Genomic DNA, 144,179 nt, shown 5'->3' with positions numbered 1-144,179 from the left:
TCAGAGGATTTCGACGTGAGATAAATGGTTAGCGAACCGTAATAAATAAATTAGTTATAAAATAAGGAAGTAAGGCTGTAGGCATCAAATAAAGCGAGCGAGTGTCGAGACGACAATCAAAGATCAAGGAAGTTATGAACAATGAATCAGAAAGGCGATTACTACATGGAGCATTCCTTCGTCGCGGGAAGATATTTGTCGTGAAGATTCAAGATAGAAGAAATTTTAACTGTAACCAAATTTCGGACGTGTTCTTCAAGGAATTGTGAAGTTTCCTAACTTAAGTAAATAAGTTATGGTGAATTTAATACCCATAACCGGACCAATGACGAAAGTTTGATACGGAAACCTAAGTGAAGATGAAGCAATGGTGATTCGGTTGTGAAATCTTTTAAGAAATAATGATATAATGATTAAGTTTCCACCAGATGGCGACGAAAATAATGAAAACCATACGTGGTTATTAAAAGATAAACAGATTAGTTAATGAAATTAAATGTTTATCGTCCAAGATTGACGATTGTTGTGACTGGTTGAAGGATGCGACATAATTCTTAAAAGTAGCTGTACACAATTAGTAATGGCAAGAAATAAGTTAAAATACTCGCGAAATAAATTTTTTGAAAAATAACAAGATAAATTTTAAGTTCACTAATAACATTTTGTAATATTCTAAAAGAACTGAGAAAAAGTATGGTCATATTAATCATTGTTGGTTCAAGACCTCAGTCCAATTCAAAAGATAGATGCTACTCAAATTTTCCTTTGGTATTTTTGTCCGGAAATTTTCCTTTGGTATTATTGTTTGAAACTCAAATTATATACTTGATGGGCCTTTTTGGCTCACTCTTGCTTTGTAAATTCTCATTTCTTCTAGAAACAGATAAAGATAAAAATGAATAGCTTTGATAGACAATAGAAGTTAAAGAAATTTCCGCCGCGAGAGGTTGAAGATGTTAGAAGAATATGATAAGAGCATTAGTACAAAGGTATTTACACTTGTATTCTAGTTATTGTGAGTTGTAAAAGATTAGATTCTTGTTTCATACCATAACCTGTAAACGATCCAGAATCAAGGGGTTAATTGGATATTATTTTATTTCATGTAAAGATTGTTTAGTGACACCAATTCTTGACCCCGAATTTGGGTTGTTACACAAAGGATGGTATCTTGGTATAGTAAGAAACAATAATTTGTGTCAACTTCCACAACTGAAGCTGAATATATAACTACTGAAAGTTGTTGTGCTCAAGTGCTTTTGATTAGAAATCAACTAATGGATTATGGCCTAGGGTTACAAAAGATTCCAATCATGTGTGACAATACTAGTGCAATATCCATTGTTGCTAATCCAGTTAATCTATCTAGAACTAAGCACATTGATGTAAGGTACCATTTCATTATAGAACATGATGGAAATGGTATTATTGGGCTTGTTTTTGTTCTAACAGAAAAATAGTTAGCTAACATTTTCACTAAACCTTTGGATGAAGCAACTTTCACTAGACTTGTAAGTGAAATTGGTATGTTAAATTCTTCATCCTAAAGGCAAGAACTCAGCTAACTAGTTGCAGCAGATTAATTCCTGATAAATCAAAATAAATTTAATTTAATTATGAATTAACTGAAATGTGAATTATAAATATTTCAAGTTTCTTTGTATATATTTATTCTTCAAAAATAAAATTTTACTTGGAATTTTTCTGATTAGAAACTGTCTAAATGTTAGTTCACATCATTAATATATGAAATTAATATAAGACAGAATTAAGAAAGATCAAAAGTATGTAGAGAATTGAGTTCTCGATAAGTCTAAATGACTTGTCAATAAGTCATTTTATGACTTCTCGATAAAGTTCCCGTCAAGTCTTTTCTATGCTTCTCGATGGACTTCTCGATAAGTCTTCTTATAACTTCTCGACAAGTATTGTAGAGATCTCGATATACTTATCCATATGGAGTTCTCTACACTTTAAATTTTAGAATTCTCGATAACTCATAACTGAAACAATTTAATTCAATAAATTATTTCTCGATAAGAGTTACAAAAGTGACATCTCGATATGAGATCTCTATAAGTCATGTGACTTCTCTACAAGTGATTTTCAATCGCTCATTCTTCTCCTGTCGATAAGTCACATCTCTATCTTATAAATGCCCAAACATCTCTACATAACCCCTCTTTACGCTTTCGAGATCTCAATTGACCCAGTTTTTACAAATTTTCACCATTCTTAACCGTTTCAAGCTTTTTCTCTCTTAAAACTCTTACCCACTAAAACCCAAACTCCTCAATGGCTGCTAACAACACCAGGGCTGTTATCCCCAAGGATGGAACCAATTATTTGGCTTTTATTGATCCAACCCAAGCACCTGATAACTTCAAGTGCTTTGTCAAGTTTATTTATGATTCTTATCTTTCAAGAGGCTTAACTGCAAACCCAGTGCTCAACTTGGTTGTTCTAAATGAACACTACAGTCATTAACACCATAGTTCATGACAATCAAACAGTTTTTATGGCGGTTAACTGCACAATCAGGGATGTGACTTTAGAGTTCAATGTTTATGACATCAACAAGGCTTTGGGTATTCCTACAGACAACTTTATTGAAGCTCCTACAACTCAGGGATTGGCTGAATTCATGGATTTCATTAACTAAAGTGAAAAGATTGACATGGCCAAGATAAACAAGAAAATCGTGAGGGAATGGTCATTTGTTTTTGACTCCATAATCAGGGCACTCACATACAGGAAAACTGGCTGTGACAATATTTTAAGTGTGGTGTAAAAGCTGGTGTATTTCATGGTCTACAACAGACATCTCAATATTGGAAGCCTAATATTGGAAGAGCTAAGTGAAAGGAATATGTCCTAAGTCCAATCATGTATTAGGATTTAGGAATAACTTTTTATCTAATCTGTTTTGATTTCATTGATATTAATAAAAGACTTATTTTGTTTTTATTACGGGCTCTATCTATTTAAGTGTTTAAATAAGATATACCATAGTTTAGAGTAAAGCTTTTATGGATTATGATAAGATCATAATAGTGAGACCTAAAAGATGATAACTCTAAACTTAAATAGTTCCTGGTCATAGGATTACTAACTGGTAATTAATAATCCGTAAAGATCGGTACATACTATGCTTGTTTCATTATGAAGGATGTCTGTTCTCATAGACATTTGTGTGGTGACACTATAGCTAGTATGTAGGTGCTTATTATAGAATAAGTTCACTGAACATGACTCCAACAGCTGAACAACTGATGGAGTTCACTCACGTGTCAGCAGTTGTTCACATAGTGATAGTTGTACAAGTATCCTTAGACTTGAGGTCATCATAGTCATCTTGTGTACACTGAACTATGCTTTGGTTTACTTCTTAGTCTCAGGGACAATTATTAGGGCTCTACTGGGTATAGGAATTTGTACATGAAGATAGTGTATGATCAATAAAGGATGTACCCCTTCCAGTGAAGGAAGAGAATGTTCAAGGCTGATCCACTTATGCTAGTTCAGGAATCTCTGGCCAGAGTGAATGAAATTAGAAAGGAGTTTCTAATTTGCATAGAACTTAGCATAGTAAATGGTAAGCAAGTGATTAAATTAGATAGGCTTGACACGAGATCCATGCCTTGTATTTAATCAGGACATTGAAGGGTAGAAGGACTTTATTGTACAGTAACTATTCACTGAATAGGTTCTTGGTATTCTAAGCAGTGAATTCGTATTATCCGGATAGTCGCGATATGCTGAGAAGTATCCCTCATGATGTAGAATAAATATGATTAATTAATTAATCATATTTAATAAATTAGAGAATTTATATTAATAATGATAAAATAGTTTTATTATTATTTATTTCTACTACCGGCTTAATATTGAACCTACAGGGTCACACCATAAAAAGAGAATGATTTAATGGTGGAGGAATTAATTAATAATGGCTGATAATTATTTATTTATGAAATAAATAATTAATTGGCAAATTTAATAATTGATTAAATTAGATTTAATTGATTATAAATTAATTAAGAAAAGTTCTTAATATTATTAATTAAGAATTTAATTTTTGGAAATTAAATCAAGAGAGAGAATTATCTCTAAAGTGTTTAGAAAAAGGATTAATAATTAAAAGGTGTTTTAATTATTAATGAGAATAATAAATGGGTTAATAATAATAATATTTTATGGGAAAATTTCAGCTGAAAATTGTGCCTATAAATATACTATTATAAACCCTATTTTTATTCTAACCCGAACCCAAAAGTTTTTAGAAAACCTAATTCTCTCCACCTCCTCCTCCTCCTTAACGTCGTTTTCTTGGTGGATACCGGTGGAGTGCTTCACGTTTGAGGAGCAGCTGCTAAGGATCTCCGATCGTTACTTTTGGATCGCTATTAAAGGTTAGTAATCGATTCATATGTTTTAATCACGATTTATATGATTTTATTTGAATTTTATATGTGTAAAAGTGTTTTACCATGCCTCCGCTGCGATTAAAATCAAACAATGCTATCAGAGCATAGGTTGTATGCATATAGATCTGTGGTAAAAATTTCAGAATTTTATGTGCTTGTATGAATTAATTATGATTTTTACAAGTTATATTATGGATTAATTATGTCTAATAAGAAATCGTTTCTCAGAATTATTTTGAATGTTGATCTGGGTTCTACAAGTGTTGTAGATCGTCTGGGTATTTTTCTTATAATTTTATGATGTATAGATTTTTTATTATGAATTTTTGAAGATCTTGCAATTAAATTCGTAATTAAATAATCATATATATATATATATATAAATTGTTAGTATGTATATATATACATCTGTTGAAAGATTGTGGCTGTCTGGGAATGCACGGAAAGAAGACAGACACGGCAGAGGATGTCAGGTACGGCTGCACGGCGATCGAGAGAAGAAGCTGTCAGGCGGCTGCTGCAAGCGCGTGTGGCGCACGCGCGCGCGGGGGGTGGGGGGTGTCGCGCATTCCGGGAATACGTTACACCCTGTGGCGCATTAACGGAATGCGTTACACCTTTTAATGGCTTAAAAGGCTTGTAACGCATCACTAGAATGCGTTACAGAGCTAGTAACGCGTTCCTGTAATGCGTTACAGCCCATCTGTTATTTTTAAATTTGATTTCTGGGAGTTTCGTAACTCCGTTTTAGGCGTGCAATATATCGTTGGATTCATTTTTCCGAGACGGATCTAATGGAGTGACCAAATTTTAGTTTATATAAAAGTTTTGAACTGTTTATATTTCTGAAAGTGTTTTAAAGCTGTTTTTAACTGTTTTAACTGCTTTTAAATGCTTCATATGATACATAGAGATGTATAATGCTTAGACCAACATGCTAGATGATGTAACATGCCTATATATGTTTATATAGGAAATATAATGTTTATATATTTCCTTGAAATGAACAACACATTGATTGGTCCAAACAGATCCATGTGTAGCAGTTGCAAAGGTTCTTCAATTATTGAATCAAATTTCTTCCTGAATGATGCTTTGATCTGCTTTCCCTTTTGGCAGGCATCACACAATCCATCCTTAGAAAACTCCACTTGAGGAATGCCTCTGACCAGTTCTTTCTTTACTAGTTCATTCATGGTCTTGAAGTTTAGATGGGATAGCTTCTTGTGCCATCGCCAACTTTCATCCTGACTTGCTTTGCTGAGAAGACAAGTAACAAATTCTGTATGTGATGAGTTGAAGTCAGCTAGGTACACATTTCCTTTTCTCACACCAGTGAGAACCACTTTGTTGCTCCTCTTGTTAGTCACAACACAGGCTTCTGAGTTGAAGGTTACTGAATTGCCTTTATCACACAGCTGGCTGATACTCAGTAAATTATGCTTGAGACCATCCACTAAGCCAACTTCCTCAATGATGATATTGTCTTTTGAAATCAAGCCATATCCCACAGTATAACCCTTGCTGTCATCTCCAAAAGTAATACTAGGACCAGCTCTCTCCTTGAGCTCTGTGAGCAGGGTAGAATCACCAGTCATGTGCTTGAACAACCACTCTCCAAGTACCATAGATTCTTTCTATTTCCCTGCACATATCAAAATCAAATCAAGTTGACTTTGGTACCCAAGTTTCCTTGGGTCCTGCCTTGTTAGCTTTCCTTTTCTGTTTCTTAGACTTTATCTCATTTGACTTAGGGATTTCAGATTCATCCTTAGTCATTTGAGCTGTGCCTTTAAAACCATTCATCACAGCAGAATTATCATGCATATTTTGATTAACAGGGAATGACATGTTATTAGTAAACATGTTATTCCCTTAAGGCATGCTAAATGGCATTTATGGCATACTAAATGTAGCATAATAAGGATTAGGTGCAAATGGCATATTAGCAAATTGTGCATTCATATTCTGTGTAGACATAGCATTCATAGACATAGAAGGCATGGCATTCATGTTGGGAAAGTGAGGTGGCACATATATGGAAGTAGGCATGGCAGATTTGCAATTAACAGACAAATAATTTACACTACCACACTTGACACAGATTTTTCTAGGAGCATATTTATTAGGTGTGTAGTTGTTATGCTTGTTAATTCCTACTTCACCATTTCTATTATTTTTCCTTTTAGCCTCTGTCTTAACCTCAATCTTTTCCAGTCTGTCACTCAATTGCTTGACAATCATATGACCAACATTAGCCTTTTTCTCCTTCTTCACTTGACTAGATTCTCCTGGAACAAAATTCTTAGAAACTGATCCATATTTCTCATTTAACTTGACAAGGTTGGTTTTACTCACAGGCTTGCTCACAATCGACGGATGATGATTTATATCACTCGACGGATAACCCTTTTTGTTATCCGACGGATGACCCTCATCATCCGTCGAGTCTACATCTGTTAGCAATCCTTCCACCAAATTGGATTCCAGCTTCTCCTTATTTTTCTTCCAGGCTGCATCACAAAAGGACTCAATCCCTTGAACTTTGGTGATTTGAGCATGAACATCTCTTGATATTTTCCATGCCTTAATCACCTCATGTTCTCGTTCAAGCTGCTTCTTTAAGATCTCTTCTTTCTTCAAGGACTCAGTTAATTCATCCTTAGCAATTTTACACTCAGTTCTTAATTTTTCAAATTCAATAAACTGAGACTCCAGCACATTATTCCTCTCGTTTTGTTTTCTTTGATTTTAGCATTTTTCTTAGTAAGAGACTTAAGTGTAACACACAAATGATATAATTCTGTAGACATGTCATTTATTGCATCATTACACTCATCTTTAGACAAGTGTGCAAGGTTAGTGGTGATTACCTGATTGCTTGAAGAACTTGTCTCTGTTTCATCAGACTTGGCCATTAGGGCTAGATTGACATAGCTGGCATCTTCATCTTCTTCCTGACCATCTGCTGCCCAGTCATTTTCCTGTGTAATGAAAGCCCTTTCCTTTTGTTTGAGCAGCTCAAAGTATTCCTGTTTATAATCCACAGGCTCAAACTTCTTTTTGTTGGAATCTGACTTTCTACACTCACTGGCAAAGTGCCCTTCCAAGCCACACTTGAAACACTTGAATTTTGATTTATCCACCATGTTTCTATTTGGCTTAGCTGCTCCAAAGTTCTTCTTGAACTTGAGCTTGGAAAATCTTCTGGAAAGAAATGCTAGATGTTCATCAATATCTTTCATGTCATCTTGGCTCAAAGAATCTCCATTTTCTGCTATCAGCCCCTTGCCCTTATTTTCATAGACCTTTGAAGTTGATTCAACAGCTTCCATCTTCATCTCCTTCTCTTTTTCTAACTTAGCAACTAGTGCAATGGACCCTCCTTTCTTCTTTCCTCACTCCATCCTCTCATCTTGCTGTATTTCAAGCTCATAAGTCTTCAGGATGCCATACAGTCTCTCTAAAGTAAACTCCTTATAATCTTGAGAGTTTCTCAATGAGACTGTCATTGGTTTCCATTCCTTTGGAAGAGATCTAAGGAACTTCAGATTGGAGTTTTTTGTCTGATAGACCCTTTCATGCAACTTCAGAGCATTTAGTAGTTTTTGAAACCTACTAAAGATGTTAGTGAGAGACTCACTTTCTTCACTATGAAAATGCTCATATTGCTAAATCAGTAGCTGCATCTTATTTTCTCTAACTTGCTCAGTGCCATCACAGATAATCTGTATTGTATCCCAAACATCATTGTCAGTTTTGCAATTGATGATGTTGTCAAACATGTCACCATCAACTCCATTGAACATGATATTTATGGCCTTCTTATCTATCCTGACTTGTTCAATATCAGGATCAGACCATTCATGCCTTGGCTTGGGACATATGGCTCATTTCCAGTTGCAGCTCTCATTGGTACATGAGGGCCTCATTCTATGCAATCTACATAGGCCTCATCTTGAGAAAGTAAATGAAGATGCATCTTTACCTTCCAGTGATGGTAATTATCTTTATCCAGAAAAGGAATCTTGACTCCAACATCCTTCTTGTTCATCTTGCTGTTTTGTTGTGATCTTTAAACTCTTTGTTTATCAAGAGCTTACTCTGATACCAATTGGTAGTCCCTAATAATGCAACAAGAATTACAGAAGGGGGTTGAATGGAATTCTTGAAACTTTTTCACAAAGATATAAAATGTTCTATCTTAATAATATATAACTGTGTGAATTGATTTGCAGAGTGCGGAATAATAACTTAGAATGAATCAATACACATATAATTAAAAACATAAGTCTTCAAAAACTTTCTGGTGGATTTGAATGTATCCACCAGAGATATATATTATATCAAGAGAACTCTGTGTAGCAATTAGCTCACAGCTGCTTACAAATTTCAACAACTAAGAATACAGAGAAATGCTAAGAATACAGTTTACAAATGTTTCTCTCTTTGTTGCTTAATTAGTTGTTCTATTTGCTACTTCTTGGTTTATATATCACCAAGATTACAAAGTAATAAGACAAGATAATAAAACAAAAACTATCAAGTCTAATACTATGCTACTTCATTACTCTTTTCCAGCATCTTTGAATATCTTCATAATAGTATGGAAATGGCAATGCTTCTTTGTTCTCTAAAACCCAGTTGAATAGGCTACCACATTCCATTTGCATACACTCGACGCATGTGACTGTGTTGTCACTGTCAACAGATGTTTGAATTCTTTATCCGCCGGGTTCATGATCATCCGTCGAGTTCATGATCATCCGTCGGGTTGTCTTGTTGATCATCCATCGAATGGCATTGTTGTTTATCCGTCGGATAGCAATCTGACACTTGAATTTATTTCATTTATGCAGAATTACAAGACATCATCTATGTACAATTAATCAACCTATTCTGCATATCTAGTTAAAGTCAACATGACTTGAGTACTACTTACAGAATCTAAACAATGTGTATGCAGAAATGTGCAACAAACTTATTGTTACATAAGCTACTCACTCGATGGATAATAAATCATCATTCGTCGGGACTATATTGAGTCATCCGTCGGGACTATAATCCTTATCCGTCGAGTGCTACATTTTTCACTAGGTAAAATCTACCAAGGTGTTTTGTTAATGAAATCATCAAGTACACAACATATTCACAATACATGTCAATATCCAGAAAAAGTATGCTTTGGTGATGGTGGATGACTACTCAACGTACACTTGGGTGGAATTTATGCATTCAAAAAAATGAATCTACACACATCATTATTGAACACATAAAGAAAATTAAGAAACAGGCTGAAGATCAAGATTATGTCAAAAGATTGAGGAGTGACAATGACACCGAATTTAGGAATGCAATTCTAAGTAAATTTTGCAAGGACAAAGACATTGTTCAAGAGTTTTCAGCTGCAAGAACAACTCAATAAAATTGTCTGGTTGAAAGGAAATATAGAACTCTAGTTGAGGCTGCTAAGACAATGCTGCAAGATACAAACCTGCCAACAAGTTTTTGGGAAGAAGCTGTTAACACAACATGTTACACTCAGAATAGATATTTACTAAACAAAAACCTTGGCAAGCCACCCTACTCAATTTTTTCAATGAAAGCCTACTATTAAGCATCTTCATGTGTTTGAAAGCAAGTGCTTTGTGCTAAAAGACAACTCTGAATATGTTGGAAAATTTGACTCTAAAGTATTTGAAACTATTTTTATGAGATATTCATTGAAAAGGACTATCTATGGAGTCTATGTGCTATAGCAGAAGAAAATTATGGAGAGCACAGATGTGACATTTGATGAAGACAAGTATCCAGGCTTGGAATGCCTTGATGAAAATGAAGCTGAAGCTTTAAAGTTTGAAAATCTCAATATTGATAGTGATTCTGAAGGTGAAGCTGAGATCAACACAAATAATAAAATGGAGGAAGAATCAAGTGAACCAGTAAATTCTGACAATGAAAATCCATATCAAGAAAGAGGCACATCTGAATTTGGTGGCACAAACTCAGGGGGAGAAGGAGATGAAAGTTCTGCAAGTTATGCCAACAATGGAGAAATGAGGACAATTCTAGTCAACAAAATCATCACACCAAAAAATATGATAGGAGCCATACTAGAGACACTATAATTGAGATCTTAATGCTGGAGTGAGGACTAGAAGTGTCACTGCAAATGAATGCTTGAATGCATGCTTTCTTTCTCAAATTGAGCCTAAAAAACTGAGGAAGCTCTATCAAACCCTGATTGGATAATTGCTATGCAAGAAGAGTTAAATTAGTTTGAAAGAAATAAAGTTTGGGAATTGGATCCTGGACCAAGAAATAGAAGCAATATTGGAACAAAATGGTGTACAGGAACAAAATGGATGAAAATGGAATTGTGACTAAAAACAATGCAAGACTGGTTGCCAAAGGCTACTTACAAAAAGAAGGAATTAATTATGATGAAACTTTTGCTCCAGTTACAAAGCTAGAAGCAATAAAAAAATTTCTTGCATTTGCTGCACATTCTAATTTCAAGGTGTGTCAAATGGATGTGAAAAGTGCATTCCTTAAAGGTGAATTGGAAGAAGAAGTTTATGTGCAACAGGCACTTGACTTTGAAGATCCAGAATTTCCAAATTTTGTTTACAAACTTTTGAAAGCTCTATATGGATTAAGCAAGAACAAGGGGCATGGTATGACACAATCAAAATTTCTACTCAAACATAGATTTACTTGAGGCACAATTGACAAGACTCTATTCTTCAAGCAACATGGTGAAGACATCATCCTAGTTCAAATCTATATGGATGATATCATCTTTGGTTCTACTAATGAAAAGTTGTGTCAAAGATTCTCAAAACTCATGCAGAGTGAATATGAGATGAGTATGATGGGATAACTAAGTTACTTTCTTGGCCTTCAAGTCAGCCAAAGAAGTGATGGAATCTTTATCAGTCAAACCAAGTATATCAAAGATCTTTTGAAGTAATTTAGAATGGTGGACTGCTCACCTGCATCAACTCCTATGTCTAAAACTACCAAGTACAATGAAGATAAGAAAGGGAAAAGTGTGAACATATCAAGTTATAGGGGAATGATTGGATCTTTGCTCTACTTAACTGAAAGTAGGCCAGACATCATATTTTCCACATGTTTATGTGCTAGATTTCAAGAAAATCCTAAAGAATCACACTTAATGGTTGTCAAGACGATTTTCAGATATTTGAAGGGAACACCAAACTTGGGATTTTGGTATCTCAAGGGAACTGGATTTGAAGGTGTTGGATACACAGATGCAGATTTTGCTGGATGCAGGGTAGACAAAAAGAGTACAAGTGGAAGTTATCAATTCCGTGGTCAAAGTGTAACGCCTGGGAAATATTATGTAATTATTTTTATCAATAAATAATTATTATGTGATATTATGTGAATTTTGGTGAATTATCTGATAACTGATATTAATATTTGGATGTTTATTTCTTATAAAAATTTAGATATTTTAATCTTAATTATCCAGAATAAAATATAGATTGCTTTGGTATTTTCTGGCAATTTTTGGAGTATTATATGATTTTATAAGGATTTATAGAATTAATAATGATTATTTTTACGTAATTATAAAATTACTTTTCAGAATCAGAAATCGTCCCACTTCAACCGTTTTTGCGTTTTTACAACACAAAACTCTTCCGAAAACTCCTTTCTAACTTAATCTGATAATTCTGAACACTTTTCGTGTTTTGACTTTTTCGATCCGGGATACAGTCTGACCTGTACGAGTCCCGGTGTGAAATTTTCGATACGCAAATCATTTTATAGATCGATAAAATCCATATTTTCAAAAGGCGAGATATATTATCATCTTATTTTTGTATAAAGTATTTTACAGGAAGCTCTATTTTGATAATTACCCAAGTCTGGTATTAAAATCGTATCGTTATATAGTTACTTAGCGGCTAAGTAACTTATTTTCGGATCCGATTTGTAAAAGTAATTATCAAATTATGAAATAAATAAAATATGTGATGGTTCTGTCAGCTATGTTTTGGCTTTATTATTAATTATTTGTGATTTGTTGGATGCGAAGATTAATTTTATAATTAATTATCGAGCTATACGAATTTAATTCATTTTTAAAATAATTTTACTGAATATTTATTCTCATAAATGCTAAAATTGTTTCCAAAATTATTTTTGTTATTTTATAATTTTATTTATAATTTTTAGGGGTTTATAAAATTTAGAAATCAATATTTTATTAATTATTTAATTTTAAATAATTTTCTGACTTCATTAAATTCTAAAATCAGTATTTTATTCCAAAATATTTCAAAAATCATGAAAATTTTATTCTGTTAACTTTTAAATATTTTGAGAATTTTAAAATTATTCCAGAAATTTTCTGGCTTTTATTTACTCGCACGTTTATTCGTTAAAATACGGGTCTGATATAAGTTCCAAAAATGATTCAAAAATAATAAAGGTTTTACTTTGTTAACTTTTGAATATTCCGAGAAGTATGGTATATAATTTATAATATTTCGACAAAATCTTACGCGTAATTATTTCGTTAAGTTATGCGAAAATGAATCAGAAGCTAATAAAATGGATAGATAATAACGAAAACAAAACAAAATAAAAAGCAAAACACTGTCTTGTTTTTCCCTGTTCCTCACGCGCCCCCTTTTCTCCTTCCTATCGAGTATTCTCTCTTTTCCTCTCTCGACAGATTTCTCTATTCTCTCATCTCTAATCTCTCTCTAATCCTCTCTCGTTTTTCTCTTTCACTCCTCCATAATCTTGTTGTTCTCCTTCTCCCTTGTGTCTCTTGTTCCCCTCTCTGTTCCAGTCAAGTTTTCCGGCCATCGTTTCGATTTTTCCGGCCACCGTTTCTTGCTTCAGCTCCGTTCTGTCTAATTGGTATATATGTATGTTTATGTATATATCCGTTGGATGGTATATGTTATCTGTGTGTGTGGTGTGCGTTCGTGTTGCCGCTGCCTCCCACCGTTTTCCGGTGAGGAAGGCGGCGCGTGGCGCGGTCCTGATTGTGTCCCTGTGGTTTTGTTGTTCTGTACGGTTTTTCCTGTTTAACTTTTTATTTATTTAATTCCTGCAGAATAAATATATATATTAATTAATTGATTTCGATTCGTGAAATAAAATATTTTGGTGCAGGAATTATAAGAAATAATCGGTGAAATTTTATTCTGAAACCTGAATATTATTGGGAACCAATAAAATTTTGCCGCCGTCGGTGATGAGCCTCGGAGAGCCGACGGTGGACTGTGATGACGCGGTTCTGAGTCCTAATATTTTAAAATAAATCATTTAGTTCGTAAAGTTATTTTCAAAACAAAAATAATTAATTAAAATATAAAGTTGTATCGAGAATCGGGATGCATAATTGAATTGGTATTGGGAATTGTGGAATTGCGAGTGTTGTTATTGTGATTGGATTGTTGTGATTTGACGTCAAATTGCTTCGACGGGTAGGCCAATAAACAAAGGAAACGCTGCCCGATTTTTGGGAAATTAATTCCGAAAATACGAAAACGTAACCTATAATTATCGGAGACGTCGAACGAAGATATATCATTATGTTATACGAATCTAGTTATGTGCGGTAACAAAATATTTTATAATCACCCTACTATTTTCAAACAAACGAGTATACGTACTTTCCAAAAATGAACACCGAACCGAGTTTCAAAAATGTGGACCATAATTGCTATGTGTATTTCAATAATACATAAATATACGAATCGGGTTATGAAATCGTATGGGTAGAAGTGATAGCGATTTGATGTAAGAGCTTAAGCGATTATCTGAATTAGGTATTTCAACCCTTTAGGTCCTAGACGAAAAACCCTAGTATCGACATCAGACTAGGAATGATCTAGTGATTAGACGTCGAGATCAACGAAGTTCCAATCGAAGGGTCTGAGTGTTGGGATCGTATCCAAAATGGGATAGTAGTTTGACGATTAAGCCGAACGTTCAAGTCGAACCAAAGTCAACCAGTAATAGCGGTTAAAGCTCATTGAGGCAAGTATTCCTGGACTTTCTTTTAAAATACTGCAATTATTTCTTCGTTCCTATTCTAAGTTCAGAATAGTTAAATGTTTTACATTTCACTGCAATTACTTTGATTATGCATGATCCTTTTATTCTTGTTCCTATAATTCGATTGCTCTCTTGAGCAAATACCCATTCTTTCGGGTTATTTGCGAACCCTGAATTGGGATGTTTTGAATTCAAAATGATTGACAACAAAACACTCTACGGGCTGGATGGTTATTGTGAGGATCAGTGATGAGCTGGATCCTATGGGTCGGGAATAGACCGGACCCTTGGGCGATAATGCCTAGGTACCTGAATGGATCTATAGGGTTGGGTATAGATCTACATTGTATCCTGACTGATCAGCAGGGTATAAGTGTGAACTAGTGTCCAGTCTAATTTGTTGTTGATCGCCATTAACGACATTCTCTCTCGGAAGGTTTTATGATTCCAAAACCGGACAAAACCCTGATTCTGGAGAAGAATTTGGGAATAGCTTGTCACTTTTGGATTTATAATTAAAGGCTGGTGACAGCCAACGTTTACTCGCTCAACTCACTCAAATAAATGAAATTGTTTAAAGATTTTGTCCGGAAATTTTCCTTTGGTATTAATGTTTGAAACTCAAATTATATACTTGCTGGGCATTTTTGGCCCACTCTTGCTTTGTAAATTCTCATTTCTTCCAGAAACAGATAAGGATAAAAGTGAATAGCTTTGATAGACAACATAAGTTAGAGAAATTTCCGCTGTGAGAGGTTGAAGATGTTAAAAGAATATGACAAGAGCATTAGTACAAAGGTATTTACACTTGTATTCTAGTTATTGTGAGTTGTAGAAGGTTAGATTCTTGTTTCATACCATAACCTGTAAACGATCTGGAATCAAGGGGTTCATTGAATATTATTTTATTTCATGTAAAGATTGTTTAGTGACACCAATTCTTGACCCCAGATTTGGGTTGTTACAAGTTGGCATCAGAGCTACAGGTTATTGGTCACTGAAATAAGAATAGGTGAGGGTAAAATAGGAGTGGTAGGTCGTACAAGATAGGAAAGACCCTAGGCATACTCATGTTAAGTTGAGTTGAGTGCAAATTAGGATTAGCAGATCCGATATGGAGTTGGTAAGATAGGATTGGTAAGAAAGTGTAAGGCGAATATTGCAACGCTATAGGTATATTAAGTTCTCAGATCCTACAGTAATGAGAAATCGACAGATCGATGGAGAATGGGTATGTTACCCTACTTTTCATGCGGTTTTGAAGAGAATGCGATTCAGTCTTGTGAGAACTTCGTGAGTTTTGGTACAATTTAATTTAGAATTAGGTAGTAGGACGAGCTTCATGCCGGAGGCAATGAGTTGAGAGAAGCTGATGAAGAACCAACGTTGCACGTTTTAGAGGCACCACCGTTGCGAGAAGATTCTTATCACTTATCGGGAGCTGTGCAAGGGATGATATCTACCTTCCTAGGTATATGTAAGACTAGCATGAAGGTGCGACTCTATCTGTAGAAAAAACATCGAATTGCATTAGTGATCGTGAGTATAACGTCCAGGACGACGATGAGAATATGAAAGACAATGGCAAACGTCAACATTGGGTTCGAGTTATGAATAAAATGGTATACAACGGTAAATGAAGTTTTGTCGACTAATAAGTGTGAGCAGAATCCAAGGAAAAGTAGAAGATGTACCAAGGTGGAGAGACCTATATATGGGCATTCTTTTAATTAAATATCTCATTAGAAAATTATAAGAATAGCAAGTAACTTATATAGTAATGACGACCAAAATTTGAGTTTCAAAACGGAAAAGATTTTCTTAATTAACTTTCAGAGGATTTTTGGCATGAAATAAGTTTTACAATTTGGTTGTCAAATTATTATTTATGTTCTTGTTATTATAAACAGAAAATGACCTAAAAAGAAGAATGGAATTAGACTCAGTATTGTTAATCTGGATGACCAAGTAGATCCACTAGTAAGAAGAAAGTTTAAAGTTTTTGTGAAAAACGAACATAAAATTTGTTTAATAGTATTAATGATTGAATCAACATGTTAAAACATTATTTACCCAACTCATGAAATTATTAAAATTTAACGAGATTCGTGATTCGAACAGACAAAGGATGATTGAAGAAAATGAAATAATCTTCCATATGATTGGAGAGAATCGTATTTCTATCGACGGAATTGAGGCGTTGCGTGATCGATGGTTATCCTACGCAGCACAGATGAAATTGAAAGCAGTGATTATAAATTTCATAAGGACGTGATTATGATCCGATCATCAAGGCATTTAATGTGGAGGCATTTCCGGACGACATTCCAAAGTTATGATGTGACCTAAATTGTACATCTCTTATCTAAGTAATTCTTGAAGGCATATGTAGGTGAAGCGTGGAAGGTGACCAACGCTGACATTCTTTCTTCTAATACGATAGCATATGTTCTTCTTGATTCTTGATTACGTATGAGCTTCTTCTATTGATAAATCATATAAGGCGAAAATGAAAGAAAATTTATTGTATTCCTTCTGAATTGTTTCTTTTATCAAATTATTGATTCCTGATTGAGACAAACGGTGTTGTGGTATGACGCTTTGTCGAAATGACGAAGAGTCGGGTGTGACGCCACCTAATCATGTGCTGTATGCCATATGGTATGAAAGACTGGCCATCTTGCGTACAAATATGGTTGTCTCATTCACATCTAAATTCTCACTCCTTCTTCTTCCTTTAATTTATTGACTTATAGATTCTCCCCTATTGATTTGTCCCTTGTTATTTCTCATCCAGTCTTCAATCAAAATCATATTTACAAACTTTCCTCTTACATAAAGTCTGTTTTTTGACGATTACAAAAGAAATAGGAATACTCCCGTGTGACAGGTGGAATTACGTGTCGAAGGAGGATATGATTGCAAGCCGATAAATGGTGGACAATTGCGAGCAAGGAAGAATGGATACACCGACAACGCGGTCGTGGCAAAGATATCAAATCAGACAGTTGTTCGTGTTATGAGGATCTCATCAGTATGGTACATTACGTTAACGCAATGCACTTCAAATCAGAGGATTTCGACGTGAGATAAATGGTTAGCGAACCGTAATAAATAAATTAGTTATAAAATAAGGAAGTAAGGCTGTAGGCATCAAATAAAGCGAGCGAGTGTCGAGACGACAATCAAAGATCAAGGAAGTTATGAACAATGAATCAGAAAGGCGATTACTACATGGAGCATTCCTTCGTCGCGGGAAGATATTTGTCGTGAAGATTCAAGATAGAAGAAATTTTAACTGTAACCAAATTTCGGACGTGTTCTTCAAGGAATTGTGAAGTTTCCTAACTTAAGTAAATAAGTTATGGTGAATTTAATACCCATAACCGGACCAATGACGAAAGTTTGATACGGAAACCTAAGTGAAGATGAAGCAATGGTGATTCGGTTGTGAAATCTTTTAAGAAATAATGATATAATGATTAGGTTTCCAACAGATGGCGACGAAAATAATGAAAACCATACGTGGTTATTAAAAGATAAACAGATTAGTTAATGAAATTGAATGTTTATCGTCCAAGATTGACGATTATTGTGACTGGTTGAAGGATGCGACATAATTCTTAAAAGTAGCTGTACATAATTAGTAATGGCAAGAAATAAGTTAAAATACTCGCGAAATAAATTTTTTGAAAAATAACAAGATAAATTTTAAGTTCACTAATAACATTTTGTAATATTCTAAAAGAACTGAGAAAAAGTATGGTCATATTAATCATTGTTGGTTCAAGACCTCAGTCCAATTCAAAAGATAGATGCTACTCAAATTTTCCTTTGGTATTTTTGTCCGGAAATTTTCCTTTGGTATTATTGTTTGAAACTCAAATTATATACTTGATGGGCCTTTTTGGCTCACTCTTGCTTTGTAAATTCTCATTTCTTCTAGAAACAGATAAAGATAAAAATGAATAGCTTTGATAGACAACAGAAGTTAAAGAAATTTCCGCCGCGAGAGGTTGAAGATGTTAGAAGAATATGACAAGAGCATTAGTACAAAGGTATTTACACTTGTATTCTATTTATTGTGAGTTGTAAAAGATTAGATTCTTGTTTCATACCATAACCTGTAAACGATCCAGAATCAAGGGGTTAATTGGATATTATTTTATTTCATGTAAAGATTGTTTAGTGACACCAATTCTTGACCCCGAATTTGGGTTGTTACACAAAGGATGGTATCTTGGTATAGTAAGAAACAATAATTTGTGTCAACTTCCACAACTGAAGCTGAATATATAACTACTGAAAGTTGTTGTGCTCAAGTGCTTTTGATTAGAAATCAACTAATGGATTATGGCCTAGGGTTACAAAAGATTCCAATCATGTGTGACAATACTAGTGCAATATCCATTGTTGCTAATCCAGTTAATCTATCTAGAACTAAGCACATTGATGTAAGGTACCATTTCATTATAGAACATGATGGAAATGGTATTATTGGGCTTGTTTTTGTTCTAACAGAAAAATAGTTAGCTAACATTTTCACTAAACCTTTGGATGAAGCAACTTTCACTAGACTTGTAAGTGAAATTGGTATGTTAAATTCTTCATCCTAAAGGCAAGAACTCAGCTAACTAGTTGCAGCAGATTAATTCCTGATAAATCAAAATAAATTTAATTTAATTATGAATTAACTGAAATGTGAATTATAAATATTTCAAGTTTCTTTGTATATATTTATTCTTCAAAAATAAAATTTTACTTGGAATTTTTCTGATTAGAAACTGTCTAAATGTTAGTTCACATCATTAATATATGAAATTAATATAAGACAGAATTAAGAAAGATCAAAAGTATGTAGAGAATTGAGTTCTCGATAAGTCTAAATGACTTGTCAATAAGTCATTTTATGACTTCTCGATAAAGTTCCCGTCAAGTCTTTTCTATGGCTTCTCGATGGACTTCTCGATAAGTCTTCTTATAACTTCTCGACAAGTATTGTAGAGATCTCGATATACTTATCCATATGGAGTTCTCTACACTTTAAATTTTAGAATTCTCGATAACTCATAACTGAAACAATTTAATTCAATAAATTATTTCTCGATAAGAGTTACAAAAGTGACATCTCGATATGAGATCTCTATAAGTCATGTGACTTCTCTACAAGTGATTTTCAATCGCTCATTCTTCTCCTGTCGATAAGTCACATCTCTATCTTATAAATGCCCAAACATCTCTACATAACCCCTCTTTACGCTTTCGAGATCTCAATTGACCCAGTTTTTACAAATTTTCACCATTCTTAACCGTTTCAAGCTTTTTCTCTCTTAAAACTCTTACCCACTAAAACCCAAACTCCTCAATGGCTGCTAACAACACCAGGGCTGTTATCCCCAAGGATGGAACCAATTATTTGGCTTTTATTGATCCAACCCAAGCACCTGATAACTTCAAGTGCTTTGTCAAGTTTATTTATGATTCTTATCTTTCAAGAGGCTTAACTGCAAACCCAGTGCTCAACTTGGTTGTTCTAAATGAACACTACAGTCATTAACACCATAGTTCATGACAATCAAACAGTTTTTATGGCGGTTAACTGCACAATCAGGGATGTGACTTTAGAGTTCAATGTTTATGACATCAACAAGGCTTTGGGTATTCCTACAGACAACTTTATTGAAGCTCCTACAACTCAGGGATTGGCTGAATTCATGGATTTCATTAACTAAAGTGAAAAGATTGACATGGCCAAGATAAACAAGAAAATCATGAGGGAATGGTCATTTGTTTTTGACTCCATAATCAGGGCACTCACATACAGGAAAACTGGCTGTGACAATATTTTAAGTGTGGTGTAAAAGCTGGTGTATTTCATGGTCTACAACAGACATCTCAATATTGGAAGCCTAATATTGGAAGAGCTAAGTGAAAGGAATATGTCCTAAGTCCAATCATGTATTAGGATTTAGGAATAACTTTTTATCTAATCTGTTTTGATTTCATTGATATTAATAAAAGACTTATTTTGTTTTTATTACGGGCTCTATCTATTTAAGTGTTTAAATAAGATATACCATAGTTTAGAGTAAAGCTTTTATGGATTATGATGAGATCATAATAGTGAGACCTAAAAGATGATAACTCTAAACTTAAATAGTTCCTGGTCATAGGATTACTAACTGGTAATTAATAATCCGTAAAGATCGGTACATACTATGCTTGTTTCATTATGAAGGATGTCTGTTCTCATAGACATTTGTGTGGTGACACTATAGCTAGTATGTAGGTGCTTATTATAGAATAAGTTCACTGAACATGACTCCAACAGCTGAACAACTGATGGAGTTCACTCACGTGTCAGCAGTTGTTCACATAGTGATAGTTGTACAAGTATCCTTAGACTTGAGGTCATCATAGTCATCTTGTGTACACTGAACTATGCTTTGGTTTACTTCTTAGTCTCCAGGGACAATTATTAGGGCTCTACTGGGTATAGGAATTTGTACATGAAGATAGTGTATGATCAATAAAGGATGTACCCCTTCCAGTGAAGGAAGAGAATGTTCAAGGCTGATCCACTTATGCTAGTTCAGGAATCTCTGGCCAGAGTGAATGAAATTAGAAAGGAGTTTCTAATTTGCATAGAACTTAGCATAGTAAATGGTAAGCAAGTGATTAAATTAGATAGGCTTGACACGAGATCCATGCCTTGTATTTAATCAGGACATTGAAGGGTAGAAGGACTTTATTGTACAGTAACTATTCACTGAATAGGTTCTTGGTATTCTAAGCAGTGAATTCGTATTATCCGGATAGTCGCGATATGCTGAGAAGTATCCCTCATGATGTAGAATAAATATGATTAATTAATTAATCATATTTAATAAATTAGAGAATTTATATTAATAATGATAAAATAGTTTTATTATTATTTATTTCTACTACCGGCTTAATATTGAACCTACAGGGTCACACCATAAAAAGAGAATGATTTAATGGTGGAGGAATTAATTAATAATGGCTGATAATTATTTATTTATGAAATAAATAATTAATTGGCAAATTTAATAATTGATTAAATTAGATTTAATTGATTATAAATTAATTAAGAAAAGTTCTTAATATTATTAATTAAGAATTTAATTTTTGGAAATTAAATCAAGAGAGAGAATTATCTCTAAAGTGTTTAGAAAAAGGATTAATAATTAAAAGGTGTTTTAATTATTAATGAGAATAATAAATGGGTTAATAATAATAATATTTTATGGGAAAATTTCAGCTGAAAATTGTGCCTATAAATATACTATTATAAACCCTATTTTTATTCTAACCCGAACCCAAAAGTTTTTAGAAAACCTAATTCTCTCCACCTCCTCCTCCTCCTTAACGTCGTTTTCTTGGTGGATACCGGTGGAGTGCTTCACGTTTGAGGAGCAGCTGCTAAGGATCTCCGATCGTTACTTTTGGATCGCTATTAAAGGTTAGTAATCGATTCATATGTTTTAATCACGATTTATATGATTTTATTTGAATTTTATATGTGTAAAAGTGTTTTACCATGCCTCCGCTGCGATTAAAATCAAACAATGCTATCAGAGCATAGGTTGTATGCATATAGATCTGTGGTAAAAATTTCAGAATTTTATGTGCTTGTATGAATTAATTATGATTTTTACAAGTTATATTATGGATTAATTATGTCTAATAAGAAATCGTTTCTCAGAATTATTTTGAATGTTGATCTGGGTTCTACAAGTGTTGTAGATCGTCTGGGTATTTTTCTTATAATTTTATGATGTATAGATTTTTTATTATGAATTTTTGAAGATCTTGCAATTAAATTCGTAATTAAATAATCATATATATATATATAAATTGTTAGTATGTATATATATACATCTGTTGAAAGATTGTGGCTGTCTGGGAATGCACGGAAAGAAGACAGACACGGCAGAGGATGTCAGGTACGGCTGCACGGCGATCGAGAGAAGAAGCTGTCAGGCGGCTGCTGCAGGCGCGTGTGGCGCACGCGCGCGCGGGGGGTGGGGGGTGTCGCGCATTCCGGGAATACGTTACACCCTGTGGCGCATTAACGGAATGCGTTACACCTTTTAATGGCTTAAAAGGCTTGTAACGCATCACTAGAATGCGTTACAGAGCTAGTAACGCGTTCCTGTAATGCGTTACAGCCCATCTGTTATTTTTAAATTTGATTTCTGGGAGTTTCGTAACTCCGTTTTAGGCGTGCAATATATCGTTGGATTCATTTTTCCGAGACGGATCTAATGGAGTGATCAAATTTTAGTTTATATAAAAGTTTTGAACTGTTTATATTTCTGAAAGTGTTTTAAAGCTGTTTTTAACTGTTTTAACTGCTTTTAAATGCTTCATGTGATACATAGAGATGTATAATGCTTAGACCAACATGATAGATGATGTAACATGCCTACCTTGACATTTATTCATGTTTATATATGTGATATATGCTTAGTTTATCATGCGATGATAGATTTAGGTGAACTTAAATGAATATAAGGCGTTTGTTAGACAACCTAGTATAGTGAAATTGTTTCATAACTTAAATAATAATATTATGAATACAATCATGTGATTCTTGTGTTTATGAAACACATAATTGAATATGAATTTTCGATATGAGAGAAAGGATGATTCTGTCAACAACAGATTTCTATCTGTAAGAAAGGGTTATTAAGCGACGCCTCTTGACAATGCTCCACCCGATCTGGGAATCATCTGATTATCGATTATTGATTTGAAATATTTAATTTAAAAGGAAGAATTTCTTTATAATATGATTATGATTGTAACATAATATAATCCCTCTAAAATTAAATAATATCAAGTAGTAATTGGCTAATGACACAACGGGCTTGTGTCGGTCATAGCCTTCCAACATGATAGAAAAGTAGTTCTTATTTTTGAATCATTGTCGGTTCGTGCTACAGCCGAGGGATTTGATTTCGAAATAAGAAATACTTGTCTATTACATAGAAATGTGTACATTGAATAAGAATCTAAAGGTCGGTATGTGCCACAGCCGTGGGCCTTTGGGGACTGATTCAATTGTACGGAATGTTGGGTTAGACTTGACTTAAAATATTGAGTTTGTCGTGCCACAACCGTGACTCAATTATTCAAGAGGCTAAAGTTTGATTAGGGAATAACATAAGATATAATTTACAAGTGTTGTCTGCCTATTGAACATTACATGGCGGTTCGTGCTACAGCCGGGGTTGTGTAATGGAATGTAGGATCCCTATTCCCACTAGTATTATGAATGCTTAATTTTTCACGAAGGGGGTTGAATAAATTAGATAAACTAGTGGGAGCCACTTATGAATAAAGACCCGATTCATATAGTATTTTGAAATGAAATTGAATATTTGCTAAGTGTTGTTATGTGTTTATCATTTACAGATTTACTATATTATGTCTTCTGCACTATCACTCGGGAGCATACTAGATGCTCACAAGTTGACTGATCCTAATTTAGCTGTATGCTTTCACTGTAACAAGTTAGGGCACTGGAAGAGAAACTGCAAGGTTTACCTTGCAGAATTGAAGAAGAGGAAGGGTAGTAAGACTACCGCTTCTGATTCAGGCATGTTCATGATCGAAGTTAATATGTCACTAGGTCAAATTTCTACTTGGGTATTAGATACCGCCTGTGGTTCTCATATTTGCAATTCGTTGCGAGGACTAAAGGGAAGTAAGAATCTTGAAAAAGATGAGGTGATTCTACGTATGGGCAATGGAGCAAGGGTTGCGGCCATAGCTGTAGGATCATTTAGTTTACATATGCCTATGGGCAAGACTATTATTTTGAATAATTGTTATTACGTTCCCTCTATTGTGAGGAATATTGTTTCTATCCTTATGTTGGATTTGGATGGTTTTTCATTTATTATTAAGAATAATGAATGTTCTATCCTTAGAGATAATGTTCTTTATGGACGTGGAATTTTAAATAATGGTCTGTATGTATGTGACATAGAGCATGATTTACTTCAGATTGAACAAACTAATAAAAGAAAATGAGATGATGAAAATCTGACCTATTTATGGCACTGTTGGCTAGGTCATATTAGTGAAAATAGACTTCGGACATTGCATAAGGAAGGGTTACTAGACCCCTTTGATTTTGAATCATATCCTACATGCGAGTCTTGTCTATTGGGTTAAATGATGAAATATCCATTTAGTGGACATGGAGAGAGGGCTGCAGATTTTCTAGGATTGGTACACACATATGTATGTGGACCAATGTTTACGCAAGCCATGGGAGGATTTTCGTACTTCATTACTTTCATAGATGATAGATCTAGATTCGGATATGTGTATTTAATGAAACACAAGTCTGAAGCCTTTGAAAAGTTCAAGGAATATAAACATGAAGTGGAGAAACAAACCAAACACAGTATTATAACTCTTCGATCAGATCGAGGTGGTGAATACTTGAATGGAGAGTTTCTAGATTATCTCAAAGAAAATGGTATAGTCTCCCAGTGGACTCCTCCATATACTCCACAGTTGAATGGGGTATCTGAAAGTAGAAATCGAACTCTGTTAGACATGGTTCGGTCCATGATGAGCTATGCGAATCTTTCAGTATTCCTATGGGGTTACGCATTGGAAACCTCAGCATATTTACTGAATAAGGTGCCTTCCAAATCTGTTCCTCAAACTCCATATGAGATATGGAAATAAAGGAAACCGAGTCTTACACATGTTAAGATTTGGGGATGTCCAGCTTATGTCAAGAAAGTTGACCCAGATAAGCTGGAATCTCGATCCATAAAATGTAGTTTTGTGGGATATCCTAAAGAGACTTTAGGGTATTACTTTTACACCGATCATCGGGTGTTTGTCTCCAGACATGCTACCTTCTTGGAAAAGGAGTTTATCCTTGAAGGAAACAGTGGGAGCAAAATTGAACTTGATGAAGTTCAAGAAGCACAAACTACTATGGTTCAAGTGGAAACACCTGTTCAGACTGAACAACCTTCTGTGGAACAGCCCATTCGTAGGTCAGAGAGAGTGTCTCGCCAACCTGAGAGGTATTATGGCCTTGTCATTGAGAATGACAATGAGTTGTCAATCATTGATGAAGACGACCCTAAGACCTATAATGAGGCTATGAGTAGTGTTGACTCAGAGAAATGGCATAGTGCCATGAAATCCGAAATGGAATCTATGTATACCAACCAAGTATGGACTCTGGTTGAAGCGCCTAAAGGTGTTAAGCCTATTGGGTGCAAGTGGGTATATAAGAGAAAGATTGGAGCAGATGGCCAGGTGGAGACCTATAAGGCTAGGCTAGTGGCAAAAGGATTTAATCAAAGACAAGGGATTGACTTTGATGAAACCTATTCGCCTGTAGCCCTGTTAAAATCAATTCGGATGTTGCTTGCGATTGCTGCTTACTACGACTATGAGATCTGGAAAATGGACGTGAAAACGGCCTTCCTCAATGGGGAATTTGAGGAGGAAGTGTATATGACACAGCCAGAAGGTTTTCTTTCCAAGGGAAATGAACACCTAGTGTGTAAGCTGCTGCGAACCATATATGGTTTAAGGCAAGCTTCTCGAAGATGGAACACCCGTTTTGATTAGACAATCAAAGAGTTTGATTTTATCAAAAACATGGATGAACCATGTGTCTACAAGAAGGTTAGTGGGAGCGCGGTAACATTTCTTGTATTGTATGTGGATGACATACTTCTTATAGGAAATGATAAACCGATGCTGCAATCAGTCAAAGTATGGCTATCAAAGAACTTCACCATGAAGGACTTGGGAGAAGCATCCTACATTCTCGGTATGAAGATCTATAGAGATAGATCTAGAAGAATGATAGGTCTTACCCAGGGTACATACATCCAGAAAGTGCTTAAAAGGTTTAGCATGGAAAACTCCAAAAGAGGTCTCTTACCGATGAGTCATGGAGTGTCCCTTTCCGAAAAAATGTCTCCTAAGACACCAGAGGAAAGAGAGCGTATGAGTAAGATTCCTTATGCTTCAGCAATAGGATCTATCATGTACGCGATGTTGTGTACAAGGCCTGATGTTGCTTATTCAATTAGTGTGACGAGCATATATCAGTCCAATCCAGGTGAAGACCACTGGAAAGCAGTGAAAAACATCCTTAAGTACTTGCGAAGGACTCAGGACATTTTTCTTGTTTTTGGCGGTGAATTTGAGTTAAAAATAGAGGGTTATACTGACTCTAGTTTTCAATCAGAGAGTGATAGCAAATCCATGTCAGGGTACGTGTTTACTCTAAATGGTGGTGCGATAAGTTGGAAGAGTTCCAAACAGTCGACAACGGCTGACTCCACAGCGGAAGCAGAATATATAGCTACAAGTGAGGCTGCAAAAAAAGCTGTTTGGATGAAGAAATTTGTTTCTGAGTTAGGAGTTGCTCCTAGCGTCGAAGAGCCTATTGTGTTGTGTTGTATTGTGATAACAACGCAGCAATAGCACAAGCCAAGGAACCTAGGTCTCATAAAAATACCAAACATGTCCTGCGGCGCTTTCATCTGATTAGGAAGATTGTTGAAAGAGGAGATGTCAACGTCGAGAGAGTTGACACACATAACAACGTAGCAGACCCACTCACAAAGCCACTTTCTCAGAGTCACTTTGATCGTCATAAAGACAAGATGGGTATTAGATACCAGAGTGATTGGCTTTAGTACAAGTGGGAGATTGAAAGGAATATGTCCTAAGTCCAATCATGTATTAGGATTTAGGAATAACTTTTTATCTAATCCGTTTTAATTTCATTGATATTAATAAAAGACTTGTTTTGTTTTTATTACGGGCTCTATCTATTTAAGTATTTAAATAAGATATACCATAGTTTAGAGTAAAGCTTTTATGGATTATGATGAGATCATAATAGTGAGACCTAAAAGATGATAACTCTAAACTTAAATAGTTCCTGGTCATAGGATTACTAACTGGTAATTAATAATCCGTAAAGATCGGTACATACTATGCTTGCTTCATTATGAAGGATGTCTGTTCTCATAGACATTTGTGTGGTGACACTATAGCTAGTATGTAGGTGCTTATTATAGAATAAGTTCACTGAACATGACTCGCACAGCTGAACAACTGATGGAGTTCACTCACGTGTCAGCAGTTGTTCACATAGTGATAGTTGTACAAGTATCCTTAGACTTGAGGTCATCATAGTCATCTTGTGTACACTGAACTATGCTTTGGTTTAGTTCTTAGTCTCCAGGGACAATTATTAGGGCTCTACTGGGTATAGGAATTTGTACACGAAGATAGTGTATGATCAATAAAGGATCTACCCCTTCCAGTGAAGGAAGAGAATGTTCAAGGCTAATCCACTTATGCTAGTTCAGGAATCTCTGGCCATAGTGAATGAAATTATAAAGGAGTTTCTAATTTACATAGAACTTAGCATAGTAAATGGTAAGTAAGTGATTAAATTAGATAGGCTTGATACGAGATCCATGCCTTGTATTTAATCAGGACATTGAAGGGTAGAAGAAGTTTATTGTACGGTAACTATTCACTGAATAGGTTCTTGGTATTCTAAGCAGTGAATTCGTATTATCCGGATAGTCGCGATATGCTGAGAAGTATCCCTCACGATGTAGAATACATATGATTAATTAATTAATCATATTTAATAAATTAGAGAATTTATATAAATAATGATAAAATACTTTTATTATTATTTATTTCTACTACCGGCTTAATGCTGAACCTACAGGGTCACACCATAAAAAAAGAATGATTTAATGGTGGAGGAATTAATTAATAATGGCTGATAATTATTTATGATTTAATGGTGGAGGAATTAATTAATAATGGCTGATAATTATTTATTTATGAAATAAATAATTAATTGGCAAATTTAATAATTGAATAAATGAGATTTAATTGATTATAAATTAATTAAGAAAAGTTCTTAATATTATTAATTAAGAATTTAATTTTTGGAAATTAAATCAAGAGAGAGAATTATTTCTAAAGTGTTTAGAAAAAGGATTAATAATTAAAATGTGTTTTAATTATTAATGAGAATAATAAATGGGTTAATAATAATAATATTTTATGGGAAAATTTCAGCTGAAAATTTTGTCTATAAATATACTATTATAAACCCTATTTTTATTCTAACCCGAACCCAAAAGTTTTTAGAAAACCTAATTCTCTCCACCTCCTCCTCCTCCTTAACGTCGTTTTCTTGGTGGATACCGGTGGAGTGCTTCACGTTTGAGGAGCAGCTGCTAAGGATCTCCGATCGTTGGTTTTGGATCGCTATTAAAGGTTAGTAATCGATTCATATGTTTTAATCACGATTTATATGCTTTTATTTGGATTTTATATGTGTAAAAGTGTTTTACCATGCCTCCGCTGCGATTAAAATCCAACACTAAGCACAAGGCTCATAATGTCTTTGGTAAGTAGAGGTAAGGAGATTTTCTTTCCTAGATTTATTATGTCTTCTTTAAACTATAACATTAATGACATACATATGCTAGATGCTATAGATATAAATGAAGTAGGCATTTGTAAATAAGTGTCCAAAATTTTATTTGGCTCATTTATACAAAGAATCAGGTTAAGGTTAGGCTAAGTATCACTGACTTTATGTTGGATAAATTTAGAACCTATCCTTATTTTATGCCTGCCATGAGAAGCACTGCAACTTAGAGTTCAGCTATGGCACCTGGTCCTGTAGTAGCATAAATACAGGAAGACCCATAAGTGCCTACCACAACTGTAACCCTTTCTTCACAAATATTAGATGGTAGTAAACCAACTGCTTCATCCTTGAAAAAGGATGGGGTTAGTAAAAAGAAGAGGAAGCAACCAACCCTTGTAGTTTTTAGTGAGAGTGGCGAGGAACAATAAAAAACTGAGTCACCATTGGTCAAAAAGCCAAAAAAGCAAAAGAAAACTGAGCTCACCACTCAAGTGACCACCTCTGCATCTTCTCAAAAAGATGCGGTGGTAACTAGGGGTGAGAAAAAATTTCCATAACCGTCCAAACCAACCGTTTCAAACCGCCCAAACTGAAATTTTATGATTTTGTAACGGTTTGGATCGATTATGGTTTCATTTTTCCAAAACCCGAAAAATAACCATTTGGTTTGGATTTATCTTTTATACCGCCCGTTATATCCAAACCACCTGAATATAACAAAATATTATAATTTTATATTTTAAGGATACATATACTACTCAAATTATTGATCTTTATAAGTAGTTGAATCCATATTTTATTAAGTACACTTGGATGGTAAATATTAAAGTTAAAATATCCAAAATATTACATTATGAACTTGTTTAACGGATAAATTATTAACTTATTAATTTTTTTACCTAGTACATATATTCACTTATTTTCTTAACGGTTTAAATGGAAACCGCTCAACCCGAACCGTTATAACTTAGGTAGTTTGGTTATATCCGTAACGATCATGGTTACGATAATGGTTAAGTAAAATGTAAAACCGATAAATTTGGTTTGGATGGTTATGAGCTCCAAACCCGCCCATTACACTCGAAACTCACCCCTAGTTGTCGCAGAGCATAAACATACTCTAGTGGCACCTTCTCAACAAGGTGTCACTACTGAATCAAGCATTCTCCTCAATGCATCATGTAATGATTCTGCACCCCCTCTTGAGCACTCTCAGGAAGGTCAAAGAAGTCAATCAATTGGCACACTCTTAGAGGGCACATCAATTGAAACTCCCTCACCTATTCAGGGGGATTTGCCAACACTCATGCCTGAGCTCACAAATCTTATCTCAATTTTTTTTTCAAGTTTTAATGAAGGGCTTTAATCATCTCCTCAAGCCCTGCCAAAATCAAGTGACACGGTTTATGAAACTGTGATCACCACTTAGGCACAATCTTTAGATGGTGAGAGGCTACATGCCGAGGTATATCTTGATGACACCATAAAAACACAGGGATTTTATCAATTTTTACTGAAGACCCTGTGCAAGTTTCCAATGCACCTTCATACAACAGTCTTCACAAATTGACAGGTTTGAGGGTAATATTTTTGAGGGGGAGCTACTCAAATCCTCTCCATTTCAATTGGAGATTTCTCATAAAAAAACAACTCCCTTCAAAACCCTAGCTGAAATTGCTTTGACAATTGAAGCTAAGAGTTCAATTTCCAATGATCCAGCTATTGGGGAGGCAAGTACTCAAGCAAATTCAAGTTCCTGTTCCCTGTAAGAGAAACAAGGGTTTGAGGCCATGGTACGTGACAGTAACCTGGCCAAATCCCGTTCAATTTAAATGGAGGTTCACTTATCTAGTGAACAACACACTGTCATAACCACAGCTCCCACTATGAGTTCAACTGTGAATCCTATCACAGGTATAGTTTCACCCTCCATACCATTAACCTCAACCAACCCTAACCAACCTTCAACCTCTACTCAATTACCACACTTTTTATCCCAGTGGTTGCAGGATACTCAAACACCAACTCAAGCTGTGGATGAGATGCTGGTAGATCAACTTGAAGGTTTTGTAAATATTGCTCATCAACTTCTTACCTTATGTTAGATATATTTGTGAAGTCATGTCTAATAATGATTTGTGTTTAGTTTTCAGATCTTAACTAACAGGACAAATTAGGATTTAACTGGAAATCAGTACTTATACTGAAGTCGGGACTTAAGATATCAGAACTTAAGTTACCAGAACTTAAGTTATCAGAAGATATTTATCAGGAGATAATATCAGGACTTAAGAAGATATTTAGATGAGGAAGATGACTGATTGAAGGAAAGAAGATTAAGGCGAACACAAGAAGAGATATGCATGAAGAAGAATTCTATGAATAATAGAATACTTGGAAGAAAAGATAACTAGTTGATATATTTTAGGATGCAGACTTATGTTCGATATCAATTAGAAGATTATCTTGCAACTGTGTGTCTATATAAACACAGCATAGGGTTTACACTATATGTGTTATATTATTCAAGAATATTATTCTTTGTAACCCTAGCAGCTCTCGTGATAATTTGTTCATCACTGAGAGAGAACAGTTCTTTGTAACAGAGTTTATTGTGTTGAATAAAATCTGTGTTCTGTTACTTGAGTTCTTATATTCGATTTGATTGTAGTAAACACTATATTCAACCCCCTTCTATAGTGTGTGTGACCTAACAAGTGGTATCAGAGCAATCTGTTAACATACATACAGTAAAGATCCAAAAACAATCATGTCTGAAGAAGCACAAACTCCAACAAAGCCCACCAAAACTGAAGAAACTCCAAAGACCCAAATCCATAATTGATATGAAACTATTAGGGTTCCCATACTGAAACCTTCTGAGTATCCCATATGGAAGGAGAGGATGTATATGTTTCTAGAAGCTACAAATCCAGAATACCTTGACAGAATTAATGAAGGACCACATAAGCCAACCAAGCTCTCTGTTGTAGTTGCAGATCAGCCAGCACAGACTGTACCAAAGGAGAAAAGTGAATATACAGCTGAAGATATCTTATCTATTGCAAAGGATGCAAAGGTAAGACATTTGCTGCATAGTGCCATTGATAATGTCATGTCAAATAGGGTAATTAACTGCAAGACTGCAAAGGAGATATGGGATGCCTTGGAGACAAGATGCCAGGGAACTGATTCAATTAAGAAGAACAGGAGGACTATACTCACTCAAGAGTATGGGCACTTTGACTCAAAACCTGATGAGTCATTAACTGGTTTATATGACGGATTTGTCAAACTTTTGAATTATCTGTCACTGGTGGATAAGGAATATGATCTTGAAAATACTAATCTTCAATTCCTTTTAGCTCTTCCTGAAAGTTGGGATTTGAAGGCAACTACTATAAGAGACAACTATGCTCTTGATGAAACTACTCTTGATGAAATTTATGGTATGCTCAAAACTCATGAACTTGAGATGGATCAAATAAGCAAGAGGCATGGGAGAAAGTCAAGAACAGTTGCTCTTAAGGCTGAGGAGGAATCCCCTAAAGTGGCTGTCTCAAAGAAAGGCAAAGGAAAGGCTCTTATCACAAAGTCTGATTCTGAGTCATCAAGTTCTGATAGTGATGAGGATTCAGAAACTGAAAGTCTATCTGAGATGGATGCTGATGAAGAGATGATGAAATTTTGTGCTCTTATGGTGAAGGGTATCACAAAGATAGCTTATAGGAAATTCAGAAGGGGAAAGAAGTTTTCCAAGAAAAGTGGAAGTTCAGATAAGAAGGGATTCAGAAAATCTGAAGGCAAAGCTGGAAAGTCTGACAGAGGAGATTACTCAAATGTTAAATGCTACAATTATGGTGAGAAAGGCCACATATCTCCTGACTACAAGAAAGGAAAAGGTGACAAAGGCAAGGCACTTGTCAAAAAGAAGAAAAGATGGACATACACTTCAGATTCTGAAAATGAGGTGAACTATGCTTTGATGGCAAATGCTGATAGCAGTTCTGAAGCTGCTGAGTTAAAGGTACCTCAAACAACTTATGCTTTTCATACTGATGATATTACTGAGTTGAGAAGATATTTTAAAACATGTTCATTAGTTATAGAGATCAAACTTTAACATGTGAAAGGTTAACTTCCGAAAATTTGGCTTTTAAGAAAATGAATGACTATTTAGAAAAGGAGTTAGTTATGTTCCATCAAACTCAGAAAGAAAGAGATGATGCTTTTTATGTTAGAGATGAAGTGTTAAAATTGAATCAATCTCTAAAAACTGAGTTAGAAAAGGAAAGAGAGATTATCAGGACTTGGACTAACTCTGGAAGAACAACTCAGAATTTGTTAAGTAGTGGAAACTGGAAAGAGGGCTTAGGTTATGGAGATGATAAGAATAATTAAGGAACTGTAGAAATTGAGCCTATAGTTGTTAAACAAAAGCCAAAGTTAAATCCTGTTAAGTTTGTAGCTGTAATGTCTGATATTAATAAATCAGAAGTTAAAGAGAAATTAACTTCTGACAAACCAAAATAGGATAAGCCAACTGAAGTTAACATAGGCTTAATGACAAAGAAGGAGCTTAAGCATAAGCTGAAAGATGTTAAGAATATAAACAAGGTAAAGCCACCTAGGAAAAATAGGTATGGAAAGGAAGGTGTGAATAAAAGAAATGATTATAAGCCTGCTCCTAATGCTCCTAGAAAGAAATGTTATAACTGTGGAAATTTTAAACATCTGGTTTCTTTTTGCAGGAAGAATAAAAACATAAACTCCTTACCTTCAAAATCAGGAGTTAAGAGTCAGTCTGTTAGATATAGGCCACAAAATCCTTGTTTTCATTGTGGTAGTTTATGGCATTCCATTTATACTTGTAAGTAATATCATAGTTTGTACTATGATTATTATCAAATAAAAACTTCTTTAAAGAAAGTTAGCATTATTCCTTCTAGTGTAAGTTCTGATGCAAAGTCTGATACTGTAAATTCTGATAAGAAAAATGTTAACATAAACTCTGATGTTAAATCCGCTGTAAATGTTAACAAACTTAATAAGGCCAAAGGATCTGAGCAAGTCTGGGTCCTTAAAAATAATCATTAGTGGTCTTTGTGATTGCAGGGCAACAGGAAAAACATCCTAGTTCTGGACAGTGGATGTTCAGGACATATGACTGGAAATAAAGCCCTGCTATCAGACTTTGTGGAGAAAGCTGGCCCAGGTGTTTCTTATGGAGATGCCAACGTGGGAAAAACTCTGGGATATGGCAATATCAATCTTGGGAATGTCATCATTGAAAAAGTAGCTCTAGTCTCAGGACTTAAACACAATCTGCTGCGTGTTAGTCAAATCTGTGACAGAGGTTATCATGTGGATTTCTTTGTAGAACACTGTGAAGCTATAAGAAAATCTACATGCAAAGTTGTTCTGAAAGGATACAGACATGGTAACATTTATAAAGCAAAGCTTTCAACAAGTTCTGATGGTTCTGCAATCTGTCTGTTAAGTAGAACATCAATTGAAGAAAGCTGGGATTGGCACAAGAAACTCTCTCATTTAAATTTCAGCAATATAAATGAACTAGTCAAGAAAGATCTTGTGAGAGGACTGCCAAAATTAGTATTTGCTCCTGATGACCTTTGTGATTCATGTCAAAAGGAAAAATAAAGAAAATCTTCATTCAAGAGCAAGACTGAATCTTCAATTCTTGAGCCTTATCACCTACGACATGTTGATCTATTTGGTCCAGTGAATGTCATGTCTATTGCAAAGAAGAAATATGCTATGGTCATAGTGGATGAGTTCACCACATACACATGGGTGTATATCTTGCACATAAAAAGTGAAACTGCATCCATCTTGATTGATCATGTCAAACAACTGGATAAATTGGTTAAAGACTCTGTGAAAATCATAAGAAGTGATAATGGCACTGAGTTCAAGAATTTGATTATGGAAGAGTTCTGCAAAGACCATGGAATCAAGCAGGAATTTTCTGCTCCTGGAACTCCACAGCAAAATGGAGTTGTTGAAAGAAAGAATAGAACTCTTATTGAAGCTGCACGAACTATGCTTGATGAAGCAAAGTTACCAACCTATTTTTGGGCTGAAGCTGTGTAGACTGCTTGTTTTACTCAGAATGCAACACTTATCAACAAGCATGGAAAGACACCATATAAGATGGTGAAGAAAAAGAAGCCAAATCTGAAGTATTTTCATGTATTTGGATGCAAGTTTTTTGTTCTTAAGACTCATCCTGAACATCAATCCAAATTTGATCTAAAAGCTGATGAAGGAATTTTTGTTGGATATCCACTTTCCATAAAAGCCTTCAGAGTCTACAATTTAAGAACAAGGGTTGTCATGGAATCTATCAATGTCTCTTTTGATGATAAGAAGATTACTGGACTTGAAGATTTCAATGATCATGATCAGCTGAGATTTGAGAATGAAGCTTTAACTTCTGATTCCGTAAATCCTGACAGTCTAAATCCTGATACTGCAAACTCTGATGGGTTAAACTCTGATGTTATTGAAACTGTGGTGACTATGCCAAAGGAAAATGCACCTGTACAGGGGGGCATATTGAAGATCCAACCACATCTCAAGAAGCATCAGAACCTAGAACAGGCTCTTTAAGTTCTGATTCATCAAGTTCTGATGGGCCAAATTCTGATAATTCTAGAAACTCAAATTCTGAAGGATCCAACTCAGAGAGCATAATTTCAGGGGGAACATCAGAATATGTTGATGGAGACAGCATGGATCATGGGGGAGCATCCAGTTCTAGAGATAATCTTCCATCTGCAAAGAAGTGGACTAAAGCACATACACCTGACTTGATTATTGGAGATCCTGAAGCAGGTATAAGAACTAGAACAGCAACATCAAATGAATGTCTCTATCACTCTTTTCTTTCTCAGACTGAACCAAAGAAAGTGGAAGAAGCTCTTCAAGATGCTGATTGGGTGCAAGCAATGCATGAAGAGTTAAATGAATTTGAAAGAAATAAAATCTGGACCCTAGTGCCAAGACCAAAGAACAGATCTGTTGTTGGTATAAAATGGGTGTTCAGAAACAAAACTGATAGTGAGGGCATAATCATAAGGAATAAAGCAAGGCTGGTTGCAAAAGGATACTCTCAACATGAGGTAATTGATTATGATGAAACATTTGCACCAGTTGCTAGATTAGAAGCCATAAGGATATTTTTGGCTTATGCTGCTCACAAAAAGTTTAAAGTCTTTCAAATGGATGTGAAAAGTGCTTTTCTTAATGGAGAATTGGAAGAAGAAGTATATGTTGAACAACCTCCAGGTTTTGTAGATTCAAAATTTTCTCATCATGTCTACAGACTTGATAAAGCACTTTATGGCCTTAAGCAAGCTCCAACAGCATGGTATGAGACATGAGCTCAGTTTCTTCTGGAAAGTGGATTTAACAGAGGGACAATTGACAAAACTTTATTCTATCTCAACCATGGAAATGACTTACTTTTGGTGCAGATATATGTTGATGATATCATTTTTGGTTCTACAAATGATAGACTGTGTAAAAGGTTTGCCAAGCTAATGCAGTCAAGATATCAAATAAGTATGATAAGAGAACTTAGCTATTTTCTGGGCCTTCAAGTCAAGTAGAATGAAGAAGGAACTTTTATTTATCAATCTAAATACAACAGAAATTTGTTAAAGAAATTTGGAATGCAAGACTGTTCAAGTGCATCCACACCTATGGCCACTGCAACAAAATTGGATAAGGATACTGGTATATCAGTAGATATTACTGATTACAGAGGTATGATTGGCTCAATACTCTATCTAACTGCAAGTAGACCTGATATCATGTATGCTACCTGTCTTTGTGCAAGATTTCAAGCAGATCCAAGAGAACCTCATTTAATAGCTGTGAAAAGAATTTTCAAGTACCTTAAGGGTACAACTGATCTGGGATTGTGGTATCATAGAGAATCAGACTTTAAGCTAATAGGTTACTCAGATGCAGATTTTGCAGGATGCAAAATTGAAAGGAAAAGAACAAGTGGAAGCTGCCAATTTCTTGGAGGCAGATTGGTTTCTTGGTTTAGTAAGAAACAAAAGTCAATTTCCACATCAACTGCAGAAGCAGAATACATTGCTGCAGGAAGCTGTTGTGCACAGATTCTTTGAATGAAGAATCAGTTACTAGATTATGGGTTAACATATTCTAAAATCCCTATTTACTGTGATAATCAAAGTGTTATTGCTATGACAGGTAATCCAGTTCAACACTCAATGACAAAGCACATCAGCATTAGGTACCACTTCATAAGGGAACATATGATGGAGGGTACAATGGAATTGCACTTTGTTCCAACAGATTAACAACTAGCAGATATCTTCACAAAACCACTGTGTGAAGCTAATTTTACAAGATTGGTAAATGAACTTGGAATGGTTTCAGGTTCTTTCTCTAAATCTGCTTAGTTTATGTTCAGATACATCAGACTTTATGATTAGTATTTACAGATATTACTATCTTTGTGTATTTTGTGCTTAAATTGAAATTTTTTAAGTGCTGATTGTTGTCTAATGTGAATCTCTAAACTCTGATAGTGATATGAATGTTTTTGTGACTATTCAATCCAATGAGGATAACGGTGCTAGATGCTGACTTAGTGGTCTTTAATATACTAAAGATCCCATGTTTGAAGTAATTGTTTTTGTGAAAATCTTTTAACACAAGCAAATTCTGATACTGTGCTTGGTTAGGTTTACTTTGTGTATCTTATTACTAAGTCAAAAATTAGAATAGTGCTTCTTATCTTTTAAGTTCTGATGTTCGTAAATCTTATGGATGTACTAAGTGCTGATAGCCTCACTTATCAAAAGAAAAAGAAAAAGTAAAGAAATAAATATCAGGTACTCCTTTGAGATCTAGAGAAAAATGTATTTGGAAAGGAAGACCCAAGTGCATTGCTGGTATTAAGTAATATGCATTAGAAAAGCAAAATAAAATTTTCTTGGTGACTTTTCACATTCTCTGATTACTGGAGAAATACTCTGATAATATCATAAATTCTGATAAGCAGTCGTGACTCACTTACACTGAGAATCCACTGTAAAAAGGAATTTCAAAAGATGCATAAAATGAGCACAACACAGTTGAGGTGGACTCATGCATGAATTCATTCTATAGTAGGCTTCAGACTGATGACAGATTTTAAGCAAAGTTCTTAGTTATGCCTTATTTCTAAGATGTACTGAAGTGAATCAGACTTTACTCTTTGTCTGATATTTAGCTTAATGCACACACTTACACTCCATATGAATGATGAAAATTACTGTGGTGATCAATGTTATTTTAGATGAACAATTTAAGTGTCAGTTGCATAAATTCTGAGGACAAGTTCTGATGGAAGTTCTGATGATTAAGTTCTGTTGTAACCATATCAGTATTTGTGTGAAGAATTAAAGAATTAAATATTCACCTTTTGAGTTAAGGAGCCATATTCTGATGACTTTTAAATTCTGATAATAATCAAGTTCTGATGCTGACGTGGCAATATTTATTTACTTGGTTTACTTTTAAGTCAATACTTGAACGGTTATATTTTTTAAATTATTGGATTATGTGAGATAAAGCAGTAATAATCATTTATTTAGTGGGAATAGTTTTTTTAAAAAAACTGAACGTGCAAAGTAATCATTACTTATTTACCGTGCCCATTAACTCTTGTCTTAACTGCTGCATGACTGACAGGTGTAAGGTTTGTTCCACTTCTCAATAACTGTTGTCACGTGGGTTGTCTAAGTAAAAGAGATAAAATATTTTCAACTCTCTTATTCACATTTCTATTCTATTCACTCTCTCTCTTTTTCTTATTCTCTCACATTTTCTGACGGTTTTCTATACAGACATTTTCATAAACACCTTTCAGGCACTCTAACTTTTCACTTATTTTTGATGGCGCCCAATGATTTAATTGTTGATGGAGCCAAGTTTGTACCAAATAACTATGCTGCAATCTTGAATAAGGCTGAAGCTCTATCAGATCTGCACTTTGTGCAAGATTTCTTAGCTAATAGTGAGATTGGGTACGCTTTGACCCAACCTCAATCTATTTCAAGCAAACAAGTGCTGATATTTTGGCGAACTGGGATTTTTGATATTGGTGGTGCTGCTGGTTCACTAAGCATAATTTTCACATCAGGAGATGTCGAGCATGTGGTTACTCCAGGAGCAGTTCGTAAAGCTCTCCACTTACCTGAAGGTTGTACATTCTCAACAGTAGAGGATCCTGTTTTACAGCAGCTTATGGCCAGTCTGGGCTATGAGAAAAGTTTGGGAAAGCTGGGTCAACTGAAAAGATCAAATATCAGAAAGGAATGGAGCTTTTTCTTTGATTGTATCAACAAGGCATTCGCCAATAAATGCTCCAACTTTGATGTTATTCCCATCATGACTCAGCAAATCAGGTATGCCCTTATCAATCAAACTCATTTTGATTATGCAAGTGTTGTGCTAGGTTTCATAGGGGATAGGATGACATAAGATAGGAATGTAGTCTATTTTGCTAGATTCTGTCAGCTTATATATACTTTTTATTGTGCTGATGAACCCCAACCAGCCAGTAATTTAATTTCACCCTTTAAGCTTGCAAAAAGGGCCTTTAATGATTTGTTAAATGTTGACAATAAGAAACAAGTGCTGAGACCCTTACAGATTCCTCAGTAAGTAAAACAAATCTTGGTAAATACTGATCCATAAACTTATACATCTGTCTATCCTGATGTCCAACCCACCAACTCATCACAACCAACATATCAGCCATCAGAACATACCATCTCTCAACAATCTCAAACTCAACCTCAACCATCAGCACATCCAGTGAAGCCTTCATCTTCTAAACCCAAGAGGACACAGACTGTGACTCAGTCTCAGCAGAAGAGAAGGAGAATTATTCTGAGAGATGAGTCAGATACTGAAGAACAGGTTCCAATATCAGAACCTGTTGTTCTAGAAGCTGAGAAGATCTCTTCTCAGAAAGATACTGAAACTGGGAGTTCTAGGCCCCTCAAAAGGCTTAGAAAGCTAAATTCTGATGATGAAGCTCCCAAAGTCTCTACTTCAGCAAAGAGATTTAAAAAGCAAAGAGCCAGGAGGGCTGTAAGTGAATCATCACACTCTGAAGAAATCCTGGAAGCAACAGCTAAGAAAGGGGGTCAGGAATCTCTGATCCCAACAGAACCTATAGTAATTGAATTACTTCCCACTGCTGAAACAGCTCACAAGTCTCCTATTCAAGAACAAGAGGATATTTCAGAAAAAGTGCCTACACCTCCTGTGTCTCCTATTAATGATCCAATACATGTTGAAGATTCAGGTACAAGTGATGAAATAGATATTCACAACTTGGTTGTACCTGATGTTCTGTATTTGGAAGCTCCACCCACTCAAGTTACTCCACCAACAACACCAATTTTAGACGCTGATTTCAATGCAGATATTCCAACAACACTAGTTCTGAATCTAGATGATGAAGATCAGATTGTAGGTGGGCATCAAAATTTGGATGTTGATCAGAACTTAGTTGCAAATCAGAATTTAGAGGATGATGTTGAAACCTCTATAGCCTCACATACTGTTATTCTATGAGAGGATGCTGATATTGCAGGCTCTATAAGTTCTGATACTGACAATGCTGAAATTACTGGTGAAGCTGCTACAAATGTAGATGCTGATGCAGCTGGTCCATCTGGACATGCACCTCAACAAGCTCCATGCAAAGCTGATCTAATCAAGAAGTTTGTTAGAGAGGATACACCAGTACCTTGGAGTGAAACTCCTAGAGGAAAGGAGTGGACTAAAGAGTGGAACAAAGTTAAGTTTGTTCCTACTGAAAAAATTCTTGCTGAGCACCTGGCCAAAGCTGATGAAATACTGATAAATGATGATTTCAAGGCACAGCTGAGAGTTACTGCATTGAGTACTAGGCACCTTCAAGGATAACACTCTATAACTCATGACAAGGTGAACAAAATTCAAGAATCACTGATCCAGCAATATATGAATGTAAAATTGGAAAAGAACAGATTTTTCAAGCCAGCCTTTGATCGAATTGGGTATATTGAAAAGACTCAGGAGAAGCAACAAGATCAGATTTCTGAAATTATAAAGAATCAAGCTTCTCAACAAACTCAACTCAATGAGATCCCATCCTCAGTGGAATTGCTTGTCTCTCTTCTTCTACCTGCTGATGCCAAAAGGGAGAGAAAGTGATTAAGTCCAAATGCAAATCTATTCAACTACTGAAGGGTAAGGATGATGGAAATGATGACCAGGGAAACTCTGAAAAGGGTAGAGGTCATGGTCAAGGTCAAGGTTCTTCATCTAGGAAAGCTGAAACTTCTACACAAAGATCAAGCTCTGATGCTGATAGAAGAATAAGTTCTGGTAAACAAGTTCTGACAAAGCCTAATGTTCCTATACAGGTTGAAAGTCAAGAATTACAGAAGCTGGATGAAGAAATTTTAAAGAGATTATTTCTCAAAGAAAATCCAGGAATGGACTTTGAAAGTCTAAAGGAAGAAGAAGCCAGACCTAAAGCAGAAAATGTCAAATCCAAGTCTAAAGCTTCTATTGTTGAAAAGAAACTTCCAAAGCCTAAGGGTATTATGATTAAGGAGAAGACAAATTCTGAGGCAACCAAAGCCAAATCACAAGTGGAGGTAGATCCAAGATCCAAGGGCAAAGCAAAAATTGATGAACCTGTAAAGGTATACATGCCAATCATGGATGAAGATACTAGTCTGATTTTGAAGAAAAAGGATTTTCAAACAACCTCTGACAGAACTCATGTTGTTCAAGATCAGGACTTAGTAAAATCTGATATTACAGTGAAGCAAGCAATCTCTAACATAGCTCAAGTTGGCTTGATATCAGAAGATAAAGAAAAGGAAACCTCTGACATTGCTCATGTTAAACCTTCAAAGATGCTACTATCAGGATTCACAAAAGCTCAACAGACTCAACCTTTAAAGACTATATCAAGTGGTTTTGAAGCAAGAGTTGTTCAAGAAAAGGAAGCAAGAGACAAATCAGGATTGGGTAGTTCTGATGAAACAAGAATACACAACACTACCAATGATCCAACTTCCTTAAGTGAACCAGGAGTAGGTGCAACTCCTAAGAGATTGAATCAACTTGAATCTGTACAAATGGTTTACCACTCTGTTTTGAAAGAAGATATCATGTTATACTTTACGACATATGGGAGGGTATTCCGGATCAGGAAGAATGCTATTTCATTGAAGTATTTTGAAGAACTGGAACATGTTCTATTTCTACTTCAAGTGAAAAATAGATCAACAGATGGTGCTGCAGGTTATTTAAAATCAAATATTCAAAGACAGAAGAGGCTTAACTCTGTAAAGTCTGAAAGCCCATACTGTCTAAAGTACAGATCTCACAGTGGAGATATTGTTGAAATGAAGCCTAATACTGCAAAAATCATCACTACATTTTCTGGTATTAAGGGACTTGAATTCAATCTCGAGTCTGATAAAGCCTATATCATCAGACTAGATCAGGATATAAGAAAAGCTAAAATAAATGATCTCAGGGTTGCTATCTTTCAAACCGGTGAAGATACAATTGAACTGAAAAATGCTAAAAGGAGGATGGTCAATGAACTTGAATATGCTGAGAGAACACTTTTAAAGAACTATCTCAAAACAACTCCTGACATCAAAGAGATCAAAAATTGAAGCCAAGTCAAAGATCTACAACTGCTTAAATTCTGAAGTGTATACAGACAGAAGCTGATATCAGACTTTAAGGATGGTAAAGCTGTAAGGACTGTAAGTTGTAGTTATCTAGTCAAATTCTTATGCATTTGTACTTAATGTTTTTGACATCATCAAATATCTGTTGAACTTGTATATTATGCTAATTTACAAGTTGGGGGAGATTGTTAGATATATTTGTAATGTCATGTCTAATAATGATTTGTGTTTAGTTTTCAGATCTTAACTAACAGGACAAATTAGGACTTAACTGGAAATCAGTACTAATACTGAAGTCAGGACTTAAGATATCAGGACTTAAGTTATCAGAAGATATTTATCAGGAGATAATTTCAGGACTTAAGAAGACATTCAGATGAGGAAGACGACTGATTGAAGGAAAGAAGATTAAGGCGAACATAAGAAGAGATATGCATGAAGAAGAATTCTATGAAGAATAGAATACTTGGAAGAAAAGATAACTAGTTGATATATTTTAGGATGCAGACTTATGTTCGATATCAATTAGAAGATTATCTTGTAATTGTGTGTCTATTTAAACACAGCATAGAGTTTACACTATATATGTTATATTATTCAAGAATATTATTCTTTGTAACCCTAGCAGCTCTCGTGATAATTTGTTCATCACTGAGAGAGAATTGTTCTTTGTAACAGAGTTTATTGTATTGAATAAAATATGTGTTCTGTTACTTGAGTTCTTATATTCGATTTGATTGTAGTAAACACTGTATTCAACCCCCTTCTACAGTGTGTGTGACCTAACACCTTAGACATGTCAAATCAAGACTACCAAGCCATCCTTCTCACCTATAGGGAGGAAATGGAGAAACAACAAGAAAAGATTGTGGATGAAGCTGATAGAGATGGAAATGTGGATTCCTGGATCTCCGAGACATTTTCTGTTGACATGGAAGAGGCATTTACAAGATTTAGAGGGGAGTACGTCACTATTCTTGGAAACAATGCTCAAGTGCTCACTCCACAGAAAGTGTATGATGCCATCATAAAGATCTACAAAACTCAACTCAAAGCCTTCAATTATATTGGCAAGGCTATAGAAAAGACTTTGGATGATCATCAAGGTGAAGTCAAGGAGATAGTGAATAGGAGAATTAATGAACTGATGCCTATAATAAATGATATGAAGACAAAATACATCAAGTTCTCAGAAAAGCTCCTATTAAAGAGAGTATCAAGAAGCTAAGGGACTTCTTTATTGCAATGCACAATGTGATTCAACAACAAATCAGCAGCAACAATGACAAGTTGAAGCAGCTATAGAAAGCAAGATTTGAACCATTTGCATTGGTAATGGAGGAAGTATTATGAGTAAATTCAAATTAGAAAATGGAATCCAGCAAAACAAATTAGAAAGAAAAAGAAAATATTGAATCAAATACATAATAGAGAGGCCAAAAATTTTATTGAAAAATTGTCATGTGATAATGTTTTTTGAGTTACTAAGTTTTTATTTTAATATTAGTAAAAAAATATATTTTTAATCAATATTTTGGATTATATATCAACTCTATATATTTATATTCATAATAATCATAATAAATCTTAATTAAGAAATGAAAATATTATTTTAAAAAAATTTGAATAATCTTGATTCAATCTATGTAATTGAAATAAATGAAATAAAATATTAGTAAGTATATTTGTTTTCACATTAACGTATGTATTTATATTTCATTACACGAACACATTTGGATGCACAAAAGCAAAAACACATCTTGAGATGGAGATGGTTATTATAAAATAATGGAGATGCGTATTATAAAATGACTTTGTTCAATTATGCACACGTAACGTTTTCTTGAGTAATACATATAAATTATGTAAATATTCAACTTTAAAAAGTTATCATATCTGTTCTTTTTAATTTTTTAATTTTTTTATAGTATTTTATAAGTGTAAACAAGTTCATTCGTATTTTAATGAAGTTTCATGGATCTTGTCATTGAGCATGAAAGAAATGATTAAATAACCCTGTAAAATATAGTTGGAAAAACTACATGCTTCTTTTGATAAGGAAGATCCATAATTTACTGTAAATCCCTAATTACAACCAAAATGCTTACAATCAAAATCGTACATAGTAAAACTAATCATCTTATTAGCTATTTTGAAGAGAAAAATTAAGAAATGTATTACACGAGTTTTGTTTAGAGTTTTGCACAAGTCCACACTTTCCTTTAGTTCCATTAAGCAACCTAAAGAATTCTGAAACTATATTTAAAGTGCTAATACAGTGGCCTATATATAAATAAATAAATATATATATACATATATGTGTATATATATATATCAAATAATTAAATATATTTTAGAATCTAAAAGTAATCTAAGAAAAATATCAAACAAGCTAACATTTTTTATTTTTCAAAATGTCTTAAAAATTTTAAAAATATGAAAAAGATCCTAAAAATATATCATTATTTTGTAAGACATTTGGAGAAATATTAAAAAACCTAAAAGAATTTGAAAAATGTTTAAAAATGTTACCAAAAAGATCAATATATTTTTTAAAAATAAAATCTTAATACCTAAAAATAAAATGTTGTGAATTATCTAAAAAAAACTAATAAAATATCAGTAAAATGGACAAATTTTTAGGTCATAAAGGTGACATATAAATAATACTCACAAAGCAACAAGATCACCATGATGAATCAAAATATTTAAATAATATACAGTAAAGAAAATTTTTAACGTATAAATATCATAATAATAAACTATTTAAAATTTCATATTTTTGAAATACATTATAATCATATCTTTTCCCATAAGTTATTATCATTTAATTAGAATTATTTTATTTATAGAAAATTTAAAAAGTCAAATTCTTTTTCCCACTTTTTCTTTAATTTAGTTTCCTAAGAAAAATGCAGTATCTTCAATTTTTCTAAAGATAGAAAATTTTGTATTATGAGTACCATGAGAATCGTAAATAGCACAATAAAAATATTATGATTAAATTCAAATTATAATTTGAAAATGGAATCAAGCAAAAAAAATAAAAAGAAAAAGAAAATATCGAATTAGATACATAATACAGAGGTCAAAAATTTTATTACAAAAGTTGTCATGTGATAATGTTTTTGGATTTACTGAGTTTTATTTCAATATTAATAAAAAAAATATTTTTAATCAATATTTTGGATTATATATCAACTATATATATTTATATTCATAATAATCATAATAAATCTTAATTAAGAAAAGAAAATAGTGTTTTAGAAAAATTTGAATAATCTTGATTCAATCTATGTAATTGAAAGAAACTAAATAAAATATTGGTAAGGCGTGTCTACCTTAGTCCTCATAAGTCATATCGAAATCTAAGCCTGTTACGGAAAATTAAACTGTAGAACACTATAGTCTTGTTGTAATGTCTGGGAAATATTACGTAATTATTTTTATCAATAAATAATTATTATGTGATTTTTATGTGAATTATTTGATGATGGATAATAATATTTGGATCTTTATTTCTGATAAAATCTAGATATTTTAATCTTTAATTATCCAGAATAAAAAGATAATTTTGGTATTTTTCTGGGAATTTTTTTGGATTGTTATGTGAATTTATAAGAATTTATAGGATTAATAATTATTATTCTTACATAATTATAAAATTTCTTTTTAGAATCAGAAATCATCCCACTTCAACTGTTTTTTGCGTTTTTACAAGCCGGAACTCTTCCGAAAACTCCTTCCTAAGCTCATCTGATAATTCTGAACACTTTTCGTATTTTGACTTTCTCGATCCGGGGTACGGTTTGACCCGTACGAGTCCCGGCGTGAAATTTTCAATACGCTAATCATTTTATAGATCAATAAAAAATTTGTATTCTCAAAAGGCGAGATATTATTATCTCATTTTCGTATAAGAAGTTTTATAAGAGTCTCTGTTTTAATAATTATCCAAATCTGGTATTAAAATTTTATCGTCTTTATAGTTACTTAGCGGCTAAGTAACCTATTTTTGGATCCGATCTGTAAATATAATTATCGAATTATTAAATAAATAAAATACTTGATGAGTTTGTCAGCTGTGCTTTGCTTTATTACAAATTGTGTGTGATCTGTTGGGTACAAAGATTAATTGTATAGTTAATTATTGAGTTGTACGAAATGTTTTGCTTTTCAAATGATTTTATTGAATATTTATTCTTATAAATGCGAAAATTATCTCTAAAATTATTTTTGTTGTTTTATAATCTTATTTATTATTTTTGGGAGTTTATAAAATTTAGAAATCAATATTTTACTGATTATTTATTTTTAAATAATTTTCTGATTTTATTTAATTATAAAATCAGTATTAAATTCAGAAATGCTTCAAAAATCATGAAAATTTTATTTTATTAACTTTTAATTATCTCGAAAATTTTAAAATTATTTCGGAAAATTTTGGATTAAATCCACCCGCAAGTTCATTCGTTAAATCATTAATTTTTGACATATTACGTATCTTAATAATATCTTAAAAATTATGAAATTGATGTTTTATTTGATTCGGAATATTTGTAAATTAAAAAACTATTTTAAATGATTTTTTGAGTTATCGCTACTCACAAATTATACCATAATATTGTTAAATAGGGAATAAATCAGAAAAGAAAAAAAAACAAAAACAAAACCCTAAATTTACCCCTGCACGCCCACCTCCTTTCCCTCGACCACATCCCCAATCTTTCATCTCTCTCCCCGGTTTATGTCTCTCTCTGCGATTTCTCTCCCAAATCATTCCATCTCTCTCGTTTTTCCAATTAACTTATCCTCTATTCCTTTTCCTTTTGCTACTTTCTCTCCTTGCCGCCGCGTTATTAATTTCTCCGGCGAGTAGTCGCCGCCTGCCTCCTACTTCCTCGATATATATATGAACGTATGTATATGTTTGGATGTGGTATTCTTGTTTTACTACCTGTTGCCGCCGCCCCTCGCCGTTTCCGGTGAGGACGGTGGCGCGTGGCTATCACTGTTGCGTCTTTTTGTTTCCGGTTGCTTGTGTTTTCGGTACACGCGCCTGCATGTATCGTTTTTACTGGTTGATTCTTTATGCTTTCCAGATTTTCTGATGAATTGAAAATGGTGGAATTTGAGTAATTATTTTGGGTGGTTTATTCGATTAATTTTACTAATTCGAAGTAAATATTTACAGTATTTATTCGAATTATTTGGTATAATATTTCGAATAAATTTCCATAATTATTCAAATTATATTTTAAAGGTTACAACAATTAAATGATGAAATTTGTGTCGGATGTCCGTTATGAACGGGAACCCGCGAATTTTATCGCCGTCGGCGATGAGCCTCGGTGAGCTGACAGTTGCTGTGCACAGATTTTGTGGATGAAAAATCAATATTATTCTTTCATTTCATATTCTTGAAGTTTCCGTCACTCATTACTTCATGCCTACTGGGTCATACAATACAGTACTTTTGACACCATCTCGACTCTGTACAGTAATCGACGAGAAATTCTTACTTCATTCCTCGAGGTAGCCTTGGTAAATCATTCGTTCGAACCTCCAGGACTTCACTTTAATTCTAAAGAATTCCGACATGAGATTCATTGTAAATTCTTTTCTAACTGTTCGCCACTAATACCTCTGTTTAACCTTCCCTGTTTACACACATTCTTGGAACGAATTCCTATCTCCAATTATCGGCATTTCACCTCATTCTCCTATCAGTTCTGGCACAACTGACGTTCACAACTTGCATATATCCTGAATTATTTTATAAAAATTCTTTATCATCCTTTTGATTCCACTTCTTTTTTTCATTAGTTCTTCATTCTCATTATTCATTATCTTTCTTAAACATAAGGAATTTCTTTTTTTTTCTTGATAGTACTAATTTGTTCATTATTAGATAGGTCACTTCTGGAGTTAACATTGGAATGAAGGCTTTTATTTATAATATTTAAATTTTTACTAGAAGAATTATCAAAATTCATCGATAGCTATTTTTTCTTAGTCTCGTTTAAATCATTGATGATTGCTTACTAGGCTTTCCCCATTTGATTAACATCTCTTTTTCCTGAATTCATATACGGACTTCGTCGGTCTCTGTCTTACATCGGATACTTGGATTTTCGAATTTCCCAGTATTTCACAGTATTTCCCATTAAATCGTAATTTGACATGGATGTACATTTACCTCTTTCTTGGAGTATTATTACAAATAGTGACATTTCTTTGCTCTATCTTGGATCTTCAGTTCTTGCAAACGTTCTTTCCACTAGTATGTACCCATAACTTCCTGTTTTATTCTTATTTATTACAAAGGTCATATTCATCGAGATACAACCTTGCACCAACTTGCGGTAACGTCGCGTTCATTCTACTAAACTTCCGATTTCTGTTAATGCCATTACTTCCTCCAAATTTCTAATTGCTTTGATTTCAGAACTGAAAATCATGTCAAAATTTGACTTAATCTAATTGGAATCGACTTCCCTTTAACTAACCATTAGTTGGTAAAGTTAATCAATGAACTCTTTTAACTGATCAATTAAACCAAGTGCTGACTAGCTAACTGAAATCAAGGACCAATTACATAAAGTCGGTTTGGTCATGACAACCTTCTCCAAAAACCGAGATAGCAATCATTTGGAGTACCATTATTAACACTAACTACTTACTAAACCTGTACAAGAATAGTATAAATAAATAATTACCCCGAACTACTACTACTCAGGTTCTTTTCAAGGTTAAGGATTGAAAACAATAACGACAAACCAACTTTATTACAAACCAGTTTAAACAACCTGTCTCAAGAACTCTCTTTATTACAAAACATTATTCTATTCACATTTTAAATTAAACATCTTTTATTCCAACTACAACTATTACTTAACCTGAATCGCTTCTTGACTACTCGGGTTCTAATGGGTTTCATTCTCAACCTTAACTGAAAATAAGGTGAACAACAATAAAATGGGGTGAGCCAAAATTGTTCAGCAAGCCTGCAATAATATATATAGTTTAAAGAAATAAGGATAAATGGATCGGGTTGAGGTTTGCGCATCCAACAGTTTTTGAAGAAGCGGTGTTTGCTGAGCTTAATGGAGGTGGATTTGAGTAATAGAGGTTTCAAGAGTCCTTAGCCTGGTATCCAAGGAATCCACCTTGTTGCTGAGATCAGAGTTTTTCCTAAGTTTCCTATTGACATCTAACATTGTTGAGGCAAGAAGCATAGACTCTAATATCTCAGTAATGTCCTTTTTGACCTGTCCAATCTCTGTCTTGATCTCAGACACATCTTGATTTTGCTTGAGAGATTGGATTTTGTGGAGTTGAAGAGAATCAAGGTGGGCTTGGAGAAGATTCTTGGTGTTGGCATCTGTAGTGGCTTGGATAGCAGTCTGAATCTGATGAATTAGATTGAAGAGAGTAGATTTGGAATGGTGCACATCATATTCTTTGCTAAATATCCAAGATGGAGTATTTGTATTTGAGCTAGGGCCTGCATCCCCACTCACTCTTTCCAAGGTGGAAAAAATAGCTTGCAAATTTTCACTCTTTTCCTCTCATTTTACCTGAGAGCAACTCAGCCTCTCACTCTGTTCACTCCTTTCCCTCAATCCTAGAAGTGATTGTACAACTACTAAATCATCTGCACTTGTGACAATAGTTGAGATTTCAAGTTGTGCAGTGATAGTCAACGGATGACAAGCATCCGTCGAAGTAGTAGTTGAAAGTGTCAATGGATGATTGATGTTAAGCACATCCATCGAGATACAATCACTAGTCAACGGATGAATAATATCCGTCGATATAGTAGAAATGACAGATTTTGGAGTAGAAACTACTGTAGAATCTGTGGTGATTGATTTGAGATTTTGCACATATTTCTAAGTCTAATAAAAAAGAAATGGCAAGTGAGCCAACAAATCATCTAAAAAATGATGCTCACTTGCTGTAGATTTTGCATTCTCCATGAGAGTCAAATATTGAGAATCAGGAATTGATGTGTGAATCATGTCCACATCCAAAGAATTTATGGGTGAGTTTTGTGTGTGGGGTGCTTTTATTATTAAAGATTTTGGCTGTGACTCCACATTTATAGGAGCCACATCAACCTGACTTTGAGAAGGTGCTGTAACTGAGTCTTCGACTGCAGTTTGCACAGTGTGTGCACCCTGTGTATCCGTAAGTGTTTTAGATTTCATCTTTCTTGCATAATTTTGGGGTGAGCTTGTGTCCCTAACCCTTTTGACCTGTGCTCTTGGTTGAGAGCTTGTTTCAATTGTAACATCCTTTTGGGAGGATGAAACTAGTAATGGGCTTGAGTCCTGATGAAGCACTACAGTTTGTTGGAAAACTGCAGTATGGCTAGGTTGGGTTACACACACCCCTCCCTCCTTATCCTTAGGGCTTCTTTTATGTTCACCCTGTCCCTCACCAGATTTACTACCCCTCACACTCCCCTCTTGGTTTTTAGTAGATGTTACAACTAGCTTCTTTTGAGAGAAACTAAAGGGGGCTTTCTTTGACTTGGATTTTGAAATTCTTGATTTTGTAGCTTGGGTAGGCACCTGTTTGGTCACTGTCACAGGTGCCATAACCATAGTTGATTGCAAAGAAACTGGTGGTTGAGAAGTAGTAGGGACAGAAATATTTACCTCACTTACCTGAGGTTGTTCCATAATTGGAATGTACACAAGGAGAACATCCTTGTGGTGATTTTCCCTATTCAGGTCAGCAATAATTCTTCTCTCTTGGACCCAATAATCTAACTTGTTTGTTGGGTTCTCAATTGAGAGATCCTCAGAAACAAAATTAGCTAACATCATAAAGAATCTAGCATAATATTTGTTTTTGGACCTCTTCTTAATATCTCCTAGTTTACTCCCTAATTCATACATAACTGATGAGCTGAAATTGAAATACCTATCACTAAGAAGCATATAAAGCATGTTAACAAGTGAATAAGTAACAGCATCAAAATTACTGAATTTTCCAGAAAACACCTTGATAAAAGAGTCACACAAAAAGCTCCATTCTTTTCTAAGACCCATTCTCCTAACATCACCTAACTTAGTGGCATTAAGAGCATAACCCATAGAAATTAGCATGTTACTCACATCAGTGTCTGTGTGCGGAAGTGTGTTATTCTCAGGCAGTTTAAAGCACTTTTCAATTGCATCACAGTTAATACAGTGTTCATTACCTTTGAGAGTGAAGGTAATGGTTTTGTCCTTTGAGTTGACTGTTGTAGTCCAAATTTCCTCGACAATTTCACAGTAAATGGTTGGAGACTCAAGCATGGCATAACTCAGTTTGCAGTTCAGAATGAAGTCCATCATTTTGTGATAGTCTTCAGATGCCGAAATTTGCTTGTTCACCAAAACCATGAAGTTGTTCTTTTCATAAATATACCCATTTAAGGACTTAATTTTGACTACTAGTGTCATAGCTGTGATTGAAATTAGTTGCAGAAAGAGAGTTTTTGCTTTTGGAGAAGAAGAGAGTTAGAGAAATTGCTTGAGAAGGATAAAAGTAAAAGTAGAAATGAAATTATCTTTTATACTTTCTCGGAAATTAAATGTCAAAAATTAAAAAGTAAAATAAAGTAACCAATCAAATTAGCCCAAAATAGTCGTTTAAAAATAAGGAAAACTGTCAAAATTCTAAAATTATCCGTTGAAAAATACATACAGACTGTAAGTAAAATCGACAGATAATGTTCAGAATTAACGGCTAAGATTGAGAGCAATTCGACGGATAAGGATGAAAGTGCCCAGAATAAAGTTTGATACCTCAACGGATAATGAAATTCAACAGATATTTATTTTCAACGGATAATGAACATCCATCGAGATGTATATTCTGACTTAGCCAAAATTTCATCTTTAACAGGAAGCATCAAATATCACTCTGGCTGCATCTCAATTAGCTTAGACATCAACATAAATTAAGAGTAATTAAGCATACCTAACTCACTTACCAACCTAATAAAGGTGGATTCATCAAGTGGCTTTGTAAAGATTTCTGTAAGTTACTTCTCACTTGGAACAAAATGAAGTTCTACAGTACCATTCATGACATGTTCTCTAATGAAGTGGTACTTGATGTCAATGTGCTTGGTCCTTGAATGTTGTACTGGATTTTCAGTAATTGCAATGGCACTTGTGTTATCACAAAAATAGGAATCTTATTCACCTGTAGACCATAGTCCAACTATTGATTTTTCATCCAAAAAAATATGTGCACAACAACTACCAGCAGCAATATATTCAGCCTCAGCTGTAGAAGTATATACTGAATTTTGCTTTTTACTGAACCAGGATACTAGCTTATTTCCTAGAAATTGACAGGTTCATGTTGTACTTTTTCTATCAATTTTACAACCTGCATAATCTGAATCTGAATAACCAGTTAGATCAAAATCAGAATCTCTAGGATACCAAATGCCAAGTTTTGGAGTTCTTTTGAGATATCAGAAAATTCTCTTAATAGCTACTAGATGAGATTCTCTAGGATCAACTTGAAATCTAGCACAAAGACAAGTAGAAAACATTATATCTGGCCTACTGGCTGTTAAATATAAAAGTGAGCCAACCATGCCTCTATAACTTAAAATATCCATAAACTTTTCTGTAGTGTTTAATTCAAGTTTAGTTGCAGTGGCCATGAGAGTTTTTGCACATGTGCAATCCATTAAGTCAAACTTCTTCCAAAGATCATAAATATATTTGGTTTGACTAATGAATATTCCATCACTAACTTACTTAACTTGTAAACCAAGAAAGTAAGTTAGTTCTCCCATCATGCTCATTTCATATTTACTTTGCATCAATTTGGCAAACTTTTTGCAAATTTTTTCATCAGTAGAACCAAATATAATTTTATCTACATAAATTTGAACAAGTATACTAGATTCATTAACATTTCTATAGAATAAAGTTTTATCAACAGTACCTCTTGTGAAATGATTTTCTAAGATAAACTTTGACAAAGTGTCATACCAGGCTCTAAGTGCTTGCTTCGGTCCATAAAGTGCCTTCAAAAGATAGTAGACATATTCTGGAAAATTTGGATCTTCAAAACAAGGAGGCTGATTGACATAGACTTCCTCCTCCAAATCTCCTATCAGAAAGGTACTCTTGACATCCATTTGATGGACCTTGAAATTGGCATAGGCTGCGTAGGCTAAGAAAATTCTGATGGCTTCAAGTCTTGCAACAGGAGCAAAAGTTTCATCAAAATCTATTTCTTCTTGTTGACAATAGCCCTTAGCAATCAATCTAGCTTTATTCCTGACTACTATGCCATTTTCATCCATCTTGTTTCTGGATACCCACTTGGTGTCAATAGGATTCTTTCCTTTAAGTTTGCGTACTAGCTTCCAAACTTTATTCCTTTCAAATTGGTTTAGCTCCTCCTGCATCGATAGAACCCAATCAGGATCCAACAGAGCTTCTTCTTCCTTTTTAGGTTCATCCTGAGATAGAAAGCTATTATACAGACACTCTTCTTGAGTTGCTTTCCTTGTTTACACTCTTGAAGATGCATCACCAATAACTAGTTCAAAAGGGTGATCTCTAGTCCATTTTCTCTATTGTGGTAGATTAGCTCCAGATGAAGAGGCCTCATAGTTGTCTTGATGTGTGACTGAGTTTTGATTAGAAGAAACTCCCCGTTAGTGTGTTGATCTTTAACTTGAAGTTGGGGTTATTTCTGCTTGTGATCTGTATTGGTTTTCAACTCCTATTGATGGATCAACGGATGTTGATCTTTGCCTTTTGATGGATGATGCAGATTGTCTTTCGACGGATGTTGTACTTGGTCTTTTGACGAATGTTGCGTTATGTGCTTCATTAGTTGTAAATTTTTTAGCAATATCTTTAGATATGATTTCTTGATCACTTTCATCATCACTATCATCACAAATCATCTCAACATTATCAAATTTGAGGCTTTCATGGAAATCTCCATCTTGCAGTCCTTCAATCTTTTTATCATCAAACACAACATGTACAGATTCCATAAAAATGTTGGTTCTGAGATTGTAGACTCTATATGCTTTTCCAACTGCATATCCAACAAAAATTCCCTTATCGGCTTTGGCATCAAACTTTCCATGTTGATCAGTTTGATTCCTTAGGATATAGCATTTACAAAATGATTCCATTCTCACTCCTGATTCTTCTTACTTTGAAATCAGGATGATTGTTGAGTTGCCTTATGTGATTGATGATGATTTCACTAGATTCATCTTTAGATTTGAGAAAATATGTCCAAGAGAACTTTGAGAAATCATCCACAATTACTAGGCAGTATCTTTTCCTTGAGATGGACAATATATTGACTGGTCCAAATAAATCCATGTGCAGTAGTTGTAAAGGTTCTTCAATTGTTGAATCAAGCTTCTATTTGAATGATGCCTTGATCTGTTTTCCTTTTTGACAGGTATCACACAATCTATCCTTTGAGAATTCCACTTGTGGAATGCCTCTTACCAAATCTTTCCCGACTAGCTCATTCATAGTCTTGAAGTTAAGGTGGGACAACTTCTTGTGCCATAGCCAACTTTCATCTTGACTTTCCTTGCTAAATAGACAAGTAACAGATTTTGCATTTGATGAGTTGAAGTCAGCTAGATACACATTTCCTTTTCTCACTCCAGTGAGAACCACTTTGTTGTTTTTCTTGTTGGTCACAACACGGGCTTCAGAATTGAATGTCACTGAGTTGCCCTTATCACAATATTGGCTGATACTCAACAAATTGTGCCTGAGTCTATCCACTAGGGTAACTTCCTCAATGATGACATTATCCTTTGGAATCAAGCCATGTCCCACAGTATAACCCTTGATGTTATCTCCAAAAGTAATACTTGGGCCAGCTCTCTCCTTGAACTCAATGAGCAGGGTAGAATCTCCAGTCATGTGCCTTGAGCACCCACTATCCAAATACCAAAGATTCTTTCTGTTTCCCTGTACACAAAAAAATCAAATCAAGTTGATTTTGGTACTCAAGTTTCCTTGGGTCCTGTTTTGTTAGCCCTTTTCTTAGGCTTCTTAGACCTTTCCTCATTTGACTTAGGTATCTGAGATTCATCCTTAGTCATTTAAGTGGGACCTCTAAAGCCATTCATCATTATATAATTATCATGCACAGGTTGATTAACATGGAAAGGCATATTGTGCAAACATGTTATTCCAGTAAGGCATGCTAAATGGCATTTGTGGCACACTAAATGCAGCATAATAAGGATTTTATGCAAATGGCATATTAGCAAACTGTGCATTCAAATTATGTGTAGGCTTAACATTCACAGGCATTGTAGGCATACTAGGAAATGAATGAGGTGCAGACATTGGAGCAGGTATAGTAAGTTTGTAATTAACAGACAAATGATTACCAATACCACACTTCACACAGATTTTTCTAGGTGCATATTTATCAGGTGTGTAGTTGTTATGTTTGTTAATTTCTACTTTCCCATTCTCATTGTTTTTCCTTTTAGATTCCGTTTTAACCTCAATTTTCTCCAATCTGTTATTCAATTGTTTGATTGATAGATGCCTACATTGACTCTCTTATCCTTTTTCACTTGACTTGTTTTTCCTGGAACAAAATTTTTAGAAATTGATCCATATTTCTCATTTAATTTAGCTAGCTTGGCTTTGCTAACTGGCTTATTTGCACTCAACGGATGTGGTTCCTTGTATTTCAACGGATAATTCTTTTGATCATTCGACGGATAACGTTCATCATCCGTTGAAAGTCCTTCAACCAAATTGGAATCAAGTTTCTCCTTGCTCTTTTTCCATGCTTAATCACAGAAGGATTCTATACCTTGAACTTTAGTAATTTGAGCATGGACATCTCTAGATGATTTCCATGCCTTAATTACCTCATAGTCTCGTTCAAGTTGCTTTCTTAAAATCTCCTTTTTTTAAGGATTCAGTTAGTTCATCTTTGGTAATCTTGCACTATATCTTCAATTTTTTAAACTCAAGAAATTGAGTCTCTAACACATTATTTCTTTCACTTAAAAACAAATTGTTCTCTTTAATTTTAGAGTTTTCTTTAGTGAGATATTTGAGTGTAACACGCAGATGATATAACTCAGTAGACATGTCATTATAGCATCATTACACTCAGCTTTAGATAAATGTGCTAGATTAGTGTGATTACTTGATTACTGGATGAACTGACTTCTGTTTCATCTGATTTGGCCATAAGTGCTAGATTGACATAGCTTGTATCATCATCCTCTTCTAGTCCATCTGCAGCCCAGTCATTTTCCAGTGTCATAAAAGCCCTTTCCTTTTGTTTGAGCAACTCAAAATATTTCTGCTTATAATCCACATGCTCAAACTTCTTTTTTCCAGAATCAGACTTCTTGCATTCACTAGCAAAATGATCTGCCAAGCCATACTTGAAACACTTGAATTTAGACTTGTCAACCATATTTTTGTTTGACTTGGATGCTCCAAAATTCTTCTTAAATTTGAGCTAGGCAAACCTCCTGGATAGAAAATCCAGATGCTCATCTATGTCATCCATGTCATCTTGACTAAGATGTTCTTCATGTTCAGCTAGTAGCCATTTTCCCTTGTCTTCACAAACTCTAGGGTTTGGTGTAGATTCAACAGTTTCAACCTTTATCTCCTTCTCCTTTTCTTGCTCAGCAACCAATACAATGGATCCTCCTTTCTTTCTTCTATTCTCCAGCTTCTCATCTTGCTCTATTTCAAGCTCATATGTCTTTAGAATCCCATACAGTCTGTCCAAGGTAAATTCCTTGTAATCTTGAGAATTTCTTAATGAGACTGTCATAGGTTTCCATTCCTTTGGTAGAGATATAAGGAATTTGAGGTTTGAGTCTTTTTTCTGATAGACTCTTCCATGGAATTTTAGATCATTTAGTAGTTTTTGAAATCTAATAAATATGTTAGTGAGTGACTCACTATCTTCACAATGAAAATGCTCATATTGTTGAATGAAGAGTTTCATTTTGTTTTCCCTTACCTGCTCAGTTCCATCACATATAACATGAATTGTATCCCAGACATCCTTAGCAGTTTTGCAGTTTATGATGTTGTCAAACATGTCACCATCAACACCATTATACAGAATATTCATGGCCTTCTTATCCTTGTGGACTTTCTCAATATCTGGATCAGAATATTCTGCTCTAGGCTTTGGAATGGATGGATCATTTCTAGTAGCAGCTCTCATAGGAACATGTGGACCTTTCTCAATATAGTCCACATATCATTTATCTTGAGATAGGATATGCATGTGCATCTTCACCTTCCAATGGTGATAGTTGTCTTTGTCCTGAAAATGAATTTTTACTCCATCTTTTCTGCTCATCTTGTTAGTTGTTGTGATCTTTAAACTCTTTGTTCTTCAAGAGCTTGCTCTGATACCAATTGTTATTCCCTAACAATATAACAAAGAACTACAAAAGGAGGTTTGAATGTAATTCTGGCTACTTTTTCAATTTTAAGAACAGTTCTACTATAAATATATAACTGTGTTTGATTTGGCTATGGTGCGGAATGAAAGTATTGATGAAATCAAAACACAAAGTAATCAAATACAAGTATTAAAAAACTTTCTGGTGGATTAAACTTTTCCACCAGAGATATATATTAATAAGAGAACTCTGTGTTACAATATTGTACACAGCTGCTTACAAGTTGAACTCACAAGAATAGAGAAATTATTTATAGATGTAGCCTTTTCTGCTTCTCTGGTAATTGCTTACTTACTTGGATAGTTTTCTACTTGCTACACTTTGTTTATATATCACCAAGTTACATGATAAAGAGACAAACGAATAAGACAAAATGTTTCTAGTCTAATCTTATGCTTCTTCATTTCTCAATCCAGCATCTTTGAATATCTTTCGTTTAGCACGGAAATGGAAATGCTTTTTTGTCCTCTAAAACCTGTAATTAGGATGCCACATTCGATTTGCATACACTCAATGCATGTGACTGTCAATTCACTATCAACTGCTCTTTTGAATTTGATCATCCGTTGAAAACTTCATTGGATCATCCGTTGAGACTATGGTTGATCATTCGTTGAAACTTTGGTTGATCATCCGTTGAAACTTTGGTTGATCATCCGTTGAAGCCTAGTAAAATATCCGTTGAGACTGTCTTCATGGAAGTTAACTCCAATTCATTTATACAAGATTACAAGGCATCTGATAATTACAATTAACCAACCTATCTTGCATATTAATCTAGTAGTCAACATGATTTAAACATTCTACAATATCTAGTTCACCAAGGCATTATAATATGCAGGAATGTGCTACTTAACTTATTATTACAGAAGCTACTCTTTCAACGGATGTTGAAGTAATCATCCGTTGAAAGCTACAAATTCACTAAATGTTATTTACTAAGTGTTTTGTTTAACTTATCATCAAGTTCATAACATATTCTTAACAAAAGCATGGTGCACAATCGAGTGCTCGTTTAGAAAATGAATCCATTTCTCAAAAACACCGAAGTGAGCTGGATCATGTTTTATAACCGAGAAAAAATTTGTTTTTAGAATCTGAATATTATCCGCCATTTTAAAAAAATAAGGATAAAATTTTGATCGTAAAATAAATTAATCATGCACAAAAATTAAAACAAATAATTAAAGCCCAACACACAAATTAATAAAGAACAAAATTTCAATTATAACACTTGAGAGCAAATAAGCCAAATAAACCGATTATTTGTAATAACCAAACAGGGCTTTAGTTCTTGAAAACCACAGTTCGAGATCTCTCTGTTTAACCGATAAAAACACATATTCTTACAGTCTACAAAAAGGACAAATCCTGGGCAACAAAAATCTAATATCAGAAAAAAATTGGCAGAGTTTGGGTATACTATTAATCGATTTGAAAAAATGGCTCTTGTTCTCTCTATTTCCTCTCTTGCGACTGTGTATATTGTGTGTATTATAAGAATGGAAATAAAGAGCCTGTTTATATATATACACAAAACATACACAAAGAGAAAAAAAATTGTTGTAAGTGCCAACCTACGACTACAGGGACTCATTGGTCGCAGGTTAAGAAATTAGAGTAAATCTAAGTGCTAACCTGCAATCACAGTGTACATGTAGGTCGCAGGTTAGGAGATAGATTCCTGAAATTGATATAACCTGCGACTACAAGGAAACAAAAAGGTCGCAGGTTGGGAGTTAGTAGTATTTTGAGTTGAAACTTATAACTTGCGACTACAGGGATAGATGAGGTCGCAGGTTATAAGTTGGAACAAAACACACCACCAACCAACTCAAGCAATAAAATTTTTATTAACACAAATAATTATGTTATGCAATTTATTAAAATTATTCTTTTCAGAAAAAGGATAATAAATTTAAAACAAATATTGTACTGCAAAATAAAATATCAACTAAATGAATTCTTTAAATATGGATTATTAAACATACATTACATTGATAATAAACAATTTTATTCATAATTAAATAATTATTACATTACTTTGATAATAATTATATCTTTATGAAATAAATTATGTTGCTTATTTTAAATTACTTTAATGAACCTCTTTAAATATTAAATAATTTAAAGTCCTCTAAAATTAATAAATCACAACTTTGATTATTAAAATTAAAACTTATATCACTGAATTGATAAAGTCTCAAGTAATTTAAATCTAAATTATGCTACCACATTTTAGTCAAAACTTAACCAATTTTGATTAAATTATTTTCAAATAATTTATAAATATAAGTGTGCTAAAATATATATCAATTAGATCAAGAACACAAATATTTGTACTACGAGAAATAAATAATGACAAATAAATTCACATGTCCTTAAAATATTAAAATTGAATAACAAGTGAATTTGTATAAGGCAAATTGCAGTTATTGACTCCTACTTTATTAATTAGAAAGATTAAACATCTCAAGTTCACTAACCAACTTAGAGAAAGTGTTTTCATCAAGTGGTTTTGTGAAGATGTCTGCAATTTGATCCTTTGTGGGTATAAAATGTAATTTCACAGTGTCATTGGTGACATGCTCTCTGATAAAGTGATACCCGATATCAATATGCTTTGTCCTTGAGTGCTGAACTGGATTATTGGAGATTGTTATGGCACTAGTATTGAAATATAGCACATAAGCATATTGCGAACATAATATCTGGCCTACTTGCTGTAAGGTATAGTAATGAGCCTATCATACCTCTGTAGCTTGTGATGTCAACTTGCTTACCAGTTTTTTCTTGATCAAGTTTAGAGGCTATTGGCATTAGAGTCTTTTCCGGAGTTGAATCTTCCAGATTGTACTTCTTGAGAAGTTCTCTGATGTACTTGGATTGATGGATGAATATACCATCTTTTCTTTTGACTCGCTTGTAATCCTAGAAAGTAGTTCAACTCTCTCATCATGCTGATTACATACTTACTCTGCATTAGCTTAGTGAATCTCTTGCAAAGATGATCATTAGTAGAGCCAAATATAATGTCATCAACATATACTTGAACTAATATCATATCAGATTTATGCATTTTATGAAATAGAGTTTTATCTAAAACACCTATAATAAAACCATTTTCAATTAAAAACTCTAAGAGAGTGTCATACCATATTCTTGGAGCTTGTCTGAGACCATAGAGAGCTTTGAATAGAAAGTATACAAAGTCAGCCAGATTTGGATCTTCAAAACCTGGAGGTTATTCCACATACACTTCCTCTTCTAGCTCCCCATTCAAGAATGCACACTTCACATCCATTTGATAAACCTTGAAATCTGAATGTGCTGCGAATGCCAGAAACATCCTGATTGCCTCAAGTCTAGCTATTGGTGCATAGGTTTCATCATAATCTATACTGTAACACCCCCACATCCGGGGTCGGGGATTCGGGTTGTCACGAGTTCCATATCCCTTAACAACACATAATCTTAACAATCAACCAATTACTGCGTACTGTGACCCCACCATACACACACACACACCGTAAGTTATAGTCTCAGAGATGAATACCCAAAAAAAAATAACACAAGTCATTTTATTCCACATAATAAGCCATTACACCTCAAGAAGGTTCTGAATAAATTTACATTTCTTTTCCATTATTACAATTCATATTATACATAAGTCTGGTTTATCAATAGTTGAAAACCTAGCCTATTGGTAGCTCCTACCTCAGCTACGGCGGCATCAACGCTTCCAGAAAACTGCGGAACATTTTCTAACTGCTTGCGAATTGGAAGCTTGGTCCTGTTCATCTTGTCTATCTGATGTTGTGTGATGAAAGAAGAAAGAAAGGGTGAGCAACAAGCCCACCGAAATAATATGTATAATAATTAACAATATATGAGCATCCTCATAGTACTCATGAAAGTCTTGGTCAAGAAGAAATGAACCAAGTTGATATCTTAATGCGATGAAGTCGTAAAATATTCAGTATATATACATATATACTTTTCAAAATCTTGGAAGTCCTCTTCCATGCATAATACACACAGAGTATCAGTGTATAACTGTATAAAAATATCGTTGCAAGGTGATCTCATATATCTAACCTTGTCTCAACGTTTTTCTGAAACCTTTGTCATTCATAAGACAATCATTAACTAGATATAAGTTTAAAAGATGAAGTTACAAGATACTCCAATATACTTATATCTTTTCCGAATACTACTTGAACTACCATCGTTCAATGTATAAATAGTTCATCCCATAGATTAAGCTACAAGACAAAACTTGTATAGAATCAATCTTTAAAATATCATCAAAATAAAATGAAGTTACGAGATACTTCATTTGATGTAAACATCATTTTGAAAGTTTGACCCTGCCAACACTCAACAATCGCCCAACCGTAGCCTTTCTATCGAAGTGCTCTAGGTAGTGTTGCAGAAATATCCAATTGGATGATGAACTCATTACGGGAGTTTACCGCGCCAGGAAGACCACTTACGATGATCAGTCGTAGTAGTGCAACCCCACCATTTTCTACATGTAGAGGAGAACCTGTCGGATTTACTTGTCAACTGAACACTGGACTCCTAAGGAATGGACCGTCTTAGCGGAACTTCCAGGCCATTTGGGCCAATATAATTAGGCTGGGCCGGCGCCACTCGACCACTTACGCCACTCCTAGTTCGGATGAAATTCATGACTCTGAAACTTAAAGCTCGTCCCCACTTTCCCCAAGTAGAAACTTGTTGATACGGCTCCACCAAGAAGTCGTATCTAGTTGGAAAGGAAAACTCACTGATATTTCCCAGGCGATGTCTGTTAATGGATTAACTTGTTCCAAGAATTTTACTTCCCGAGTATTGGGTAAGTAATCAAAAACTCTTTTATCAAGACAGCAACCTTGTTGTGAATATAAAACATACCACAGAGCCGGATCCCTCAGGTTTTGAGCGAGTATTTAAATCCCCTTCGAAAGGAGGATCTTAAATATAAAAAAATGAGTTTTGGGATCCGCTCTAACTTTTAAAATCATTTTGAAGACTCGCAAAACATTTTTAAGAATGTTTGGAGTGATGCTGATTTAATAAAATAAATCAGTCCCAATATATTAGAAAATATCTTAATATTATTATTTAAATAATATTCCCATAAAGAATAATCTTTATAAAAATAATTGAAGTAGAAGTTGTAAAACTTATACTTGAAATGAATATTAAATAGCCAAAGATATACTTATACGAAAGTACTATCTTTATTTGAATAATCCAAAGTAAGTTTGATTATCGACACATTATTCTTTAATAAAATAAAGAATAATAATTAGTAAATAACCATTACGAGTTTTAAGGCGATTCTTTCGCGAGTGTCTTACCAACTGCCTAACACACTTTACATAAATGTTTCATACTCCAATTAGTCCTTTTAGGTCTTTAACCTATGTTTCAAAGTAAGGCGAGGGGTAATGATTCGTTCGCGAAACGTCGTTACTTAAAACGGCTGTTTCTCCTAAACCGTACATCGGAATCAAACGAACTACATATCAAAACGAAGCTCATAACATTAACTATCTAATCATGGCAATGGTCAAAACCTAGCAGTGAGTTCACGGGTCCTAATGTTAAGAACAAAAACAGCCTAAAGTAAATCGGACATTACAACGGCTATGTTTACGCGATTACCCAAATTTAAAACACTCCAATTCAACCCACAATCAATCCACAATCACAACCCAATCAAAACTCCATCCATACTACATCATAACAGCCCCAACACTCAACATTAAAAATTTATACTTATTCTTAAACTTGAATTTAACTACACTTAAGTTCATTAATCAACAATCCAAGAATTACCACTCCAAAACTTCACAAAACTAACTAATCTCTACATTCACAACAAGCAAGCCTCCCATGAATTAAAATCAACAAAACTAAACCTAATTACTCAAATAAAGTTAGGGTTTGGAGGGGTTATACCTTCCTTGGAGAGTGGAGAATTAAGAGAATGGCTTGGAATCACCCTTAAAGTCCTTATCCAAGCTTAAACTAAACCAAACTTCAAGAACAAAAATTTTAGTTCTTGAAAAACACTATTCACCATCTTCTTCCATGATTTTTAGGAAGAGATTGTGAATGATTTAGGAGCTCAAACTTATAGGATATCCATAACTATGCATAAGGAGTCTTAGATAATTACCTTGTGATTTAACAATGCTTGGAACTTGATTTTTGATTTTCTTGCTTTGGAAAAGAAGAAAAACCGAGAGCATGGAAGAATAAAGGTGAGAAAATGTTGTGTTTTTGGTGAAAATGAATTGTTGGCTTGGTTGGTTGATTTTTTGATTTGTTTTGTTTTGTTTTATTACCTTTTTACCATGGTAACTTTTGTGTGGTTCTAATTCAACCAACAACACACTTGCTTGGTCATGCTTATGTCACCATGTGATGTCACCCTCCCTCCTTTGTCCTCTTCTCATTGGTTTGATGACATCATCCCCACTAATCTCTTTGATTAGCTTTTAATTATTTGGCTAATGACTGCTGATCTGTTATACGGTTCGCTTAACTTTTGTTTTCGTTTATCGTTTATCGTTTGAGGGATCATACCCGGGATCTTATTACTTAGGTTCCCTTAACCTTTCTCAATACATTATATTCCATTTTATGATCCTCTATTAAAATCCTTGAATTTAAATCCTTTTTATCCTGTTACTTTTGAAAGGAATATGTCCTAAGTCCAATCATGTATTAGGATTTAGGAATAACTTTTTATGTAATCTGTTTTGCTTTCATTGATATATTAATAAAAGACTTGTTTTGTTTTTATTACGGGCTCTATCTATTTAAATGTTTAAATAAGATATACCATAGTTTAGAGTAAAGCTTTTTATGGATTACGATGAGATCATAATAGTGAGACCTAAAAAGATGATAACTCTAAACTTAAATAGTTCCTGGTCATAGGATTACTAACTGGTAATTAATAATCCGCAAAGATCGGTACATATTATGCTTGCTTCATTATGAAGGATGTCTGTTCTCATAGACATTTGTGTGGTGACACTATAGCTAGTATGTAGGTGCTTATTATAGAATAAGTTCACTGAACATGACTCGCACAGCTGAACAACTGATGGAGTTCACTCACGTGTCAGCAGTTGTTCACATAGTGATAGTTGTACAAGTATCCTTAGACTTGAGGTCATCATAGTCATCTTGTGTACACTGAACTATGCTTTGGTTTAGTTCTTAGTCTCCAGGGACAATTATTAGGGCTCTTCTGGGTATAGGAATTTGTACACGAAGATAGTGTATGATCAATAAAGGATCTACCCCTTCCAGTGAAGGAAGCGAATGTTCAAGGCTGATCCACTTATGCTAGTTCAGGAATCTCTAGCCAGAGTAAATGAAATTAGAAAGGAGTTTCTAATTTGCATAGAATTACGCATAGTAAATGGTAAGCATGTGATTGAATTAGATAGGCTTGACACGAGATCCATGCCTTGTATTTAATCAGGACATTGTAGGGTAGAAGGAGTTTATTGTACGATAACTATTCACTGAATATGTTCTTGGTATTCTAAGCAGTCAATTCATATTATCCGGATAGTCGCGATATGCTATGAAGTATCCCTCACGATGTAGAATAAATGTGATTAATTAATTAATCATATTTAATAAATTAGAGAATTTATATAAATAATGATAAAATAGTTTTATTATTATTTATTTCTACTACCGGCTTAATATTGAACCTACAGGGTCACATCATAAAAAGAGAATGATTTAATGTGGAGGAATTATTTAATAATGGCTGATAATTATTTATTTATGAAATAAATAATTAATTGGAAAATTTAATAATTGATTAAATGAGATTTAATTGATTATAAATTAATTAAGAAAAGTTCTTAATATTATTAATTAAAGGATTTAATTTTTGGAAATTAAATCAAGAGAGAGAATTATTTCTAAAATGTTTAGAAAAGGGATTAATAATTAAAAGTTGTTTTAATTATTAATGAGAATAATAAATGGGATAATAATAATAATATTTATGGGAAAATTTCAGCTGAAAATTTTGCCTATAAATACACTATTATAGACCCTATTTTCATTGGAACCCAAGAACCCGAAAACCCAAAAAGTTTGGAAAACCCAATTCTCTCCACCTCCTTCCTCCTCCTTAACATCGTTTTCTTGGTGGATACCGGTGGAGTGCTTCACACTTGAGGAGCAACTGCTAAGGATCTCTGATCGTTGTCTCCGAATTATTTTAAAAGGTTAGATTCGATCCCTCGAATTTTTATTCATGATTTATATGCTTTTATTTGGATTTTGTATGTGTAAAAGTGTTTTGCCATGACCCCGCTGTGATTATAAATCCAACATTGGTATCAGAGCATAGGTTGTATGCATATAGATCTGGGGTAAAAATTTCAGAATTTTATATGCTTGTATGAATTAATTATGATTTTTACAAGTTATATTATGGATTAATTTTGTCTAATGAGAAATCGTTTCTCAGAATAATTTTGAATGTTGATCTGGGTTCTACAAGTGTTGTAGATCGTCTGGGTATTTTTTTCATAATTTTATGATGTATAGATTTTTTATTATGAATTTTTGAAGTTATTGTAATTAAATTCATAATTCAATAAGTATAAATATATGTATATAAAGTATATATATATATATATGTTTGTATATATCTGTACTATTGTCTGTGAGGCACGGGAGTAAAGAGAAGCAGGTACGGCTGTCTACAGCTGTCTGGCACGGAGTTCGAGGAGGACAGCAACGGCGGCGGCTGCAAAAAAAGGAAAAAAAAGGGGTGTCACGCATTCCGGGAATGCGTTACACACCTGTGGCGCATTCATGGAATGTGTTACACCTTTTAATGGCTTAAAAGGGCTGTAACGCATCACCGGAATGCGTTACAGGGCTTGTAACGCGTTCCTGTAATGCGTTACAGCCCGTCTGTTGATTTTAAAATTGATTTTCTAGGAGTTTCGTAACTCCGTTTCAGGCGTGCAATATACCGTTGGATTCGGTTTTCCGAGACGGATCTAATGGACTGATCAATTTTAGTTTATATAAAAGTTTTGAACTGTTTATATTTCCATGAAGTGTTTTAAAGATGTTTTTGACTGTTTTAATTGCTTTTAAATGCTTCATGTGATACATAGGGATGTATAATGCTTAGACTAATGTGCTAGATGATATAACATGCCTACCTTGATGTTTATTCATGTTGATATATGTGATATATGCTTAGTTTATCATGCGATGATAGATTTAGGTGAACTTAAATGAACATAAGGCGTTTGTTAGAAAACCTAGTATAGTGAAATTATTTCATAACCTTAAGAATAATATTATGAATACAATCATGAGATTCTTGTGTTTATGAAACACGTAATTGAATATGAATTTTCGATATGAGAGAAAAGGATGATTCTGTCAATAACAGATTTCTATCTGTAAGAAAGGGTTATTAAGAGACGCCTCTTGACAATGCTCCACCCGATCTGGGAATCATCTGATTATTGATTATTGATTTGAAATATTTAATTTAAAAGGAAGAATCTCTTTATAATATGATTATGATTGTAACGTAATATAATCCCTCTAAAATTAAATAATATCAAGTAGTAATTGGCCAATGATAGAACGGGCTTGTGTCGGTTATAGCCTTCCAACATGATAGAAAGTAGTTCTTATTTTTGAATCATTGTCAGTTCGTGCTACAGCCGAGGGCTTTGATTTTGAAATAAGAAATACTTGTCTATTACATAGAGATATGTACATTGAATAAGAATCTAAAAGTCGGTACGTGCTACAGCCGTGGGCCTTTGGGGACTGATTCAACTATACGGAATGTTGGGTTAGACTTGACTTAGAATATTGAGTTTGTCATGCCACAGCCGAGACTCAATTATTCAAGAGGCTAAAGTTTGATTAGGGAATAACATAAGATGTAATTGACAAGAGTTGTCTACCTATTGAACATTACATGGCGGTTCGTGCTACAGCCATGGTTGTGTAATGGAATGTAGGATCACTATTCCCACTAGCATTATGAATGCTTAATTTTTCACGTAGGGGGTTGAATAAATTAGGTAAACTAGTGGGAGCCACTTATGAATAAAGACCCGATTCATATAGTGTTTTTGAAATGAAATCGAATATTTGCTAAGTGTTGTTATGTGTTTATCATTTACAGATTTACTTTGTACGTTATGTCTTCTGCACTATCACTCAGGAGCATACTAGATGCTCACAAATTGACTGGTCCTAATTATGCTGACTGGCTTCGAAACTTGAGAATTGTTCTCAGGATTGAGAAGCTGGAATACGTGATTGACTCACCTAAGCCTACTGAACCTGCTAGTGATGCACATAATGATGAACATGTTGTGTATCGTAAGTGGATAGATGATGCAAATGTTGCTCAATGTATCATGCTAGCTTCCATGAACATTGAGCTATAGAAGCAACATGAGCATATGGATGCTCACACTATCCCCATGCATTTACAAGAGTTGTATGATGTGGCGGGGAGGACAGCTCGATATGAGATATCGAAGGAGTTGTTCGGTTGTAGGATGTCTGAGGGATCATCTGTGAATGACCATGTACTTAAGATGATCAATTTGATTGAACGTCTTGGACAACTTGGTTTTGCCATGGATGGGGAGCCGAGCCAAGACTTGGTCTTGCAATCACTTCCGAGTTCGTTCTCGCAGTTTGTTATGAACTTTCACATGAATAAGTTGGATGTCAGCCTGCCTGAACTCCACAACATGTTGAAGACTGCGGAATCAAATTTTCCCCCTAAGAAGAGTTCTGTTCTTCTAATTGATGAAGGTTCCAATCCTAAGAAAATGAAGAGGAACTCTTCCAAGAAGAAGAAAGTAGGTGAGAAAATGCCGGTTCCACCAAAAGCTGAAGACCCCAAGAGCAAAGTTGTTTGCTTTCACTGTAACAAGGTGGGGCACTGGAAGAGTAACTGCAAGGTTTACCTTGCAGAATTGAAGAAGAAGAAGGGTAGTGAGACTGCCGCTTCTGATTCAGGTATGTTCATGATAGAAGTGAATATGTCATTAAATCAAATTTCTACTTGGGTATTAGATACCGCCTGTGGTTCTCAAATCTGCAATTTGTTACAGGGACCAAGGAGAAGTAGGACTCTTGAGGAAGAGGAGGTGATTCTACTGATGGAAAATGGAGCAAGAGTTGCTGCTGAAGATGTAGAATCATTTCATTTACATATGCCTATGGGCAAGACTATTGTTTTAAATAATTGTTATTTTGTTCCCTCGATTGTGAGGAATATTATTCCCATGTAAGACTTGGCTGGATTTTCATTTATTATTGAGAATAATGAATGTTCTATTCTTAGAGATAATATTCTTTATGGACGTGGTACTTTAAATAATGGTCTGTATAAATGTGACATAATTTACTTCAGATTGAACAAACTAATAAAAGAAAAGGGATGATGAAAATCTCACTTCATAGTGGCACTGCAGTCTCCATTTAGTAGACATGGAGAGAGGGCTGCAGATTTGTTAGGATTGGTACACACAAATGTATGTGGACCAATGTCTACGCAAGCCATGGGTGGATTTTCATACTTCATTACTTTCATAGATGATAGATCTGGATTCAGATATGTGTTTGATGAAACACAAGTCTGAGGCCTTTGAAAAGTTCAAAGAATATAAGTATGAAGTGGAGAAACAAACCAAATATAGTATTATAATTCTTCGATTAGATTGAGGTGGTGAATACTTTAATGGAGTGTTTCTATATTATCTCAAAGTAAATGGTATAGTCTCCCAGTGGACTCCTCCAGATTGGTATCTGAAAGGAGAAATCGAACTTTGTTAGATATAGTTCGGTCCATGATGAGCTATGCAAATCTTCCAGTATTCCTATGGGGTTATGCATTGGAAACCTCAGCATATTTACTGAATAAGGTGCCTTCCAAAATCTGTTCCTCAAACTTCGTATGAGATATGGAAAGAAAGGAAACCGAGTCTTAAACACTTTAAGATTTGGGGATGTCCAGCTTATGTCAAGAAAGTTGACCCAGATAAGCTGGAATATCGATCCGTAAAATGTAGTTTTGTGGGATATCCTAAAGAGACTTTAGGGTATTACTTTTACACCAATCATCGGGTGTTTGTCTCCAGACATGCTACCTTCTTGGAAAAGGAGTTTATCCTTGAAGGAAACAGTGGGAGCAAAATTGAACTTGATGAAGTTCAAGAAGCACAAACTACTACGGATCAAGTGGAAACACCTGTTCTGACTGAACAACCTTTTGTGGAACAGCCCATTCATAGATCAGGGAGAGTGTCTCGCCAACCTGAGAGGTAATATGGCCTTGTCATTGAGAATGACAATGAGTTATCGATCATTGATGATGACGACCCTGTAACATATAATGAGGCTATGAGTAGTGTTGACTCAGAGAAATGGCATAGTGCCATAAAATTCGGAATGGAATCTATGTATACGGTATACAAAAGATAGATTATAGCAGATGGCCAGGTGGAGACCTTTAAGGCCAGGCTTTTGGCAAAAGGATTCAAACAAAGGCAATGGATTGACTTTGATGAAACTTTTTACCTATAGCCCTGTTAAAATCTGTTCGGATTTTGCTTGCGATTGCTGCTTACTACGACTATGAGATCTGGCATATAGCCAGATGGTTTTCTTTCCAAGAGAAATGAAAACCTAGTGTGTAAGCTGCTGCGAACCATATGTGATTTAAAGCAAGCTTCTCGAAAGATGGAATATTCGTTTTGATGAGACAATCAAAGAGTTTGATTTTATCAAAAACGTAGATGAACCATGCGTCTACAAAAGGGTTAGTGGGAGCGCGGTAACATTTCTTATATTGTATTGAATTAGAGTTGACACACATAACAACATAGCAGACCCACTCACAAAGCTACTTTATAAAAGTCACTTTGATCGTCATAAAGACAAGATGGGTATTAGATACCATAGTGATTGGCTTTAGTACAAGTGGGAGATTGAAAGGAATATGTCCTAAGTCCAATCATGTATTAGGATTTAGGAATAACTTTTTATGTAATCTGTTTTGATTTCATTGATATATTAATAAAAGACTTGTTTTGTTTTTATTACGGGCTCTTTCTATTTAAATGTTTAAATAAGATATATCATAGTTTAGAGTAAAGCTTTTTATGGATTATGATGAGATCATAATAGTGAGACCTAAAAAGATGATAACTCTAAACTTAAATAGTTCCTGGTCATAGGATTACTAACTGGTAATTAATAATCCGCAAAGATCGGTACATACTATGCTTGCTTCATTATGAAGGATGTCTGTTCTCATAGACATTTGTGTGGTGACACTATAGCTAGTATGTAGGTGCTTATTATAGAATAAATTCACTGAACATGACTCGCACAGCTGAACAACTGATGGTGTTCACTCACGTGTCAGCAGTTGTTCACATAGTGATAGTTGTACAAGTATCCTTAGACTTGAGGTCATCATAGTCATCTTGTGTACACTGAACTATGCTTTGGTTTAGTTCTTAGTCTCCAGGGACAATTATTAGGGCTCTTCTGGGTATAGAAATTTGTACGCAAAGATAGTGTATGATCAATAAAGGATCTACCCCTTCCAGTGAAGGAAGTGAATGTTCAAGGCTGATCCACTTATGCTAGTTCAGGAATCTCTGGCCAGAGTAAATGAAATTAGAAAGGAGTTTCTAATTTGCATAGAACTACACATAGTAAATGGTAAGCAAGTGATTGAATTAGATAGGCTTGACACGAGATCCATGCCTTGTATTTAATCGGGAGATTGTAGGGTAGAAGGAGTTTATTGTACGGTAACTATTCACTGAATAGGTTCTTGGTATTCTAAGCAGTGAATTCATATTATCCGGATAGTCGCGATATGCTGAGAAGTATCCCTCACGATGTAGAATAAATGTGATTAATTAATTAATCATATTTAATAAATTAGAGAATTTATATAAATAATGATAAAATAGTTTTATTATTATTTATTTCTACTACCGGCTTAATATTGAACCTACAGGGTCACACCATAAAAAGAAAATGATTTAATGGTGGAGGAATTATTTAATAATGGCTGATAATTATTTATTTATGAAATAAATAATTAATTGGCAAATTTAATAATTTATTAAATGAGATTTAATTGATTATAAATTAATTAAGAAAAGTTCTTAATATTATTAATTAAAGGATTTAATTTTTGGAAATTAAATCAAGAGAGAGAATTATTTTAAAGTGTTTAGAAAAAGGATTAATAATTAAAAGGTGTTTTAATTATTAATGAGAATAATAAATGGAATAATAATAATAATATTTATGGGAAAATTTTAGCTGAAAATTTTGCCTATAAATACACTATTATAGAGCCTATTTTCATTGGAACCCAAGAACCCGAAAACCCAAAAAGTTTGGAAAACCCAATTCTCTCCACCTCCTTCCTCCTCTTTAACATCGTTTTCTTGGTGGATACCGGTGGAGTGCTTCACACTTGAGGAGCAACTGCTAAGGATCTCTGATCGTTGTCTCCGAATTATTTTAAAAGGTTAGATTCGATCCCTCAAATTTTTATTCACGATTTATATGCTTTTATTTGGATTTTGTATGTGTAAAAGTGTTTTGCCATGACCCCGCTGCGTTTAAAATCCAACAACCTTATACTCAATTCTTTCGATATCTGGTGAATTTTCGGGAAAAATCAAAAGGTTCAAATTTGGATTCTGACGATCTTTACATACACTTATATATCATATAGAGTACCAATAAAATCTCAGAATATCCATAAAAGAAACCCTACATAGTGTGGCATGAGAAGTTTTCTTAATCAGCATAATCAGCAAAACACTATTCATAAGGGTTTCAAAAATTCAAAAAATTGGGGTTATTACAGTCTCCCCTCCATAAAAGGATTCTGTCCCGGAATCAGATAGAAAATGAGTAGGGATACTTTCTTAGAATTGCACTTTCTAACTCTAACATAATTTTCCCACATTGTGCTTCTACCATCAAACTCTGACAAGTTTGATAACTCTTCTCCTAAGCATTTGTCCCTTTTTTATCAATAACCCTTCCTGGTTGCTCCATGTAGGTTACGTCTGGTTGCATGTCTATGCGCTCATATGCCCCTATTTATCTGGCATCCAAATTACACTTCCTTAATATTGATACGTGGAACACGTTATGAACTTGCTACATGTTCGGGGGTAGGGCTAGCTCATATGCTAACTTCCCAATACGTCTTAATACCACAAAGGGTCCAACAATTCGTAGGCTTAGCTTTCCTTTCTTTTTGAACCTCATCAATCCTTTCCAAGGGATACCTTTAAGATTACTAGGTCCCCAATTTCCTATTCTTTGTCCTTTTGTGTCGAATCAACATACTTTTTATGTCCATCTTGGGCTACTACCAGCCATCCTCTGATTAAATCTATTATATCCTTGGTCCTTTGAATCACTGCTGGTCCGAGCATCTTGCGCTCTACTACTTCATCCTAACATAAGGGAGATCGACATTGTCTTCCCTCAAAGATCTCATAAGACGACATCTCGATACCTGACATACGATCTATTATCGTGAGAAAACTCATCCGCGTTAAGTGATCATTCCAAATTCTTCCAAGTCTATTGTACAGACTCTTATTATAGCTTTTAGCATTAGAGCTTTTACTTCTCAATACCCATTCATTTCCAGTTCGTAATCGCTAGTACCTTCCGTTCCTAATATTATACTGGTTACACCTTTGCTCGTTAGCATTCTATAACCTTTTAATAATCGCGTCAACCTTAGTATCACGAACGCGTTAGAATCGGAATACCACCATACTTGGTACCACTACCTCTCTAACTGCCTCCATCTTCGAAAGCTTGGTCCTTCATATAGAAGTAAAAGAATTTATTGAGAGATCACTATGATCATGAACACTTGTTACATTGCATAGTTAGTACAGAAGGTGGCCAGCCTTTAGTACTTGACAAGCAATTAAACAACATGTGGTATCCTACTAGGCTTCTATCATACAGATAGATAGTCATTCGGCAATACCTCCCCTTCTGGAAGGGTTGTTCTTCTCAGCTTATACAAAATAAAAAGGAGAGAAAAGAATGAATTGAAGAGAATTGTATATATATAAATTATGCTGCCATAAGATATCTGGCTTGGAATTTACCTCTGAACTATAGAGGTTTGTCATAGGAGAACAAAATATATACGTATATATATCAACATCAGGTATTCGCTATTCCGTCCATCAATCTATGGACCCATGCCCTTTTTTTCGAGCTTATACACAATCACCTTTGAAACTCCCTCGATATCGAAACTCGAATCTGGGACCTCATTCTAGACATCATCGTTACTAGAATTTTATACTTGCACTGCAACCTTCCTCGTATAGTAATACGACTCTCTATTGATAGAAGGAATAAATATTCAATAGGTAAATAATCGACCTAGTTTTTTTTTCTATCAAAGATAACTTATACGTCAACACGACCCGATTAGTGGTACTCAATCTCAACATCCATTCCAATACAACTCTCACGGTTGTAATCAACTCATTACTCGCAGAATCATTGCTGCATTACTATGGTCCACCACTGACCTACTGTCGTCATTCACTTTCCATGAAATCTTAATGTCTAACCATACGGAGTCCATACATGTCGTATAGAATTCTTCTAAGGAGTTAACATAATCACCATTCATAATTCATGAAGAACACTACAAATTCTGACGTACTTTCATGACATGAAGCAAATAAAATTGCAGAAGAGTTTCAATCAAAGCAACGATAGCAGGTTAATACCATTCTTAATCATATGCCTTAAATAGAAGACTTAAATCAAAGGTTCATCTAGTCCTTTTTGAAATATGGTCCTGGCTTATCTCAAGATAGTACCTTTTGAGACAGATAGCCCGCTCATGGCGATTACACGAATTAACCCTTTACCCACTACTATTACGGTTGGGTATTTCACAGTCATCAGAAGGAATGTCAATCTTCCAAACCATAATACTACCTTCACAGCTTTTACCATCATCATTGTATTCCTTTGGCACAAGCGCCTATAATTATCCTCTTACCTTTAAAGTGTCGGCCACCTCTTTGGCCTTTCCTAATAGTAAAATTTCCTTACAGTCAATGTCATTTTAACCACCTCCAAATAAATTTTCTACCTCATTTCAATCACTGCTTATGTGAAGATGTTTTCCTTAAAATCTGATGAGTAAAAAAAAATATCACCATTTTTCCATAAGTTATTGCCTCAGTCTTTAGAGGTTAATCACTGTCACGACTGACTCTCAATCATACTTAGAACATCTTTTATCTTAGGCCCTAATTGCCCTGAACAATTTCGACCTTTACTTGTTCGATCCATACTTTCTCGTGGTTTAACACGTGCCCCACTTGGCATCATTATAATTACGTCATATTTCCTTTATCAACATTTCTATTCTTGAGAATTTTGAATATTACCTTTCTCCTTGTAAAACTTCTAAGGTTATCCTTGAATCATTCCTCCTGTATTCCCTAGATACAGGGCATATTAAGATACCATTTACTAATACTAGAACCATTGTCTATGTACTTCTAAAAATTTCTCCACTGATTCTTACAGGTTGTTATTACCTTAATCCTTTCCAATTCATACTGTCAAAACTCATACTATCCCTATTAAGGGTGAAATGCCAACCTTTATGCATTCCCCTAGGATTCATTTTAAGTTACCGATGTTCTATCATTAATTCCACCTTTAAAAGGTACATGCATCCTTCCATGGATAAATCAAGTCATATATCCCTGATAAGGGTGTCTTATTCAATCCTTCCCACCTCGATAGTATATGCCTAATTTCACAATAACATCCGTATTCAAAATGAGGTCAATCAATATGGCCTCCAAAATATAACAACGGTTATCCGTTTTTCTTGCCTAATTTGGTAACGATAACAAGGATGTTCTGGAAGATATTGGTCGTGTTCAACGTGAACTTCTTCTTAATAATTTCGTATTTACTTTTGTTGTTTATCTCAACAGTCATCTCAATGTTGGGATATCTTTCATACATGGCGTCTCCCTTTCTGGGTATCAAGCCACCGGTCTTACACTTCACATTCTTGAAGGTCACTTCCTTCATCCAATTTTCCTAATTTCTTACTTCCTTGTCTCCTCAGTCTATCCGCGTCTCATTATTTATCCTTCGAACTATCTCAAGGTTTCCTTGAATCCTCCCAACCTACAGGGGATAAAATATATGTATCTCTTATTCCTTCAATCATCAACTTTAACTCATGGTGAATCACCCTCATCCTGACGATTACATACTTTTCTATTTCTATTGCTACGAGTCTTTAGGGTTTCCTCCTACCCAACTCCCTTATCATTCCTCAAACTCTATTGCCTTTATATTCCTTTCCACTTCAGTTTCTTTTTATTTTCCTTTCTCTTATCATTATTTCATGAACCCACTAATCATTGACTTCAAACATCACATCGTTCTGGGATTCTTGTCATCAGAACGAATCTTGACAACTTTTACAACTTAGCTTCATATTTCATCATACTCGTCCGCCTTTGTTCTGGCTCTAAAGCTTTTACACTCTCTCCATAACCTTGGGAATTACTTTCCCGAAAACAATTGACTGAACTTTAAATCAGTTTATTATAATCTCTTGCTCTGTGCCTTTCTTGATCTTTCACCAGTGGTGGCCCTTCTCTTAGGAGGGTAAGTGACAAAAATAGTCTTTTGTGATTCTTCCATCATTTAGAATCTCAAATGATTCCTATATTTCCTTTAGCCAGGCTCTTGCCTCGACTGGGTCAACCTGTTCCTTGGAACTCTGAGAGCTTAGTGACTTAAAGGTCCTGAAAGAATTTCACACCACATTGTTTCCTCAAGGTGGTGGTTAGGGGTAAAAGTATAAGTTTTGTTTTAGGCAGGTCCATGGATTGCCCAATAGGAGTACCATCCTGGTTCTTCCTATCTTACTCGACTTCTGTTTTCTCAGTCTAAATATTTCTTCCTACTCCCCATAATTGGGGTCATCTTTTAATTTAAAATCCTCATTTTCCACTTCATCATATTCTGGGTTCCTTATAGCTTAATTACGACTTCCCTGATTATCACATTCAAGGTTTGCCCCTAATCTTATTCCTCATGAGGGCATAATGCTTGGAAAAAAAAATTGAGAATCTCTGGATATTTGTCTTATTTACTTTGCTTAAGTCTTTCCCTCGTTCCGTCCTTGCATGATTGCAAATTATGAATTCTCAAGTTCTATAAACTTCATGACACTCTCTTAAGTGTTAATAGTGCAATTAACAATATGAACTTATCACAAACAGACTGATCTGAACTGAAATTAACGAATATATACATAACCATTTGTTCGAGGGTACAACAACTAAACACATTAAAGAGAATTACATCATTTGATCTGATCGCTTCTATCCCAAAAGTACTACCATAGATAATCATCTAGTCATTAAAACTAATCATTCATAACTTAGGCTGATCCTCCAAAACCGGTGCTACATGAAACCCTTGTCTGATCGCTCTGGCTCTACACACTACCATGGATCAAGAAATGCGGGCACGCACGACATCCCTAACCTGCTCCATCACAGAGGTGATGAGATCTAAGATAGTTGCAAGTAGAGCTGGATCAATCTGACCCTCAAGATGTGTTACGACCGGCATTTTATGTAATATTATTTGTGGATTGGTATAATATTAAAGTCAAATGAAAATATATTCAATGATTGTACGCTAGTGTGAGTGAAAGTTTCTGCATTATAAATTTGCTTTGTGTAGTATATGATTTTTCTAAGCAAGAGTTTATTTAATTTCTTTATTTTTGATTTATAAGGAATATTCTAAGCTTTGGAAAAATTTTCTTTTAAAAGGTATTTTGTTCACAAATTTTGAAAATGATTTTATAAAGTCTCTAAAAATACAAGTTATTTTATGGTATAAATTTTATAATTTTTGAACTTGTATTTTATTTTATAAAAATAAATCATTATAAATTTTAGTTGTCATATTTATCAAATTACATAAGAAACCATGCATGCAAATCACCCTTCTATTCTCTCAAAGGGCAAACAAGACTTTTCCAACCCCACTAACTCATTTGATTATTACCAAATTACTACCTTAGCCTTGCATGCAAAATGGCCTAACTTTAACCAAGGGACATTTTTGTAAGTTCTCACTTCCACTCATCATTTGTAAACCAAATAGCATAAAACAAAGAAATCAAAGTGGGAGAGGTCATTCTCATTCCACACTCCAACACCCCACAAATTTTCTCTCCTCCCCCTCCCACATTGCTCTCGGCGGAAGGCCAATTCCCCACCCCCCTTTCCTTTTTCAATTCATTCTTCATCTTCCCAAGTGTAAATCTTTTACCTACATTCATCTTATATACTTTCCAAGTGTTTTGTGACTTGGAAGTTGAAGTTCCATGGATGCATGTGTAGTTCTTATGTGATCTCCAAAGAGAAACTCTTGATTCTTGTGAATTCAAGAGCTCTCTATGAGATATATTATGTATATGTGCTAACTAAGTGTTTTATGGAGATATCATGCTTTAAAATCCTTTGCATGCTACTGAAATCTCATTATAAATTTATGTTTAGCCATGCATGCTAGTTTTAAGACATTAAAATGATGATCAACCATGTTTTGCATGCTATTCTTTTCGAAATCATGTTGTTATCTATAAAATTCGAAATAGATGTGCTTAAATAGATTGTTTCCATGATGAATTTCTTATTAATATTAAAAGGAGTTATATTTCATAATTATTAAGGATAAGTATTAGGTGCAAGTCGATTTTGCAAGCATTTACAACTTTATGCCTAGCCAAAATCTTGTTATGTGCTTTCCATGAGTTGCATGTTATATATTTAGTTGCATGTTGTTGTTTTTAGGCATGGATGATCTCACCCAATGTTATTTTGAGAATAAAGGAGTTAGTTCAGTAGATTACCATGTATAAGTCTTGGTTTAAGTATTGAGTTTTTGTTAGTTGAGTTGTCAAGTCAAAACCTTGGAAAAATGAGAGTTATAGTTTCTGCAGAAAAATCAGTTTAATACCCTGAGGTTTAGAGTGAGTTTTGACCATGTCATTGATGTGCACTTTGAGGCCCAAGCTACCAGAAGTTAGTATGGGGAGTATATAATAGGTTTTAGGAGTTGGTTGGAGGTTTGCATGTCATTTGGTTAGGTGCACAAGTAGAATAACAAAATCTGTCCAGCAGGGGACAGTTTTGTTGCAACTTAGAAATAGGGATATTTGGCCATGTCATGGGTAGGCCCTCATTAGGCCCAATTGGGCCTTAGTTAGAGGGTATGTCAGAGAAGTTTTTCCAACCATAGTTCATAGGATATGAGCTAGAACCATGTGTCACAAGTTAATTCAAGTCAGGGCATTTTCTGCCCAGAAAAACAGGGTAACCTTGGACTTTTAGCTTAGGCCCAAGAAGGACCAAGCCAGGCCTTTGAGCCACATCAAGCTTGTGAGATGCCCTTAGGTCAGGAGAGTCTTGTGTAAAAATTTTGAAGAAAAACTTGTAGTTTAAGAGTATCTAATGCACTCAAGAAACCTTAGTTACCATTCTGAAATTTGCACCAGTGAGCACTTTCACTTATCACATAGTTTTAGAACACTTAGAAGTGAGTATTAGGTCAACCACCATAGTTGTAAGATAGTATAAGGTCAGTAGAGAAAAAGGCACAAGTGAGGGTCAATAGGTTTTAGATAATTTAGGAAAGGCACATTGAGTTAGGAAGCCCAAATTTGAAGACTTTGTTTAGTTAGCGACCAAGTGACTTAAGTGGTGAGTCGAGATCATCCAAGCCTAGTGTGGCATTATGGTGTATATGATGTTATTTGGTATTAATATACGATATGTGATTATGTGGCTACGTGTGTACATTTGAAAATATAATGGTGGATATGAATTAAGTGCGTATAGGCCTAAGTGCCATCCATGTTTAATTTCGGGTTGTAAATAGGTTAAGATGGTAAGAATATATTATAATGAGGATTATTATTATTTATGTAGGATCTCGAGACGAGGGAAAACTTGCCATAAAAGTCGAGTGAAGCTCCAGTTGTTGCTCCTACCAGTCAGACCAGACCAGCCTATCTCAAGGCAAGTGATTCAACTTGACCTTCGTATTCACTATAAATAGTTCTTATATATTGATGCAATTATCCTTAGTAATTTTGATATATTTAAATCAAGCGTATCTTTTGTTTATCTTTGAGTTACATAGAGATGCCATGAACCCTCGAGTACGTATTGCAAGTAGTTCAAAAGTCTTTCATGATAGTTTAATGCCATGATAAAATGAAGAGTTGATATATTACTTGATTGATCCTCTTGATTAACATGTTGATGTTTCCTATGTATTGATATCTCATCCTGATACTTGAATCCCTATAGAACCTTACTTTGAACCCTGCAAGTCAGAAACTTAACAACATGAGCCCTCATTGATTGATACCCTCTTTCTTATCCTAAAGCTTGACAATTCTGATATGTCCTGAGTTAAAGATCATTCTTCATACCTTAACACCCTTAGTATTCATGAAGCTTACCTTCTTGATGATCCAGCACTTGAACCTTGATGAGAAACCATTGCTTTGAGCCCAAATTGGCATTACCCTTCATATTATCCATTAGCCTCACTAAATCCTCTTGTTCAATCATTGATATATGAAAACCATTCAATTACTTGAATAGAGAATAGTTTTGTGAATCATGGCTCTGATATTCAGTACCTTGTTTCCCGTGTTTCGAGTTGATCTATAATCCCTTGATAAAAATGTTTACAGTCAAAAGAGATTTTGTCATAAATCGGCATCAGTTTTTAAAATGATTAAAATGTGGGTTTTTAGTCCCAAAGGGGGATAAATGTTTTCTTTGAATGGTGGATCTGGACTGAGACGCGAGTCCTTTCCACACTTATATTAGGCTTAAAAGTTGCCTAGGGATTCCCATTAATGTTTTAGAACCCAGCGAGGTTCGGGATTACTTCGCGGCTGATCACCGGCTGTAATCCGTAGCGTCATAAAATGATTTTGATTAAGACATGATTTTAAAATTGTTTTGATGCAAGCAAAATGATGCCATCTCACATAATTTTTATCTCTCGTTACCTTTGGTTATGTCTTTCCATTATCATTCTTAAAAGTATATCTCAATTTATGTTTTGTGTCATACTGTTAGCACTTGTTGAGCATTTGGCTCACTTCTTGCTTTACCCTTATATTACAGCTAGCAGCTATGGTTAGATTCAAGCAGACTACCCGTAAGACCTGTGATGCTGATGCTTATATTCGAGCTCAGGTAGAATAAGTAATAATAGTTGTGTGAGGACTCGGTATTCTAAATCAGATGTAATAGTTGGTAGTGTTGGGCTGTTCCAAACCCTAAACTGTAAGATCTTGGATTTTGGTTGTGTATTCTTCATTAAAAAGATGTAATAGCTATATTTATTTCGCTATTTAAGTTGGGGGTGTGACAGGTTTTGGTATCAGAGCTACGGTTTAGAGTCCCTGGACAGCCCAAATAGGTTATAGGATTTGTGTGTAGGTTATAGATATTATGCGAGAGAGTAGGTTAAGTAAATTATTATTAATACTCCTCTTATTGGTTGTCAGCAAAGGGCGCATTCCTCGTCATCCTCTGGGTCGGACGACACTATTGCTTTCTCCGTGTATGCTGAGTTGAGGCGCGAGTTCGACATGCTTCAGGGCAAGTACGACCGACTGATAGACCGACTGAAGAACGTGTATCCGGACAGCCGAAACTACGAAGGGAAGCCCAAGGAGCTGATGATTGCGAGACTTGAGACCTTGGTTCAGTACGTCAACACTAAGCTTGAGGAGATGCCAGCGCACCGGGACCGTACCAGCCAGTATGTCATTCAGATGGTGGCGGATGAGCTCCAGAGCATTGTGAAGACGCTTCGAGAGGAAAAGACTACCAAGCCCCGTTCAGATGGAGTGGAGCCTTAGTTCTTTCCATTTACCTTTCATGTTGTTATACTATCAGACTCTATGGAATCCCCAGTTGTTTCCGTCTTTCCTTTAAATAAGCCTGTTATTCCTAGAATCAGACTATGTCCCAATCCTATGTACCGTGACCTTTAAAAATTTCAATAATTATGTGCTATTGTTCCATTTGCTCTCAACTGTTATTTTATGTTTTTATCATCATATCTGCTTAATTTGGAAACTTGACCCCATATGTAAATAAGAATGCCATGCGATACCCTCGAATCATTTTATCATTCATATCTGTTATGACACAACTCTTATTTCAGGATCATGCCTCCCAAAAAGAAGAACCCAACAACCACCTTCACCACAGACCCAAATATTCTTCGACTACTGGAAACCTTGCAACAGCAAACCAATGCTATAGCTCAACAACAACTAACCCTTCAACAACGAATTGAAAACCAAGATAACCGTGAGCCACACCAACCACCTGAACCACCAGTACCACCTAGACAAATTGTCACTTTCAAAGCTTTTCAGAATGTGAATCCACCTGTATTTCATGATACCACTGATCCAGTGATAGCAAACACCTGGATCAAGGAGATGGAAAGGGCTTTTGAGTTGGTACAGTTAGGAGACGATCAGAAGACGCCGTATGCCACTTACTTCTTGAAGGGAGAAGTCATCTATTGGTGGGAATCAGTAAAAGCTATGGAAGTCACTCAGCAGGTTTCTTGGGAGAGATTTAAAAAGTTATTTCTGGACAAGTATTACCCTAAGTACATGCAGAATCAGATGGAGCTAAAATTTCTTGAGTTGAAGCAAGGGCAACTATTTCTTACAATTATTTAGGCTAAGAAGTTACTTAGAAAAGGTTGTGAGTCGTTCCTAACATATGTAGTGGATTCAGAGAGAGGCAGCCCCAGCATGGAAGATATTCCTGTAGTTAATGAGTTCCCCGATGTGTTTCCCGACGAACTACCAGGCTAACCACCAGATCGACAAATTGAGTTCGAGATCAACCTTGCTCCAGGCACGGAAGCAGTTTCAAAGGCTCCGTATAGGATGGCACCAGCAGAAATGAAAGAGTTGGCGAGCCAGCTACAAGAATTATTGGATAAAGGAGTGATATGACCAAGTACGTCGCCATGGGGATCACCTGTTCTGTTTGTAAAGAAGAAAGATGGGAGTATGCGTCTATGCATAGATTACCGGGAGCTGAATAAGGTGACAATCAAAAACCGTTACCCGCTACCAAGGATAGATGACCTTTTTGATCAGTTGAAGGGAGTAAAATGCTTTTCGAAGATTGATTTGAGATCCGGATACCATCAATTAAAGATCAAAGAAGAAGATATTCCTAAGACCGCATTCAGGACCAGATATGGGCATTATGAATTCCTAGTAATGCCGTTTGGATTGACCAACGCTCCGGCCGCATTTATGGATCTGATGAATCGAGTATTTAAGAAGTATTTGGATAAATTTGTCGTGGTATTTATTGATGACATCCTTATTTATTCTAAGTCGGAAGAAGAACATATGCAGCACCTCTGGATAGCATTGGAGATACTCCGACAAGAGAAGTTGTATGCCAAGTTTACCAAATGTGAGTTTTGGTTAAAGGAAGTTCAATTTTTGGGGCATGTTATTGGAAATGAGGGAGTTAAAGTGGATCCGGCGAAGATTGAGGCAGTTATGAGTTGGGAGAGGCCAAAGACTCCTACGGAAGTGTGAAGTTTTCTAGGATTGGCCGGATACTATAGAAGATTCGTCAAGGATTTCTCGAAGATCGCCACGCCATTGACCAAGTTAACCAGAAAGAATCAAAAGTTTGAATGGAGTGCAGAATATGAAAATAGCTTTCAAGAGTTAAAACAGAAGTTGGTAACAGCTCCGGTGTCGGTACTTCCAGATGATCAAGGGAATTTTGTAATATTCAGCGACGCTTCACATAAGGGTTTGGGTTGTGTGTTGATGCAACACAGTAAGGTAATAGCATATGCGTCAAGACAGTTGAAGCCGCACGAGTTAAAGTATCCGACGCATGACTTGGAACTAGCCGCCATAGTGTTCGCACTCAAGATTTGGAGACACTATCTCTATGGAGAGAAGTGTGAAATCTACACGGATCACAAGAGTTTAAAGTACATTTTTACTCAGAAAGAGCTCAATATGAGGCAGAGGAGATGGCTGGAATTGATCAAGGACTATGACTGTTCGATAAATTACCATCCTGGAAAGGCGAACGTAGTGGCCGATGCGCTGAGTCGGAAGGAGAGATTGAATATGATGATAACATCAAAAGAGTTATCTGAAGAAATCGGAAAATTTGAATTGGAACTTTGTGCTTATGGGAAAGTCAAAGAAGTTTATCGTGCAATGACCTTTCAGCCAACACTAATGGAAAAGATAAAGAAGTGTCAAGAGGAAGTAATGGAAAAAGAGAAAAATCAGTTATCTGGAGAAGAGATTAATACTAAAAGGGATGAGCAAGGAATACTAAGGTTTTCATCCAGAATATGGATTCCTCATGTACCTGAATTAAAGAATAAGATCCTCCATGAAGCCCACCATTCGAAATTTTCAATCCACCCGGGAAGCACCAAGATGTATCAAGACTTAAAGAAGAACTTTTGGTGGCCAAATATGAAGCGAGACGTGGCAGAATGGGTTGCGAAGTGCTATACTTGTCAGAAAGTAAAGGCAGAACATCAACGACCAAGCGGTTTAATTCAGCCCCTGAAGATTCCAGAATGGAAATGGGAAAATATCGCTATGGACTTTATAGTAGGACTACCGCGAACAAAATCCGGACATGACGCAATATGGGTTATAATTGATCGTCTTACGAAGTTGGCGCATTTCCTTCCAATAAATGAGAAGTCGTCACTGGACAAGTTGGTTCATCTGTATGTGCACGAAATCGTATTAAGGCATGGAGTACCCGTATCAATAGTTTCAGACAGAGATCCCCGATTTAACTCGAGATTCTGGAAGCAATTCCAGGAATGTCTTGGCACGAAGTTGAATATGAGCATGGCGTATCACCCGCAGACTGATGGTCAGAGCGAAAGGACGATTCAAACAATCGAAGACATGTTGCGCAGTTGTGCAATCGATTTTGCAGGAAGTTGGGACGACCACCTGCCATTGATTGAATTCTCATATAACAACAGCTATCATTCCAGTATCGGCATGCCACCATATGAAGCTTTGTACGGGCGAAAATGTAGATCACCAACAAGTTGGGATGAAGTAGGAGAAGGAAGAATTCTCGGCTCAGAATTGGTACAACAGTTGCATGACTCAGTCAAGTTAATTCAGAAAAGGTTGCTTGCTGCTCAAGATAAACAGAGGAAGTATGCGGATCCAGCGCGTAAGGATGTTCAATTCCAAATTGGCGAAGCTGTGTTGCTAAAGGTGTCACCTAGAAAAGGGTTGATAAGATTTGGCAAGAAAGGGAAGTTAGCACCTAGATACATAGGTCCTTTTGAGATTTTGAGTCAAGTGGGAAAGGTGGCCTACGAGTTGGCCTTACCACCTCAGTATCGGCATGTGCATAATGTGTTCCATGTGTCGTTGCTTAAGAAGTACAATCCTGACGCTAGCCATGTGATAGAATATGAACCTGTAGAAATTCAGGCAGACCTGTCATTTGTGGAGCAACCGGTTAAAATACTCGACTGGCAAGTAAAGAGTCTTAGAAATAAATCAGTAAAGTTAGTAAAAGTACTTTGGAGGAACCCTAAGGTCGAAGAGTCGACTTGGGAGTTAGAGTCTGATATGCGTACCCGGCATCCTCATCTTTTCTCTTAGATTCTGGAGACATAATCCCTTAAAGGGGAGAGGATGTTACGACCGGCATTTTATGTAATATTATTTGTGGATTGGTATAATATTAAAGTCAAATGAAAATATATTCAATGATTGTACGCTAGTGTGAGTGAAAGTTTCTGCATTATAAATTTGCTTTGTGTAGTATATGATTTTTCTAAGCAAGAGTTTATTTAATTTCTTTATTTTTGATTTATAAGGAATATTCTAAGCTTTGGAAAAATTTTCTTTTAAAAGGTATTTTGTTCACAAATTTTGAAAATGATTTTATAAAGTCTCTAAAAATACAAGTTATTTTATGGTATAAATTTTATAATTTTTGAACTTGTATTTTATTTTATAAAAATAAATCATTATAAATTTTAGTTGTCATATTTATCAAATTACATAAGAAACCATGCATGCAAATCACCCTTCTATTCTCTCAAAGGGCAAACAAGACTTTTCCAACCCCACTAACTCATTTGATTATTACCAAATTACTACCTTAGCCTTGCATGCAAAATGGCCTAACTTTAACCAAGGGACATTTTTGTAAGTTCTCACTTCCACTCATCATTTGTAAACCAAATAGCATAAAACAAAGAAATCAAAGTGGGAGAGGTCATTCTCATTCCACACTCCAACACCCCACAATTTTTCTCTCCTCCCCCTCCCACATTGCTCTCGGCCAGAAGGCCAATTCCCCACCCCCCTTTCCTTTTTCAATTCATTCTTCATCTTCCCAAGACTAAATCTTTTACCTACATTCATCTTATATACTTTCCAAGTGTTTTGTGACTTGGAAGTTGAAGTTCCATGGATGCATGTGTAGTTCTTATGTGATCTCCAAAGAGAAACTCTTGATTCTTGTGAATTCAAGAGCTCTCTATGAGATATATTATGTATATGTGCTAACTAAGTGTTTTATGGAGATATCATGCTTTAAAATCCTTTGCATGCTACTGAAATCTCATTATAAATTTATGTTTAGCCATGCATGCTAGTTTTAAGACATTAAAATGATGATCAACCTTGTTTTGCATGCTATTCTTTTCGAAATCATGTTGTTATCTATAAAATTCGAAATAGATGTGCTTAAATAGATTGTTTCCATGATGAATTTCTTATTAATACTTAAAAGGAGTTATATTTCATAATTATTAAGGATAAGTATTAGGTGCAAGTCGATTTTGCAAGCATTTACAACTTTATGCCTAGCCGAAATCTTGTTATGTGCTTTCCATGAGTTGCATGTTATATATTTAGTTGCATGTTGTTGTTTTTAGGCATGGATGATCTCACCCAATGTTATTTTGAGAATAAAGGAGTTAGTTCAGTAGATTACCATGTATAAGTCTTGGTTTAAGTATTGAGTTTTTTTTATTTGAGTTGTCAAGTCAAAACCTTGGAAAAATGAGAGTTATAGTTTCTGCAAAAAAATCAGTTTAATACCCTGAGGTTTAGAGTGAGTTTTGACCATGTCATTGATGTGCACTTTGAGGCCCAAGCTACCAGAAGTTAGTATGGGGAGTATATAATAGGTTTTAGGAGTTGGTTGGAGGTTTGCATGTCATTTGGTTAGGTGCACAAGTAGAATAACAAAATCTGTCCAGCAGGGGACAGTTTTGTTGCAACTTAGAAATAGGGAGATTTGGCCATGTCATGGGTAGGCCCTCATTAGGCCCAATTGGGCCTTAGTTAGAGGGTATGTCAGAGAAGTTTTTCCAACCATAGTTCATAGGATATGAGCTAGAACCATGTGTCACAAGTTAATTCAAGTCAGGGCATTTTCTGCCCAGAAAAACAGGGGAACCTTGGACTTTTAGCTTAGGCCCAAGAAGGCCCAAGCCAGGCCTTTGAGCCACATCAAGCTTGTGAGATGCCCTTAGGTCAGGAGAGTCTTGTGTAAAAATTTTGAAGAAAAACTTGTAGTTTAAGAGTATCTAATGCACTCAAGAAACCTTAGTTACCATTCTGAAATTTGCACCAGTGAGTACTTTCACTTATCACATAGTTTTAGAACACTTATAAGTGAGTATTAGGTCAACCACCATAGTTGTAAGATAGTATAAGGTCAGTAGAGAAAAAGGCACAAGTGAGGGTCAATAGGTTTTGGATAATTTAGGAAAGGCACATTGAGTTAGGAAGCCCAAATTTGAAGACTTTGTTTAGTTAGCGACCAAGTGACTTAAGTGGTGAGTCGAGATCATCCAAGCCTAGTGTGGCATTATGGTGTATATGATGTTATTTGGTATTAATATACGATATGTAATTATGTGGCTACGTGTGTACATTTGAAAATATAATGGTGGATATGAATTAAGTGCGTATAGGCCTAAGTGCCATCCATGTTTAATTTCGGGTTGTAAATAGGTTAAGATGGTAAGAATATATTATAATGAGGATTATTATTATTTATGTAGGATCTCGAGACGAGGGAAAACTTGCCATAAAAGTCGAGTGAAGCTCCAGTTGTTGCTCTTACCAGTCAGACCAGACCAGCCTATCTCAAGGCAAGTGATTCAACTTGACCTTCGTATTCACTACAAATAGTTCTTATATATTGATGCAATTATCCTTAGTCATTTTGATATATTTAAATCAAGCGTATCTTTTGTTTATCTTTGAGTTACATAGAGATGCCATGAACCCTCGAGTACGTATTGCAAGTAGTTCAAAAGTCTTTCATGATAGTTTAATGCCATGATAAAATGAAGAGTTGATATATTACTTGATTGATCCTCTTGATTAACATGTTGATGTTTCCTATGTATTGATATCTCATCCTGATACTTGAATCCCTATAGAACCTTACTTTGAACCCTGCAAGTCAGAAACTTAACAACATGAGCCCTCATTGATTGATACCCTCTTTCTTATCCTAAAGCTTGACAATTCTGATATGTCCTGAGTTAAAGATCATTCTTTATACCTTAACACCCTTAGTATTCATGAAGCTTACCTTCTTGATGATCCAGCACTTGAACCTTGATGAGAAACCATTGCTTTGAGCCCAAATTGGCATTACCCTTCATATTATCCATTAGCCTCACTAAATCCTCTTGTTCAATCATTGATATATGAAAACCATTCAATTACTTGAATAGAGAATAGTTTTGTGAATCATGGCTCTGATATTCAGTACCTTGTTTCCCGTGTTTCGAGTTGATCTATAATCCCTTGATAAAAATGTTTACAGTCAAAAGAGATTTTGTCATAAATCGGCATCAGTTTTTAAAATGATTAAAATGTGGGTTTTTAGTCCCAAAGGGGGATAAATGTTTTCTTTGAATGGTGGATCTGGACTGAGACGCGAGTCCTTTCCACACTTATATTAGACTTAAAAGTTGCCTAGGGATTCCCATTAATGTTTTAGAACCCAGCGAGGTTCGGGATTACTTCGCGGCTGATCACCGGCTGTAATCCGTAGCGTCATAAAATGATTTTGATTAAGACATGATTTTAAAATTGTTTTGATGCAAGCAAAATGATGCCATCTCACATAATTTTTATCTCTCGTTACCTTTGGTTATGTCTTTCCATTATCATTCTTAAAAGTATATCTCAATTTATGTTTTGTGTCATACTGTTAGCACTTGTTGAGCATTTGGCTCACTTCTTGCTTTACCCTTATATTACAGCTAGCAGCTATGGTTAGATTCAAGCAGACTGCCCGTAAGACCTGTGATGCTGATGCTTATATTCGAGCTCAGGTAGAATAAGTAATAATAGTTGTGTGAGGACTCGGTATTCTAAATCAGATGTAATAGTTGGTAGTGTTGGGCTGTTCCAAACCCTAAACTGTAAGATCTTGGATTTTGGTTGTGTATTCTTAATTAAAAAGATGTAATAGCTATATTTATTTCGCTATTTAAGTTGGGGGTGTGACAAGATGGCCTCTAGCTGTAATTCGGGTGGTAGCCTCAATCCTTTCCATGCTATAAGTTAATCCTGCTGGAAGTACCCCGCCCTCAATTCTTGGTGCAGCAAGTCGGTCCAACAGATCACTTCTAACATTACGGGACTCAGATAGGCCACCCCAAGTGATATGATAATTGGCGATAAGAGAAGCCTGAGTGGTAGCATCTAGCAGTCCATGGGGTGCAGGTGGTGCAGACCCAGGAGATCCAAATGGATAACCAAGCACGGTATCAGGTGATGATGGTGCAGGAGATAAAGGTGGCATTTCCTCAGTAGGTGCTGGGCTCTGTACAGGGGAGGGAACAGGAATTGGTGGAACCTCATTGATGTCTTCAGGAACCTCTGGAAGAGGGTCTGATACTGGTATAATTGGTGTCGTGGAAGGCACCACTCCTTCTGCCATCATTAACCTTTGTGCCCTTGGTAACTCTTCATCCTCTAGTGCCACCCTCGCGGCCATTCTTGCTCTGGTAGTCGCCCTGACTACGGTCATCAATTCCTCAGCGGTCCTCTCTTCATTCTCGTCAGGATCCTCCACGAGATCCTCCTCAGCAACAATCCCTTCTGGGATAACATCCTCAACCACAACATTCTCAATATGAATCTCATCCGGTCCCTCGTTAGGGTACTCTATCGGATTCACAATTTGATCTCCAACATGTAATAAAATATCCTAATGCTGTTGCTCCTGAACCTCAGGGTTCGGTGCCCCGCTGCCCTACACGAGAACGAACTATGTTACTATCATAATATTTATAAGGGTTCCCGTAAGGGTTTTAACTGTCAGTACTATGTTAGGTAGTCCGACTATGAACTTGGCAAGAGTTCTTATTATCTTAGTGAACTTATTATCTTAACGTCACATCATCTCTGAGGTTTATAACGCTTCGCTCTGATACCATTTCTGTAACACCCCCACATCCGGGGTTGGGGATTCGGGTTGTCACGAGTTCCATATCCCTTAACAACACTTAATCTTAACAATCAACCGATTACTGCGTACTGTGACCCCACCATATACACACACACACACACCGCAAGTTATAGTCTCAGAGATGAATACCCAAAAAAAAAAAATAACACAAGTCATTTTATTCAACATAATAAGCCATTACACCTCAAGAAGGTTCTGAATAAATTTACATTTCTTTGCCATTATTAAAATTCATATTATACATAAGTCTGGTTTATCAATAGTTGAAAACCTAGCCTATTGGTAGCTCCTACCTCAGCTACGGCGGCATCAACGTTTCCAGAAAACTGCGGAACATTTTCTAACCGCTTGCGAATTGGAAGCTTGGTCCTGTTCATCTTGTCTATCTGATGTTGTGTGATTAAAGAAGAAAGCAAGGGTGAGCAACAAGCCCACCGAAATAATATGTATAATAATTAACAATATATGAGCATCCTCATAGTACTCATGAAAGTCTTGGTCAAGAAGAAATGAACCAAGTTGATATCTTAATGCGATAAAGTCGCAAAATATTCAGTATATATACATATATACTTTTCAAAATCTTGGAAGTCCTCTTCCATGCATAATACACACAGAGTTCCAGTGTATAACTGTATAAAAATATCGTTGCAAGGTGATCTCATATATCTAACCTTGTCTCAACGTTTTTCTGAAACCTGTGTCATTCATAAGACAATCATTAACTAGATATAAGTTTAAAAGATGAAGTTACAAGATACTCCAATATACTTATATCTTTTCCGAATACTACTTGAACTACGACCGTTCAATATATAAATAGTTCATCCCATAGATTAAGCTACAAGACAAAACTTGTATAGAATCAATCGTTAAAATATCATCAAAATAAATTGAAGTTACGAGATACTTCATTTGATGCAAACATCATTTTGAAAGTTTGACCCTGCCAACACTCAACAATCGCCTAACCGTAGCCTTTCTATCGAAGTGCTCTGGGTAGTGTTGCAGAAATATCCAATTGGATGATGAACTCATTACGGGAGTTTGCCGCGCCAGGAAGACCACTTACGATGATCAGTCGTAGTAGTGCAACCCCACCATTTTCTACATGTAGAGGAGAACCTGTCGGATTTACTTGTCAACCGAACATTGGACTCCTAAGGAATGGACCGTCTTAGCGGAACTTCCAGGCCATTTGGGCCAATATAATTAGGATGGGCCGGCGCCACTCGACCACTTATGCCACTCCTAGTTCGGATGAAATCCATGACTCTGAAACGTAAAGCTCGTCCCCACTTTCCCCAAGTAGAAACTTGTTGATACGGCTCCACCTAGAAGTCGTATCTAGTTGGGAAGGAAAACTCACCGATATTTCCCAGGTGATGCCTGTTAATGGTTAACTTGTTCCAAGAATTTTACTTCCCGAGTATTGGGTAAGTAATCAAAAACTCTTTTATCAAGACAGCAACCTTGTTGCGAATATAAAACATACCACAGAGCCAGATCCCTCAGGTTTTGAGCGAGTATTTAAATCCCCTTCGAAAGGAGGATCTTAAATATAAAAAAAATGAGTTTTGGGATCCGCTCTAACTTTTAAAATCATTTTGAAGACTCGCAAAACATTTTTAAGAATGTTTGGAGTGATGCTGATTTAATAAAATAAATCAGTCCCAATATATTAGAAAATATCTGAATATTATTATTTAAATAATATTCCCATAAAGAATAATCTTTATAAAAATAATTGAAGTAGAAGTTGTAAAACTTATACTTGAAATGAATATTAAATAGCCAAAGATATACTTATACGAAAGTACTATCTTTATTTGAATAATCAAAAGTAAGTTTGATTATCGACACATTATTCTTTAATAAAATAAAGAATAATAATTTGTAAATAATCAGAGTCATAAGTCCTCGAATGAATATTCAAATAATAATATTCATTAATAAAATAAACGGAGTCATAAGCCCTCGAATGAATATTCAAAATAATACTCATTAATAAAATAAAGTTATCGAATAAACCTTATTCGAATAATAGTTTTAAAAACTATTCATATATATATATAAATATATATATATATATTATACTCGGGAGCATCGACTCCCGGTTTTAGAAAAATGTTTACCTTTGGGTCCCCTATACTAAGGGTATATGCAAATTACCGCTTATCTCTAGCATAGGTATTATCAACTGAATCAACAGATATATGTATTAAGAATACAAAACAGGCATGCATATATACCATATCACATGCTACAATATATCGCAAGAATTTGCTAAGTAACCATTATGCATCTATTGTTGGGTTCCGAAGGCATAAAATGCAGCGGATAAACGTAAATAAAACAAAAATTTCGAAACCCAAAAACAGGATCCATGTATAATTATGAGCAGATTATGGAGATAACGAATCATACCTTTCAAGAGATTAACTTTCACGAACTCAGCGGAGATCCTAGCTATCACGCTTTGTGTCTACCTCTCGGAGAAACACCTCTATGGTATCCACACGAGCACCTTCAAGAACGTCTCACGAACTTGACTACGGAATGGATGTACTAGCCTCCTTCTTGACGATCTGAATTGCCTCTGCCTCTCTTTGCTGCTAGGGTTTTCTTAAAAACGTACAAGCCTCTTTAACCTCTCATTATCTATTTATAATGACTGATTAAAAAAGGCCCATAATAGCAAAGCCCAACCCTAGTAGGTATTGGATTAAATAATAAAAATGAATTTCTATTATTTAATTAATAACTAAGTCATACTTAATTATTATGGGCAAAAACATTCCTTTTAATTCGAATATATATTATCTCAATTAAGTCTTACTTAATTATAATAAAATTCAAATAATCATCAATTAATTTAAATCCATAATTTAAATTAACTATTCCATTAAGTGCTCTATTTGTGCGACCCTATAGGCTATTATTTAATTGGCAATAATTTTATTCTCTAATAAAATTATAAACAATGAGCGGTATCTAGTAATACATCATTGTTACCCAATTAAACAATAATTAAATCATGATTAGATAAAACCTTTCATGATTAATGTTTTTCGTGTAATATAATCCCTTACCATACATATTATAGATTAAACTCGAGGCATGTATTTAGTCATCCTCTTCAATATTTAATCCGGGTTTACTTGATCCATGAGTAGATTATCGAGACAAATCATTATTTGAGCATGACCATGCTTTTATAATCTCACTCAATCAAGAGGCCAATAATATCTCTCCTAATTATAGGAGGGTTAAATCCTTTATCTATCATTCATATTTCTCATACGACTCATGATATACCCGATGTCCACTTTTATCATCACCCGATCAAAAGTAACTTTTAATGTAGTCAAAGTATATTAATCCTCGTATAGAAATATAATGATTTCAAGTCAAAGGATCGTTACACCATTATCACTGTGAGTCTTTCTTATGACTTTATTAAACATGAAGAATCTCACTGTGGGTCTGTCCAGTATCATGTACTCTCACATGTACCTATGTATTGACTTTAGTATCCCCATACTTATAACCAATGAGATGTGGTTATCTTGTCAAACAACATACTAGTCTATCTATGTATTATTATTGTCCTATATAATAATACTCGACTAGGGACCTTTAAGAATATGATATATTATATAATCTCAAGTTCAAGTCATGTACTTAAACTATACAATTTGTATCATGATTCTAAGGACATTTATTATGCTAACAAAATATCGAAGTAATTAAGGTCATAATAAATACATTTATTGAATGATCAACTGACATAAAGATAAAAGAATAATGTATTGCCTCTAGGGCACCTACACTAACATATATCACAAGATAATGCATGTACAAATGTATACATCACAACAACAGTATAACGGATAGAAAACTTGCCTGAGCGACTGGGGGTTATAAATGGCTTGGGACGAGTCTGGTAACCTATAAACAACATATAAGTTGGAATTAAACCAAAGTCACTTATAAATCTATACTTTAATCAATTTAGACTCTAACGCTCGCTTTGCGCTTACTGATTCTCTTAAGTCGCTCGAGTACCATCGGCTCCACCATTTTTAATAAATTAACCATTACGAGTTTTAAGGCGATTCTTTCACGAGTGTCTTACCAACTGCCTAACACACTTTACATAAATGTTTCATACTCCAATTAGTCCTTTTAGGTCTTTAACCTATGTTTCAAAGTAAGGCGAGGGGTAATGATTCGTTCGCGAAACGTCGTTACTTAAAACGGCCGTTTCTCCTAAACCGTACATCGGAATCAAACAAACTACATATCAAAACGAAGCTCGTAACATTAACTATCTAATCATGGCAATGGTCAAAACCTAGCAGTGAGTTCATGGGTCCTAATGTTAAGAACAAAAACAGCCTAAAGTAAATCGGACATTACGACGGCTATATTTACGCGATTACCCAAATTTAAAACACTCCAATTCAACCCACAATCAATCCACAATCACAACCCAATCAAAACTCCATCCATACTACATCATAACAGCCCCAACACTCAACATTAACAATTTATACTTATTCTTAAACTTGAATTTAACTACACTTAAGTTCATTAATCAACAATCCAAGAATTACCACTCCAAAACTTCACAAAACTAACTAATCTCTACATTCACAACAAGCAAGCCTCCCATGAATTAAAATCAACAAAACTAAACCTAATTACTCAAATAAAGTTAGGGTTTGGAGAGGTTATACCTTCCTTGGAGAGTGGAGAATCAAGAGAATGGCTTGGAATCACCCTTAAAGTCCTTATCCAAGCTTAAACTAAACAAAACTTCAAGAACAAAAATTTTAGTTCTTGAAAAACACTATTCACCATCTTCTTCCATGATTTTTAGGAAGAGATTGTGAATGATTTAGGAGCTCAAACTTATAGGATATCCATAACTATGCATAAGGAGTCTTAGATAATTACCTTGTGATTTAACAATGCTTGGAAATTGATTTTTGATTTTCTTGCTTTGGAAAAGAAGAAAAAGTCGAGAGCATGGAAGAATAAAGGTGAGAAAATGTTGTGTTTTTGGTGAAAATGAATTTTTGGCTTGGTTGGTTGATTTTTTGATTTTTTTTGTTTTGTTTTATTACCTTTTTACCATGGTAACTTTTGTGTGGTTCTAATTCAACCAATAACACACTTGCTTGGTCATGCTTATGTCACCATGTGATGTCACCCTCCCTCTTTTGTCCTCTTCTCATTGGTTTGATGACATCATCCCCACTAATCTCTTTGATTAGCTTTTAATTATTTGGCTAATGACCGCTGATCTGTTATACGGTTCGCTTAACTTTCGTTTTCGTTTATCGTTTGAGGGATCATACCCGGGATCTTATTACTTAGGTTCCCTTAACCTTTCTCAATACATTATATTCCATTTTATGATCCTCTATTAAAATCCTTGAATTTAAATCTTTTTTATCATGTTACCTTATACTCAATTCTTTCGATATCTGGTGGATTTTCCGGAAAAATCAAAAGGTTCAAATTTGGATTCTGACGATCTTTACATACACTTATATATCATATAGAGTACCAATAAAATCTCAGAATATCCATAAAAGAAACCCTACATAGTGTGGCATGAGAAGTTTTCTTAATCAGCATAATCAGCAAAACACTATTCATAAGGGTTTCAAAAATTCCAAAAATTGGGGTTATTACAGTCTCCCCTCCTTAAAAGGATTCCATCCCGGAATCAGATAGAAAATGAGTAGGGATACTTTCTTAGAATTGCACTTTCTAACTCTTACATAATTTTCCCACATTGTGGTTCTACAATCAAACTCTGACTAGTTTGATAACTCTTCTCCTAAACATTTGTCCCTTTTTGATCTATAACCCTTCCTGGTTGCTCCATGTAGGTTACATCTGGTTGCATGTCTATGCGCTCATATGCCCCTATTTATCTGGCATCCGAATTACACTTCCTTAACATTGATACGTGGAACACGTTATGAACTTGCTACATGTTCGTGGGTAGGGCTAGCTCATATGCTAACTTCCCAATACGTCTTAATACCACAAAGGGTCCAACAATTCGTACGCTTAGCTTTCCTTTCTTTTTGAACCTCATCAATCCTTTCCAAGGGATACCTTTAAGATTACTAGGTCCCCAATTTCCTATTCTTTGTCCTTTTGTGTCGAATCAACATACTTTTTATGTCCATCTTGGGCTACTACCAGCCATCCTCTGATTAAATTTATTATATCCTTGGTCCTTTGAATCACTGCTGGTCCGAGCATCTTGCGCTCTACTACTTCATCCTAACATAAGGGAGATCGACATTGTCTTCCCTCAAAGATCTCATAAGATGACATCTCGATACCTGACATACGATCTATTATCGTGAGAAAACTCATCCGCGTTAAGTGATCATTCCAAATTCTTCCAAGTCTATTGCACAGACTCTTATTATAGCTTTTAGCATTAGAGCTTTTGCTTCTCAATACCCATTCATTTCCACTTCGTAATCGCTAGTACCTTCCGTTCCTAATATTATACTGGTTACACCTTTGCTCGTTAGCATTCTATAACCTTTTAATAATCGCGTCAACCTTAGTATCACGAACGCATTAGAATCAGAATACCGCCATACTTGGTACCACTACCTCTCTAGCTGCCTCCATCTTCGAAAGCTTGGTCCTTCATATAGAAGTAAAAGAATTTATTGAGAGATCCATATGATCATGAACACTTGTTACATTGCATAGTTAGTACAGAAGGTGGCCAGCCTTTAGTACTTGACAAGCAATTAAATAACATGTGGTATCCTACTAGGCTTCTATCACACAGATAGATAGTCATTCGGCAATACATCCCCTTCTGGAAGGGTTGTTCTTCTCAGCTTATACAAAATGAAAAGGAGAGAAAAGAATGAATTGAAGAGAATTGTATATATATAAATTATGCTGCCATAAGATATCTGGCTTGGAATTTACCTCTGAACTATAGAGGTTTGTCATAGGAGAACAAAACATATACGTATATATATCAACATCAGGTATTCGCTATTCCGTCCATCATTCTATGGACCCATGCTCTTCCTCGAGCTTATACACAATCACCTTTGAAACTCCCTCGATATCGAAACTCGAATCTGGGACCTCATTCTAGACATCATCGTTACTAGAATTTTATGCTTGCACTGCAACCTTCCTCGTATAGTAATACGACTCTCTATTGATAGAAGGAATAAATATTCAATAGCTAAATAATCGACCTAATTTTTTTTTCTATCAAAGATAACTTATACGTCAACACGACCCGATTAGTGGTACTCAATCTCAACATCCATTCCAATACAACTCTCACGGTTGTAATCGACTCATTACTCGCAGAATGATTGCTGCATTACTATGGTCCACCACTGACCTACTGTCGTCATTCACTTTCCATGAAATCTTAATATCTAACCATACGGAGTCCATACATGTCGTATAGAATTCTTCTAAGGAGTTAACATAATCACCATTCATAATTCATGAAGAACACTACAAATTCTGACGTACTTTCATGACATGAAGCAAATAAAATTGCAGAAGAGTTTCAATCAAAGCAACGATAGCAGGTTAATACCATTCTTAATCATATGCCTTAAATAGAAGACTTAACTCAAAGGTTCGTCTAGTCCTTTTTGAAACATGGTCCTGGCTTATCTCAAGATAGTACCTTCTGAGATAGATAGCCCGCTCATGGCGATTACACGAATTAACCCTTTACCCACTACTATTACGGTTGGGTATTTCACAGTCATCAGAAGGAATGTCAATCTTCCAAACCATAATACTACCTTCACAGATTTTACCATCATCACTGTATTCCTTTGGCACAAGCGCCTATAATTATCCTCTTACCTTTAAAGTGTCGGCCACCTCTTTGGCCTTTCCTAATAGTAAAATTTCCTTACAGTCAATGTCATTTTAACCACCTCCAAATAAATTTTCTACCTCATTTCAATCACTGCTTATGTGAAGATGTTTTCCTTAAAATCTGATGAGTAAAAAAAATATCACCATTTTTCCATAAGTTATTGCCTCAGTCTTTAGAGGTTAATCACTGTCACGACTGACTCTCAATCATACTTAGAACATCTTTTATCTTAGGCCCTAATTGCCCTGAACAATTTCGACCTTTACTGGTTCGATCCATACTTTCTCGTGGTTTAACACGTGCCCCACTTGGCATCATTATAATTACGTCATATTTCCTTTATCAACATTTCTATTCTTGAGAATTTTGAATATTACCTTTCTCCTTGTAAAACTTCTAACGTTATCCTTGAATCATTCCTCCTGTATTCCCTAGATACAGGGCATATTAAGATACCATTTACTAATACTAGAACCATTGTCTATGTACTTCTAAAAATTTCTCCACTGATTCTTACAGGTTGTTATTACCTTAATCCTTTCCAATTCATACTGTCAAAACTCATACTATCCCTATTAAGGGTGAAATGCCAACCTTTATGCATTCCCCTAGGATTCATTTTAAGTTACCGATGTTCTATCCTTAATTCCACCTTTAAAAGGTACATGCATCCTTCCATGGATAAATCAAGTCATATATCCCTGATAAGGGTGTCTTATTCAATCCTTCCCACCTCGATAGTATATGCCTAATTTCACAATAACATCCATATTCAAAATGAGGTCAATCAATATGGCCTCAAAAGATAACAACGGTTATCCGTTTTTCTTGCCTAATTTGGTAACGATAACAAGGATGTTCTGGAAGATATTGGTTATGTTCAACGTGAACTTCTTCTTAATAATTCCGTATTTACTTTTGTTGTTTATCTCAACAGTCATCTCAATATGGGATATCTTTCATACCTGGCGTCTCCCTTTCTGGGTATCAAGCCACCGGTCTTACACTTCACATTCTTGAAGGTCACTTCCTTCATCCAATTTTCCTAATTTCTTACTTCCTTGTCTCCTCAGTCTATCCGCGTCTCATTATTTATCCTTCGAACTATCTCAAGGTTTCCTTGAATCCTCCCAACCTACAGGGGATAAAATATTTGTATCTCTTATTCCTTCAATCATCAACTTTAACTCATGGTGAATCACCCCCATCCTAACGATTATATACTTTTCTATTTCTATTGCTACGAGTCTTTAGGGTTTCCTCCTACCCAACTCCCTTATCATTCCTCAAACTCTATTGCCTTTATATTCCTTTCCACTTCAGTTTCTTTTTATTTTCCTTTTTCTTATCATTATTTCATGAACCCACTAATCATTGACTTCAAACATCACATCGTTCTGGGATTCTTGTCATCAGAACGAATCTTGACAACTTTTACAACTTAGCTTCATATTTCATCATACTCGTCCGCCTTTGTTCTGGCTCTAAAGCTTTTACACTCTCTCCATAACCTTGGGAATTACTTTCCCGAAAACAATTGACTGAACTTTAAATCAGTTTATTATAATCTCTTGCTCCGTGCCTTTCTTGGTCTTTCACCAGTGGTGGCCCTTCTCTTAGGAGGGTAAGTGATAAAAATAGCCTTTTGTGATTCGTCCATCATTTAGAATCTCAAATGATTCCTATATTTCCTTTAGCCAGGCTCTTGCCTCGACTGGGTCAACCTGTTCCTTGGAACTCTGAGAGCTTAGCGACTTAAAGGTCCTGAAAGAATTTCACACCACATTGTTTCCTCAAGGTGGTGGTTAGGGGTAAAAGTAAAAGTTTTGTTTTAGGTAGGTCCATGGATTGCCCAATAGGAGTACCATCCCGGTTCTTCCTATCTTACTCGAATTCTGTTTTCTCAGTCTAAATATTTGTTCCTACTCCCCATAATTGGGGTCATCTTTTAATTTAAAATCCTCATTTGCTACTTCATTATATTCTGGGTTCCTTATAACTTAATTACGACTTCCCTGATTATCACATTCAAGGTTTGCCCCTAATCTTATTCCTCATGGGGGCATAATGCTTGGAAAAAAAAATTGAGAATCTCTGGATATTTGTCTTATTTACTTTCCTTAAGTCTTTCCCTCGTTCCGTCCTTGCATGATTGCAAATTATGAATTCTCAAGTTCTATAAACTTCATGACACTCTCTTAAGTGTTAATAGTGCAATTAACAATATGAACTTATCACAAACAGACTGATCTGAACTGAAATTAACGAATATATACATAACCATTTGTTCGAGGGTACAACAACTAAACACATTAAAGAGAATTACATCATTTGATCTGATCGCTTCTATCCCAAAAGTACTACCATAGATAATCATCTAGTCATTAAAACTAATCATTCATAACTTAAGTTGATCCTCCAAAAGCGGTGCTACATGAAACCCTTGTCTGATCGCTCTGGCTCTGCACACTACCATGGATCAAGAAATGCGGGCACGCACGACATCCCTAACATGCTCCATCACAGAGGTGATGAGATCTAAGATAGTTGCAAGTAGAGCTGGATCAATCTGACCCTCAAGATGGCCTCTAGCTGTAATTCGGGTGGTAGCCTCAATCCTTTCCATGCTATAAGCTAATCCTGCCGGAAGTACCCCGCCCTCAATTCTTGGTGCAGTAAGTCGGTCCAACAGATCACTTCTAAAATTACCGGCCTCAGACAGGCCACCCCAAGTCATATGATAATTGGCGATAAGAGAAGCCTGAGTGGTAGCATCTAGCAGTCTATGGGGTGCAGGTGGTGCAGACCCAGGAGATCCAAATGGATAACCAAGCACGGTATCAGGTGACGATGGTACAGGAGATAAAGGTGGCATTTCCTCAGTAGGTGTTGGGCTCTGTATAGGGGAGGGAACAGGAATTGGTGGAACCTCATTGATGTCTTCAGGAACCTCTGGAAGAGGGTCTGATACTGGTATAATTGGTGTCGTGGAAGGCCCCACTCCTTCTGCCCTCATTAACCTTTGTGCCCTTGGTAACTCTTCATCCTCTAGTGCCACCCTCGCGGCCATTCTTGCTCTGGTAGTCGCCCTGACTACGGTCATCAATTCCTCAGCGGTCCTCTCTTCATTCTCGTCAGGAACCTCCACGAGATCCTTCTCAGCAACAATCCCTTCTGGGATAACATCCTCAACCGCAACATTCTCAATATGAATCTCATCCGGTCCCTCGTTAGGGTACTTTATCGGATTCACAATTTGATCTCCAACATGTAATAAAACATCCTCATGCTGATGCTCCTGAACCTCAGGGTTCGGTGCCCCGCTGCCCTATACGAGAACGAACTATGTTACTATCATAATATTTATAAGGGTTCCCGTAAGGGTTTTAACTGTCAGTACTACGTTAGGTAGTCCGACTATGAACTTGGCAAGAGTTCTTATTATCTTAGTGAACTTATTATCTTAACGTCACATCATCTCTGAGGTTTATAACGCTTCGCTCTGATACCATTTCTGTAACACCCCCACATCCGGGGTCGGGGATTCGGGTTGTCACGAGTTCCATATCCCTTAACAACACTTAATCTTAACAATCAACCAATTACTGCGTAGTGTGACCCCACCATACACACACACACACACACCGCAAGTTATAGTCTCAGAGATTAATACCCAAAAAAAAATAACACAAGTCATTTTATTCCACATAATAAGCCATTACACCTCAAGAAGGTTCTGAATAAATTTATGTTTCTTTGCCATTATTACAATTCATATTATACATAAGTCTGGTTTATCAATAGTTGAAAACCTAGCCTATTGGTAGCTCCTAGCTCAGCTACGACGGCATCAACGCTTCCAGAAAACTGCGGAACATTTTCTAACCGCTTGCGAATTGGAAGCTTGGTCCTGTTCATCTTGTCTATCTGATGGTGTGTGATGAAAGAAGAAAGCAAGGGTGAGCAACAAGCCCACCGAAATAATATGTATAATAATTAACAATATATGAGCATCCTCATAGTACTCATAAAAGTCTTGGTCAAGAAGAAATGAACCAAGTTGATATCTTAATGCGATGAAGTCGCAAAATATTCAGTATATATACATATATACTTTTCAAAATCTTAGAAGTCCTCTTCCATGCATAATACACACAGAGTTCCAGTGTATAACTGTATAAAAATATCGTTGCAAGGTGATCTCATATATCTAACCTTGTCTAAACGTTTTTCTGAAACCTTTGTCATTCATAAGACAATCAATAACTAGATATAAGTTTAAAAGATGAAGTTACAAGATACTCCAATATACTTATATCTTTTCCGAATACTACTTGAACTACCACCGTTCAATGTATAAATAGTTCATCCCATAGATTAAGCTATAAGACAAAACTTGTATAGAATCAATCTTTAAAATATCATCAAAATAAAATGAAGTTACGAGATACTTCATTTGATGTAAACATCATTTTGAAAGTTTGACCCTGCCAACACTCAACAATCGCCCAACCGTAGCCTTTCTATCGAAGTGCTCTGGGTAGTGTTGCAGAAATATCCAATTGGATGATGAACTCATTATGGGAGTTTGCCGCGCCAGGAAGACCACTTACGATGATCAGTCATAGTAGTGCAACCCCGCCATTTTCTACATGTAGAGGAGAACCTGTCGGATTTACTTGTCAACCGAACACTGGACTCCTAAGAAATGTACCGTCTTAGCGGAACTTCCAGGCCATTTGGGCCAATATAATAAGGCTGGGCCGGCGCCACTCAACCACTTACGCCACTCCTAGTTCAGATGAAATCCATGACTCTGAAACGTAAAGCTCGTCCCCCCTTTCCCCAAGTAGAAACTTGTTAATACGGCTCCACCAAGAAGTCGTATCTAGTTGGAAAGGAAAACTCACCAATATTTCCCAAGCGATGCCTGTTAATGGATTAACTTGTTCCAAGAATTTTACTTCCCGAGTATTGGGTAAGTAATCAAAAACTCTTTTATCAAGACAGCAACCTTGTTGCGAATATAAAACATATCACAGAGCCGGATCCCTCAGGTTTTGAGCGAGTATTTAAATCCCCTTCGAAAGGAGGATTTTAAATATAAAAAAAATGAGTTTTGGGATCCGCTCTAACTTTTAAAATCATTTTGAAGACTCGCAAAACATTTTTAAGAATGTTTGGAGTGATGCTGATTTAATAAAATAAATCAGTCCCAATATATTAGAAATGTTAGGTCACACACACTGTAGAGGGGGTGAATACAGTGTATAATACAATCAAATCGAACTTTAAAATCTTAAATAACAGAAAACAAACTTTATTGAAACAATAAACTCTGTTATAGTATGGAACTGTTACCTCTCAGTGATGAACAAATATCACGAGAGCTGCTAGGGTTACAATGAATAATCTTCTCGAATATGATAACACTTATAGTGTAAACCCTATGTCTGTGTTTATATACTACACAGTTACAAGATAATCACTAATTGATATGGAATATAATTCTGCTTCCTAAAATATATCAATCAGATATCTTTTCTTCCAAGTATTCCATTCTTCACGGAACTCCTTCTTCATGCATATCTCTTCTTATATTTATCTTGATCTTCTTTCCTTTAATCAGCTACTGTCCTTATCTGATCGTGCTTCAGCACTTAAGTTCTGATATCTAACTTCTGATGATTATCTCCTGATAATATAAGTACTGATATCCTTAAGTCCTGACTTCCAGTATAAGTACTGATCAACGATTAAGTACTGATTTGTCTTGTTAAGTAAGATCTGAAATCTAAACATAAATTATATTAGCCATGACGTTATCAAATATATCTAACAATCTCCCCCAACTTGTAAATTAGCATAATATACAAGTTTAACAGATATTTGATGATGTTAAAAACATTAAGTACAAATGCATGAGAATTAGACTAGAAAACTACAACTTACAGTCCTTAAAGCTTTACCAATATTCAACTTCTGATAACAACTTCAATCTGTACAAATATCAGAATTTAAGCAGTTGTAGATCTTCGACTTGGCTTCATCATCTGATCTCTCTAATGTCAGGAGTTGTTCTGAGATAATTCTTCAACAAACATCTCTCAACATATCTAAGTTCATCAATCATTCTCCTTTTGGCATCTTTAAGCTCTGCAGTATCTTCACCAATTTGAAAGATTACAGCTCTGAGATCATTGATCTTTGCTTTTCTTATATCCTGATCCAGTCTGATCAAATAAGCTTTATCAGACTCAAGATTGAATTCAACAGCCCTGTACCCCAGAAAGGTAGTTATAATCTTAGCAGTGTTGGACTTCATTTCAACTATATCACCATTGTGATCTCTGTACTTTGGAACGTATGTGCTGTCACACTTAACAGAATAAAGCCTTTTATGTCTCTGAATTTGTTCTTTCAAATAGTTTGCAGCAGTTCCTGTTATTCTGTCATCCACTTGAAGTAAGAATAGTACATGCTCCAATTCTTCAAAATACTTCAATGGAATGGCATTTTGTCTTATATAATAAACCCTACCATCTGTCATGAAATACAACAAGATGTATTCTTTCAAGTAGGTATGGTAAACCATCTGTACAGATTCCAGTTGATTCAATCTCTCAGGAGTTGCTCAAATACCTGGTTCACTCAAGGAAGTTGGATCATTGGTAGTGTTATGTATTCTTCTTTCATCAGCACTTCCCAATCCAGTTTTATCTCTTGCTTCCTTTCCAGTAACTACTCTTGCTTCAAAACCACTTTGCAGTAGTCTTCAAAGGTTGAGTCTGTTTTGCTTTAGTGAATCCTGGTAGAGTGTCTTTGGTCTATCTTCTGATATCAAGTTAACTTGAGCTATGTCAGAGGTTACTTGCTTCTTCTGAATATCAGAACTTACAATTTCTTGACTCTGAACAACTTGAGCCATGTCAGAGGTTGTTTTAAGAACTTTTCTTGAAGTCAGAGCAAGATTATCCTTTTCATCAGTAATTTCTTCATCCTCAGGAGGCACATAAACCTTGATAGGTTCACCAACCTTTTCTTTACCTCTTGGATCTTGGATCTATCTGCGGTTATGATCTAGCCAATGTTGCTTCAGTATGTGTCCTTTCTTTGATCACAATGCCTTTGAGTTTTGGAAGTGGCTTTTTACCAGAAGCTTCAGATTTAGATGTGACTTTCTCTGATTTAAGCCTGGCTTCTTCTTCCATTAAACTTTCCAAGTCCATTCCTGGATTTTCCTGAAGAAATAACTGTCTTGACATTTCCTCATCAAGATCTAAAAGTTCATCAGAACTTATCCTTTTACCAGCAGCAGAACTTATTCTTTTCCCAGTATCAGAACTTGTCCTGTGACTTGTGATTTCAGCTTTTCTTGATGTGAATCTTCTACCTTGACTATGACCTCTACCCATTCCAGGGTTTTCCTTGATCATCTTTTTCATCATCCTTCCCTGTCAGTGTCTTGTCAGTCTTGCATTTGGACTTAATTACTTTCTCCCCCTTTTTGGCATCAGCAGGTAGTAGAAGAGAGATAAGCAATTCCACTGAGGATTGGATTTCAGTCAAGTTGTGATTGCTGAGAAGCTTGATTTTTCAGAATATCATCAATCTGAGCTTGTTGATGATCTTGAGTCTTCTCAATATAAGCAATCCTGTCAAAGGTAGGTTGGAAGAACTTTTTCTTATCAATTTTCCAAACTTGTTCCTGTTTGATAAATTCTTCCTGAATCTTGTGTAGCTCTGCATGAGTAGTTGAGTGAAGACCTTGTAGATGTTTAGTACTCAATGCAGTGACTCTAAGCTGGGTTTTGAAATCATCAGAATTTAACATTTCATCAGCTTTAGTCAAGTGCTCAGCAAGATGCTTTTCAGTTGGAACACATGAAACTGAATTCCATTCCTTAGTCCACTCCTGTCCTGCAGGAGTTTCACTCCAAGGTACTGGTGCTTCTCTGGTAACAAACTTCTTAACCAGTTCAGACTTTAGAATAGTCTGTTGAGGAGCATGTCCTGAAAGGACCTGCTGCATCAGCATCTGCAGTTGGAGCAGCATCACCAGTATCTCCAGCATTTGCAGCATCAGAACTTAAAGAATCAGTATCCTTCTGATAAACTAACAGTGTGAGTAGCAATGGAGGCTTCAGCATCCTCTAATTGCTGATCTGGTTCTAAGTTCTGATCAACAGCCATATCCTGATGCTCACCTAAAGTCTGATCATCAGCATCTTGATGCAGAGAAGGTGTTGTAGATAACTCTGGAGTTTGAACAGCATCAGGAACAGGTGTTGTTGAAGGATTAGTTGCTTGTTGGAGCTTCTAAGAGAATTACTTCAGGCACAACCAAGATTTGAACATCAATATCAGCACTTGTGCCTGGATCAACAGGAGACACAGATGGTGTGGTAGCCTTTTCAGAAACAGCTTCCTTAGATGGAGTTGATGGAGAAGAAGTGACTGGAGCAAATTCCTTGTCTTGTGAGATCAGAGATTCCTGATCCCCTTCCTTAGCTGCTTCCTCTTCATCATCTGAAACTGGCCTTTTTGCCCTCTGTTTCTTGTATCTCGTTGTTGATTTGGATTCCTTGGGAGTTTCAGGAACTGTCATTCTTCTAAGCCTTTTGAGAAGCCTAGATCCCCCAATTCCAGAATCCTTCTGAGAAGTCTCTTTCTCAGCTTCACCTACAACAGGTTCTGAAGAAGGAACCTGGTCCTCAGTATCAGATTCATCTCTCAAGGCAATCCTCCTTCTCTTTTGAGGTGTTTGAGGAACAGTCTTTGTCCTCTTTGGCTTGGAGGATGAAGGCTTCACAGTAGGTGCTGAGGATGAGGGTTGATCAGTCTATGAAGTGGAGAGATAGGATTTGAGATATTTCCTGAGGGTAGGTTGAGTAGAATGAGTGGTAGGTGCTGAGGATGATGGTTTTTGAGTGTTTGTTGTTGGTTGGACATCAGAGTAAACAGATCTATAAGTATCAGGATCAGCATTTACTAGGATCTGTTTTACAGACTGAGGAATCTGTAATGGTCTAACCACTGATTTCTTAGTGTCAGCATTTACCAGGTCATTAAAGTAGCGTTTTGCAACTTTAAAAGGTGGGGTTGAGGAACTGACTAATTGAGGTTCATCAGTACAATAAAAATAGACAACATTCCTATCCTCTGTCATCCTATCCCCAATAAAACCAATTATACCAGTTGCAAAATCAAAATGAGTTTGATTGTATAATAGCATACCCTGATGTGCTGACTCAGAATTGGGATAACATCAAAATTCGAACATTTGTTCCCAAAAGCTTTAGTGATGCAGTCGAAGAAGAAGCTCCATTCTCATCTGATATGAGCCCTGTTTCAACTGCCCAAGTTTTGCCAAACTCTTTTCATACCCCAAATTTGCTATTAACTCCTGAAGAGCTGATTCTTCTGGAATTGAAAAGGTGCAACCTTCTGGGAGATGTAGAGCCTTGCGTATTGTACCAGGAGTAACTGCATAAGAAGAATCACCCACTTCGAAAACAATACTAGGAGTGCCATGTCTACCACCATCATCAAAGTGCCCAGTCCGCCAAAATGTCAGAACTTGTTGGCTCGAAAAGACTGAAGGCTGAGTTAATGCATACCCAATCTCACTGTGTGCAAGAAGATCTTGCACAAAATGCAATGCAGATGGAGCTTCAGCATGATCAAGAATTGCAGCATAGTTGTTTGGAACAAACTTAGCTCCATCAATGATTAAATCCTTAGGTGCCATGTGAAAAATTGAGATTAAAAGTGCCTGTTAGGTGTTTGATAAAATGTCTGTATGAAAAACCAACGTGAGAAGAAGAGAGAAAGAGAGTAAAGCAAGTAGAGAGAAAAAAGTATGAAGAAATAAAAGATTAAAGAAATCCTCTCTCTGTCGTACTTATACTCTGAAAAAAATATATTACCGTTGGACACCTGTCAGACATGCAGTAATAACGGATAATTACTGGGCACGAGAAAACAGTAATCATTACTTGCCCACTTGCCTGTTTTCAAGGAAAAACCGTTTCACTTACCCAGATATTCCATTAATCAAGGTGAAACAGTTTTAATTCAAAATTGAAACCGTTCCCACTGATTTAATTAATTTTCACTGCAACATTAATATTCTGAAAAGAAATCAAGTTAAAGTGACCAAGATAAATTATATGAGTAAGTATTAATAAAGGAAAATCAGAACTTAAATTAAAACAGAATTTATATGGTCTTCAGAATATGAATAATTATCATGATTTATCAATGCATTACAAAATAACTTAGAGACAAAATCTTGAAACAAAAACAAATTTCATTAATATATCAAGAGAATACATTCATGAAATTGAAATTACATCAGTACTTATACAAGATTTCCCTAAGCCACTAAACCTAACATCAACAGCCTTAGTCCTAGCTCAAGAAGCAGGGCAAGGCTGATGATGAAGAAAAACAGGAAGAAGACGAGATTAAATCATTTCTTCTTTCTACTCTCGACAAACAGAATGGCGAGTCGGATGATTCGCTCTTGCTGGCGGAGAGCTTCCAGCCTTTCCTCCTCCAATCGCTCCAGATGGCGATGGTAATCCATATAGAAGAACAGAAGGTGGGTCAGTACCTCCTGTGGGACAGAGTCCCATATCTCCTCAGGAATGGCCGTGACGTGCCATTCCTGCTGCCACTCGGCACAGCTTAGCTCCATATTAAAGTTTTGGTAGTTCAAAACATGTTGTATCTGACCATTGTGTTTTTGAAAGAAAAAGTATGAAGGTAAGTTTGTGAGAAAGAATTTCATGGGAAGGCTGATGTGAAGTGGCTGCTTATATAGGCAAGAGAATGCCAGGAGACGTAAAAGTATTTAATGCTGACAGGTAGAATTAATTCTACCTCGTCTCCCCAGACTTGGAAAAAGTATAACATTCATTGGAAGGAGAAAACATGGTTGAATGCGCACAAGAAACAAGTAAAAGTGGATTGTTCAAGTACGAATACCATTAACCCTAACCATAGTAACTATTAATCTTCCACTTTAACATATTCTAGTTTGAACCGAGACTGTTATCAAATTTTATCCACAGATAAGTCAAGTAAAGAATTAGACTATAATATCAGAACTTAGACTTATATCAGAACTTAACAGTCATCAGAACATAATTTCTTAACTCGAAAAAGGAATGCCTATCTGAGTAAATTCACATACAAGTTCTGAGTTATACTCTTCAGAACTTAATCGTCAGAATATGCAACCAGAACTTGTCCTCAGAGTTAGTGCAAAATGACACAATGACTGTTTATCTAAAACAACATAGACCACCACAGTAATTTTCATCATTCAGATGGAGTGATTAGTGTGTGCATTAAGCTAAATTTCAGACAAGGAGTAAAGTCTGATTCACTTCAGTACATCTTAGAAATAAGGCATAACTAAAATTTTTCTAAAGAGCTGTCATTATCCTGAAACCTACTGATGAATGAGTTCATGCTTGAGTCCACCTCAACTGTTTTGTGCTAATTTTATGCATCTTTTTAAATTCTATTTTACAGTGGCTTCTCAGTGTAAGTGAGTCACGACTGCTTATCAGAATTTATGCTATTATCAGAGTATTTCTCCAGTAATCATAGAGTGTGAAAAGTCACCACGAAAATATTTTGCTTTTCTAATGCATATTTACTTAATACCAGCAATGCATTTGGGTCGTCCCTTCCACATGTTTACTCTAGATCTCAAAGGAGTACCTGATTTTATTCTTTGATCTTTTTGCTTTTTCTTTTGATAATTGAGGTTTATCAGCACTTAGTACATTCAGCAGATTTACTAGTATCAGAACTTAACAGATGAGTAGCATTATTTTAATTTGTGACTTAGTAATAAGATAAACAAAGTAAACTCAACTAAGCTCAATTATCAGAATTTGCTTGTGTCATAAGATTTCCACATAAATAATTACTTCTTATATGGGATCATTTGTTTATTGAAGACTACTGGGTCAGTATCTAGCACAGTTATCCTCATAGGATTGAACAGTTACTTAAACAGACATATCACTTATCAGAGTTTAGAAACATATATCAGACAACAATCAATACTTGAACGCATATTTCAATTAATCACAGAATACACAAAGAGATTACATTCTGTAAATACTGATCATAAAGTCTAATGAAACAGAACAAAACTAGACAGATTTAGAAAAAGAACCTGAAACCATTCCAAGTTCATTTACCAATCTTGTAAAAGTGGCTTCACACAGTGGTTTTGTGAAGATATCTGCTAGTTGTTGATCTGTTGGAACAAAGTGCAATTCCACTGTACCTTCATCCACATGTTCCCTTATGAAGTGGTACCTGATGCTGATGTGCTTTGTCATAGAGTGTTGAACTGGATTACCTGTCATAGCAATAGCACTTTGATTATCACAGTAAATAGGGATTTTGAAATATGTTAACCCATAATCCAGTAGTTGATTCTTCATCCAAAGAATCTGTGCACAACAGCTTCCTGCAGCAATATACTCTGCTTCTACAGTTAATGTGGAAATTGACTTTTATTTCTTGCTGAACCAAGAAACCAATCTGCCTCCAAGAAATTGGCAGCTTCCACTTGTGCATTTCCTATCAATTTTGCAACCTGCAAAATCTGCATCTGAGTAACCTATTAGTTTAAAATCTGATTCTCTAGGATACCACAATCTCAGATCAACTGTTCCTTTAAGATACTTAAAAATTCTTTTCACAGCTGTTAAGTGAGGTTCTCTTGGATCTGCTTGAAATCTTGCACAAAGACAGTTAGCATACATGATATCAGGTCTACTAGCAGTTAGATAGAGTAGAGAGCCAATCATACCTCTGTAATCAGTAATATCTACTGATTTACCAGTAACCTTATCCAGTTTTGTTGCAGTTGCCATGAGAGTGGATGCACTTGAACAATTTGCATTCCGAATTTCTTTAGCAAGTTTCTGGTGTACTTAGTTTGACAAATAAAAGTGCCTTCTTCATTCTGCTTGACTTGAAGGCCCAGAAAATAGCTAAGTTCCCCCATCATACTCATCTGATATCTTGACTGCATCAGTTTAGCAAACTTCTTGCAAAGTCTGTCATTTGTAGACCCAAAAATGATATCATCAACATAAATCTGGACGAGAAGTAAGTCATTTCCATGGTTGAGGTAGAACAGTGTTTTGTCTATTGTTCCTCTGTTAAATCCACTTTCCAGAAGAAACTGAGCTAAAGTCTCATACCATGCTCTAGGAGCTTGCTTAAGTCCATAAAGTGCTTTATCAAGCCTGTAGACATAATCTGGATGTTTGGAATCTACAAAGCCTGGAGGTTGTTCAACATATACTTCCTCCTCCAATTCTCCATTGAGAAAAGCACTTTTCACATCCATTTGAAAGACAGTAAACTTTTTGTGAGCAGCATAAGCCAAAAATATCCTTATGGCTTCTAACCTAGCAACTGGTGCAAATGTTTCATCATAGTCAATTCCCTCCTGTTGAGAATATCTTTTTGCAACCATCCTTGCCTTATTCCTTGTAATTATGCCATCACTGTCAGTTTTGTTTCTGAATACCCACTTTGTACCAACAACAGATCTATTCTTTGGTCTTGGCACTAGGGTCCAGACTTTGTTTATTTCAAATTCATTTAACTCTTCCTGCATTGCTTGCACCCAATCAGCATCTTGAAGAGCTTCTTCCACTTTCTTTGGCTCAGTCTGAGAGAGAAAAGAATTGTAAAGACATTCATTTGAAGTACCTGTTCTAGTTCTGACACTTGCATCAGGATTTCCAATTATCAAATCAGGTGTATGTGACTTTGTCCACTTCCTTGCAGATGGAAGGTTTTCTCTAGAACTGGATGCTCCCCCATGATCCATGTTGTCTTCATTTTCATTTTCTGATGCTCCCCCTGAAACTATGCTCTCTGAGTTGGATTCTTCAGAATTTAGATTTTCAGCACTATCAGAACTTGGCTTATCAGAATTTAACGAATCAGAACTTGAAGAGCCAGATGTATGTTCTGATGTTTCTTAAGATGTGGTAGGATCTTGAGTATGCCCCCCCTGCATTGGTGCATCTTCCTTTGACGTAGTCACCACAGTTTCAATAACATCAGAGTTTAATCCATCAGAGTTTATAGTATCAGGACTTAGACTGTCAGGATTTTCAGTATCAGAATTTGAGTCTTCATTTTCAAATCTCAGCTGATCATGATCAATGAAATCTTCAAGACCAGTAATCTTCTTGTCATCAAAAGAGACATTGATAGATTCCATGACCACTTTTGTTCTCAAATTATAGACTCTGAAGGCTTTTGTGGAAAGTGGATATCCAACAAAGATTCCTTCATCAGCTTTTAGATCAAACTTGGATAGCTGTTCAGGATGAGTCTTGAGAACAAAACACTTGCATCCAAATACATGAAAGTACTTCAGATTTGGCTTCTTTTTCTTCACCATCTCATATGGTGTTTTTCCATGCTTGTTAATAAGTGTTGCATTTCGAGTAAAACAAGCAGTTTGCACAGCTTCAGCCCAGAAATAGGTTGGAAGCTTTGCTTCTTCAAGCATTGTATGTGTAGCTTCAATGAGAGTTCTATTCTTCCTTTCAACAACTCCATTTTGCTGTGGAGTTCCAGGAGCAGAAAATTCCTGCTTTATTCCATGGTTTTTGCAGAACTCTTCCATTATCAAATTCTTGAACTCAGTGCCATTATCACTCCTTAAGATTTTCACATAATCTTTGACCAATTTATCCAGATGTTTGACATGATCAATCAAGATAGATGCAGTTTCACTTTTTGTGTGCAAGAAATACACCCATGTGTATCTGGTGAACTCATCCACTATGACCAACGCATATTTTTTCTTTGCAATAGACATGACATTTACTGGACCAAATAGATCAACATGTAGTAGATGATAAGGCTCAAGAATTGATGATTCAGTCTTGCTCTTGAAGGAAGATTTTCTTTGTTTGGCCTTCTGACATGAATCACAAAGACCATCAGGAGCAAATACTGACTTTGGCAATCCTCTCACAAGATCTTTCTTGACCAGTTCATTTATATTGTTGAAATTTAAATGAGAGAGTTTCTTATGCCAATTCCAGCTTTCTTCAATTGATGTTCTACTCATCAGACAAATTGCAGAACCATCAGTACTTGTTGAAAGCTTAGCTTCATAAATGTTACCACGCCTGTATCCTTTCAGAACAACTTTGCCTTTAGATTTACTCACAATTTCACAGTGTTCTTCAAAGAAATCAACATGATAACCTCTGTCATAGATTTGACTTATACTCAGCAGATTGTGTTTAAGTCCTGAGACCAGAGCTACATCTTTAATTATGACATTCCCAAGATTGATATTGTCATATCCCAATGTTTTTCCAATGTTGCCATCTCCATAGGAAACACTTGGGCCAGCTTTCTCCACAAAGTCTGATAGCAGGGTCTTATTTCCAGTCATATGTCCTGAACATCCACTGTCTAGAACTAGAATATTTTTCATGTTGCCCTGCAATCACAAAGACCACTAATTATTAGTTTTAAGGACCCAGACTTGCTTGGATCCTTTGGTCTTATTAAGTTTGTTAACATTTGCAGCGGATTTAGCATCAGAGTTTATGTTAACATTTTTCTTGTCAGAACTTACATTATCAGACTTTGAATCAGAATTTACACTAGAAGGAATAATGGAAACTTTCTTCAAAGAAGGTTTTATTTGATAATAATCATAGTACAAACTATGATATTCCTTACAAGTATAAATGGAATGCCATAAACTACCACAATGAAAACAAGGATTTTGTGGTTTGTATCTAACAGACTGACTCTTAACTCCTGATTTTGAAGGTAAGGAGTTAATATTCTTATTCTTCCTGCAAAAAGAAGCCAGATGATTAGAACTTCTACAGTTATGACATGTTTTCCTAGGAGCATCAGGAACAGGTTTATAATCATTGCTTTTATTCACACCTTCCTTTCCATTCCTATTTTTCCTAGGTGATTTTACCTTGTTTGCATTCTTAACATCTTTCAGCTTATGCTTAAGCTGCTTCTTTGTCATTAAGCCTATGTTTACTTCAGTTGTCTTTTCCTGTTTTAGTTTGTCAGAAGTTAATTCCTCTTTAACTTCTGATTTCTTATTTTCAAACTTTACAGTTACAAACTTAACAGGTTTTAACTTTGGCTTTTGCTTAACAACATGCTTAATTTCTTCAGTTCCTTTATCATTCTTATCCTCTCCATATCCTAAGCCCTCTTTCCAGTTTCCACTACTTAGCAGATTTTGAGTTGTTTTGCCAGAGTTAGTCCAAGTCCTGATAATCTCTCTTTCCTTTTCTAACTCAGTTTTTAGAGATTCATTCATTTTTAGCACTTCATCCCTAACATAAAAAGCATCATCTTTGTCCTTCTGAGTTTGATGTAACATGACTAACTCTTTTTCTAAGAAATCATTTCTTTTCTTATAAGCAAGATTTTCAGAAGTTAATCTTTCACATGTTAAAGTTTGATCTCAATTACTAACAAACATGGTTTTAAGATATCTTCTCAACTCATTAATATCATCAGTATAAAAAGCAAAAGTAGTCTGAGGTACCTTTGTTTCAGCAGCTTCAGAACTGCTCTCAGCACTTTCTTTATCAGCATTTGCCATCAATGCATAGTTTTCCTCACTTTCAGAGTCTGAGGTGTCTGTCCAGCTTTTCTGCTTTGTGACAAGAGCCTTGCCTTTGTCACCCTTTACCTTCTTGCAATCAGGAGATATGTGGCCTTTCTCACCACAGTTATAGCATTTAACATTGGTTAATCTCCTCTGTCAGACTTTCCTCCTCTGCCTTCAGATCTTCTGAAATTCTTCTTATTATAACTTATGCCTTTCTTGGAAAACTTCTTTCCCTTCCTGAACTTCCTGTATGCAATCTTTGTGATTCCTTTCACCATAAGAGCACATAGTTTCATCATCTCCTCATCAGCATCAGTCTCAGGCAAGCTTTCAGAATCTGAGTCATCATCACTTTCAGAACTTGATGACTCAGTATCAGACTTTATGAAAAGAGCTTTACCCTTGTCTTTCCTTGATGAAGCTGCTTTGGAGGATTCTTCTTCAGCCTTAAGAGCAACTGTCCTTGACTTTCCTCCTTTCCTCTTGCTTCTTTGTTCCATCTCAAGTTCATGAGTCTTGAGCATTCCATAGATCTCATCAAGAGTTATTTCATCAAGATTGTAGTTGTCTCTTATTGTCGTTGCCTTCAAATCCCAACATTCAGGAAGAGCTAACAGGAATTTAAGGTTTGAATCTTCAAGATCATACTCTTTATCAACCAATGACAAATCATTCAAAAGTTTGACAAATCTATCATATAAATCATTCAATGACTCATTAGCCTTTGAGTCAAAGTGTTCATACTCTTGAGTGAGTATTGTCTTCCTGTTCTTCTTAATTGTGTCAGTTCCCTGACACCTTGTTTCCAGAGCATCCCATATCTCCTTAGCAGTCTTGCAGTTGATTACCCTGTTTGACATTACATTATCAATGGCACTATGCAGTAAGTGTCGTACCTTAGCATCCTTAGCAATTGATGCTATATCTTCAGCAGTATAATCACTCTTTTCCTTTGGTACAGTATTTGCTGCTTCACCTGCAACTGCAACAGCAAGCTTGGTTGGTTTGTGAGGCCCTTCCTTGATTCTATCAAGGTATTCTGGATCTGTTGCTTCCAGGAACATGGTCATTCTCACCTTCCATATGGGATATTCAGATGGTCTCAATATGGGAACTCTGATGGTCTCATACCGACTCTGAATTTGTGTCTTTGGTGGTTCCTCAGTTTTGGTAGGCTTAGTTAGAGTTTCTGCGTCAGACATGATTGAGTTTGGATCTTTAACTGTATGTGTGTTAACAGACAAGCTCTGATACCACTTGTTAGGTTACACACACTGTAGAGGGGGTGAATACAGTGTATAATACAATCAAATCGAACTTTAATATCTTAAGTAACAGAAAACAAACTTTATTGAAACAATAAACTCTGTTACAGTATGGAACTGTTACCTCTCAGTGATGAACAAATATCACGAGAGCTGCTAGGGTTACAATGAATAATCTTCTCGAATATGATAACACTTATAGTGTAAACCCTATGTCTGTGTTTATATACTACACAATTACAAGATAATCGCTAATTGATATGGAATATAATTCTGCTTCCTAAAATATATCAATCAGATATCTTTTCTTCCAAGCATTCCATTCTTCACGAAACTCCTTCTTCATGCATATCTCTTCTTATGTTTATCTTGATCTTCTTTCCTTTAATCAGCTACTGTCCTTATCTGATCGTCCTTCAGCACTTAAGTTCTGATATTTAACTTCTGATGATTATCTCCTGATAATATAAGTACTGATATCCTTAAGTCCTGACTTCCAGTATAAGTACTGATCAACGGTTAAGTACTGATTTGTCCTGTTAAGTAAGATCTGAAATCTAAACATAAATTATATTAGCCATGACATTATCAAATATATCTAACAATCTCCCCCAACTTGTAAATTAGCATAATATACAAGTTTAACAGATATTTGATAATGTCAAAAACATTAAGTACAAATGCATGAGAATTAGACTAGATAACTACAACTTACAGTCCTTAAAGCTTTACCAATATTCAACTTCTGATAACAACTTCAGTCTGTACAAATATCAGAATTTAAGTAGTTGTAGATCTTCGACTTGGCTTCATCATCTGATCTCTCTGATGTCAGGAGTTGTTCTGAGATAATTCTTCAACAAACATCTCTCGGCATATCTGAGTTCATCAATCATTCTCCTTTTGGTATCTTTAAGCTCTGCAGTATCTTCACCAATTTGAAAGATTGCAGCTCTGAGATCATTGATCTTTGCTTTTCTTATATCCTGATCCAGTCTGATCAAATAAGCTTTATCAGACTCAAGATTAAATTCAACAGCCCTGTACCCCAGAAAGGTAGTTATAATCTTAGCAGTGTTGGGCTTCATTTCAACTATATCACCATTGTGATCTTTGTACTTTGGAACGTATGTGCTGTCAGACTTAACAGAATAAAGCCTTTTCTGTCTCTGAATCTGTTCTTTCAAATAGTTTGCAGCAGTTCCTGTTATTCTGTCATCCACTTGAAGTAAGAATAGTACATGCTCCAATTCTTCAAAATACTTCAATGGAATGGCATTTTGTCTTATATGATAAACCCTACCATTTGTCATGAAATACAACAAGATGTATTCTTTCAAGTAGGTATGGTAAACCATCTGTACAGATTCCAGTTGATTCAATCTCTCAGGAGTTGCTCCAATACCTGGTTCACTCAAGGAAGTTGGATCATTGGTAGTGTTATGTATTCTTCTTTCATCAGCACTTCACAATCTAGTTTTATCTCTTGCTTCCTTTCCAGTAACTACTCTTGCTTCAAAACCACTTGCGGTAGTCTTCAAAGATTGAGTCTGTTTTGATTTAGTGAATCCTGGTAAGAGTGTCTTTGGTCTATCTTCTGATATCAAGTTAACTTGAGCTATGTCAGAGGTTACTTGCTTCTTCTGAATATCAGAACTTACAATTTCTTGACTCTGAACAACTTGAGCCATGTCAGAGGTTGTTTTAAGAACTTTTCTTGAAGTCAGAGCAAGATTATCCTTTTCATCAGTAATTTCTTCATCCTCAGGAGGCACATAAACCTTGATAGGTTCACCAACCTTTTCTTTACCCTTGGATCTTGGATCTATCTGCGGTTGTGATCTAGCCAATGTTGCTTCAGTATGTGTCCTTTCTTTGATCACAATGCCTTTGAGTTTTGGAAGTGGCTTTTTACCAGAAGCTTCAGATTTAGATGTGACTTTCTCTAATTTAAGCCTGGCTTCTTCTTCCATTAAACTTTCCAAGTCCATTCCTGAATTTTCCTGAAGAAATAACTGTCTTGACATTTCCTCATCAAGATCTAAAAGTTCATCAGAACTTATCCTTTTACCAGCAGCAGAACTTATTCTTTTCCCAGTATCAGAACTTGTCCTGTGACTTGTGATTTCAGCTTTTCTTGATGTGAATCTTCTACCTTGACTATGACCTCTACCCATTCCAGGGTTTCCTTGATCATCTTTTTCATCATCCTTCCCGGTCATTGTCTTGTCAGTCTTGTATTTGGACTTAATTACTTTCTCCCCCTTTTTGGCATCAGCAGGTAGTAGAAGAGAGATAAGCAATTCCACTGAGGATTGGATTTCAGTCAGTTGTGATTGCTGAGAAGCTTGATTTTTCAGAATATCATCAATCTGAGCTTGTTGATGATCTTGAGTCTTCTCAATATAAGCAATCCTGTCAAAGGTAGGTTGGAAGAACTTTTTCTTATCAATTTTCCAAACTTGTTCCTGTTTGATAAATTCTTCCTGAATCTTGTGTAGCTCTGCATGAGTAGTTGAGTGAAGATCTTGTAGATGTTTAGTACTCAATGCAGTGACTCTAAACTGGGTTTTGAAATCATCAGAATTTAACATTTTATCAGCTTTAGTCAAGTGCTCAGCAAGATGCTTTTCAGTTGGAACACATGAAACTGAATTCCATTCCTTAGTCCACTCATGTCCTGCAGGAGTTTCACTCCAAGGTACTGGTGCTTCTCTGGTAACAAACTTCTTAACCAGTTCAGACCTTAAAATAGTCTGTTGAGGAGCATGTCCTGAAGGACCTGCTGTATCAGCATCTGCAGTTGGAGCAGCATCACCAGTATCTCCAGCATTTGCAGCATCAGAACTTACAGAATCAGTATCCTCTGATAAAATAACAGTGTGAGTAGCAATGAAGGCTTCAGCGTCCTCTAATTGCTGATCTGGTTCTAAGTTCTGATCAACAACCATATCCTGATGCTCACCTAAAGTCTGATCATCAACATCTTGATGCAGAGAAGATGTTGTAGATAACTCTGGAGTTTGAACAGCATCAGGAACAGGTGTTATTGAAGGATTAGTTGCTGTTGGAGCTTCTAAGAGAATTACTTCAGGCACAACCAAGATTTGAACATCAATATCAGCACTTGTGCCTGGATCAACAGGAGACACAGATGGTGTGTTAGCCTTTTCAGAAACAACTTCCTTAGTTGGAGTTGATGGAGAAGAAGTGACTGGAGCAAATTCCTTGTCTTGTGAGATCAGAGATTCCTGATCCCCTTCCTTAGCTGCTTCCTCTTCATCATCTGAAACTGGCCTTTTTGCCCTCTGTTTCTTGTATCTCGTTGTTGATTTGGATTCCTTGGGAGTTTCAGGAACTGTCATTCTTCTAAGCCTTTTGAGAAGCCTAGATCCCCCAATTCCAGAATCCTTATGAGAAGTCTCTTTCTCAGCTTCACCTACAACAGGTTCTGAAGAAGGAACCTGGTCCTCAGTATCAGATTCATCTCTCAAGGCAATCCTCCTTCTCTTTTGAGGTGTTTGAGGAACAGTCTTTGTCCTCTTTGACTTGGAGGATGAAGGCTTCACAGTAGGTGCTGAGGATGAGGGTTGATCAGTCTGTGAAGTGGAGAGATAGGATTTGAGATATTTCCTGAGGGTAGTTTGAGTAGAATGAGTGGTAGGTGCTGAGGATGATGGTTTTTGAGTGTTTGTTGTTGGTTGGACATCAGAGTAAACAGATCTATAAGTATCAGGATCAGCATTTACTAGGATCTGTTTTACAGACTGAGGAATCTGTAATGGTCTAACCACTGATTTCTTAGTGTCAGCATTTACCAGGTCATTAAAGTAGCGTTTTGCAACTTTAAAAGGTGGGGTTGAGGAACTGACTAATTGAGGTTCATCAGTACAAAATAGACAACATTCCTATCCTCTGTCATCCTATCCCCAATAAAACCAATTATACCAGTTGCAAAATCAAAATGAGTTTGATGTATAATAGCATACCCGATGTGCTGACTCAGAATTGGGATAACATCAAAATTCAAACATTTGTTCCCAAAAGCTTTAGTGATGCAGTCGAAGAAGAAGGTCCATTCTCGTCTGATATGAGCCCGTTTCAACTGCCCAAGTTTTGCCAAACTCTTTTCATACCCCAAATTTGCCATTAACTCCTGAAGAGCTGATTCTTCTGGAATTGAAAAGGTGCAACCTTCTGGGAGATGTAGAGCCTTGTGTATTGTACCAGGAGTAACTGCATAAGAAGAATCACCCACTTCGAAAATAATACTAGGAGTGCCATGTCTACCGCCATCATCAAAGTGCCCAGTCCGCCAAAACGTCAGAACTTGTTGGCTCGAAAAGACTGAAGGCTGAGTTAATGCATACCCAATCTCACTGTGTGCAAGAAGATCTTGCACAAAATGCAATGCAGATGGAGCTTCAGCATGATCAAGAATTGCAGCATAGTTATTTGGAACAAACTTAGCTCCATCAATGATTAAATCCTTAGGTGTCATGTGAAAAATTGAGATTTAAAAGTGCCTGTTAGGTGTTTGATAAAATGTCTGTATGAAAAACCAACGTGAGAAGAAGAGAGAAAGAGAGTAAAAGCAAGTAGAGAGAAAAAGTATGAAAGAAATAAAAGATTAAAGAAATCATCTCTCTGTCGTACTTATACTAATAAATCAAACTTACCCATATTAATGTTTTTAAAAAAAATGATACTGTTTTAACCCAATTATAAATGATTTGTTATTTATTACTTATATTTATTTTTATATTTTTTTATTAAGATAATTGTTCCTTGTATTATATATATATAATTATAATTCAATTTCTTAATTAATGTTTGTTATACATATTATTAGATACTTGATAGGGATAAATAAATCCTGATTGTGTAATTAATATTACACTAATTATAAATAATTTGGGCTGCTAGGCCCAATAAGACGATGTATGACATTTAGACCAGAAAGGTTAATACATTGATCAGGCTTGATGGACCAGATCAGGCCTGATTAAACAAAGAAGGCCCAAAAACCCTGAATATTAATTAATTTCGTAATTAATTAATAAGGGAAAAATCAGCTATTGAAAAGAGTCCCAATAAGGACATAAATCCTTGCAGATTTACCTCTAAAGGACCTAGAAGGATAAGGAATCAGTTTCCTACTATTTAGGACACCAAAGTCCATTCTAATTCAGAGACTTGGCTACCAAGTCTCCTATACCAAGTCCAATTCAAGGACTCCCACGTCTATATAAAGGGACTCACCCCACAGATTAGAACTACGTTTTTTGGCTTGATTCTCTAATTCACAGAGATACGTAGGCATCTCGTAAAGGCAGAGTTAAGCTACGAAACACGAGAGAAGCCATTAAAGGCCTTGAGCTCACGTTCTTTAGTAATAAATACAACAAATAATAACCTTAGTTTTTTATCCATAACATTTGTAGTCGTCTGTGGGAAGGCATAACAATAACTATGGCGAGAATACGGAGAACAGTTAGAGCCCTTGAAGGAGGAACACCAATGGGGACAACCCAAGTGATTTCTTCAACTGTGGAGGTGCCTCCTCACTCAACCTATGCAACCACGCAAGGAGAAGCCCGGATAGGGGCAACTGAACCTCAGCAACAAGGGACGATCCCCTCGGCTACTCAAGGTACGAATCCTCAAGTTCAACAAGTACATGCACCTGTGAATTCTCGACCTGTCGGGTATGAATATTCAACTGTTGTTACTACTAACCCCCCTTATGGGATGCCCCTTTACCCCGAGGTTGGAGGAAGCGGACATGCTGGGCGGAGTGAAGAACGAGGGCAATCGCCCCCCTACATACGAGGTTTGGCTCCTATCCCTGAGGATCGGGAATTTTCTGGTCCTTACACTGAAAGAGACTCCGAGTCTTCGGATGATGAAGTATCCCCAAGAAGGAGGCGTGCTGGCAAAGAGCCGATGGCTGATGGAAGCCAACGTCCTCAAAGCACCCAAGGGACGAATCCCCAGGAAGTGCAGGAAAGGATTAGGGCTCACGAGGCTGAGATTCAAAGGCTGAGGCGCGATTTGGAGGCGCACCAGACCACCAGACCCCAAGCACCTCCTAGGGGGAGAAATCCTCCTCCTGTCATAGACCTGGATGGTCCAGTGCGGAGAAGGGCTGTTGTCCCAAGGGCTGATCCAAGCAATCTTCTTCCTCTTGGAGATCCTGATGATCCTACCCCACCCTTCACTGAAGGAATAATGAATACCCATATCTCAAGGAAGTTTAAGATGCCAACTATCAAAGCTTATGATGGCACGGGAGATCCCGCTAATCATGTTATAACATTCTCTAATGCACTGCTGTTGCAGCCCGTAAATGATGCTATTAAATGTCGGGCCTTTCCTCAAGCACTGTCGGGTATGGCTCAAAGGTGGTATAGTCGCTTGCCCCCAAACCCTATTGGGTCGTTTAGAGAATTAACTCAGGCTTTTATTAACCAATTCATCAGTGGGAGAGTTCATGAGAAAAGTTCAGCATCTCTTATGAGCATTATGCAGAGAACAAAGGAATCCTTGAGAGATTACCTGAATTGTTTCACAAAGGAGGCTTTAAAAGTTCCAGACCTGGATGATAAGGTAGCCATGATAGCACTGCAACAAGGAACTATGGATGAGTTTTTTAAGATGTCATTGGCCAAACGTCCCCCCAAAAGCATGTTGCAGCTCCAGGATAGGGCATGGAAGTATATCAAGGTTGAAGAAAGCATGAGGAAGACCGTAGTAAGTAATGAGCCCACTGGAGGCAAGAAGCAGAAAACTGATCTGGAGTATATTGCTAAGGACAAGTATCCTAGAACCGAGCAAAACTCTGATTCAACCCCCAAGAAGGGAGGACCTGGGCAAAAGTTCACTGAATACGTTAAACTGAATGCTCCTAGAAGCCAGATCTTGATGGAGATCGAGAAAGATAGAGATATTCCTTGGCCTAAGCCCTTGAAGGTTGATCCTGCTAAGCTAGATAAGAGCAAGTATTGCAGATTTTACAAAGATGTTGGTCATGACACCGATGAGTGTAGGCAACTAAAAGATGAAATTGAGTTCCTCATTCGAAAAGGAAGATTGAACAAATATATTGGAGAAGGAGGGGATAGAAGCAACAACGTGAGAAGGAATTTTGATGATCAAAGGAGAGATCAAGAAGATCAGGGGCGAAATCCCCAACCTAGGGGACCGGTGATAAATACAATCTTCAGAGGACTGCGCCCCCGAGGGCCTGTGATCAACACAATTTTTGGAGGACCAACTGCTGCTGGATTATCCAAGAACTCCAGGAAAGCATATGCTCGAGAAGTTATGCATATTGTTGGGGAAGCCCTGAAGAGGGCCAGGACAGGAGTAACAATGTCTTTTGATGATTATGATCTGGAAGGTGTGAAATTTCCCCATGACGACCCGTTGGTCATAACCCCGATATTAGGGAATAACCCGGTAAGAAGGGTCCTTGTGGATAATGGTGCTTCAGTGGATATTTTGCTCCATGACACCTTTTTAAGGATGGGATATAATGACTCCCAATTGACCCCAACCGACATGCCGATATATGGATTCGCAGGAGTGGAATGCCCCGTAGAAGGAATAATCAAGTTGCCAACAACCATAGGGCAGGAACCAAGGCAAGCAACTCAGATGTTGGACTTTGTGGTGGTGAAGGCTAGTTCGACCTACAACGCTATCATGGGAAGAATAGGGATACATGCCTTCAAGGCAGTCCCTTCTTCTTATCATTCAGTTATAGATTTTCCGACTCGAGATGGGATTGGAGAAGAAAGAGGAGATCAAAAAATGGCTAGAAGCTGTTATGTGGCCTCTTTGAGGGCAGATGGAGTTGGGGGGCAGGTTCTTCATATTGAAGATCTGGATATCCGAGAGAATGATGAAAAAAGGGGAAAGGCAACAGAAGACTTGGTTTCAATTCCTTTGGCCCCCGAACATCCTGGGAAGGTGACTTTTATTAGAGCAACGGTCGAGGAGCCCCTTAGAGGGAAGTTGGTGAGATTTTTGCAAGAAAATAGTGATGTTTTTGCATGGTCAGCAGCTGATATGCCACGAATAGACCCGAAACTGATTACTCACAAGCTGAATGTGGACCCAACTCTGAAGACAGTGAAACAAAAGAAAAGAAGTTTTGCTCTAGGAAGGCAAGAAGCTATAAAACAGGAAGTGGAGAAGCTCTTGGAGGCTGGTTTCATTGAGGAGATTCACTTTCCAAAGTGGTTAGCAAACCCTGTAATGGTGAAGAAGGCTAATGGAAAATGGAGGATGTGTATGGACTTCACTGATCTAAATGATGCCTGTCCTAAGGACTGTTTTCCGTTACCAAGGATCGATACTTTGATAGATGCCACTGCTGGGCATGAAATGCTGAGCTTCATGGATGGATTTAGTGGATACAATCAGATTAAGATGCACAAGGATGATATTCCAAAGGTATCATTCATCACTGACTTTGGTGTTTATTGTTATCTTGTTATGGCGTTTGGTCTCAAGAATGCAGGAGCCACCTATCAAAGGTTGGTAAATAAAATTTTTAAGGATCTTATTGGCAAGACTACGGAAGTTTATGTTGATGACATGTTAGTCAATAGTCTAGTAAAGACTGATCATATAGCCCATTTAAGGGAAGCTTTTGAGGTTCTGCGGTACCACAAAATGATGTTAAATCCTACAAAGTGTGCATTCGGAGTAGGATTTGGAATTTTTTTGGGATTGATGGTCTCCAAGAGAGGGATCGAGGCTAACCCCGATAAAATAAAGGCAATCCTGGACATGGAACCACCAAAAACTATGAAGGATGTTCAGAAGCTCACAGGAAGGGTTGCTGCATTGGGACGATTCATCTCCAAGTCAGGAGACAAGTGCCTATCATTCTTCAAGTCACTAAAAAATATTAAGGACTTTATATGGAGTGAGGAAAACCAGAAGGCTTTCGAAGAATTGAAGAAATATATGGCGCAGGCCCCGTTGTTGGCCAAACCAGTTTTGAATGAAGTTTTATTCTTGTACTTAGCTGTTTCAGAGAGTGCCTTGAGCGTTGATTGGTTAAGGAGGAACTGAAAATCCAGAAACCCGTATACAATGTCAGCAAAATTCTGCATGGTGTTGAGTTGAATTATTCAACTATTGAGAAATTTGCTCTAGCCTTGGTAATGGCTTCGAGAAAGCTGCGTCCTTACTTTCAGGCTCATCAGATTGAGGTGCTCACGAATCAGCCCCTGAGAAATATCATTCACAGTCCCAAGGCAAATGAGAGATTGATCAAGTGGGCAATAGAGCTGGGAGAGTTCGATCTCAAGTATAAGCCACGAACGGCAATAAAAGCCCAGGCACTAGCTGACTTCGTGGTGGAATGTACCATACCCAACCAAGAAGTCGGGGGACAGGAAGATAACATACCTCAAGACAAGGAAGTTGATAAGGAGGATAAAGATAAGGTTAATAAGGAAAAGATTACTGGGTTCTCTATTTTGATGGAGCATAAAAAACGAATTCAAGTGGAGCAGGTTTGGTTTTACAAAGCCTTGATGGGTTCTTAATTGAGTATGCCATGAAGCTAGACTTCCCAACCACAAACAATGAGGCAGAATATGAAGCTCTGATAGCTGGTCTTGGCTTAGCAGGGACACTTGGAGTCAAGAACTTAAAAGTCTGTGGAGACTCGAAGTTGGTCATATCCCAGGTGAAGGGAGAGTTTGAGGCAAGAGAAGAGACGATGGCTAAGTATGTCCGCCTAGTAAGGGTCGTGATGACCCAATTCGATGAATGCCATGTTGAGCACATTCCAAGGGAGGAAAATGCTAAGGCAGATGCATTGTCAAAATTTGCTTCATCTGAGATGGAAGAAAGTTCTGGAAGTGTATACTATCGTGTTTTGAAAACAAGGAGCATTGATGTTAAGCTTGTGGCTCCTATAGGCCTGGGGACATCATGGATTGATCCCATTAAGGCTCACATACAAACCAGCTGGTTACCAAATGATGCTACTGAAGCACAAAAATTGGCTGTTCGAGAACTAAGATACTCTTTGATAGATGGAATTCTGTATAAAAGATCTTTTGTGGTTCCCTACTTAAGATGTCTCAGGCCTGATGATGCTCGCTTGGCTCTTGAAGAAGTACATGAAGGTATATGTGGGTAACACTTGGGGGGCAGGGTCTTGGCTCATAAGATAACTCGTTTAGGCTTCTATTGGCCAGAAATGATGGCTGATGCCAAAGAATATGTGGAAAAATGTGACCATTGTCAGAAGCACACACCAGTTGTTAGACAACCTCCCGAGATGCTGACCTCTATCAACTCGCCCATCCCCTTTGCTATGTGGGGAATGGATATATTAGGGCCTTTCCCCATGGCCACGACACAAAGGAAGTTTCTGATTGTGGCCATTGATTATTTTACCAAGTGGATTGAAGCCAAACCCTTGGCCAAGATCACAACTAAGCAAGTTGCACAATTCCTGTGAGAAAGTATTATGTACCGGTATGGAATTCCCCGCATCCTAGTCACTGACAATGAAACACAGTTCAACAACGAAGAATTCAAGAAGTATTGCGAGGAAAATGAAATCGAGTTACGATTCACATCTGTGGCCCACCCGCAAGCCAATGGGCAAGCAGAAGTGGCAAACCGAATAATCCTGGATGGACTAAAGAAGAGGATCGATAAGTCAAGGAATAACCGGGTGGATGAAATACTCCCCATACTATGGGCCTATAGGACTACATGTAGAGTCACGACTGGAGAAACTCCCTTCATGTTAGCATATGGTGCAAAAGCAGTTGTTCCTGTAGAGATATCACATTCCTCCCCCAGGATTCAAACTTTCAATGCTGAGGAAAATGAAGAAGGGAAAAGGTTAGCCCTGGATCTAATTGATGAAGTACGAGATGAGGCACATGCGAAGATAGTGAAATATCAGAAAAAAGCTTCATTCTACTATAACCTAAGGGTTAAAGAAAGATTCTTCAAATAAGGTGATTTGGTTTTGAGGAAAGTGGAAGCTTCTGGTGTAGGGCAGAAATGGAAGCTTGCCCCAAATTGGGAAGGGCCGTACAAAGTCAAGAGCGTTCAGGGTAGAGGAACCTACAAGCTGGAGACTATGGATGGTTTTGAAGTCCCGAGAACTTGGCATGCACAAAACCTGAAGGTTTACTATGTGTAAAATAGTTGAAGTACGATTCTCACTTGTCAGAATGACAAGTAGGTTTAAAAGTACTTTGAAGCTTTGCTTGCTTAGGATTTTTCTATATAGAAGATATGTTTAGATTTTATCAAGGTTGAACCCATTTCATGTAAGGTATTCCAGAATACCAAGTTATAGTATAAAACCTTCAACTTAATCTTGGCCTATTAGATTAATTGTATTATGAAAGATAAAACCAAGTCATAAACTTGAGTTTGAATAATCAAGAGAGAAATATGACGATACTTGGGCAAAATACGACTGAAAATAATAAAAGTCAATTACAAAGTTCAAATATTGTTTAATAAAGAAGAAATACATAAAAAACTTAGGCCTTGGAAGGCTGAGATTCTTCGGAACCACTATCCGAAGTCCCCTCGGATGTCTCAGTCATCCCCTCGGATGTCTCAGCCGTCCCCTCGGAAGTCCCCGCAGAGGTTCCCTCGGAACTACCTTCGGACGCTTTGGATGCTGCAGGAGACGCTGGTTTAGGAGGCACTGCCTTTGGAGGCTCTTCTACCCTGGCCTTCTTTATAACGGGCTCAGGCTCCTCCTCAGAAGAAGTTTCCTCCTCTTCAGAGCTGGACTCGAGCTCCTTCCTCTTTCGGCCTTGGCTCCCCGAAGGGCCGTCCTTGATCAAATCAGCGAGCTTGTCTGCAACACCCCCAAGTGTTGGAACTTGCACAGGGCAAGGGAAGGAGGATTGTTCGAGGACTTCTGGAAATTCGTCTTAAATGGCCTCTACCGCGATATCCCATCATTCCTTATAGCTAACTGGATGAAGGAGGGCATCGTGCTCCACCATTAAATCCTTGAACTCCTGAGTGTCCATCTAGCCGTCAAAGGTTTTATCCTTTTGAGCCTTGAGGATAACATTTTTGGCCCGGGCCGTTTCCAGGTCAGAAGTGGAAGATGCAAGTTGGGCTTCAAGGGCCTCTATTCTTTGGTTGGCCTCCTCCAGCTTCTTGTTCGCGTCCTCCAGGCCAACCTTCCAAGACTTGTCTTGGTGAATCGCCCCTTGAAAATGGGCATTCGCCTACAAGAAATATAGCAAAAGTAAGAGACGGGAAAATCAAAAAGGCAACTATGAAGGGCCAAGGAAAAAGACGTACCGTCGCCAAAGCTTGAGCTCCGAAAAGCTCGTTCCCCTCCAAGTCCTGTTGAAGGACAAAGTCTTGATAGTCAACCGGGAAGTTGGAATGCTTAGACCATTCCTTGGCAAGCGCTGTGTTGCCGACAATCGAATCCTTGCCCCGGATTCCCCAAGCAGGTTGAAAATAAGACCCTGGTTTTTGCTTGGTACGTAATACTTGGTTGGGGCCTTCTTCACCTGGTTCCATTTCTTGGAGTAGGAACTCCGGGAAGCGATCCCCAAGGCGCGGGTCTTTAAAGACCTTTCCATCACGCTTCATCCTGGTTGTCTCCAGGTCTTTAGGCTTTGTAGCCTCCTCAATTTTCTCAGCCACTACAACACATGAGATAAGAAGTTAGTGAAATGGAAGATAGAAGGAACGAAAACAACTAGATAAGGAAGGATACTTACTCTTCTTAGGGACGGGAGAAAGGCCGCGTTCTGCAAGAACGGTCTCCCTAATAAGATCCCAAGAATGGGAAGTCCCATTATCTTGCGTAAGGAGGTTGAAAGCTCTTGTCTCCTCCTCAGACAAAACTATATCATTTGGGCTCCCATCTACAGCTAGCCCAAAAGATGAGCAAAATAGGGTGCCCCAATCGCCACCCTCCCAAACAACAAACAAAAAATCTTTCTTCCACCCCAAGTTGTTGCCAGGGATGGACTTCCCGTTCACTATGTGGGGAATAGTTGGGCGCTGGTTTAAAGAAACCCAACCTGGATTCTTGTCAGGGCTGTTCTTGAACTGAAAAATCATTCTGAAAACAGCAACAGAAGTAGGGACATTGTGCTTGGCGCATTGCGACAGATAGCACAGAATGAGCCTCCAAGAATTAGGAGGGAGTTGGCAAGGGCTGATGCCCACATCAGCTAGCAGAACAGGGATAAAAGGGTAAAAGGGGAGTCTGATACTTGCCCTTAGAGTATCCCTGTAGATGCATAATGCGTCCTTCCTCCACTGACAGGCCCTGTCGGCCGGACCTGCAAGAACCAATTTGAAAGGGTCCTTGATTCTGAAATAGCTACTCAACTTTTCCAGCTCCTTTGGATCCCGCAAAGCACTAATATGGTCGTGCGCGTCCAGATGCGCATAAGACGGGTACTCGTTCCTTCGGGTGTTGAGCATATCGATCAAGGAAGTGTACCTTGATCGAATAGGGAATTTATTGGACTTCTGGCCACATTCATCTTGACCAAATGAGTCATTTTCTTATCAACCATATGAAAAAAGGGCACATAAAGAGATAATTTTAAAAAGCGCAAACTATGCAAAAACAAGCACAAGAAGTAAAGGGAGAAATTTTACCTGAAGTAATGCTCCTAAAAAAGGCTTTGGGGCTTAAGATACTCCGACTTACTGTTATTGCTCTGAGATTCTTGATAGAAGAAGAAAGAAGAAGAATTTAGAAATGAGAAAGTGAGGTGCAGTAGACTCTACTCACTCCTTTATATAGGAGGAAAAGTGAAGTTGAAGGGACAAAAAGTCCAGTAAGGATAGAGGCCCAAAGAAAAAAGCCCAGAAAAAGGAACATTCCAGAATATTCCAAGGGAATTCGAAAGAAATTAAATAAAATTCCCGAGAATTGTAGAGAATTCTAAACAGAGTATTTTTGATATGTTAAGCCCAGATTAATAAGAGGCCCACTAAGAGTTTTTGATATATTAAGGCCCAGATTAATAAGAGGCCCAATAGAAGTTAAAGAGCCCATATCCAATTAAGATTTGGAAGACAGAAGGCCCAAATCCAATTAGGATTTGGAAAAATACAAAGCCCAAATCGAAGCCCTAAAAGATATAAGGCCCAAAAAGAAGATTAGGCCCAAACAGAAGTCCAATCCAAATTGAATTAGAAGGAAACCCAAAAAGACCAGGATTCAGGTCGAATTTCAAGTCGTGAATTCTGCTCGAAATCTTTCGAACAGACACCCGAAAATAACGGGTATAAAAGGCCAGGATTCAGGTCGAATTTCAAGTCGTGAATTCTGCTCGAAATCTTTCGAACAGATACCCGAAAATTACGGGTATAATTGAACTGGATTGAGGTTGAAACCAAGACCAGGATCGAGGTCGAATCAAGCACAACATTTTTCAAGTATGGGGTACAGAAACCTAGACTTAAATCCAGGTCGAAGAATCGACTAGGATCCTGGTCCAAGCCCAGGTCGTGAATCCTAGTCGAAATCTATCGACCAGGAAGCAAATAAGCACAGAATTTTCGAACTAGATCCAGGTCGAAGGTTCGACTAGGATCCTGGTCGAAATCCAGGTCGTGAATCCTAGTCGAAACCTTACGACCAGGAATCAAAACAAGGGCAAATTTTCGACCTAGATCCAGGTCGAAGGTTCGACTAGGATCCTGGTCGAAATCCAGGTCGTGGATCCTAGTCGAAGTCCTTCGACCAGGATTGCAAAGCTGGCCCAAAATTCGACTAGGATCCAGGTCGAAATTTCGACTAGGATCCTGGTCGAAAAAGGGCTGGAAATTTGAAAATATTTGTGGAAAATTGCAGAAAATTTGGACAAATCCCGGGAAAAAGGGAAAACTCCTGAAAAAATACCAGAAAATCCCTAAAAATAGGGAGAAGGTGAGAAAATAAAAAAAAATAAAAAAAAGAGGGGGGAGTTTTTAAACGACCCCGAAGCCGCGTTCAACGCAAATCGTTGTAAACGTGTAGGTCGCTCCACACTTTACGCAAAAACGGTACCTTGAAAGGGAATGAACGAACTTAACTTTTGTAAAATCTTACACGGTTTCCCAAAAGTTGGGGGGTAAATGATAGGGATAAATAAATCCGGATTGTGTAATTAATATTACACTAATTATAAATGATTTGGGCTGCTAGGCCCAATGAGAATATGTATGACATTTAGACCAGAAAGGTTAATACATTGATAGGCCTGATGGACCAGATCAGGCCTGATTAAACAAAGAAGGCCCAAAAACCCTGAATATTAATTAATTTCGTAATTAATTAATAAGGGAAAAATCAGCTATTGAAAAGAGTCCCAATAAGGACATAAATCCTTGCAGATTTACCTCTAAAGGACCTAGAAGGATAAGGAATCAGTTTCCTACTATTTAGGACTCCAAAGTCCATTCTAATTCTGAGACTTGGCTACCAAGTCTCCTATACCAAGTCAAATTCAAGGACTCCCACATCTATATAAGGGGCCTCACCCCACAGATCAGAACTATGTTTTTTGGCTTGATTATCTAATTCACAGAGTTACGTAGGCATCTCGTAAATGCAGAGTTAAGCTATGAAATACGAAAGCAGCCATTAAAGGCCTTGAGCTCATGTTCTTTAGTAATAAATACAGCAAATAATAACCTTAGTTTTTTATCCATAACAATATTATAATTGAATAATAGAATAAATGAAGAGTTATATTATACCATACTTTAGCGCAACCCACGTGTGACGACCAAACCTTACCATCCAAATCCCCATCCAAATCCCCTTACTCTAATTATATATAGGATATAATATAACATAATATATTACATTTAAAAAGACATAAAATTATTATTACTTATTCCTAAATTATTTAATTATCTTGAAATGTATTGAATATTTATATATTATATTTGTACCTTTTTCATATTAATTTTAGATTTATCAACATATGTATCGTGCTACGTGCCTTCTCAGCTTTGTTTTTTTCAAAGTAAATTATTATTTTACCATGACAACCCAACCATACCCCTTAGACTCCCTTATTCTAGTTATATATATATTTTTATTTCAATTAATATTTTGATATATTATAATAGTTTAACTTTTATAAATTTTTCTTTATTGTCAATACTTACATATTACAATTGTATTAGAAACAATTAGAATTTATTGTGAAAATTATTTTTTCCAGCAGGGGTGGTTGAGTTTAATATAATTTTAATTGTTAGTCGTGACAACCAAACCACACAATCGTGACATATTAACTCCATTACACCAATTATATATAGGATATAACATAATATATTTACATTTAAAAAGACCTAAAATTATTATTACTTATTCCTAAATTATTTAATTATCTAGAAACATATTGAATATTTACATATTATATTTGTACCTTTTCTCATATTAATTTTAGGTTTATCAACATGTATCGTGCTAAGCGTCAGCTTTGTTTTTTTTCAAAGTAAATTACTACTTTACCCATGACAACCAAATCATACCCTTAAAACTCCCTTATTCTAGTTATATATAGGATATAATTTCTTGCCATTATTTTTATTATTTAAATTTTTTGTAAATCTAAATTTTTATTTTCATTACTTTTTTATTTGAATAACATGTAATTTTAATAAAATATTGAAACCTTATTTTGATTGAAGTATTACTGTATTTTTATTGACTCACATTTTTTATTAAAAAGATTTCTCGGCATCGATTTTAACCATACCTTGACTTCGAATTGGACACCTTTTAATTAAACATTTATTTTGTAAGATGACAGTTGTCATAAATAATTTATAGTCATAGTTGATGATATTTAAAGTCTTGATAAAAAGTTAAAATTTTGACTACTAGAAAAAAAACTTATTATACACATAATCTTAATTTGTTTTACTATATTTAATCGTACTTGATGTTGAAAACATTAACTAAATCAACTAATTTTTTTTATTTCATTTCAATTTCTCTTTCTCAGAATCATGAAAATTCGATCTTTCACAAAATTAAGAATTTATTTTATTTGAGTGTATCTAAAATCCTATCAGTTTATTAAAATATGAATCATTTAAAAATTTCTCAAAAAATATGAAATTTATATTTTCTCAAAAGTAGTTTTTAAAAATATTCATAGACAATAAAATTGCTTATGAAATTTGTATTGGAGCAATATGAAAAATTTACTTGAAATTACACAAATGTAAGCAAATAAATGCTTATCGTTCAATCATACTCCTAACCGAACTTTTACTAGAATTAGTCTTTAGTTAGTCTACTTTTTGCTTGCAAAATGATTCACATCCATGAAATCACAAAAATTTATTAAAACTGCTTTGTTCAATAATTACACATTATTTAAATGTCAGAAAATACTGATACATAAAAGCTACGTGAATCATTAATATTATTTGAGATCAAATTAATATTCAATCACTTGATAACTAAAATTATATAACAGTCGTGGTAGCCTCCAAACAAACAAAACAATGATTGGAGATAACTATTTTATCTTCGCATTATATTTATAATCACACGCAAAATAAAAAGAGACAGAATAAGAAGAAAGTTAAGAGAATAAATACATGAAATTCACTTAAATATATTAAATAATGTCGTAGTCATATATACATCTCGAGAGCTGAAACTTAAATATTAACTCATGTCAAGCTAGAGTAGGAAACAAATAAGAAAATATTGGGTTTCAGGACAAGAAGCCACACCTATAAGAATTATCGATAGCAAAAGTAAATAGCCATGAAAATTACCTCGAAGACAGTGGAATATTGACACAATATACACAAGGAATCCTAATCATCCATCTCACATCTTATTTATATCTCTTACATCTCAAGTAACACATGCTTAACATCCATCAACACACCATTTGCATCCTAGATGTCAAGCGATCCTTGCATTTCCCAGCAACCATCGAGCTTTTGACATGTACTCATCAAAAATATCAATTTTTCCCTGGAAATCCTTTGTTTGTATTAAATAATTTTCAAGTCAGGTGATGCACTAATTTTTCATTGACAATAATATAATCATAGGTTGGTTATTGCTGAAAGGTGAATATGATAAACAGTAAGTCATAATATCCAGAAACGGAATTGGTAGTTCAGTCACATTTACTGCTGATTGAAATAAACAATCAGGTAATACAGAATAAAGAGTACACATACAATTTTTTAGGTACTTGATACATTATTGTTGCCGAAGTTTTGGTCTGAGACATTTTGGAAGATTACTTCTTTGCCATCTCCAACATCTAACCTAGAAATTATAAATCATACGGTGATTTCTTTTTACAAATCGCAGGTAATACGCAGCCTTCAAACTAAAAAATGAAAAAACTCACAATTAAACTTTCAAGATTTTTATGCAGGAATCCAAAATAGCATGATTTAAAATATGCAAGCTAAAGCTGAGAAAGAAAAACTGACCAATATAAAAATAGTTGGCCATCATCACCTTTAAACCACTCTTCATAATGCAAATGCAAGCTATGTCCATACCGGTGTCGTGACAAACAATGTGGTTAAAAATAAAAGTTAAAAAATAAATTATATACAACGACTTATCAAAACTAAGATCAGTATTGTGATGAATCATTTAAGCAATCAATTTCTAAATCTGCACCTAATTACAATGGCATAGATTTCATGCTACGCACTCCCATAATTACATTATATCTACTGTTCCTTTACGTCATTCGAATATAATGGAACCAGAATGAACTAATTATAACACTATTATCCAAAAGGTAAAAACAATATATAGGTGACACTTTAAATAAAATTATTCCATGAAGTTCCACATAATAAAATATATTAATCACATATATTATTAGTTACATTAGTTCTTATATTATGTATTCACTTTAAAATTATAGACATGACTCATTAAAAAAAATCATCCAATTAAAGAAATTTCATTTGCACATGAACAAATAGTTTCTAAAGTATAAGAAAAACATGAGAAATTAAAGAGGTGACATTAAGATAGGTGTAAAGATTATTGCAAGGATTTACTAGCAACTACTCCCTCTGTCCCAACCAATTCTTTACGTTTACTTTGGGCACGGAGGTCAAGAAATATGTATAAAGTAGTGAAAAAGAGAAAGAAAAGTGGGTGAAGTGGTGGGACCCATTAATTTTTAATGTATAAAAGGGAGATGGTGGAGTAAGTAGTGTAAAAAGGAAGAAACAGTGGAAAAGTGGTGGGACCCATTGACTATTTGTGGTAAGTTTTGAAATGTAAAGAATTGGATGGGACATCCCAAAAAGGAAAGTGTAAAGAAATGGTTGGGACTGAGGGAGTAATTTTCTGAGTCCAGTTTGACTATTAGATTAAGACCTTAATTTAACTTTCGAATGTCCTAATCAATCGGATAAAGTCATAAAATATATCTTCTAATCATTTTCATATTATAGTAATGATCCTTTTATTTACCTAAATATTCATTATCTCTGGAAGTAACTTTTCAGTAGAGATTCTGTACACCAAATATCATACATACATATAAAGAATCTAACAAAGGTCATACTCTGCAGCTCCATAAGAATCTGAAATTTAGCAATGATTAAGAAACAAAATATGTCAAAAAAAGCCAACTAGGCATGATGAGTAATTATTGTAGATCAACCTAACAATATTATCATTCATATATTATTTGCTTTAACTTCTAAAAGAACACATATTTAACAATTTCTACACAATCATTAAGGTCACAAATCATAATCCAACAAATACATTGTGGGCGAGAAGTTGCTTCAGCACTATAATCAAACAGATGGAGTACATAATTAAAATCTTAAAATTGTCTTAGAATTTTAATCAAACAGATGGAATCCAAAATTATATCCTTATATCTCAGTATACATCAAGAAATTGAAGAATGACTTACCAAAAATCCATCAACATTATTTAAACAACCAAAATTGATATAACTGTTGTCGGAGGAATCTGGTAACAACAAAGTTTGGGGTTTATCGCCGGAATCAAAATTTGTAATGGTGGTTCTTCGCCGAAAAATCAAGCGGTATGCGGTGGTTGTGTGTTAACTAGTGGTTGAGATTGATTAGGGCAAGTGGTGGCTCCTTTTCAGCTCTCAACTTCTTACCCCTCTCAATGTGCCTACATACCCTTTATATAGGGATCGAGCCTGACGTAGTTCTTGGGGAACAAGAAATCTAATGGGTTTAGACTTCTCATTCCTAGGCCCAATAGAAGTCTCTCCAGAATCCATCTTCCGCTAACTTTAGGAATGTCCAACTATGAGGCCCAACCGCAAAGGCCCAATGCTCGTCCGTAATCGTAGAACTTCACGGATAGTGCATCTCCCTGTGCAAGGATAACACTCCGCTACAGTTATCTCCCTTGATATATGAATGCAGGTATAACCACGGTTCACCCCAAATGCCGGACACGTCCCTGTCCCCTGAATGAGGATAACCCACCAGATAGCAGGACAGGTGATCCCAAGATTTTGAGTACAAAGTGCAGGATGACTCCAAAGTTCTCCAACGAGGACACCCGTTGAATACAAGAACAGAGTTCCCGGAGCACACACCAAAGTTAACCCCACATCCCCAACAAGGACACCCTTTAAATACAGGAGGAGGCCTTCAAGCTTTTCATGGACATCCCCCTCCTTGACAGTCTCAAGGAGGGAATTCTTTAAAGAGTACCTGTAACAAATATGTTAGTAAAAACCACTTATATTCCTCTTTCCATGCTTGCCTTATCCTCAAGATATCCCTGTATTGCAACCTGTATTGCAACCTTTCTCCCAAGGACAAGACACGTCCTTTTCCCATGGAATGCACACATTTCCCCTATATTGCAACCTTAACATGTGGACAATCTGTCTTGTCAATTCTTACCAATGCAAAGCGCTCCCTGAGCTCTGGACACGTCCTAAGCGCATTGAGATTTCCTCCACATCCCTTGACATAGCAACCTTGACCTCAAATGACCCAAATCATAGCCCACTCAATGTTGGACGCGTCCTACATATAGAGGGTGTGTCCTCCCTTAGCACATTGTAGCCTACAACTTAACCCTTCATTTATTTTCCCCAATTCTATTCCAATTGACCCATTCCTAACCCGAAATGACCCGATGCCAAATTTTGGTTATAACAACTACCCCCAAATTCCATACGCAGTTGAAAAACAAGTTGGAATTTTTATCCTTAGAAATATAAGTGAAATTTGGTTTGCGATCCCAAGATATCAGGACGTGTCCTCCTCTTTGGGCGCGTCATCGCTTTGTATGAGTATTTTCAGGAAATTATACCGTTTCTAGCCGTTGTACGACAGTTTTCATACACGTCATCATCCTCCTTCACCTACAAATACTTTTCACCAACCCACAATTCCCACTTTACTATATTTCTCTCTCTTGAACCGCCATCTCCGCCACTGCAAGAAATTTTCCTCCGAAATCTGGTGATTCAACTGGCCATTCTCCAAGTTTTTACAGTCGATCATCCCTCCAAGTTCCAAGGTACACGAACCTTCTTTTATTTCTTCATTTCATTGAGTAAATCTACCGTATCAAGTAAAAAAACCGTTCATGTTCTTCATTTTCCCATTACTATTCTTCATTTTTCTTTGTATGCGTATATATAAGTATATAATGAAACCCCATATTTGCTCTTTTGATTTTGTAATCGCATATTTCTAGGGTTTTACTTAAATTTCCCCCAAATTAACCAAAAATCAATTAGAATTATTATGTATTTCAGTCCTTATGGACGAGTCTACCCTATAAGGCGTGTTCTACTTCTTCTTTATAGCATAGCTTAACTTACATAGGTTAATTTATTCCAACAAAGATACAATGAATGCACTACCATATTAGGACGTGTCATACACTTTAGCTGACTTCTCGCGATAGACACCCACGACGCGTCCCCGTATAGAATCCCGTCTCTCCGCTTTCTTTCCTCTTTTCCTTGTGCTCATGCGTGTCTTTCTTTTGACGCATCTTTGTTGCTCTTTTTTATTTTTATTTTAAGTCATGGACGCGTCCTCAAAATCTTTTTCCTTCTTGTTTCAGCTAGAGGACGCGTCTCCATCCTCTCCATTTCATCCATTCAAGGCTTTCAATATATGCCTTGGGCTTGATTCTCCACCTCCTATTACTTTCAGTCCTGAATACCTGAGTATCATGGGACAGATTCTTTCCTTGAAGTGGAAGCTCGTGCTTTTGAATTTCTCAAATCGAAAACTTCAATCATGTCAAATTCAAGTTCTGAATCCATGGACAACATTCCTCTAAGTGCCAGGGTTGGAAAGAAGAAAATTAAAGCGTAAGAGAACTTCCCAATCTTCACGTAACCTAGCAACTGAAGACTGGACTGATGATGAGATTATCCCATCTTCCTGATAAATCTCAACATCATAGAGTCATATCTGATAAGGACGCGTACCCATCAGCTCAAGACGCGTCTCCTGTTCAAGACGCGCCCTCCCCTCACAGTGAAAGTGAGTTTGAGAGAAGAGCTCCTGAACCTGAAAAATATCATATTTCTCCCCAAAAATCTGATTCTCCATTCGAACATTGAGAGCCAGCTGATGTAGAGCTTGATTTTGATTAGAAAGAGCTCGAGGATCTCCCTGAGGCATAAAATAATGTTTGGAGAAAGAAAGAGAACAAGTTAGCTTGTGTTTGCATGGATTCTGCAGTAACAGACCCGGAGATTGGGTGAAACATGAGATACTACGACATGGAGGGCATATGTGCACGTCCTCTTCGCAAGATGATGCCCCACCTATTTAACATGGAAAATCTAATGATCCCCGGGATGGTGCTTACTCCCAAACTTATTTCTCTTGGTGTGGGCGCGCCCTTGCACCCATACATTAAGAAGATCCTGAAATGGTATGACGTGGCCCATGTTCAACTTTCTCCAAATTCATACCAACTAGCGTGGGCCTTATATATTATGTACCACAACTTGGAGTTGGACGTGCCCTCCATGAAGGAGTTCAGCTATTTTTTCAGCATTAGAAAGTCTATCCTAGGGTACCACTTCTTGGTTGTCAATAAATGGTTGAACAACAAAGGATTCAATGAAGGCAAAATCAGCATGAGAGAGACTGAAAGGAGCCATTCTTCTACCTTTATAATGTCAAGAGGGCTCGCGTTCGCTTTAACTTATATCCAAGTAAGTGTCACCACTAGGGTGCGTCCTGACATTGAGGACGCGCCCTTTCCTTTATCAATATTTTTTCATCTTCATGTTTCATCCTTAGATAAAAGAATCCAAAAAGCGCTCACTGAAAAAAGGAAAAAAAGAGCAAAAAAGGTGTTGAGATATGCCGAGAAGCATTTCAATCTCAAGGAGATGATCACAGAAGACAACCTTAAAAGAGTTGGAGCTCTGTATGCAAGGGTAGGTTCCATTTATAAATACCGTGATTTTTAGAATGGAAAGCCCGTCCTTACAGCTTCTGAAAAAGCTAAGGGGCTTAATGCTACAGAGCTAGTTCAGCTTAACATTAACAAACAAGTGAACTTAGAACAGGGTAAGAATTATCATACTAGGACGCATCATACGTTTGCATGTGCGATCTTTATTCTTTTTGACATTCATACATGTTTTCATAGTCCATATATTTGCTTGGGACACATCATAGCATTAGGACACGTCATTTTGAGATATGTGTAATTTTGGCATTCACACAAGGCTGGTATATTTATGTGTTCATTTTCTGCAAAATTTTATAATGTTATTCACTGTTGCAAATTTACTACCCATGTTTCCCTTTCAATCATACATGTATAATGCGTCCAATATTCTATACTTATAATGCTTCCTGTTTTCTTAAAGTCATAATATGCATGCCCGTCACATTTTATATTGCTATAAGTTTATTTATAAGAGGGCGCGTCCTCCTGTCTGGGTGCGTCCAGAACTAATGTTTATCATGTTATTCTGCAGAGATGACTTCTCTTCCCAAGGGATTTGCTGTTGGTGCCTCCAGAAAGCTGAAATCTGGGATGAGCAAACATGTTGCTACAAAAACTGATCCAAAAGCCAAGAATCCTCCAACTACTGTGGTCCCTTCTCCTTCGCCAAAAATTATTGATACAACTGTGGTGAACATCTCAAACAAGGAGGACGTGCCCTCTAAGCGCTAGAAGACTATTCCGGATGATCAATCATTCGTCCTCAGATACCTGGGCGCGTCCTCTTCTAGGGCTTTCTCTAAAGAAGAGGTGAGAGGTTGGACCTTCAGGAATGATGAGCAAACTGAACAAGCTATGGTAAGGGCTGCAGCTGAACTTCACTTGCACGCAAGGAAAAATGCTAACATGGCACCCAAGATTGAGGGCGTGTCTTGCTGCCACTGATACTGCCAAGAGCAAGGCTGAAGTCAAAATTATATCCTTGGAAAAAAGCATCACATTGCTTACCAAGGAAAAAGATATTGAAATCCTTGCATTGCAGCTGGACAAGGCGCGCCTTGATGGACATGTTACTGCTATGGAGAAGGTTATTGATGAAGTCACTGCTGCGAACTCCAAAATACAATTGGACTTGGATATTCTAAATGATGATAGAGTTCATGGATGGAAGGAAGAGAAGAAGCTGGTGTACCAGAATGGGTTTACAACCGGCTTTGAGGAATAGTGATCTGGGTTCATAGCAAATGACCCAGAATACACTTTTTCCAAATTTGATGAAGATACCCAAAAATGGGTGAATGATTTTAAGGTTAGAGCTGCATATTCCATCAAGAACAAGAGGATAGTCCTAGGCCTGAAAGAGGATGACGCGTCCCCTGTGCCTTCTCCTCTTCAAGCTCAGCCTCCACCTTCTCCTCCAAAAGATCAAGACAAATCACAGTACGCGCCTCCTGCTTAGGACGCGTATTAAGTTATTTAATAAAGTTTCCTGAACAACTTAAGGGTGTAGGTCCTTTTAAGCCTTGCAGTTTGTAATCATGGATCTTTGATATTTCTGGATTTTGTTTGCTGGTACTTTTCCAAGGTTTTATACCTTGAATTATTTTCATGCATATTTTCCTTTCCTGGTTATCTCATCTTCATAATTTTATTAAATAAATCATATGATGGATGCGTCCTTATCAGGAGACGCGTCTCCTTCCATTTAAGATCACCTCTAGGACATTCTTCCCAATGAGGACGCGTCCTCATTGCAATTGCATCCAGTTTTCTTTAATTTTCGTAAGTTATGTTACTGTTGTCCCCTTAATATTGTAAACTAAGAGTGTAAGGCATATGTCATAGCCTATTTGTATATTCGAGGATTTAACTCAACTCAAATAAGAATGTTATAAGTAAATAGTGGATCTACCATCAAAGAGATCTCGCAAAGTAATATTTGTCAAAGGATCCAGAAACAAGGTTCATCTACAGACTTGAGGAATTTATTCACTGGAAGAAGTTCAAGAAATTGATCATGCCTCAGTGATATAAATCAAGGTTGTGGATTTAATCAAGTGACAGAGATCTCGTCAGGGTATCAGAGAATTACAAGGATTTAATCTGAAGAAAATCAAGTATCAAAGTCAAGACATGAAGAAATGTCACGAAAGTTAGTCACTCATGAACCAGACAGTACATCGAGTGTCAACATTGAAGTGGTGGAATTGATTCATAATTGACTGTGATTATCAGTAGATTTTCAGAAGAATGGTTGCCGCTCAAGATTAGTATTAATTCTCTATCAATTAATTAAGTCATATAATTTAATTAAGAAAATGAATTATATCTGCAAAGATTAATTTATTTATTAATTGAATTAATTGATTAATTAATTCAGAATTAATATTAAGAATTTTCAAAAGTTTAATTGGATTAAAAACAGTCTTAAATCAGCAAGACAATTGAAAATGAACTAGCATGACAATCAGGATTGTCATACCGATTGTCATGCCAAGTCATTTCAATTGTCCTACCGAAAGTTCTACTGGGAAGGAGATAGTCTTGCTAGTTCAACTGATTGTCATACCGAAAGTCATTGTAGTTCAATCAGATTGTCTTGCTAGTTCAATCCACTGTCCTACCGAAAGTCTTGCCAGCTATGGGATTGTCATTCCAGTTCATTCCATTCTGTTGATTGATTAAAAAGACAGAAGCAGCCATTCAACAAGTAATCCAGAACACAACAGAACCCGAGAACAAGAAGAAAAAGAAGCAGAACAAATATTTCATCTTCTCTGCTAATTTCAAGACATAATTTCTAGTTTGTAAAGTTAAATCCAAACCACTAGAAATCTTTATCTTGTTCTTGTGTAACTATCTAGCGGATCAAAATCCCTAGAACTTAATCTCAAATTGCGTTTAGCATTTGAATCTTTTTATTACAAAAATAGAAAAAGTTCATGTCGAATTTATTCTAGATTTGTGATAATTAATTTGAGATTAATTCCTTGTAATCGATACAGTTGTTATAACACCTTTCAAATTTAATAATATTTTTATTTAACTTGAATTTTATTTCACATTTTTTATTCCGCATTTATTCGATTATTTGGTATTGTTTGTATTCAACCCCCCTTCTACAAACACATTGGGACCTAACAATTGGTATCAGAGCCTTCTGATTAACGAACAAATCAATATCCTAGACTTTTGTGATTTTTCAACTCCTTGAATTTTTATTTATTCAAAAATTCATAATGACTTCACAAAAAGTTGGAACCGTTAAAATTCCACTATTTGATAAAGAAAATTATATCATGTGGAAGAAGAAGATGCTCTTGTTTTTATAAGTTGCAAATCCCAAATATCTGAACTTGTTAAAGAAGGGTCCAACAACTCCAATGGTTATTGAACCAGAGGTGATAGTAGATGATGTTGTGATTACCATAGCTAGAACCTATCCAAAAGAGCCTGAAGATTTTATTCCTGCTGAAAAGGAAGAAGCCTCCTTGGATGCCAGCCTTCAATTAATATTAATTGATTCCCTTGATCCCTTGATGAACAGACATGTGATGAACTGTAAAAATTCCAAACACATGTGGGAAACTATTGAGGTGATTAATGAAGGCACAGAGGAAGTTAGGGAGAACAAGTTGGAGATCCTAACCTCTGAGTATGAACATTTTAAATCAAATCCAGGAGAAGGAATTTCTGAAGTGTTTGAGAGGTACAATGCATTGATCAATAACCTGAATATAAATGGAAAATATTATTCAATCAGGGAGGTCAACAAAAAGTTCCTTTTAACACTGCCAACTCATCTTGAACATAGAATCACTGCCATTAGAGAAGCTAGAGATCTGAGTGAAATTTCTTTGGATAGACTCTATGGTGTGTTGAAAACCTATGAGTTGGAGCAGAT

This window comes from Apium graveolens, chromosome 4 (genome assembly GCF_009905375.1).
Source record: "Apium graveolens cultivar Ventura chromosome 4, ASM990537v1, whole genome shotgun sequence".
NCBI lineage: Eukaryota > Viridiplantae > Streptophyta > Magnoliopsida > Apiales > Apiaceae > Apium > Apium graveolens.
The sequence above is the reverse complement of the archived record's forward strand: the minus strand, read 5'-3'. Positions refer to the sequence as shown.